This window comes from Myotis nattereri (genome assembly GCF_964212035.1).
Source record: "Myotis nattereri genome assembly, chromosome: 2".
NCBI lineage: Eukaryota > Metazoa > Chordata > Mammalia > Chiroptera > Vespertilionidae > Myotis > Myotis nattereri.
In genome coordinates this window covers 123,427,712-123,568,304 of record NC_138076.1, presented here as the reverse complement: position 1 = coordinate 123,568,304, position 140,593 = coordinate 123,427,712, and the positions used below count along the sequence as shown (strand labels likewise).

Sequence of the window (140,593 nt, the reverse complement as noted above, 5' to 3'; positions counted from 1 at the left end):
AACAGAACAGCTTCTAGAAAAAAAAATTAAAAAGCAGGAAGAGAGCCTAAGAGAACTCTGGGACAATGCTAAACGAAACAACATCCGAATAATAGGGGTGCCAGAAGGAGAGGAAACTGAGCAAGGAATAGAAAACCTGTTTGAAAAAATAGTAACAAAAATTTCCCTGATATAGGGAGGAAAAAACTCGCACAAATCCAAGAAGCTCACAGAGTCCCAAACAAAATGAACCTGAAAAGACCGACACCAAGGCACATAATAATTAAATTGGCAAACACCAACGACAAAGCAAGAATCTTAAAAGCAGCCAGAGAGAGACAGAAAGTTACCTACAAAGGATCCCCCATCAGACTAGCGACCGATTTCTCAACAGAAACACATCAGGCAAGAAGGGAATGGAATGAAATATACAAAGTCATGCAAAGGAAGGGTCTGAATCCAAGAATACTATACCCAGTGAGGCTATCAATCAAAATTGAGGGTCAAATCAGGAGCTTCACAGACAAAAATGGTCTACGGGAGTTTATTACAACCAAACCAGCAATGCAAGAAATGCTAAAGGGTCTGCTGTAAATAGAAAAAACAGGAAACAAAGAAGGAACGCAGCGGTAAAGAACAAAAATGGCGACTAACAAGTTTCTATCAATAATAACTTTAAATGTAAATGGATTAAATTCCCCAGTCAAAAGGCATAGGGTAAATGAGTGGATAAGAAAACATGACCCATATATCTGCTGTCTACAGGAAACCCACCTCAGAAAAAAAGACGCACACAGACTGATGGTGAAGGGATGGAAAAAGGTTTTTCAGGCCAATGGAAGTGAAAAAAAAGCCGGGGTAGCAATACTTATATCTGACAAATTAGATCTCAAAGTGAAGGACATAAAAAGAGATCAAGAAGGCCACTTCATAATACTAAAGGGAGCAGTCCAACAAGAAGAAATAACTCTGGTAAATATATATGCACCCAATATAGGAGCACCCAAATACGTAAGAAATCTTCTGGAGAAGATCAAGGGAGAGATTGACAGCAATACAATCATAGTAGGGGACCTTAACACCCCATTATCGCCACTGGACAAATCCTCTAAACAGAAACTCAGCAAAGAAACATCAATCCTAAATGACTCACTAGATCAGATGGAATTAATTGACATGTTCAGAACATTTCACCCCAAAGCCACAGAATATACATTCTCCTCAGGTGCACATTTGTCATCTTCAAAGATAGACCATATATTGGGTCACAGACAAAGTCTCTTCAAATTCAAGAAAATTGAAATCATATCAAGCATCTTCTCAGACCACAAAGGCATAAAACTGGAAATCAACTACAACAAAAACAATCCAAAAAAATCAAACACATGGAGACTAAATAGCATGCTATTAAACAACGACTGGGTCACCAGTGAGATCAAAGAAGAAATAAAAAACATCATGGCAATGAATGACAATGAAAACACGACAATCCAAAACCTATGGGACACAGCAAAAGCAGTCTTGAGAGGGAAGTTCATAGCTCTACAAGCCTACTGCAAGAAACAAGAAACAATGAGAATAAATGACCTAACTCTACAACTCGAAGAATTAGAAAGAGAGCAACAAAAAAAGCCCACTGTAAGCAGAAGGAAGGAAATAACAAAGATCAGAGCGGAGATAAACGACATAGAGACCAAAAAAAACAATACAAAAGATCAACAAAACCAAGAGCTGGTTCTTTGAAAGGATAAACAAGATTGATACACCTCTAGCCAGGCTCACCAAGAAACAAAGAGAGAGGACCCAAATAAACAAAATCAGAAATGAAAGAGGAGAAATAACAACAGACCCCATAGAAATACAAAGGATTGTTAGAAAATACTATGAACAACTCTACTCCAACACACTAGACAACCTGGAGGAAATGGACATATTCCTAGATAAATACAACCTTCCAAAACTTAACCAGGAAGAATCTAAAAATCTCAATAGGCCAATAACTATGGAGGAAATCAAAGCAGTAATCAAAAAGCTTCAAGCAAACAAAAGCCCGGGGCCAGATGGCTTCACAGGGGAGTTTTACCAAACATTCAAGGAAGACCTAAAACCTATCCTCCTCAGACTATGTCGAAAGATCCAAGAGGAAGGAACACTTCCCAGCTCATTCTATGAAGCCAACATCACCCTAATCCCAAAACCAGATAAAGACAATACAATGAAAGAGAATTATAGGCCAATATCCCTCATGAACATAGATGCCAAAATCCTCAACAAAATCCTAGCAAATCGGATCCAGCAGTACATCAAAAAGATCATACACCATGACCAAGTAGCATTTATCCCAGGGATGCAAGGATGGTACAATATCCGCAAATCAATAAACGTGATACATCACATAAACAAATTGAGAGAAAAAAACCACATAGTCATATCAATTGATGCGGAAAAAGCATTTGACAAAATCCAACACCCTTTCTTGATAAAAACTCTCAGCAAGATAGGAATTGAGGGGTCATACCTCAACATAATAAAAGCCATATATGACAAACCCACAGCCAACATCATAATCAATGGGCAAAAACTAAAACCATTCCCCCTAAAAACAGGAACAAGACAGGGATGCCCCCTCTCACCACTCCTGTTCAACATAGTACTGGAAGTACTAGCCATTGCGATCAGACACGAAGAAGAAATAAAAGGCATCCAGATTGGAAAAGAAGAAGTAAAACTGTCCTTATTTGCAGATGACATGATATTGTACATACAGAACCCTAAAGACTCCATCAAAAAATTATTAGACTTGCCGAAACCGGTTTGGCTCAGTGGATGGAGCGTCGGCCTGCGGACTGAGGGGTCCCAGGTTCGATTCCGGTCAAGGGCATGTACCTGGGTTGCGGGCACTTCCCCAGTGGGAGATGTGCAGGAGGCAGCTGATCGATGTTTCTCTCTCATCGATGTTTCTAACTCTCTATCTCTCTCCCTTCTCTCTGTAAAAAAATCAATAAAATATATTAAAAAAAATTATTAGACTTAATAAATGAATTCGGCAATGTAGCAGGATACAAAATTAATGCTAAGAAATCCATGGCATTTCTTTACACCAATAGTGAACTTACAGAAAGTGAAACTACAGAAGCAATCCCATTTACCATTGCACCAAAAAAATTAAAATACCTAGGAATAAACTTAACTAAGGAGGTAAAAGACTTATATGCTGAAAACTACAGGACACTGAAAAAAGAGATAGAGGAAGACATAAACAGATGGAAGAATATACCGTGTTCATGGATTGGTAGAATCAACATCATCAAAATGTCCATACTACTCAAAGCAATTTATAGATTCAATGCAATCCCCATTAAATTACCAACGGCATATTTCACAAATCTAGAACGAACGTTCCAAAAATTCATCTGGAATAAAAAAAGACCCCGAATAGCTGCAGCAATCCTGAGAAAACACAAAGTAGGTGGGATCTCAATACCAGATATCAAACTGTATTACAAAGCCACTGTTCTTAAAACAGCTTGGTACTGGCACAAGAACAGACATATAGATCAATGGAATAGAATAGAGAGCCCAGAAATCGACCCAAACCACTATGCCCAATTAATATTCGACAAAGGAGGCAAGAGCATTCAATGGAGTCAAGACAGTCTTTTCAATAAATGGTGTTGGGAAAATTGGACAGATACATGCAAAAGGATGAAACTAGATCACCAACTCACACCATACACAAAAATAAACTCAAAATGGATAAAAGACTTAAACGTAAGACGGGAAACCATAAAAATACTAGAGGAATCCACAGGCAGCGAAATCGCAAACATATGTCGAAGAAATTTCTTCTCTGATAATGCTCCTAGGGCAATGGAAACTAAAGAGAAAATAAACAAATGGGACTACATCAAAATAAAAAGCTTTTGCACAGCAAAGGAAACCATCAAAAAAACAAGAAGACCCACTACATGGGAGAACATATTTACCAATGATACCACCGATAAGGGTTTAATTTCCAACATATACAGGGATCTCATGAAACTTAACAAAAGGAAGATAAACAATCCAATAAAAAAATGGGCAACGGACCTAGATAGACACTTTTCGAAAGAGGACATACAGAAGGCAGAAAGACATATGAAAACCTGCTCAAAGTCACTAATTATACGAGAGATGCAAATCAAAACGACAATGCGTTATCATCTCCCACCTGTCAGAATGGCTATCATCAACAAATCAACAAACAACAAGTGTTGGAGAGGATGTGGAGAAAAAGGAACCCTTCTGCACTGCTGGTGGGAATGCAGACTGGTGCAGCTACTGTGGAGAACAGTATGGAGCTACCTCAGAAGACTAAAAATGGAACTCCCATTTGACCCTGTGATCCCACTCCTAGGAATATATCCCAAGAAACCAGAAACGCCAATTAGAAAGGATATATGCATCCCTATGTTCATAGCAGCACAATTCACCATAGCTAAGATTTGGAAACAGCCTAAGTGCCCATCAGCAGATGAGTGGATTAGAAAACTGTGGTACATATACACAATGGAATACTATGCTGCGGTTAAAAAAAAGGAACTCTTGCCTTTTGCAACAGCATGGATGGAACTGGAGAGCATTATGCTAAGTGAAATAAGCCAGTCAGAGAAAGATAAATACCACATGATCTCACTCATTTGTGGACTATAGAGAACAACATAGACTGATGAAAAAGGACAGACCCAAAGACTGAGAAACAGCGATCAGGCTATCAATCCCCAGAAGGAAAGTAGGGGAGGGCGGGGGTAAGGGGAAGAGATCAACAGAAGGACTTGTATACATGTATATAAGCCAAACCAATGGACATGGATAACGGGGGGATGGGAGCATGAGTTTGTGTGTGGGGGGGAGGTTGGGGGTTAAAGGGGGGGATGAGGACACATTTGTAATACCTTAACTAATAATAAAAAAAATTAAAAAAAAAGAAAAGAAAAAGTCTGTCATAGTGGCTTAAATAAAAATGCAAATAATTCAAAAAAAAATTGAAATGTCATTCCTTTGGCTGGCTTACGATCCCAGTTTTCTGGAATGCCTGTGATTTTCTTTTTCTGTTGCTGGGACTGAAGGCCCCTCTATAGGCCAGACCCTGTTAACTCCCAGGGACTAATCAGATTTGTTTAATCCATCGTACCATTCAGGGTGGAATGTGGGTGTAGCTGTATTCCTTGCCTGGGCGCTGGAGGGAGGAGTTATATCTTCAGGAGAAAATGGCTGCCCCAGTTTTGGGCTCAGATGTGACTCAGCACTCAATTTGCTGCCACCTCTCCTGGACCCGCTTCTCTCCCCAGCCTCTCCCCAGATTCCACTGGTCTGCACCTTCTCCTGCTCCTCAGCACGACTGAGTGTCTGTATCCAAAATGTCCTATGAAGAGGGTTCAGTGAAAACAAACAAAGAAATGAAGGGACAGAACGGAACTGATAGCTGTGTCTCTAACTCCTCTCCCAGGAAAGCCACAGAATGTATCAGTTACTCAGCCTGCGCTTCTCTCAGCCAATGGGAAAGCGGGGGAAACTAGCCCAAGGCCAAGAGAATGCTAGCCACCCCCCTGTCTTTGTGTAACCAGACCCTAGCTGCACCCTGCCCTTGCATCACTAGCCCCCGGCCCTCACTCAACCAACCAGAATTGGCCAAATCAGTGGTCAGAGTGTGCCCCCACCCCCGACCCCAAGCCCTATAAATTCTTTGTTCCCTTGGGACTCGGGGCTCTCTCTTGCATCCAGCAATGGAAGCGGGGGGAGGAGGGGGACCAAGTCCCGGGCTTGAATAAAAGACTCTATGCTTTTGCATCGGACTCAGCTCCCTGGTGGTCTGTCTTGGGGGATCTTGAAATCTGGGCATAAAATTTGGGGGCTCGTGCGGGACCCCCAAGACTCACGATTGACCCCAATGCGTAGAGTCTGACTGACCGTGGCAAGTGTCTGTGTTGTCTATTCTATTCTGAGTGTTCTGTCCTGTGTGAGCTCACTTCTGAAATCTGTATTGCCTGTAAAGGCCTAGGTGGATGCACTGGGGGGCCACGGGTGGGAGGAGGCGGGGCACGCTCCGATCCTCCATCTGGAGGGGCCGAGAAACCCCTCAATCTGAGACGAGTGGTGCATGGCCATCGTCTAATCTGTATTTTTGCTTCCGCGGAGTCGGAAGGTTGTTTTGGTTTTGCTTCCCTAGAGTTGGAAGACTGTATTTGTCTGGGTTTTTGTTTTTTTTCCTGTTTTCTGTGGACTTACTGGACGGACGTTATGGGACAGACTCAAACTACTCCTTTAAGCATTATGGTTGTTTTAAAGTCAAGGGCTGGGCCAAATCTGCTTGCCAGCCTCAGGTGTGGTTTTCCAGAACTGCTGGGAACTTGGGACCTTGAAGCTTACTGAATTCAAATGATAAAAAACTTACGTCTTGCATTTTTGAAGTTTATTCTTAAAAATGTTACTGATTGAAAAATGCTGAATATTTGACTTGCCAGCTAAAAGTTTAAGATTTGGATTTAATTGAGAAAAACTGTGTGTTGTGGTAGCTAAATGCCTTTGCTGAATGAATGCTGAAACATTGAGGAAGCCTGAGTGAACAGCTGTTTGTTTGTGTGGGACTAGCCAATTTGCTACCGAGAGGGGGGACTGGATGCAGTCTTAACTCCTCCAGTAGGTTCTCACCAAAACGTTGGTCGAGAATTCTGTTCTGGGATATGGGTGCCAGGAGTGCCCCCACGCCCGTCTGGGGAGTTGGGCATTGTTTTGTTTATCTGCTCAGCTCCAGTCTGGGCTAGTCTACTGAGAGAGAGTGAATACGAATGTTTTGTCTATTTTGGCTGCTCATTACTAGTCTGTGTGAAGTGAAAGTTACTTTGATTTATTTTGCATTTCTGTTAATTCATCTGGCTAAACGTTTGGACTGGATCCGTGATGGGCTGCAAGAATCTCTAGCAGTTCTCAGAGTCTTTTGCTCACCATTACAGAAGGAATCAGCCCACTTAGTTAATATAAATTTCTGTCTATCAGTTGTAAATCGCTGTAATTCCAAGATTGCTTAGTTCTGAGATTGCTTACAAAAGAGTAAAAGAGAAAAAAAAATCTGTGAGGAAAAGCAGCCTGGGCTGAGAGAAGGGTGGCAGTGGGGGAGGGGGGGGGGGTTGGCAGTTATGCTACTGGCTGCAAACCTAACAGGTCTTATCAATGAACTTCAAGGTTACAAAAAATAACTGTAAACACAGTCTTTCTCTGCCCTGGTTTATTCTTTTAACCCCTCCAATGCTGAATCAGACCGATACCTGTTCTTAGTTTTATCACAAAAGGTCTAGATATATCTTAAGAGTAAAAGTACATTTAAAATATGTTCATAAATATTAATCTAAAATTGCTGAATGTTCACTTTTGGTAATCATTAAAGGATTAAAGTTTCTAAGAATAAAAAAAATCAAAAAACTAAACTCTCGCTAGAAAAGTGGAGGAGGAACAAAGCTGGAATCCTCAGCCCCCCTGGTGATTTAGAACTGTTTGCCAGGCAGACTCAGCCCCTGAGAGCCAGATCAAAGAAGGCGGGGGGGGGGGGGGGCGGCTGAATGCCTGAGCTGCCCGCAAGGCCCGGAAGTCCCTGGTGGAGAAGAGGCGTGCGCGCAGTCAAGAAGAGCCTACAGGAGCTGCAGCAGCTGCTGGCGGGCACCGAGGTGCAGGCTAAGCTGGAGAACGCAGAGGTGCTGGAGCTGACGGTGCAGTGCGTGCTGCGGGGCAGGGCTTGCGGGCGCGAGCAGCTGCAGGCAGAAGCCAGCGAGCGCTTCGCTGCTGGCTACATCCAGTGAACTCCTGCTTGAGTCCATACCACTGCAAAAGGGCAGTGGCTTCTGGGATTTGCTGGGGGACGCTCTCTCGCTGGGCCCCTGGGAGACCCTAGGCGAAGCAGCTGGCTCACAGGAGGGGCTGATATCCCCCTCTAGTGCACTCCCTTGAAAGAGGCCTGGTTGCTGCTCTGCCACAAAGGGAACTGGTAAAAAGGCAAAAAGCGGGGGCCCTAAGGGTTCACAAAAAGGCACTCTCCCTGGACCTGGGAGCCATCAGGACTTTGAAATTCTCCAAGAGAGGAGGAGTCTGACTCAGAGACTGGCCAAAACGTCCTTGGGTTAGAAAAACCGGAGGCTGCATATTGAACTTACAGACTGCAGTTTGTCCAAGCCCAGTTATATAGGGGTTAAGCTACCTGTGTACAGCAAAACAACTTTCTCCTGTGCCAGAATACATTTTAAGAAAATTAAATGCATGATAGACCAGTAAGCTGGGACAAGTAAAATAGGGAAACTGAGCAGAAATCCTATCTTCCCTAAACCAATGACACTTGGGAGTAAATGCTTTGCATTTGCCTCCCTAAACAAAGGTTAAATCGTTTATGTCAATCTGATTAGTGTCATTTGTTGTCCACACACAGGGACAAATGAAGTTAGAAAATAAGCCTTATTTTGATTAGTTCCTTTATTCAGGAGGAGCCAACCTGGTCCCTCCCTGCAACATGAATGATAAAATGTATGTTAAGGAATTTTAAAATTGCTCAAACCTTGCTGCCTTGGGTCCAGTTCTGCATGTGTAAGAAGGGACAGAGTAAAGGCCAGAAGAAGCTGGCAAGGCCATCCAAACCACCCAGCCGCTATTGGCCAGAGCCGCCTGAGGCGGACCTCCTCGGACTGGCAACAGCTGACTCTGACTAGGACAGATTGGGCTTTTTCCAACTGGGCCCCCATGAGCCGATGGTCAAAATGAAGATCGGGGGCCAGACTGGGAACTTTATGATTGATACAGCAGCAGAGCACTCAGAAGGTAGCTCCCCTCTCAGGACAGGAAGTCACCATTATTGGAGCTACCGGTATGGTACCACAGCTGCAGACTGTTCTGCCACCCCCGCCGATGTCAGTTAGGCGGCCATCAGGTGGTTCATGAATTCCTATATTTACCAGTTGACCTGGTCCCTCTAATGGACAGAGACCTTTTAGCCAAAACGGAAGCAGAAACCACTTTTGCCCCAGATGGCTCAGCACAGCCTTGCCTAGGTGAAGAGACCTCTCCAATGATCCTGTCCTTAGCAGTGCCGAGAGAGGAAGAATGGAGACTTTATACCCCCCAGCCAAAGGCCCCCACATCTGTTCTTGTCAGGCCCCCATCAGGGGACTTGGGCAGTGTTCCTGTTATCTGCCAAAATTCCCAAGACTGTAAAAGTACTTGTTCACTGAAAAGGTGTAAATGTGGATGTTTATATGTCTACTTAGGTATAAATATTTGTAGATAAATAGAACCCCCGGTTAGTTTCCTGGTGTATTCTGGAGCAGCCTATTCAGTCTTGACAGAGCCAATGGGACCAGTAACATCTAAGAAGACACCAGTTCTAAGAGCCACCGGACAAACTGCCTTTTTCCTTGGACATCAAAGAAGACTGTGGACCTCAGAAAGAACATGGTAACTCATTCGTTTCTGGTCATGCCAGAATGCCTGTACCCCTTACTTGGACGTGATCTCTTACAGAAATTACAAGCTACCCATAATCTTGTTCGAAATGCCCTGCCAGAGCCACCTCGGACTCTGCACATCCTTTCCAGCCTAGGGACTCGGTGTGGGTAAAGAAGTTCACAACCCCAGGACTCACCCCAACTTGAAAAGGACTATACCTGCAGAAAATTGTATAATAGACTCAGATGATGCCTGCATCTTCATACACATGGCTTCAGAAAGACAAGGACGATTTTACCGTATATAGAAAGGTCAAAGAGTGGACTTTAGTCACCTCCCTAAAATGTTTTTATAGCCCTGCCATATCTCATGTTTAGTAGCGGAGGATTTAGCTGCCTGAAGCAGCCATGGTGCCAATATTATGTTTCATTGTATTAATATGTTGTATTAACCCTCAATTCTCTTACAGGTTTAAATGTAGCTGTAACTGGCAAATGTCCAGTCTCCCACACTGAGGAACATTGCTATAGCTATGTGTTAGCTGTCTGGGAAGGGGACTATGTGGGGTGAACTCCAAAAGTAAAGGGTGTCTAGCTGCCAAGAGGGCAGGTGCCCAACTGGGCAAAGGAGAATACCCATCAGGTTTTAGTCTCTATCAAAAGACAGTTGACAGTTGGCAGCCTGTATACTATCTTGTAGGCCTGTGTGACCATGCCCATGTCAGAGGTGGCACAAAACCTCAACTGTAGAAAACTGGGGAAAACCTGTTTGGAATAGAAGGTCTGAGGCATGGTTATGCATTTCTAAAGAACATAGAAAGAAGGTTTAAAGGCTGGTTTGAAAGTATAAAATTTATAAAAGTTGGGTACATGATAAGAAAAAAAAAAAGAAATGTTAAAAGAAGTGAATCAAATGGTACAGGCCAGTAAGTCAGAAAGAGTAAATAACTTACATTCTGCCTCACTAGACAGAGGGTAAATAGTTATGCCAAAGTACTTAGAAAGAACTGATAAAAGCAATCCAGCAGTTACTGTTTTGTTATAACTCTGAAGAGTCCATGAAAAGGACTGACGAGAAAAATCAAAAGATCTTAGAGCATATCAGTATGTTTTTCTCCTTATATAATTCCTCTGAAATTTGGCAATGCTTAATAAGTCATGGCAATACATTTCTTTGCATGAAATCAATAAGACCGATTTTATTAACCGGAAACTTTGACTGGAGTATCATGTTTTAAAGAAACCTGTCTGAGCTCTGAAGACTTGAAGCCAATAAAAGTGCCACAGGAAAAGCCTGGTATCCTGCTTGGGAGCCCTGAAGATGGCTGGCGCTGGAGCGTCAGGCCCATGCCCTACCATCACTGGCGGTTGGTCAGAGTAGAAGGGGAGCAATAAGGATGCCTCTGCATCCCTGCAGAACCCCCACACACTCTGGGCTGCAACGAGTAGGAGGGCTACTGAGATGGGCCTTAAAGCCTAGAGCGTGGGCTCAGGTGGAGTTGCTACAGGTGAGGGATTCACCTAACGCAGCAGATACTGCAGGCAGGCCTGATGGCAGCTGGATGGCTTGGCTTCCTGGCCCTACGGGGCACATTAAGATTCAATCATGAAATTCCAGCAAAGGTAGTCAGTTACCATTCTTGTTGTGTTTATGCAAACATCAGGCCAAATTGAATACAGTAGATAAATTGGTCTTGATTTGGCTTTTTGATAGCCATAGAGGAATTTTAAGAAGAAAAATCCTATTTCAATAGAAGTTGTTAAAGCTTCTTTCCCTTCCACCAAACCATTTGTTATAGTTTGTCTCTGCCAGGTCACAAGCCCAGCTCCTTCTGTGCCCAGGACAGCAGGGAGCCTGAGTGGAAGGTGATCTCTAACCAGACACACCCGCTGCAGATCACCCTCAAGAAGACAGCGGACCTCGGCAGACCCCTTGTAATCCTCCTGATGCTGTTGACTTTCGGCCCTTGCATTATTAACAGACTAGTCCAATTTGTCAAGAAGTATATAAAAGTAATTCAGTTGATAGTTCAGTCCGTCTCATGATTGAGCCGGAAGTTCCAAGACAAGGGGGGAATGAAGGGACAGAACGGAACTGATAGCTGTGTCTCTAACTCCTCTCCCAGGAAAGCCACAGAATGTATCAGTTACTCAGCCTGCCCTTCTCTCAGCCAATGGGAAAGCGGGGGAAACTAGCCCAAGGCCAAGAGTATGTTAGCCACCCCCCTGTCTTTGTGTAACCAGACCCTAGCTGCACCCTGCCCTTGCGTCACTAGCCCCCGGCCCTCACTCAACCAACCAGAATCGGCCAAATCAGTGGTCAGAGTGTGCCCCCACCCCCGACCCCAAGCCCTATAAATTCTTTGTTCCCTTGGGACTCGGGGCTCTCTCTTGCATCCAGCAATGGAAGCGGGGGGAGGGGGGGACCAAGTCCGGGGCTTGAATAAAAGACTCTATGCTTTTGCATCGGACTCAGCTCCCTGGTGGTCTGTCTTGGGGGATCTTGAAATCTGGGCATAACAAACACCGGCCGCAGAAATGGGGAAGACTGAGTCTCTGTAAGCTGCTCTCTTACCGGCACTGCATGGTCTGGTCAGTGCTTCAGGCTGCTCCCTTTAGGCTCAGTCCTCCGTAATTATGGAACCCAGATCTCAAATCCCCCAGCCCCAACAGTCCTGAGGATTTCCTTTCCCCAGTCAGGGGCTGTGCCTATCCCAAGGGATGCGGCTGGGTGCCGCGAGGTCTCCCTCTGACCCCCTGGGCTCAGAGATCTGGCAAACTTTCCTGACCAGATCCCTGGTTTTTACCTTTCCAGGGGAACTCTGCCCTTCCCGGCTGCAAACTGTCTCACCAGCTGAGTATACTTTGCCAATTTGGGGTAGATGTTATTTGTTTCAGCTGCTCATTCTATTTGCTCTGGGACAAGCCTTGGGATGCATCTGCCTATTCTGCCACCATCTTGTCTCCTCTCGTGTAACCTCTTTTTAAAAAATATTTTTTTATTGATTTATGAGAGAGAGGAAGGGAGGGAGAGAAGGAAGGAGGGAGGCAGGGAGGGAGATATGGAGGAAGGAAGGGAGGGAGGGAGAAAGAGAGAGAGAAACATGAATGTGAGAGAGAAACACCAATCAGCTGCCTCCTGCACGCCCACTCCGACTGGGGATCGAGCCCGGAACCTGACCATGTGCCCTGACTGGGAATCAAACCAGTAACCTTAAGTGCCTGGGACAACACTCAAGCCAATGAGCCACATCAGCCAGGGCATGAAACCTCTTTTTTAAAACTTAATGTAGTATGAACATTTCCTTATGTCATTAAAAAGTATTTAAAAATTATTTTAATGAATTGCATCATGTATTTGAACTGAAATGTATCTATATACCATGAAATGTCGAGTATTTTGAAGTTTACTTATTGATAAACTAGAGGCCAGGCACACAAAATTATGCATGGGTACGTTCCCGAGGCCTGGCCTGTAGTCAACACCATCTTCTCAGCTGCCCGCAGCCAGCCCCACCACACACCCCCGGTTCCCAGTTCGCCATCAGGTGATCAGTGCCTGATGGCTAGGGGATGGGACTGAGAGGTAGGCTGTTCCCGCTGGCTCTTTATCCCTGCCCCTGCCACAGGTGGCCATCGGGCGATGGGAGCCGGCTGGCCAGGGAAAGGGACCAAGAGGTGGTCAGTGCGCCTCATAGTGACTGGTCCAGCGGTTATTCTGGTCATTCTGCCCTTAGAGTCAATTTGCATATTACCCTATTATTATATAGGACAATGTCATAATGAACATGTATTTGTATATATATCCTTGTGCATAATTTAGATTAAAAATAAGATTAAAAAATAGTTCATTTACTCATTTTTTCTCTCAACAGATATTTATTGATTAACTGTTTTGTGCCATTTCTCTCAGGAGTCAACATTGTGGGGAGGGGCTTTTCATTTCACCTTAAGTTCTTTAGATATGAGCTGATTGGTCAGTTACAAGTTGGGCATTCTAGGCTTGGTTGCTAAGATACGAATATTTCTCAACAGTTTAACAGTCATTTCAGGAGACATTTCTGTGTTGTCTGACTGCTTTCTCATAGTGCTACTTGCGCATTTGGTGTTGGTGAGAGAATAGAAATAGGCTCAGCCCTGGAGCAGAGGTGAGTTTGAACGTGAGAAATAAAGTTGGACAGTGGCTGTGTCAGAAGAGCAAAGGGATGGATTCAAGGGGTATTTCCTAAGTACAATTTTCTGTTCTTGAAGGGCTGTGGGTGGTTTGAGAGAGAAGGAGTAAGACTCAAGCACTGCCTAGCCACAGAAATTAAGTTTGAATGGAGAGCAGATACTAAGTTCAATGTGGGATGTACTCAGTTTGAAGAACTGTAAGAAATTAGGAATTCTAAAATATAGAGATAAAGGTTTGCAATTCAAACAAGTCTGGATATATATATTCAAAAATTTTAAACATTCATTCTGACTATATTTTTCTAGCAATGGTTAAATTTCATTAATTCTCCATATTTATTCTGAACAAGCTAAGGGTCTCCAACCCCTTAATTGCCCTGTAATTCACCTTGCTCCCCTTTTCTGTTGTGTTGGCTAATGTTTTAGTTCTATCACAACTTAAATTCTCTCAAATTAGGTGATTATTACTATATTTTGACAGTTAATAACTTATTTAAATTTGCCAACTTCCTAGTCAGGGTCCTAATAGAAAACAGATTACATACTCAAATTAGGACAATTCCAGGAGAGTTTAACAAATAAATTAATTAAAGCAGCTTTATCTAATGGGTATGTATGGGTAGAGATGAAGAAACCCACAAGAGGCAGTTTAATGTGCCAGAGCTTGTAACAACCAGACTTTTAGCACTGCTAGGCCTGAAGGGATTTGGGAAAGGAGCAGTCGTCGAAACCTGAAAGAAGAGATGTATGTACGGGGTTATCTTGAGAGAAGCGGTGGCCTCAGAGAATTAACATAGTGCATTTCATCAACATCATGAAATCGTAGTGATATAGTAACTCAGGGAAAGTTCCTCATATGTTTCTCATTCAGATAGTTTCAGCAATTTATATGCATTATGGGGGCATCAGTGTTACTCCATCTGTCGTCCTCACTCTCTGTTTCTTTTTCCCAAGCCAAGGATCATCATGCCAGGAGGAACCATGAGACCATACTCTCTGACATGACCATCCTCCCTTTCTGCAGTGTCCTATTGGGGCTATTCATTGGCAAAACTCAATTGCAAGCAAGAGAATAAGGGAACTTACTTGATGTAGTCCATACTGGGCAGCCTCCACGACACTGAGTGGAGCAGGGTGTAGGGAAGATTTGGAGAGCCAACAGAAGATATTCAGGGTGCCATGTGTTTTTACTAATTCTTTGTCCATAATTTCTCACATCCCACTACTCCTTTCCAGGTTTATTTTATTCCTTGGTGAAGAAAATATATTAGAATTTTTTCAATGAGGGCTTATGAGTAATACATGTCTTAGTATATCTGAAAATGTATTCATTTTGCCTTCACTCTTGAATGTTATAGCTGAGGATAAGTTTCTAGACTGATATTTTCCTTCAAAACTTGGAGGCTATTATTGCATTGTTTCATCTACTATTGCTGACGAGAAATCTGACATTGGTCTGTTATCTCCTCTGGGGTTCTTTTTTTTTCCTCTGAACTTTTTATGATTCTCTCACTTTCCTTGATCTTTTATCTTATTCCAATGTCTCCAGGTATGAATTTATTTTTATCCTGTGAAAGACTTGGTGTGCTTTTTCAATCTGAGGATTCATATCTTTAATTGTGAAAGATTCTCAGCCATTATTGCTATTACCTTCTGGCCATTCACTCTATTTTTTTTGAATTCCCATTAAGCATCTATTGGAGTTTTTCATGCTATCTTTCATCTCTCTCAACATTTTTCTTCATCTCTCTATATCTGTGCTATGTTATGAGTCACTTTAGTCTACTTTCCAATTCACGAATTCACTCCTCTGCTGTGTCTAGTGTACTATGAAATCTTTCTACTGAGGTGTTTAATTCATCTCGATGTTTTTCTTTTCTGTATCTGTCATGTAAAAATGTAACTGCTGACCTGGCTGGGTGGCTCAGTTGGTTGGAGCATTGTCCTGTACACCAAAAGGTGTGGGTTTGATTCCCATTTAGGGCACATAACTAGGTTGGGGATTCACTCCTAGGTTGGGGTTTATGTACAGGAGGCAACTGATTGATGTTTCTCTCTCACATTGATGTTTCTCTCTCTCACTTCTTTTTCTCTAAATCAATAAACATACTCAGAGGAGGATAAAAATTAAAAATATATATTTTTGTTGTTAAATAAACATTGAAAAACATACATGAGCCAATTGTGTAGACCTCAATGATTTATCACAAAGAAGATATCAGTGTTACCACCATCTAGGTCAGGGGTCCTCAAACTACGGCCCGCGGGCCACATGCGGCCCACCGAAAACATTTATCTGACGCTCTATCCACTGAGCCAAACTGCTTAGGGCTGAATTATTCTCTCTTATCATTGATGTTTCTAGCTCTCTCTCCCTCTCCCTTCATCTCTGAACTCAATAAAATATATATTTAAATTTAAAAAAAGATGTGATCCAAAGGGCAGGCCGAGATCCTAAAAGGTGATACCTAATAACACGTATCCAATCTCTTAGGATTCTCATATTGATTTTTATTGTACTAAGTTTTCACATGAAGAATAGAGTCTCCAGGATTTAATGAATTGCCAACGGATATATTGCTAGTGAAGGGCAAACTCATAATCAGCAACCACACTGGTCTCTTCTGGTTTTTCATTATTTTTTGCATGATTTCATCATACTATGTTACCCACTTTTGAAGAAAAACATACCCAATTCCAGCAAGAGAGAAACAGTTCCCCTCTACTAACCCTCTTTATTCCTTAGAGAGATATTTAGAGCTATGGCAGTTTCCTCAGCTAACTCGAAAGGGGAGTTGAGCCAGTATATCTCAAAAGAAGACATCGAGAAATTTATGATGGCACTCAAAGTTGGAGGTCAGGTGAGGACATCTCAGACATCTTCCTGGCACTGGCCCCAGGGTGGAACCACCTCCATAAAGGTAGCTGGTTGGATGCATACCCATTCTGTCAGGAGGGGGGCAAGTATTTCCAGTCAGCAGAGCACTACTCGGCTCAGTCCCTTCACAGCTCCAGGTCAGGTTCCCATGTCCCTAGGTTAACCCATAAACTTCTCCACCTACTTCCCCCCAAACCTGGGTCCAGCTTTAATCTTCTCTCTAGACTCAGTCCTCCTCTTCCTTTCTCTACCATGGATCATTATTCTCTTTCTTTCTTTCTTTTAACCCTCCATCCTTCAACCTTCCTTTCTTCTTGAATCCCTTCTCTCCTCTAGATGTCAGAAGATGATATCATAAAAACCCTCAAATTACTGGAAGTCAAAATTCTAAATACTAAGATGCCTAATATATTCTGCCAGAAAATTACAGGTGTCCTTATCAACTACCTGAGGAGAATGGTGAGGAGCTCATGCCTGTGGGTTGGGGGCTGTGGGGAAAGAAAGGATTCCAGATCTAAAGCCAGGAGTTCCTTTCTGGTGGGTGATGACATTTTGAAGTTAAGTAGTATTTGGGAGATGAGTACCTCAAGTTTCTAAACAGTTTCCTAGAGCGTATGTCTTATACCCTGAACATGTCTCAAGAACTGTGACCTAAAAGTTAAAGTAATGAAGTAAGGAGGTAAGGTGAAAGAAGTGAGATGGAAAGAGGGAAACGGATTTAGGCTTTGGGCCTCAAAATCTAAGCTGTCCTAATCCTCCTCCTGGGATATCTTAGGCAGTCACACCTTTGCTGTTGCAACTCAGCTAATCACCTCAATTTATTTACTAACCTATTTAAATCCACCCACTTGCCTGCTAGCCCAACTTTGGACTGAACATTCATGACCACTACCTATTCATCTATTCAGATACTTTTATACTTAATTTTCCTGGTACTGGGTAAATCTGGTTTCTGATTTTCTTGGTTAACTGTCTACATACAAGGTGTCTTCCAGTTTACCTGCCTTCTTTGGCGCACCTGTTTACTGATCAATACCTGACCCTTCAAGAAATTTTCAAAGTTACCTCCATAATGTACCCAACTCTGTTATGACGGTTCACTTGTTGCTTCAGGGAAGGCTCTGTGCTCTGGAAATGCCAAGCCCCATTCCCACCCCAACACAAGCCCAGAGACTTTGCAGAGTGTTTCATTTCCTGCACTCTTGCACACTCTAGGAAGCTCTTGCCTTCTATCATGGGAAAGGTGTATGTTGAATGGGGTAGTAGGATGAGATAGGATAGTTACTGTCCTCTAGATAGAGGAGAACCACTTACTGAGCAAAGCCAATTCTCAGAAGCTGAGGGACTCATCTTGGAGATTAGTCTTGGAACACTGAGTCTTTCTTTTTCCAGGAGACAAAGGAAGAAATGGAAAAGGCATTCACTGCGGTCCTAATGGCTCTGGGGTCACATTTTCCAGAAGTGATCATTGTCAAGCTATGGGACAGACCAAATACACACTGTCTGCCCCCAAGGAGCCTCATGGTAGCAGTGGGGAAGATCATCCTTTCCAAAGGTATTGCTCCCCCGGATGGAAGAATTTGTCTGAGAAAGGAACAGGGGCAACAGGCCTTGGGGTGCTGTATGGAATTTAGAGTATAGCTTTATTCTCCTTACTCCTTTCAGTGTACTAGTATATCTCTACTTAGTTTAGTCAAGGGTGTGTGTGTACGGATGAGCGGGGCAAACTAGCATCCCTGTGGGACCGATGGGAACTCAGGAGGGAGTTCCTGGAGACTAGGAGTGGCACAGGAGAGCATATTAAAAAGCACAGGAAACTGTGGGGCTGGAGGTAAGGCTTGGAGAACTAGTGGGAAGGCTGAATAGAAAGCCCCCATTTAACACAGGTGAGAAAGGGCAAAAGAGAAGTGAGGAGTGCTTTGCTTAGGGGAAGCTGAAGTTTTGAATTTGATTAGAGGTTTGGAAGGTAATAGTGTAGTAGGATGAGGCAGAGAATCACCACACAATCTCCATCCTGGTGGCTGTTGGTGACAGCATTAGTTCTCTTACCCATTGTATTCCCCTCCCTCAATCAAAAAGTGTTGAGGAAAAAATCAGGTCATCAGGCAAATGCCAGACCCTGCCCTTTCTTTGCCACTTGGACCTTGGGCCAGAGAGATATTGGGGGAAGTCAGCTGGCCTTCTGGGCATTAGGTTCAAAATGACAAGGCTTATGGTTTGGGCTGCATAGCAAACTCAGAGGACACAGCACAGAAGCTGGAAATGTGTCTCTTGATCTAATCAGGGCAAATGTTCTCACTTTACAATACTGAGAAAGCCTCCAGCAGCATAGCTCTTTGCTTCATAAAGGTCCTTGGAAGGGAGTGTGCATGTGTAGGGTGTGGTAATACCTTGCATCTGCATGCTGTGCTAGCATCCATTATGGAGCTTCATTTTCCCAACAGCCCTCTGAGGTGGGCACATTAGGAACTGTAGTCCTATTTAACACCTCAGGACATGGAAACTAGCATAAATTAAGTATCTTACTCTGGGTTACCCAGACACTTTGGAGGCAGAGCTAGGATCTGAACCCAAACATCCTGGTCTCTTATTAGATTCTGTACACTAAGGCGGGAGGCTCCTTTCCTTGGGATAGGGATGTTTTTCTTTTACTCTCCCTCCCAGATACAGTTTCCTATGTTGGTTCTATATGGAGATATATCCAGCCTCTTCTGAAGTTGGCCCAAGAGGAGAATGACATGTTGGCGATATGTCATGGTAAGGGTCAGGAGGGTCTGGGGAAAGGCTTAATTGGAATCCGGGAGGGAGGAAAGAAGGCCAGGAAGAGACTGGGTCTCTCTGAAGTTGGACCCCATAAGTCTATGGAAAGTGCAGATGATTGCTGAGAGCAGGCCAGGTATGAGTAGATGCTGTTCTCCATCTGACCTTTCTTGGCCTGGTTTGGGGCAAGGAGCAAACTTGATAGGGAGGCTGTAGGTGTTGACTGCCTTTCTCTTTCACTTTCCCTGCCTATCCTGGAACTAGGTGAGGTCAGAAAGGAACGATAGTTGGGGAGGTGGTGGGCAGGTGGGTCTTTCCCAGAACAGGACCCCCAAAGCCCTTTTTGGGTTGGAGAGGAGAGGACTGTACATATAGGTGTGCATGCTTTACTTTGTGGGATGGGAAAGGTGATGGGCAGCTCTAACTCCCTTCCCTCCGTACAGTATTCTACGGATTGGTTGTCAGTGCCCAGAAACACCTGGATCCCTGGGATGATAAGGTGATGGACTTTAGTCAAAGGGAAATGTCCATGAAGGCCTACATCACCTTCCGCATCTTCCTCAACCGTTGGTCTTTGAACAGCACGGACAAGGTGGGAGTGGGAGATTACAGGGGATGGGTGGATGGGCTGAAGGAGTAAAGCTTGAGCCAAAGTTAGGCTCAAGTTTGTCCACTTGCTGGTAGAAGGGTCTTCTGGGAGAGCAGGTGTTCCTCCTCAGGATCCTCTTACCATGCTCCAGAAAAACATAGAGTAAAAAAACACGGCACTGTCCATTCACTTATTTGTTAAGTGTGCAATTTACATTTATTGATTAGTCTCATTTGCCAGGCATGATGCTAGGACCTGGTCATACAAAGATGAATAAAGCCCAACCCCTGAGTGTTTGTCTTCCTCATCCTATTGCTGATGCAAGTTTGTATATCTCTGTAGGCACAGGTGACAGAGCAGGTTCTGCAGATAATGGGCCACCTTTTCTTCCTTATGTCACCAACCAAACTCAAGGACCAAGTGAACCGGTTAACACAATGGTTAATGATTTTGATGTCCACGAAAGTGACACCTTTCTACATTTCCCAGGTGATTGGGTTGTGCGTGAGAGGGAAATTTGACTCGTTCATGTATTTCATATTTATTGCGTAGTTAATGTTGGAGTGGGCAAAGCTTGGCCCATAGGTCAAATCCATTCTGAAACTTATTTTTGTAAGGAATGTTTTACTGGAACTCAGCCATGTCCATTTGTTGAATTCACCTCATGCTTTGAAACTCTCTGACTTCCTTGTCTCTGACCTTTAGAGCCAGCTTGAAAGGGCCTATGAGATAAGATCAAGCCTACCTGGAGTACCTCCCTATGTTAAAGTTAACCAGTGTGGGACCTTACTTATGAAGGGTGTCCCAAAATTCACGCAAGAAGTAATTTTGATAGAAAACACAGGTTTATAATTAAAAATTTTAATCTTTTTATTGATTCATAAAGTATACAGTATAAGGTTATGTATAGAATAGCATATTGGGTAAATGGCTTCTCGAAATGTCCAATTCTTGACTACAGTGCCGAATTGATGTCCTTGGACTCTCAGCTACACTCTCACAAAGTGCTTTGATGTTTTGTGTTGAACGACTTGTTGAAGGATGGCCAGAGTGTTTAAGATCACTAATTGATCCAGTCTGTCTAAATTTTTTAATTAATCTCTTCACAGTTGATGAAGTAAAATCACTATTCCGACCATATTTTGCACAAAAATTGCTAACTGTAGCTGCCAAAGCTTCATTATTTTTATAATATTGCTCAACAATGAAAACGTGTTGTTCTTTTGTGGAGTGCTCCATTTTTAATAACCCTGAACTGTCAGCTGTCACGCTATCTTTTTTTTTTCATTGGCAACACTTGACGGCACAAATGGCGTAAAATTCAAATCTTGGGTGAATTTTGGGACACCCTTTATCTGCAAAATCCTTTCACATCAACACCCAGCTTAGTGCTTGATTGAAAAACCAGGAGACAGTGTGTGTACACCAGGGACCTGGGATTTTAAGGGCCATTTCAGAATTATGCCTGTGATAGAAATGTTATACACATATTAGGTATTTTTATGAACAGAGTTTCAAGAACCAGAACACAAATGTTCTGATTGTTGTTTCAGTTTTCCTTCTAATTCAATGGCATTTCTCAAACTGAGTTCCCCCAACTTCTAATGAGTATTTCACAAAAAGAAGGCGTGTTATTTAGTAAACTGGGTGAGAAATGTTGAGTTTAAAATTAAACAAATTTCTTACCTGTAGGACTTCTCTGAGTGTTCAATATGTGGGTTAGTCTGGTCCTCTAAGAAGCACATACCAACTTGGACTAGAGGTGCAAGAGAGTTATTGGAGGGACACCTGTGAGGAAAAAACAGGCAAGGAGCCAGAGGAGGCTGGGAGAGCCATCAGACTGAGGAGAAGTTCTGACCATTGATAAGGAGAAGGAGAAGGGGGAAAGATGGGAGAGAAGGGAAGAAGAAAAAGTTTTACATTAGAGTGTCGTTCTAAGAAAGTTCAATGCTAACAGGGAATCAATGCCAACAGGGAGTCATTGAGCCAATGTTACCCATCAGAAAGTCCTACATCTTGCATATGTAGGCCTGCTTTAGTGGGCCTGCCATACTCAGTCATTGGCTGGAAGAAACCTTTGGGAATCTAGCCTCACTTTTAAACAGTGATGGATTTTAAAATAAAGAAGTTGGAGATGTCGTTCAATTATGCCCTCCAGAATAGGCATCTGAGAGGCACATTTTTCATGGTTGCTCAACATGGTAGTATGCACTTGTAAATTTCCAACAGGAGATTTTTTTTCTTTTTAGTGCAACCCCCATTAGCATCAAGTTTTCAGGGATCACCATTTGTGGTCTACCATTGCACTACCACCTCACATGCACTTTCTTTGGTGTGTGAAGATTTGACCTTCCTCATGTATGTGCTCTGAGCTTTCTCCTTTTGTAGAGCAGCCAGTCTCTCATTTACTAGTACCTACCCTCCTGTCATGTGTCTGCATGTTGCCTCAGGTAAGGTCTGTGAACCTGGAGCAGAGGTTTGCTCTTTGAGGTCAGTTAGCCAGTTAGAGGATGAAATTTGTAACCTACCCGCTAGTCTGCAGATTGTGCAGGTAGAGATTGTACCCTACATTTTACGGACAGTGGAAATGTTTTGGCTATTTCCTCCTTCTCTCTCCTCCTCTATCACTCCAGGGGATAGTGATTAAGAATCGAGATATTTATCAATCTGTAGTACAATTTGTTTGGAAATTAACTAGCACTAGCCAGCTCTACTTAGGGAGGCTGGCCCAATGTGGGGGTCTATCGGCAAACCAAAGGGGAAGAAATGTTAAATATTTAAAATCCAGTGGAGGGATTTCTGCTCTGGCAAAGATCGAGGCCAGAATTACTCTCTTCTCTGAAACAACTAAAACACTACGCAAATATATGAAGTAATGGTTCTCAAACTATTGAACAGCAGGCAACAAAGAATAGTGTCCCTGAGAGACAGTGGAGACATTGCAGAAGCTCTATTGTTGCCCCTATTTACTTCCTTGAGAAAATTTCCAGCCAGTGGCAGAGGAAAAGAAACCCCAGGAAGAGTTGATGGACTTTCTGAGTTGAGAAGATAGGACTGAGGGGCCAGGGAGACCAGCATAGCTAGAGTTTACAGGGTGGAGTACTAAATAGTCCGTGTGTGTGAGGAAATGGTTCCAGGTGAGGAAAACGCCCAAGCCTGAAAGAACAGTAGCCAGAACTCACACAGGGCCAAGAATTACACCTGTTCCCACCAACCAGTCTTAAAACCTTATAATTCATAGGTCGTTAGGTAGATGGGTGGCTTGGGGACCAAAATTAACAGTAGGCTGAATGCTTTTCTGTTCCTGCCTAACTAATTTTAAAAGCAAGACCCAAAGGATCAAATTATTTTCAAGTGACTTTGTGTTCCAGGGAAAACTCAAGAATATTTATAGGAATACTAAAATGTCCAATACCCAATAAGGGAAGTTTACAATGAGTCACATTAATTTTTTAAAAAATAACCAGGCATGCTTAGAAGCAGGACAATATGACCTATAATAAGGAGAAAAATATATAAAAAACTGACCCAGAACTCACACAAATGTTAGAAGTAGCACACAAGGACATTTAAACATGTTTTATAACTGGTTCTATTGGATTAAAAACTAGAAGAAAGTTTAAGTAAATAAGTAAAAACCAGGAAAATATATTTTAAAAGGACCCAAGTTGAACTTCTAGAGTTAAAGACTAGAATATCTGTGATGAAAAACACTGGATACTATTAATGACAGATTAGACATTGCAAAAAACAGTACTTGTTTATTGAAGACTGCAATTGAAATTACACAAAATGAAACAGAAAAAGTGAAAAAAATAAATAAAGAAGAAAGCATCAGCCTGGCCAGAGTGGCTCACTGGTTGAGCGTCGACCTATGAGGCAGGAGGTCATGGTTTGATTCCGGGTCAGGGCATATGAGCAGGTTACAGGCTTGAACCCCAGTGGGGGGCATGCAGGAGCCAGCCAATCAATGATTCTCTCTCATGGTTGATGTTTCTATCTCTCCCTCTCCTTTTCTTTCTAAAATCAATAAAACAATAAATTAGGAAAAAAAGCATCAGTGAGGCATGCAACAACTCTAAGCAGCTTAATTTATGTGCAATATGAGTCCCCTCATAAAGGAAGAGACAGAAAATGTATTTGAAGAAATAGTGGTTGAACAATTCCGAAATCTGAAGAATAGAATAAACCTACAGATCTAACACAGTCAATGAACCCAACACAAGAGATAAAAAAAACTACTCCAAATCATGTTACAATCAAATTTCTCAAAACCAGTGGTAAAGAAAAAAGGATTTTTAAAAATTAACTTTATTGGAGTGACATTAGTTAGCATGAACATGGAGGTTTCAGGTGTGGGCTTCTGTATTATAAGGTCTGTATATTGCTCCATGTGTTCACTACCCAGTTAGATCTTCTCATGTCACCATATATTAGTTCCCTCTGCTCTCCCCACACCTATTGATCCAGTTTGAATTCATTTTTGTACGTGGGACCAAACTGTAACCCACTTTCATTCATTTATATGTGACTTTCCAGTTTTCTCAGCACCATTTATTAAAGAGACTATCTTTATGGTGTGTTTCTGGCTCCTTTGTTGACAATTATCTGTCCATATACATGTGGTTTTATAGCCTGGCTCTCTATTCTGTTCCATTGACCTGTGTGTCTGTTTCTATGTCCGTACCATGCAGTTCTGATGATCATAGCTCTGTAGAATAATTTGAAGTCAGATAGTTTGATACCTCCAACTTCATTCTTTTTTCTCAGTATTGTCTTGGCTATTTGGGGTCTTCTGTGGTTCCATACAAATCTGATGATTTCTGATTCTATTTCTTTAAAAAATGACATTGGAATCTGTATATTGCTTTGGGTAATATGGCCATTTTAACTCTTTTGATTCTTCCAATCAATGAACATGAAATATTTTTCCATTTTGTTGTGTCTTTTTCAATCTTTTTAAATATTTCTTTATAATTTTCAGTAGATAGGTCTTCCACATTCTTTGTGAAGTTTCTTCCTAGGTACTTTATTCTTTTGATTGCAATTGCAAAAGGAATTATTTTTTCATTTCCTTTTCTGAAGTTTTGTTGTTAGTATTCAGAAAGGCAATGGATTTATTTTTTCTTGGTGCATGGGGGGAGGCTCCACCAATTGCGCCACAGCCTCCAGGCAGTTTATTAATGAGATATTGTACATTCTTTTTTAATTTCTTTTTATTTTTTTTAATTTATTGCTTAAAGTATTACAAAGGGTATTACATATGTGTCCATTTTATCCCCCCGCCCTAGACAGTCCCCTAGCCTCCCCTATCCCCCAATGTCTTATGTCCACTGGTTATGCTTATATGCATGCATACAAGTCCTTTAGTTGGTCTCTTACTCCCCTGCCTCCTGCCCCCCAACCCTCCCCGTCCTTCCCACTGTAGTTTGACAATCTGTTTGAGGCAACTCTGCCTCTGTATCTATTATTGTTCAAAAGTTTATAATGGTCTCTATTATCCATGAATGAGTGAGATCATGTGGTATTTTTCCTTCATTGACTGGCTTATTTCACTTAGCATAATGCTCTCCAGTTCCATCCATGACGTTGCAAATGGTAAGAGTTCCTTCCTTTTTAGAGCAGCATAGTATTCCATCGTGTAGATGTACCACAGTTTTCTAAGCCATTCATCTACTGATGGTCACTTAGGCTGTTTCCAGATCTTAGCTATGGTGAATTCTGCTGCTATGAACATAGGGTTGCATATATCCTTTCTGATTGGTGTTTCTGGTTTCTTGGGATATATTCCTAGAAGTGGGATCACAGGGTCAAATGGGAGTTCCATTTTCAGTTTATTGAGGAAACTCCATACTGTCTTCCATAGTGGCTGCACCAGTCTGCATTCCCACCAGCAGTGCACAAGTGTTCCTTTTTCTCCACATCCTCTCCAGCACTTGTCATTTGTTGATTTGTTGATGATAGCCAGTCTGACAGGTGTGAGATGGTACCTCATTGTAGTTTTGATTTGCATCTCTCGGATGATTAGTGACTTTGAGCATGTTTTCATATGTCTCTTGGCTTTCTGAATGTCCTCTTTTGAAAGGTGTCTATTTAGGTCCTTTGCCCCATTTTTTGATTGGATTGTTTATCTTCCTTTTGTTGAGTTGTATGAGTTCCCTATAAATTTTGGAGATTAGGCCCTTATCAGATATGACATTGGCAAATATGTTTTCCCACACAGTGGGTTTTCTTGTTGTTTTTTTGATGGTTTCTTTTGCTGTGCAGAAGCGTTTTATTTTGGTGTAGTCCCATTTGTTCATTTTCTCTTTAGTTTCCATTGCCCTAGGAGCTGTATCGGTGAAGAAATTGCTTTGGCATATGGCTGAGATTTTGTTGCCTTTGGATTTTTCTAGTATTTGTATGGTTTCCCGTGGTATATTTAAGTCCTTTATCCATTTTGAGTTTATTTTTGTGTATGGTGTAAGTTGGTGGTCTAGTTTCATTTTCTTGCATATATCTGTCCAATTTTCCCAACACCATTTATTGAAGAGTCCATCTTGACTCCATTGTATGTTCTTGCCTCCTTTGTCAAATATTAATTGAGCATATTGGTTCAGGCCGATTTCTGGGCTCTCTATTCTATTCCATTGATCTATATGCCTATTCTTGTGCCAGTACCAGGCAGTTTTGAGAACAGTGGCTTTGTAATACAACTTGATATCTGGTATTGAGATCCCACCTACTTTGGTCTTTTTCAGGATTGCTGTAGCTATTCGGGATCTTTTTTTTATTCCAGATGAATTTTTGGAGAGTTCGTTCTAGATCTCTGAAGTATGCCGTTGGTATTTTAATGGGAAGTGCGTTGAATTTATAGATTGCTTTGGGTAGTATGGACATTTTAATGATGTTGATTCTACCAATCCATGAACACGGTATGTTCTTCCATCTGATTATGTCTTCCTCTATATGTTTTTTCAACGTCCTGTAGTTTTCTGAGTAGAGGTCTTTTAACTCTTTAGTTAAGTTTATTCCTAGGTAGCTTAATTTTTTTGGTGCGATGGTAAATGGGATTGTTTTTGTAATCTCTCTTTCTGAAAGTTCACTATTGGTGTATAGAAATGCCTCAGATTTCTTGGGGTTAATTTTGTATCCTGCTACATTGCCAAATTCATGTATTAAGTCTAGTAGCTTTATGATGGAGTCTCTAGGGTTTTGTATGTATAATATCATGTCGTCTGCAAATAAGGACAGTTTCACTTCCTCTTTTCCAATTTGGATGCCTTTTATTTCTTCTTCTTGCCGAATTGCAATGGCTAACACTTCCAGTACTATGTTGAACAGGAGTGGTGAGAGTGGGCATCCCTGTCTTGTTCCTGTTCTTAGGGGAAATGGTGTTAGTTTTTGTCCATTGAGTATGATGTTGGCTGTGGGCCTGTCATATATGGCTTTTATTATGTTGAGGTATGATCCTTCTACTCCCACCATGCTGAGAGCTTTTATCAAAAATGGGTGTTGAATTTTGTCAAATGCTTTTTCTGCATCAATTGATATGACCATGTGGTTTTTTTCTTTCAATTTGTTTATGTGATGTATCACATTTATTGATTTGCGGATATTGTACCATCCTTGCATCCCTGGGATAAATCCTACTTGGTCATGGTGTATGATCTTTCTGATGTACTGCTGGATCCGATTTGCTAAGATTTTGTTGAGGATTTTGGCATCTATGTTCATGAGGGATATTGGCCTGTAATTCTCTTTCATTGTGTTGTGTTTACCTGGTTTTGGTATTAGGGTGATGCTGGCTTCATAGAATGAGCTTGGAAGTGTTCCTTCCTCTTGAATTTTTTGTAGTAGTCTGAGGAGGATAGGTTTTAGTTCTTCCTTGAATGTTTGGTAAAACTCCCCTGTGAAGCCGTCTGGTCCTGGGCTTTTGTTTGCTGGAAGCTTTTTGATGACTGCTTCAATTTCTTCCATAGTTATTGGCCTGTTGAGATTTTTAGATTCTTCCTGATTGAGTTTTGGAATGTTGTATTTTTCTAGGAATTTGTCCATTTCCTCCAGGTTGTCTAGTTTGTTGGAGTAGAGCTGTCCATAGTATTTTTTAACAATCATTTGTATTTCTGTGGGGTTTGTTGTTATTTCGCCTCTATCATTTCTGATTTTGTTTATTTGGGTCCTCTCTCTTTGCTTCTTGGTGAGTCTGGCTAGAGGTTTGTCAATCTTGTTTATCCTTTCAAAGAACCAGCTCTTGGTTTCATTGATTTTCTGTATTGTTTTTTTGGTCTCTATGTCATTTATTTCTGCTTTAATCTTTATTATCTCCTTCCTTCTGCTCACTCTGGGGTTTTCTTGTTGCTCTCTTTCTAATTCTTTGAGATGTAGAGTTAGCTGATTTACTACCATTTTTTCTTGTTTTTTGAGATAGGCCTGTAGAGCTATAAACTTCCCTCTCAGGACTGCTTTCATTGTGTCCCATAGGTTTTGGATTGTTGTGTTTTCATTGTCATTAGTTTCCAGGATGTTTCGAATTTCTTCTTTGATTTCATTGGTAACCCAATCAATATTTAATAGCATGCTATTCAGCTTCCAGGTGTTTGAGTATTTTGGGTTGTTTTTATTGTAGTTTATTTCTAATATTATGCCATCGTGGTCTGCGAAGATGCTTTTTATGATTTCAATCTAATTGAATTTGGGGATACTTTCCTTGTGACCCAATATATGGTCTATTTTTGAATATGTCTTATGAGCATTTGAGTAGAATGTATATTCCCTGGCTTTGGGGTGAATTGTTCTGAGGATGTCTATTAAGTCCATCTGATCTAGTGAGTCATTTAGGATTGCTGTATCTTTGCTGATTGTTTGTCTAGAGGGCTTATCCAGTGTTGTCAGTGGTGTATTAAAGTCCCCTACTATGTTTGTATTGTTGTCGATCTCTCCTTTGATATCTTCCAGGAGTTTTTTTATGAATTTGGGTGCTCCTGCATTGGGTGCATATATGTTTACCAGAGTTATATCTTCTTGTTGTATTGATCCCTTTAGTATTATGAAGTGGCCTTCCTTATCTCTTGTTATGGCCTTCACTTTGAGGTCTATTTTGTCCGATATAAGTATTGCTACCCCAGCTTTCTTTTCCTTTCCATTTGCCTGAAAGATATTTTTCCATCCTTTCACTTTCAGTCTGTGTGAGTCCCTTCTAATGAGGTGGGTTTCCTGTAGACAGCAGATGTATGGGTCATGATTTTTTATCCATTCAGCCACTTGATGTCTTTTGTTTGTAGCATTTAGTCCGTTTACGTTTAAAGTTATTATTGAAAGGTACTTGTTTGTAGCCATTTCTGTTTTTGTGTGGCTGTTTTCTTTCTGAGCTTTTTATTTCTTCTTTTTATACCAGTCCCTTTAGCATTCCTTGCATTGCTGGCTTGGTGGTGATAAACTCCCTTAGCCTTTTTTTGTCTGTGAAGCTTCTTATTTCCCCTTCAAGTTTGAATGATAGCCTTGCTGGATAGAGTATTCTTGGATTGATTCCTTTGCTTTGCATCACTTTGTAAATTTCTGTCCATTCTTTTCTGGCCTGATGTGTTTCTGTTGAGAAATCATTTGACAATCTAATGGGAGATCCCTTGTATGTAACTTTCCGTCTCTCTCTTGCAGCCTGTAAGATTCTCTCTTTGTCCTGAACATTTGCCATGGTAATTATGATGTGTCTTGGTGTGGGTCTTTTCGGGTTCACTTTGTTTGAGACTCTCTGGGCTTGTGTGACTTTTTTCTTCCCCACCTCAGGGAAGTTTTCTGATATTATTTCTTCTAATAGGTTTTCTAATCCTTGTTCATCCTTCTGTTGTTCTGGTACCCCTATTATTTGTATGTTGTTTCATTTCATGTTGTCCCAAAGCTCCCTTAGACTCTCCTCCTGTCTTTTAATTTTTTTCTCCAATTGCAGTACATTTTGGGTGTGTTTTGCTTCCTTGTCTTCTAATTCGCTAATTCGGTCCTCCGCTTCTCCTAGTCTACTGTTGATACTTTCAATGGAGTTTTTCATTGCAGCTATATCACTCTTCATTTCTTCTTGGGTCTTACTTAAGTTGTTGATTTTTTCATCTGTTTCTTCTAGCTTCTTGCAGAGGTTGTCGATTTTTTCCTCCATCCGGTTTATGCACTCTAGGACCCTTATTCTGAATTCTTTTTCTGTGATGTTGCATGCCTCTGTATTACTTAGCTGCTTTTCTGGAGAGTCCTCCTTCTCTTTCCTTTGGGGGTTTCTTTGTCTGCCCATGTTTGATCTCACTGACATATCTAGACGTTGAGTCGTTCAGTGGTTGCTCCCTTGGTGGCAGTGACTCCTTGGTCTGTGGTTGCTCTTCGGGCGGTTGTGGTAACAGCTGCTCTTCAGTTGGCAGCAGCTCCTCTGGTGGGTGCTGTTCACAGCTGTGGTGGCTCTTCTGGTTGGTGGGGCGAGGTTTCACGTACAGCTGCTGTTCCTCAGCAGAGGGTGTGGTGCTCAGGAGGTTGCTGTTGCTTGGATCTGCTGCGTTGATTTAAAGGCACAAAATACAACACAACAAGGCACCATGTACCAGGCACTATACACAAATATATTCACGATATTAATAACCCCAAATAAAGGTGACCACCTGAATTAAGAGAATTAGGGGATAAGGAAGAAGGAAGAGAAAAAGATAAAAGAGAAAAAAGAAAAGAAAAGTAGGGACCAAAAAAAGAAGTGCAAAAATGAAATTGGGAAAAAGGAGGGGGGAAAATAAAAGCGAGAAAAGAAAAGAAAAGAAAAAAAAAGAGCGAAAAGAGAGAATGAAGTGGAAGAGAGGAAGAGACTTTTTTATATGAGGAGAATACTCCTATAGAACAGCCATTAATCCCAACAAATTCCAGCAACAGCTCCCTGGAGATGAATGCAAACTAGAAACAACCAATAATATAACGATGGAAATAGAATGGAGAACACTAATCCCAAAATAAAATAAAGAGAAAATAAAATGGCACTTTAAAAAAAAAGATAAAATGGTAGCAGTAATAATACTGGTTAAAAATAAGAAGGTAGTAATTAAAAGGGTAAAATCAGGTGATGGAAAAAAGAAGAAAAAAAAAGAAAAAAAAGAAGAAAAGAAAAAAAAAGAAAAAAAATTTGGTTTCTTAGTTAAAAGGTGAAAAAAGAAAAAAAAAATTGCAGTAGTGAAGGTCCTTCGGTTCTTCTATTCTTCAGTGTGGCTCGCCTTAGACCTGCCAGGTATTCAGGAGAGTGCTGAGTTTCCCTGCGATACACTGTTCTTCTATGTTGTAAACCACAGTCCTTATTTTAAAGTAAGCCGCATTTGTTTCCCAGACTGCCTTATTTTGTGTTTAGCAAAGAGTCAGTTTCTGGGTCAGCCTCTTGGTGGCAGTGTTCTGGGGTTGGCCTCTGAGGCTATAGGGCCTCTCTGTCCAGTGGAAGTTCACTGCCCAGAGCTGGCTGCGTAATATAGTTAGTTACCAGCGCTGTGTTGTTGCTGGGATTGAAAATCCCTCTATAGGCCAGACCCTGTTAACTCCCAGGGACTGATCAGGTTATTTTAATCCTTGATCTCATACAGGGTGGAATCTGGGTGTGGCTGTGCTCCTTGCCTGGGGGTTGGGGGGAGGAGTCTCACTCTCCGGAGAGAATGGCGGCCCCAGTCCTGGGCTCAGGGGTGTCTCAGCACTCAATTCACTGCCACCTCTCCCGGCCCCCCTTCTCTCCTCAGTCTCTCCCCAGATTCCACTCCTCCGCACACTCTCCCTCTCTTCAGCACAGGTGACTGTCTCGAGATATTGTACATTCTTTTTTAAAAGTGTTTTTAAGTCCTCAGAACCTGTTGTGTATTTTGCACTTATGGCATGTCTCAGCTCACACTGGCTGTTTTCAGTGCTCAGTGGCCACACATGGGTAGTGGCTGCCTGATTGGCTGGTGCACTTGGCCATCCCCATGTCACTGGCTGTGAGGCAATGGATTTTGGCACATTGATTTTTGTATCCTGCAACTTTACAGTATTTGTTTATTGTTTCTAATAGTTTTGTTTTTTTTGGTGGAGTCTTTAGTGTTTTCTATATACACTAGGAAAATGTCAACTGCAAAAACTGATAGTTTTATTTCTTCCTTCCCTATTTGGATGTCTTTTCTTTCTTTCTCTTGCCTTTTTGCTCTGGTTAAGATTTCTAGTACTATGTTGAATCAGAGGTGTGACTGTGGACATCCTTGTTTTGTTCCTGTTCTTAGAGGAAAAGTTTCAGGTTTTCACCATTGCGTACGATATTAGCTGAGGATTTATCATAGATGGCCTTTATTATGTTGAGGTACTTTGCTTCTATTCCTATTTTATTGAGTGTTTTAATCCTACATGGATGTTGTATCTTATCCAGTGCTTTTTCTGCATCTATTGATAAGATCATAGGATTTTTATCTTTTCTTTTGCTGATGTGGTGTATTACATTGATTGATTGGTGTATGTTGAACCATACTTGTGACTCTGGAATGAACCCCACTTGACCGTGATGTATTTTTTTTTTTTTTTGGATATACTGTAGTATTTGATTTGCTAGTATTTTGTTTAGGACTTTTCATCAGAGATATTGAACACAATATCTCTGTGTTCATCAGAGATATTGGTCTGTAATGTTCTTTCTTGGTGTTATTTTTGCCAGGTTTTGGTATCAGAGTTATATTAGCGTCATAGAGTGTGTTAGGAAGTATTGCCTTTTCTTCAATGTTTTGGAAGAATTTGAGAAAGATATGTTTTGAAAAAGAGAAAATCTTAAATACACAAAAGGATGTTTCATATGGAGCAATAATGAAAACAATAATAGATTTCTCAATGGCAACAATGGAACTGAGAAGATCTATAATAAAAGAGTAATATGCTAATTAGACTGGACATCCTTCAGGATATCATTCTGGACATCCTTCCGGACAAAGCCAGGGCCAGAAGGAAGCCAGCTAGCATCCGGGGTGCCTACAGGCGGCCAGAGGGAAGCCAGCCCGGCCTGTAGAAAAACACTGTCAACGATAAAAAAGAATGAAATCTTAACATCTGCAACAACATGGATGTGCCTAGAGCAGTGATGGCAAGCCTATGACACGCGTGTTAGAGGTGGCACGCCAACTCATTTTTTCAGTTGATTTTTCTTTGCTAAATGGCATTTAAATATATAAAATAAATATCAAAAATATAAATCTTTGTTTTACTATGGTTGCAAAAATCAAAAAATTTCTATATGTGACACGGCACTAGAGTTAAGTTAGGGTTTTTCAAAATGCTGACAGGCCAAGCTCAAAAGGTTCGCCATCACTGGTCTAGAGGGTGTTGTGCTGAGTGAAATAAGTCAGTCACAGAAAGACAAATGCCATATGATTTCACTTATTTGTGGAATCTAAGAAACAAAATAAACAATCAGAATTGTAACAGACTCATAGATACAGAGAACATTTTGATGATTGCTAGATAGGAGGCAGGTGAATGATGGGTGAAAAAGATGAAGGCATTAAGAAGTACAAATTGGCAGTTACAGAATAGACATGGGATGTAAAGTACAGTATAGGGAATATAGTCAGTAATACTGTGACAACTCTGTAGGGTGTCAGATGGCTATTATCGAGGTGACCACTTTGTAAGTTATTAAATGTCTGGTGACTGGGTTGTGAATTGTAAATGAAAAATAAAACATGATTTTATTTATTTATTTTAAAAAGATTTAAAATAATAAATAGGAAGGGAGAGGGAAAAAGAGAAACATCAATGGGAGCAAAGCATTGATCCTTCGATGGGCTGCTTCCTGCAAGCCCCCATCAGGGAACAAGACCAAAACCTGGGTATGTGCCTGACCAGGAATCAAACCTGCAACCTTTCAGTGCCTGGGACAATGCCACATTGGCCAGGGTGAAAAATAAAACATGATTTTTAAAACCAGGATTAATAAATTGGACTTCATCAAAGTGAATACTTTATTTTTAAATTTTATTTTAATTTTTTTCCATTTTTATTGAATGTATGGGATGACATTGGGTAACAAAATTATACAGGTTTCAGGTGCACAATTCTACAACACATCACCTGTACACTGTATTGTGTGTTCACCATCCCAAGTCAAGTCTCCATCCATCACCATTTATCATCTCTATACCCTCCTCAACCTCCCTGTCCCCCATCCCTCAGCAATCCCCACACTGCTGTCCCTGTCCATGAGTTTTTTTTCTCGTTTTAAAATATTTTGCTCAATTCCTCCACCCCCTTCACTCTCTCCACCCTCCAAAAGTGAGTAAATTCTGTTCTTTGAAAGTTGTTAAGAGAATGAAAAGACAAGTCTCAGACTGGAATAAAACATTTGCAAATCATATATATATGTATCCAGAAAATATAAAGAACTCTCAAAATGCAATTTAAAAAATTAAAAAACTGCCTAGGCCAGTGTGGCTCAATTGGTTGGAGCGCTGTCCTGTACACCAAAAGGTTGTGGGTTTGATTTCCATTCAGGGTACATATCCAGGTTTTGGTTTGATCCTAGGTTCGGTCAGAGCACATGTGGAAGACACCTGATTGATATTTCTCTCTCACATTGATGTCTCTCTCTCTCTCTCTCTCTCTCTCTCTCTCTCTCTCTCTCTCTCTCTCCTCTCTCCCTTTGCCCCTCCCACCCGCCATCCTCTCTAAAATAAATTTAAAAGTATTTTAAAAATTGGCACTAAAATTGAATGGATATGGGGATAGCAAATTAGCACAGGAAAAGTTGCTAAACATCATTTAGGAAATTAAAAATTACAATGAGATGCCACTATACATCTGATAGAATGTAAATTGGCACAACCATTTAGGAAAACAGTTTGGCAGTTTTTTAAAAAGTAAGTGAGAGATTTATGACGACAGAGAGCAGATCAGTGGTTGTCTGGGGAAAGAAACCGTTCTTTCCCCAGAACGGGAGGGCAGAGCAAGAGGGGTTAGAAAGTGACAAGAGGAAACTTTTGGGGATGATGAATATGCTTATTATCTTAATTGTGGAGATGGTTTCAAGGGTGTTAACATTTATTAAATAGTATATTTTCAATATGTGCAGTGTATTATATATCAACTATAGGCCGAGTGCAGGAGATTCATGCCCTCGGTGGCGGAGAGGTGTGGTCCCTCAGCCTGGTGTTCACCCTATTGCAGTCCAGGAGCCCTTGGGGGATGTCCCGTGCCATGGAGGCAAGAGAGGCTCCTGCAAATACAGCTGCAACTGCATGAGCCCTGCCTCTGGCTGAGCAGCACTTCCCCTGTGGAAGCGCACTGACTTCCAGGGAGCAGCTCCTGCATTGAGCGGCTGCCCCTGGTGGTCAGTGCACATCATAGTGACCAGATGTTCTTCCATTCAATCAATTTGCATATTCCCCTTTTATTATATAGGATTAGACATCAATAAAGCCTTTTTTTAAAAAAATAAAATGGCCCTAGCCGGTTTGGCTCAGTGGATAGAGCATCGGCCTGCGGACTGAAGGGTCCCGGGTTCGATTCCGGTCAAGGGCATGTACCTTGGTTGTGGGCATGGCCCCAGTAGGGGGTGGGTAGGAGGCAGCTGATAGATGTTTCTTTCTCATCGATGTTTCTGGCTCTCTATCCCTCTCCCTTCCTCTCTGTAAGAAATCAATAAAATATTAAAAAAATAAAAATAAAATGGACTGCTTACACATGTGAAAAGTAAGGCTATTTGTAGCCTCTCATACAAGTGAGAAGAATAACCCATAAAACAATACAGTTCAGTAGGTAAAGGGTAGATATTTAGGCTTTAAAACGTGGTTTTCTGAATTTTGAAAGTCGGAAAATAGAACCAGTTCATTCTTTGACCATGATTTCTTTATCCTATTTCTTTGAAATCAGCCAACACCTGCCATGTTGAGTTGCTCTAAAAGTTACCGTGAAATAATGAGGTTATTTGAAAGTAAGTGTAGCTTCTTGGGTGAGGTGAAAGAACAGGTCATGGCTGTATTTGTCTGTGGAAAAACTAGCCCCTGGGCCTCCTTGCAAAGGTCCAAGCGGGCATGTGAACTGTGACATTGGGCGACCTCTAAGAGGAGATCTGAGGACAGAGGCTCTCCGTTGAGGCCGTGGCAAGGGCTGGCTGAGTGGCTGACTCTGGCCTTACACACACAGTGTATCTACCAACTCGTGGAGGCTCTGGCGCTCAGCGGCTGTGGAGGTGTAAACTTGGAATCCCAGCTGGAAAACATTACAGGCATGCTGTTCCAGCAGGTGAGTGCTGGAGGCTGCAGGTATCCTGGGCTTGGTCTTCCCCTCTTGTTTGGAGGTGATGGTTCCCCCAGGGCAGGTCACTACCTCCACACGGCCCTGGGCTTTTTTCACGGTGACTGTAACTGCACACACCTCAGGCTTCCCTCCCGGGATTCTAGTCACAGAGTGGATATTCTCTATGAGGTAAATTGGATACAGTTCTGTATGTTTCTTGGGGTGGAGGCCATTGTTGCTCCCTCTAAACTGGTTAAGGGCAGAGAGTCCAAACCGACCCATTATGCCTGAGGGAAATGGCAGGCCTTCTGTGTTGTAGCCTAGAGGAGGAAGAGGACAATTGAACATTTTGCTAAAAGGTGTTACCGTCCATATATTTGCTGGCCACTGTCTTCTTTTCTTTGGGGCTGTGTAGGTGTATTCCTGGGTCCTCTTTTCACGTTCTTATGGGCAAGTGCCGCACTTTTTCTGGCTGCATACCTCAGTTTCTCCATCCATGCCCAGAGCCCCAGATTTTTCAGTGCTCCCAGGTCTGATGCCCTTGGTCTCCCCACAGCTCTGTGAGCGAGTGAACCCAGCAGACCCTCACTCTGTGGAGAACCGCAGCCTCGCCCTGAGGGCTATCTTCACCCTGGGTAAGTCCACACATTTTCCTAACCCCAGGTATGGGCCCGGGGACCTTGTACTCCATGGGAGGGTAGGTTCCCAAGACAGCCTTCTTTCCTTCAGACAAGATGCAAAGTAATCCATGTAAAGTTTTCCTGAAATTCAATGAATCTCCAAGGGCACAGACATTCTCCCTTCCCTATCCCTTTTGTTACCACTCCCTTCCCCTATGGTTGGCTTCCCGTTCTCCTTTGGTGATCCTGAGCTCAGAAAGGTGATACTGTGTAGAGAGCACTGATGGTCGCGAAAGAGGTTCTGACCTAATTGGTGTGCACATGGCGGGGCAGGGGAGGGACAGGCCTAGGTTAGGAAAAGCATCTGTCCCCAAGCCTGGCACATGGTAAATGCTGGACAAACACTGGCTCTCTTTCTTCCTGCTTCTTTTCTCCAGCCTAATAGACCCTAATTTATCCAGCCCATGGCATCAGTGGTTTGCTGTGAGCATGATTTACTTCTACACACCACCTCCCACTTAAACATACCCCTGACTCCCTTTATTCATGCCCTCTAATAGCCAAGTTATACCAGGATCAGATGGTATCCCTATTACTAACCACCGTGGAATGCAATGATCCAGACAAGATGGAATCAGCCCTTCAAGTGTTCACAGATGTGTTTCAGGAATGTGAGTAGGAAACAAGCCTGGTCCTAGGGATCTTCTTGCGCAGGAAATCTTCTTGCTCTGGCAGTCAGTCCTATTTAGTAGTTAAAAGCACAGCTTTAAACTCAACATAAACTCAATGGGTTCAAATCCTGATTTTGACTCTTAATAGCTGTGCAAACTGGGGCAGATTACTTTTAGTCTGAACCTCTATTTCCTCATTTGAAAAATGGAGTTGCCTTGGCTGGGTGGCTTAGTTTGGTGGAGTGTCATTCTATACACCACAAGATTGTGGGTTCAATTCCTGGTCAGGGCACATACCTATGTTGCTGTGTCGCTTGTGTGTTTCCAGATCAGGGGTATGGGAGGTGATTGATCAATGTTTCTCTCTCAAATTGATCTCTCTCTCTCTCCCATCTTTCAATAAAATAAAAAACAACATATCCTTTGGGTGAGGATTATAAAAAATAAAAATGTAAGTAACATCAATTCCTACCTTTAGCCATTTTTAGTGAGAATTAAAGGAAAAAACATATCTTGGATTGTAGGTTTTAACTTCAGTCAAGTGTCCATCAAAACATTGCTGTGTGACTAACAGTACGAAGCACAGAAAGTACACACTTAAATAAGATATGGTCCTTGTTCTGAGGAGCTCAGTCAAGGAGGGAAGATGAGACTGTTCACACAGCAAAATGATACAGGATAATAGGTGATAAGTTACTTAAATGTGAGCATGGCGATGTGCAAAAGGAATGCAGAGAAGGTGTCAGTCAGGAGATAGGATAGACTCTGTGAAGATGTGCTGAGAGCAGAAAGGAGACTGAGTCAGCAAAAGGAATTCACACAGAAGAGCAGTGCTGGCAGTTCTAAAGGTTGAGATAGGCAAAGGGTGAGCAGAACAGCTCCGTCAATGAGGTAGACTTGTGTGGTCAGCTGTGGGAGCCTGGCAAGCGCTGAGACGCAAGTGCTAGCTTGCTGAAATACTGTTTTAGGTCACTTTCTAGTCTGGTTTGAAGCAGAGGGGTGGTGGAGATAGCCTCTCGGGTTTGATCTGGCCTTGAAGAGCAGGACTGTATCTAAAATTTCTCCTACCTGTCTGTCTTCTCATGCCTCCCAAAGCAACAAAGGGGGAGGTAGGAGACTGACCCCTCTGCATGTCTGTCTTTCCTCTAGTGCCTCAGACCAAGAAGCTGCAGCGCATGGTACTGAATTCTACCATTCTGGTGATTCAGGAGGACCTCAAACCAGTGAGCAGAATGGCAGAATGTTGGGGCTGGGAGGGCAATTGCTGTTTTGAGAACTTGAGGTGTGGTAAGATGGAGAGGGGAAGGTTTGGGTGAATGAAGAGAGAGGTAAGGCCCCCTTGCCAATCTAGTTCTGGCCTCAGACTTCTGCCCATGGGTTACATTTGGGCTTGTCAAAACCTGAGAAAGGTTTGAGAAGTGGAAAGGTGGTTTCTTCCTATTTTCTGAGCCTTTTCTGTGGGCAATACTGTGGTGAGCCCAGTAGGGACATGGAGCTCTGAAAGATACTAATTTTGCTCCCAGAAAATTCACAGTTTGCTTATGGAGAGAAGTCCTGAAACATCACATCTTGCATATGCTATGAGAAGATATATACATATATTTTCAATATATGCTTCTCTTTTCTTTATATATATATAAATTCTTTCTTTAAAAATTTTTTGAATTACAGTTGGTATACAATATTATATTAGTTTCACGTGTACATCCTAGGGATTAGACATTTATTTATATAACTTAGGAAGTGATCACCCCAATAAATCTAGTGTACACCCAGCATAGTTATTACAAAATTATTGACTATGTTCCCTATGCTGTACTTTCCATCCCATGACTATTGTATAATTGCCAGTTTGTACTTCTTAATTCCTTCACCTTTTCATCTATCCACCCACTCCCCTCCCATTTGCCAACTATCAAAATGTTTTCTGTGTCTATGAGTTTGGCTCAGTTCTTCTTGTTCATTTATTTTGTTTTTTAGATTCCACAACTAAGTGAAATCATATTGCATTTGTCTTTCTCTGTTTGACTTATTTCACTCAGTTCAACACCCTTTAGCTCTATCCATGCTGCCAATGGCCAGATTTCATTCTTTTTCAGGGTTGAGTCATATTCCATTGTATATATGTACCACTTCTTCTTTACCCATTCCTCTATTGATGGACACTTAGGTTGCTTCCAGATCTTGTCTAAGAATAGACAAATATGGTAATTAACCATACCTTCGCTATGCCTCCCATTGGCTAATCAGCGAGATATGCAAATTAACCCAACCAAGATGGCGGCCGGCAGGCATGCAGCTGAAGCGAGCAGGCTTTCTTGCTCCAGTGATGGAGGAAACAAAGGTTCTCCACCTGCCGCGGCCTGGCTCTGTGCTCCAAAAGGAACAATGTTTCAATTATAGAATCTAAACAAACCCCAGATACCTGCTTTCAGCAGGTTGTGGCCTCAGAACTGGAGTGAGTAGGAGCCAGCTCTCAGCTCCTATGATGGCAAAAAAGTTTCAATTATAGAAGGTAAATAAATCCCAGAATAAAAAAAATAAAGAAAAAAAGGAGAGGCTGGGAGCTTCAGTCACTGGCCAGCCTGAAAACAGCCATCAGCCCCTCATTCAGACTGGCCAGGCACCCCAGTAGGGATCCCTGAAGGGGGCGTGACCAGCTGCATACAGCTATCAGCCCCTCACCCAGGCTGGCCAGGCACCCAAGCGGGACCCCCACCCTGATCCGGGACACCCTTCAGGGCAAACCAGCCAGCCCCCACCTGTGCACCAGGCCTCTATCCTGTATAATATAAGGGTAATAGGCAAACTGACCCTAACAGCAGAAAGACTGGGAATGACTGGTCACTATGACACACACTGACCACCAGGGGACAGATGCTCAATGCAGATGCCCTTTGGTGGTCAGTGCGCTCCCACATGGGGGAGCTCTGCTCAGCCACAAACCAGGCTGATGGCTACCAGTACAGCAGTGGTGGTGGGAGCCTCTCCTGCCTCCTCAGCAGCACTAAGGATGTCTGACTGCAGCTTAGGTCTGCTCCATGCTGGCAAGTGGGCATCCACAAAGGGCTGCCGGGCTGCCAGAGGGATGTCTTATTGCCAGCTTAGGCCCGATCCCCTGGGGATCAGGCCTAAGCCAGCAGGTGGTCATCCCCCGAGGGGCCCCAGACTGTGAGAGGGCACAGGCCAGGCTGAGGGACCCTTCCCCCCCTCAAGTGCCCAAATTTTTGTGCACCAGGCCTCTTGTTATAAATAATGCTGCAAGAAACTTATGGATGTATATGACATTTCAATTTAGCGTTTTGGGTATCTACAGATAAATATCCAAAAGTGAAATTGCTGGGTCCTCCTTTGGCTCTCTGTATAGTCTTTGTTCTAAAGTCTATTTAGTCTGATATAAGTATTGGTACTCCAGCTATTTTAGTTTTGTTACCATTTTCAAGAAATACCTTTTTCCACCCCTTTATTTTCAGTCTGTGTATGTGTCTTTTGACCTGAAGTGGCTCTCTTGCAAATAGCATATGTAAGCGTCTTGTTTTCTTATCTATTCAACCATCCTATGTCTTTTGATTGGAGCACTTAATTCATTTGCATTTAAAGTAATTGTTGATAGAAATGTACTTATTTCCATTTAATGATTCATATTTTTGATATTCCTTTCTTCTTCTCCTTAAAGAAGTCCCTTTAACATTTCTTGTAATATTGGTTTGGTGTTGATGAACTCCTTTAGCTTTTTCTTGTCTTGGAAGCCTTATCTCTCCTTGGATTCTAAAGGACAGCCTTGCTGGTTACAGTGATTTTGGTTGTAGGTCTTTGCTTTTCATCACTTTGAATATATCTTGCCAGTCCCTTCTGGCCAGCAAAGTTCCCATTGAGAAATCAGCTGACAGTCTTATGGGAGCTCCCTTGTAGGTAACAGTTTTTCTCTTGCTGCTTTTAAGATTCTCTATCTTTAACCTTCTGCATTTAATTATGATGTGTTTTAGTGTGGGCCTCTTTGGGTTCATTGTGTTGGGACTCTTTGCACTTCCCTTGATGTTGTACCAGATGCCCCTAAACTATCCTCATTTTTTTTCTGTTCTAATTAGGTGTTTTCTGCTACCTTATCTTTCAAATTGATGACTCAATATTTTGTGAGAAACCATATTTTTGAAAAAGCTCTTCAAACAGGGCTGGAGACAGCAGAGACTGCTTCAGTTCTGGATCAAAGAGGATAGGGGAACAGGAGAGGAGGGGAGTAGTGGTTTGGGGTACCAAATGCACGACAATGGCATCATCCCTAAAAACACATCCTCAGAAGGTTAAAGGAAAGCTTGGAATCTTGAGGGTTAGGCCCTCAGGACTTGTGGGATTTGTTCCTGGCTTTCCCTAGGAAGGCCAGAACATGGGACTGCCCTGGACTCGGATTCTCCCCCAATCCACACTCCTGCTAATTTTCATATCTCTGGGGAAATAAGGTGAGGGCAAGGTAAGTACTTAGAGTTCTCCAGGGAGGTGGTGGGAGCTGAAGCGGTTAGAACTTCCGGGCAAAGTACAGAAATGGTCATGGTTAATGGCTTGTGGTCTGTCATTATTGCGAGCCCACTGTAGAGTCTCACTGGGTTTAGTGTCAGGTGATCTGATCCCCTCACCTGCCTTGGTCCTCTGTGTCCTCACCTGGATTATGAAGGGTCACACTGGCAGTCCCTGACATTCCTTTCTGTCTTGTCATGTGATTGTCTGTGACTCCACAGGTGCCGAAGGTTCTCCTGCACTTCATTGAGATGCTGGGCCAGCATAACTACTTGGCCTTGCCCCAGGGGAACACTCTAATCAGCTATGTCATCAACCTTGTGGAGTCTGAGTCATCAGTGAGCAAGGGGCTGGGCAGGGAGGGGACCGAGGATGGGAGCACACCTCAGGGGATGGAACAAGAGGAAGGCAGGGTTGGGAGCAGGAGGGAAACAAGAGGGTATGCCTGGCACATGTGAAGGGTCTTTGGCCTGTAAAACCCTAAGCAGTGAGCCAGGGAAGGCCCTGAACCCAGAGACTTAGCTAGCATTGGTTTTAGATTTAAATCTTTCCCTTTCTCATTCTAGAATGAAGAGGACATCCGAATAATGTGTTCCAGAATCCTACAGATGGTATAAACAGCTAGGGCCAAACAGACCTCTCCGTTTCCTCTTCCCTTGGCACCCCAGATCACTACCCTCACCCCGGCCCCACCCCCGACTGCATCCCACCTTCCCCTTCCATCAAATGCCTTGTGGTGTCTCTGTCACCTCAACCCACCTGCATTTCATTCCATACAAGTGCCTGGGGTTCCACTGAGAAGTGCTCAGTGCAGCAAAAGAGGGTCACGGGGTGTGGATCTGGAAGCCAGAGTCTGAGTCCTGATCAGCCAGTTTTCTAGCTGTAAAATCTTGAATAACTTGTTCTCCCAGCTGCAGTGTCTTCTTTTATAAAAAAGGGGGTGATTATATTTCCTGACTGTTCTCAGCAACCTCCAGGGATTCTGGGAGACTCATATAAACTGATTTGCATCAGCGCTGAGGAAAGGGCTGTGTTGTGGGAGGAAAAGGACTTAAGATTTACTCTCCCTCCCAGTGAGCTCTGCCTCCTGACCTTCAGCATGTCTCTGACTCTGGAAGGTTCCTCAATGAAGGTGATTACAAGTCACACATTCCAAATTTCAAGAAGTCCTCATCTATCAAGTCAACTTATGCCTGCTATAATTTTAATCAGGACCTTGGTTATACTTTTCCAACCTGAAGTGAGGGGTTGGGGGTGGGGGTGGTGGGGAGAGAGTGAAAGAAGAGGAAGAGGAGGGAGAGAATGAATATGAATGGGTTAAGGGGGCTCTGTATACAGGCCTCAAATACTCGGTCTGGAAAGGGAGACAAGGTCTTGGGGTTGGAGACTGATGACGGGCTGACTTGGGGCTTGGCATTGAAATTCTTCCACATCTCCTGCCAGGTATCTTTGCCCAAACTGGTCACATTGGTGTGTGAGCCCAACAACACCTTGGCCTTCGTGCCTCTGTGTAAGGCAGCCATACAAATGGCTCTGAAGGCCCGTTCCCTGGGCCAGGTTCCTTACCTCAGCAGCTTTCACCAGGATCGTAAGTACAAGGGTGTGGCAGCCTGTGGAGAGGTGCTCACTGTGATATTTAAGTCTGTTTGTGGGCATGGAGTGTTGGAGTTGGGTGCTGGCTGAGACACTGCAGGGGTGATGGGTGTGGGGAAGAGGATGTAGAGGATGCTGGATGAGGGGATTAGGTCCCATGCTTGGGCCATGATGGGAAGAGTAAGGCAACTACTTAAGGCCATTTGGCCTCATGAATGAAAGGGGGATGCCTCTCATAGTCACAGTTCCTTCTATCCTTCACTCCTCATTATAGAACACTTGATTCAAGATGTACAAACATTGTTAATTACAAAGTAATGAATACACACACTCCTGACCCTTAGTTCTTCCTTTGCCCTAACTCTGAGCTCACCCTATCCCTGACCTCTAACCCCAGTGGGACTTAGGGTTAGAGTTAGGATGTCTGTTCAGCATATCATTGATGTGTGTGTGTTTTCTAAGGCTGAAGTTGTAATGGTTTGTGTTTTAGTCTGAATCAAAATGTCACAGCTCCCGTGGCATTGACACTGATGTTCCCTCTCCTCTTTGCTCTTTCTCCTCCTCTGAAGTACTGATGGGGAGCTGCCAGTGGAGGCTGGGGGTTGAGCATCCTGAAGTGTGCACTGACTCTGCCCTCTTCTTTTATCCTCTCTCTAACTTAGCTACCGAGTACGTTTCCCCTCAGAGACTCCTGACCCATCTTGTGGTAAGTGATGCCAGAATGAGTGCCACAGTCATATATTCTTCCATCCACTCATCAACCCACCCATCCATCCACTTATTTCACAAAGAGCTGGTTACTACTTTGTCTCAGGCATTATGCTGGGTATGGAATAATGAGATAGGGGCTAAAGAGCATGGAGGAGGGACCTGGGAGTATAGTGGTGAGGCCTCGAGATGAGGATGTGGGCAATGGGAAAGGCCTGCCTTTCTCCTATTTGGCCTTATTGTGAGCTGCTCTCTGTTGACGTGGACAAGCCCACATACCTTTCTGGATCTCTGTGTTGAGTTTCTCTGTTAGCCCAGACATTATGTGCTAGACATTATGCACACTTGAAATGACAAAGGTAGACCTACCCTTGAGGTGTTCACAGACTTAGTGGGGAAGACAAGCGTGGGAATAGCTAGTCTAGGGCAGGGGTGGGCAAACTTTTTGACTCCAGGGCCACAATGGGTTCTTAAACTGGACCGGAGGGCTGGAACAAAAGCATGGATAGAGTGTTTGTGTGAAGTAATATAAATTCAAAGTAAACATCATTACATAAAAGGGTACGGTCCTTTTTTTTTTTAGTTTTATTCATTTCAAACGGGCCAGATCCAGCCCGCGGGCCGTAGTTTGCCCACGGCTGGTCTAGTTTGACAAATGTACTAATAGATAAATACATAAGGTGCAACGGGACTTAGAAGAGCACCAGGCTGACATGGTCTCCAGGAGGCAGGAAGGCATCACAGAAGAGGTGATGTTTCCAGAGCATCTGGGTGGATGTAGGAGTTCAACAGGTGGCAAAGAATGGGCAGGGCCTAAGCTCCAGCTCTACCATTCTATGGATTTGCTTTCATTTTCTTTGTTCTCTTCTCTTATTTTTTATTTATTTATTTATTTATTTATTTTATTTTATTTTATTTTATTTTTTTAATTTATTGCTTAAAGTATTACAAAGGGTATTACATATGTGTCCATTTTATCCCCCCGCCCTAGACAGTCCCCTAGCCTCCCCTATCCCCCAATGTCTTGTGTCCACTGGTTATGCTTATATGCATGCATACAAGTCCTTTAGTTGATCTCTTACCCCCCTACCTCCTGCCCCCCAACCCTCCCCGTCCTTCCCAATGCAGTTTGACAATCTGTTTGAGGCAGCTCTGCCTCTGTATCTATTATTGTTCAAAAGTTTATAATGGTCTCTATTATCCATGAATGAGTGAGATCATGTGGTATTTTTCCTTTATTGACTGGCTTATTTCACTTAGCATAATGCTCTCCAGTTCCATCCATGACATTGCAAATGGTAATAGTTCCTTCCTTTTTAGAGCAGCATAGTATTCCATCGTGTAGATGTACCACAGTTTTCTAATCCATTCATTGACTGATGGGCACTTAGGCTGTTTCCAGATTGTTCTCTTCTTTTAAATATTTTCTCTGCCTTCTGCTTGCTTCTCAGATGTGTTCCCGGAAGCCCTACAGGGAAAAGGAGTTTGGTACAAGCTCTCTGAGGCTACTATCTGCCCTGCATCCTATCACTTCTCTGCATCCTGTTATAAACCACAGTGTTGGCCAGCTGTGGAGGAAGGTGATCCCACAGATGTTGGAGATACTAGATGGTAAGGGCTTGGTTAGCAGGGGGAGGAATGAAGCTGGGACAGTGGCCAGACTCCAAAAGAGATGGCGTCCCGAGGTGCAGGATGGACCTTCCTTGGGGTGAGGAGAACTGGAACCAGTCTCTCTGTCCCTTTGAGGTGCTATTGGATGGGTCTGCTTTTGGGGGCAATGTTGTAAACTGAGCAGAAACACAGTCCAAAGTTCTGTGGCTCCAGGGTTCCCAGAATGACTCCTGCACTTTCTTATGGGCAGAAGATCAACGAAGAGTGTGGGCTTTGGAAACAGACAGACCAGTTTTGTATCCTTGCTCTGACACTGGTCAGCTGTGTGTTTTTGACCTTTGGAAAGTCATTCATCTTCTGGAGCCTCTGTAAAGTGGGAGAGCAGTTTCCTTGTAGGCTGAGAGCCGCATAGTACTTAAATGTTTTCTTCTCCCTGGCTGGGACCTTCCGGTTGAGTCGGTACCCTTGCTCTCTCCTTTCCTAGATCATACTGAGAAGAGCCTGAATCCGGAGGAGTGGGAGGACAGGCTGTTCTGGGTAAGTACTCCCCAAGACCTCCCTCCCTCCACACTTGCCTTCTTTCCCATCTTCAGGAACCTGAGGGAGGATAGCCCCAAGCCCCCCAGAGACTGAGGCCATGATGAAGGGCCTAACTGCTCAAGCAAACCTCTTTCTGTGGTCCCCTTGCCTCCTGGCCTCTGCCTCAGAGTATCTGACTATGCGCTAAGTCTTGAGCCCCCTTCCATACCCTTATGACCCTATATCAAGAGGGAGTAAGGGAAAGGGCCCTAGCTGTATGTCCTTGGGCAAGGTATTTAACCTTTGCATGTCTCAGGGTCTTCATAGGTTAAATGGAAGTTCTTCCTGCCTTCTAGAATTAAAAAGGATGATATCAGAGAGGACCTTGGAAATTGGAAAGGGCTTCACACATGTAATTGGCATTACCATCATTGTCACTGTAATATCATTCTTCAGTCCTAACTCCCACCATGTGTTTCCCCTTTTTTCCTTATTTACAGGCCATAACCCTTGTCTCTTGCTTCTTCTTCTTCTTTTTTTTTTTTTAAAAAATATATTTTATTGATTTTTTACAGAGAGGAAGGGATAGAGATAGAGAGTTAGAAACATCGATGAGAGAGAAACATTTATCAGCTGCCTCCTGCACACCCGCACTGGGGATGTGCCTGCAACCAACGTACATGCCCTTGACCGGAATCGAACCTGGGACCCTTCAGACCGCAGGCTGACGCTCCATTCACTGAGCCAACGGGCTACGGCTCTTGCTCCTTCCTGACCCCACTTTTCTGGGGCAGAACAGCCTACCACTGACCTTTGTGGTCCTCTTCTCCCTTCTTCTTCCTCAGTTTTTGAGTCACTCTTTAGTGGCTATTGATGATGACCGCTGGCAGGAGCAACTCATCAGAGCCATCTTGGAGAGGATGTGTTATGTCGGCGATGATGGTGATGAGAAGGTTTGTCTGGGTGTGTGGTGGTTGCAATGCCGGGGCGGAGGGGTGCGTTGAAGGTGGAGGATGGTGCTGAAGAAACCTGGTGCTCACACAGGTGGCTGAGGAAATGTGAATGAGTACAGGCCTTGGGGAAAGAACAAACCAGTGTTCCTGCATCCTGGGAATCAAGGGGTGGAGAGGATCACAAACTGGTCGTCACACTGGCATGACAAAAATATCAAAGTGTCTTACTTTTGCTTAGCCTTTTAGGCTTTATCAAGAAGTTTGCCATCGATTGTCTTCATTGAAATCTCCTAATATTCTTAATAGAATGGAGCTTGTACTTGGTGCAGTGGAAAGATTGTTGATTTTAGAGTCCTATTTAAGCAGTCAATTCAAGTAATATTTGAGGGCATCCCATACACTGTGCTTCATGTTGGGGATACAGAGTTGAGGAAGAAATATGGGCTCCTTTGCTCACAGAGTGCAAGGTTGGTGGTGGTGATGGCCTGGGGTCCTGCCCTGGCTTTTCCATGTGCTCCCAATTCAGTCTTGATAAAGTGTCAACAATAAAGATTTTTAACATATTAGCCTAAATAACCTATAGCTGTGGTCATCCCTACCTTGAAGTTGAAGAAACACAATCCAGGAGGATTTAAAATCTTAAGAAAATTATTGGTAAAACTGGCACGTGAATCCAAGTTTTTTTCTTTTTTCCTTCCTTCCTTCCTTCCTTCCTTCCTTCCTTCCTTCCTTCCTCCCTCACCTGAGGATATTTTCCCATTGATTTTTTAGGGAGAGTGGAAGAGAGACAGAAAGATAGAAATATCTAGGTGAGAGAAACACATCAATTGGTTGCCTCCTGCATATGCCCTGAGTAGGGACCAGGCCATGGAGGAGCCTGCAACCGAGATATGTACCCTTAACTGGAATCGAACCCAGATCCTTTCGGTCCGCAGGCCAACACTCTATCCACTGAGCCAAACTGGCTAGGGCCTGAATCCAGGTTTCTTGATTTCGGTTCCTGTTTTCCTGTCACCGAGAAATACTTTATTTGAGCTCTGGAGGTTTCCAGGAAAGAGGCCTTATTTCCAAGACGGTTTTCTTTCTCATTATTAACAGTACTTATGAAGCACCTAATGTATGCACATCTTTGTGGTTGTTAGATTAGGGGTACAAAATGAAGCAAGCAAGAATTCTGATCTTTTTAATTTAGTTATTTAAAAGGTGCACTAGCCCTAGCCGGTTTGGCTCAGTGAATAGAGTGTGGGCCTGTAGACCGAAGGGTTCTGGGTTCAATTCCAGTAGAGGCCACATACCTTGGTGGCAGACTCCACCCTTTCTTGGGCCCTGGTCAGGGCGTGTGCAGGAGACAACAATTGAGGTGTCTCTCTCACATCGATATTTCTCTCTTTCTCTCCTTCTCTCTTCCACTCTCTCTAAAAAAAATCAATGGAAAAATATCCTTGGGTGAGGATTAAAAAAGAAGTGCACTAAATGCCTAGAGCAGAGCAGACACTGGGCTGGGCCCAAGGTATTCATGTGAAACCAGCCTCTGCCTTCAGGAAAGCATCATCTGCTTGAGTGAATAGACAAGAGAGTGGGCAATTATTCTAAGCCTTGTAGGTTTCAGGGTGGAAATATGCACTGTGTGCTTGGAAGCAGGGAGGAGGCCTGAGGGGCCTGGGCAGAGCAGCTTTGTCAGAAGCGATGCACTGTTTAGGTTTGCTCAAGACTGTTTTGATGTTAGTGCTGAAAGTTCAGTGTCCGGGGAAGCCCTCAGTGCTGGGCAAAATGGGAAGATGAGTCTCTTGCAAAGGAGGGGATAAGTCTGGGAAGATGAGTAGTCTTTGCCAGTGAAGCAGAAATGTAGGTGCCATAGGCCAGGTTTAATTGATGCAGAGCCTAAGGTGAGGATTCTTATCAAGTGACTTGGCGAGGAAATGCTCTCAGGAGACCTTGTGATAGAGTGAAGGACACAGGATAGGGGAGAGGAGAAGCCAAGCCAGGATGTGGCCTGATCCCATGGGGGCCCTGGATGGAAACTGCCCAGTCTATCCTGCCTGGAGACAAGTGAGGAGGCTTTTGTACCCTCTGCCCCCCAGGTTGTTTGTCATTGGCTCCAGGTTTCCAAGGTTGGTCCTGTGCAGGGAGGGGAGAGAGAACAATGCAGCGCCTGAGCATCTGGGGTAAGGAGGCCCCAGTCACCTCAGGACAGTTCTCCCCCAAGGCTGCAGGGAGTAGCTGTTCAGAAAAGTTCCTGCAGCCAGTTGAAGGGAAGGAACCCTGAGGTCTGGGCAAGGCACCATGAGCATCTGCTAGAGGGGAAAGGATACCCATAAGAGGGGGAGCTAAAGCATTCATTGAACAGCAGGAATGTCCTGTTTGCCTACTGCCTCAGGCACTGATAGCAATGGGACAGAGTAATGAACTGGGTAGACACTGCTCTTGAGCTGCAGTCTCACCTGAGATGTGGGGTTGGTGCAAGTTGGGAAGTAACGGAATAAATCCACAGACAAGATGAGTGATCATGATGAAGCCCTTAAAGAAGGAAACAGGGTGCTGAGCTGGAGAGGGACTTCGGAGGTCAGAGCAGGCTCCCTGAGGTGATATCTGAAAGATGAGAATGAGACATTTTTAAAAATATGTATTTTATTGATTTTTTACAGAGAGGAAGGGAGAGGGATAGAGCGTTAGAAACATCGATGAGAGAGAAACATCAATCAGGTGCCTCCTGCACACTCCCTGCTGGGGATGTGCCTGCAACCAAGGTACATGCCCTTGACCGGAATAGAACCTGGGACCCTTGAGTCCGCAGGCCGACGCTCTATCCTCTGAGCCAAACCGGTTTGGGGAAGAGAATGAGACATTTTGAAGAGCCTGGGGAAGAGGGTTCTACACAGAGAAAATGGGGAGTGCAGAGACCCTGAAGAAGGGAGTGGTGAGTCCACACAGTCTGGTATTACAAGGTAGACAGGACAGTGCGCAGTAAGCAAGGATAAAGGCCACTGAAATTCAGAGGAGGGAGAAATAATTACATAAAAGTACTTCTTCAATTATACAATTTTGGTTTTAAAATTATGCAAGTTTAAGGAACTTTTTTTATTTCCTAGGTGTAAGTGGGAGGTATGGGGGTCAGAGAAAGTTCCTAAAGGATGATCTCTAAGAGGCTGAGACATTGGAAAGGCAGCTTTCTCTTCCCTGTAACTTGAACCCCTGCTCTATAGGATCACTGCCTTATCCAGATGCCTCTAGAGAGCAAGGGCCAGGGTGGAGGATGGGGCTGTGGGCAAAGGTGGTGGCTAGTATAGGAAATGCTGCCCTACCCTCATTTCAAGCTCTGCGTGACCCTGCTCTCCTTCCTTTCCTAGGCTTTTCTCTATAAATTCTTTGGCTTCGCCCTCTGGACCTCAAGAAGTGAGAAACTGGTGAAGATGATGCTCTCCGCCATCCTTCAAACTTCCCATGAAAACGTGCAGGAGAGGGAGGTGAGGCAGAGTGCATTGGCAAAGCATTTCCAGGTTGAGTCAGGATGGCAAGGTGGCTAAAAGCTTGGGCCTGGCAAACCAGAGCACCTGGGTGAGAGTTCCAGCTCTGCCACCTACTAGCTATGTGCCCTTGAGCAAGTTACCGAACCTCTCTGTGCCTCAGTTTCCTCCTCTTTAAGACAAGGCTATGGTACCTTCCTGATAGGATATTTCTTTAAAAGATTTATTGAATTTCAAATAATTTTATATTTAGAGGAAAGTTGCAAAAAATTCCAAAGAATTCTTATTTATTCTTCTCCCAGATTCCCAAAATATAAATGCTTTTCCATGTTTGCTTTATCATTCTCTTTCTCATAAATTACATTATTTATTTACTAGCATTATTACTATATTTTTTGAATCTGAAATGAAAGCTGCAGTCATGAAGCTCATTTACCCTTAAATACTTTGCTGTCTACTAGCTAAAAATAAAGATATTCTCTTACATAAGCACAGTACAATGATCAAAATCAGGAAATTAACATTGCTACACCACTGATATCTAAATTATAGACCCAGTTTGAAAACCATCAATTGTCCCAACAATGTGTTTTAAAGCAAAAGAAAAATATTATATTTTTATTTTTTTTATTCCAGGGTCTAATTCAGAATCAAGCCGTGCATTCAGTTGTCATTTGTCTTTATTCTTCTTTAATCTGGAACAAGTTCCTAATCTTTATCTTTCATGGTCTGGACATTTTAAAAATGCACAGACCACTTATTTTGTACAATGTCTCTCGGTTTTGGTTTCTGTCATATTTCATCGTGATTAGATTCAGAGTGTGCATTGTTGGTGGAATACCACAGAAGTGATGTGTGTTATAGGATGGTTTTTGAGGATTAAAATGTAAAACCACTAAGAGCAATGCTGGTACATAAGCACTCTCTACTTGCTGATTACTGGTAGTGCTGGTGTTCATGCCCTAGGACCTCCCTCTCCAGGGCCCTTCTCCTGCCAGATTCTCAGAGCATCCATCAGCTCCACGATCAGCAACAGGTATTTACTAAGCCTGAGTTGCAAACAGTATCAATGAGGAGAAAGACATATATAGGAATGAAACGGGTAACTATACTCAATGGCCTACTAAAGGCTACATGAGCAGTCACTGTGGCATTGAGGCTGGCTGGGACTTGGGTTGGTTGGGGCGAGTTTAGGAGAAGGAGGGAGGCAGGTATTCCCGGTTGACATAACATTCTGAGTCAAGATTCAGGATCAAGACTTTGGGGAGCACATCTAGAGAACAGTCAATGGTCTAGTGGGACTGGAGTGCAGAGTTCTTTGACAAGGAAGTAAAAGTGACCTCTTGCTAGCACTTGGGAACAGATTGAATACAGGAGATAAAGATAAGAGGGGAAAGGGCCTCTGGGATGATTCTTGGGTTTCTGGTCCAAGTGGGAGGAGAATGGTATCCTTCCCTAAGGCCAGAAACCCAGGACAAAGGGGGAGGCAGTAGATGTACTTAGTGTTTGACTGGGAGGGGTTGGAGTGTCAGGTGGACATGTACAGAAGCATGTAGACCAGGATCTCAAACCTGGGCTTCGTGTCTAGATTTGGGAAACATATTTTCCCTGACTGTTAAATGGGGACGACAATATTTACCACAATGTATTAGTGAGGATTAATCAAGTAACATGTATAAGGCTGGTAAACATTAAGCACTGATGTTCTGATGATGTCAGTTATGATGATGATGTCATATGATGATGATGACCAGAAGGAGTGGTAGCCATGGCTAAGGGAGGACATAAGAAGAGGGACAGAATAGAACCCCCTTCTGATGCTCCACTAGTCCCTCTTTTCTAAAGAGGTAAAATTTTCCCTTTATCTACCTGATATCCAATGGTCTACAAGTCCCACTAAAATTTCCTCCCTCTCCAGGATCTGTGTCCTGGAGGCTGTCACTGTCCCGAGGGTCCCTCCATCTGTCTGCTCTTGCTGCAAAGTCGAATGGTGGCCCTTCCAGCACAAATGAGCCCATTTGCTAACAGCTGGCACCTGAATGTCTGCTTGAGCATTTTCTTAGCTCTGTGCCCAGTCATCCTTGTTCAATAAGCTCTAGGGAGGGACTCAGCTGACACTGAAGTCAAAAGGGCCTGCTATGAAGGTGAGGGGTTAAGTTAAACACTTTTCCTGGCAGGAACCACAGAATCCCCAAGTCTTCATGATTTGACTCTCTCTAGGTTGTGATTCCCCAACCCACTGGGACTGACAACATGTCCACTGAGTTGTTTTGCCATGATCTCCCTCTTCCTGTTCTCCTAAACTAGAAATATTAGCATTATCTGTAACTTTTCCCTGTCTTCCATCTCCTCTCTGACTAGCTATCCAATCCTGTCAGCAAGGTGCCTGGGATTTGTTCTTCCTTCTGTTCCCTCCTCAGAGAAACCATTCTCTGAATTCCTAGTGCCTATAAAAGTATTCTCAAATGTACAGGGTTAGGTTTGACAAGAGCAAGATTTTGTAAATCTGTGACTATGATTTTTCTTAATAATTTACTTCTTCAGTAACTTCTTGCAAAGATATTTGGTTCTCCACCTGGATTTTCAATAGTTCAAACGTGGAGAACCAAATCTTTCCATTTCTTTCCTCTCCTCCCCCTTCCCCTTCCTCTATGTATTTCTTGCTTGTAGGGGAACATAGCATGTGTCTGGCTCACCCCGAACTGTGGCATGGGGTTGAGGCTCTCTTTGTTACAGGGCATTGCTGTGGCGTTCAGCATCGTGTCCAAGAAACATCTGAAGACAGTCCTGGAGCAACTGAAAGTGTATAGTGCTGTCCTCACTGACAAGGAGTCATCGTCCATCCTCACACTGGCAAAGGTGATGTCATTCCCAGGGTGCTCTACCAGCCTCCCATACAAAGCCTTCCAAGGCATCCCCATCACCCCAGCCTCCCATTTCTCTGAGGCCTTGTGACTCATCTATAAATGCTTCTCTTTCCCTGGAAACAACTGTGGGAAAGTTTCATCCTTGATCCTTTTCTCTTGCTCTGCATTTCAGGCCCTGGTATCACCAGCTACATGCCCACCCTGTCCCCCAAGCTGCTCGCCATCCCACAGTCCCATCTTCTTTCCCAAATCGTCTGAGCAACCTTTTCCTCTCTGAACCTCTGTTTCCCCCTCCCTGCTACAGGAACATCAGCGAAAGGAGTGGGTGCTTGTCTGTAACACCATCTACTTAAGCTACAGCAAGATTATTTTAGAGAGCAAGGGAGATATTTTCATGCATTTCGATGCCGTGCTGGCTTTGATCCTGCAACACTACCACAACTGCATTTTGGAAAAGGTATTTCCTGCTTACTCTACTTCTCCAGCTTTCCATTTCTGCCATGTCCTCTCTTACCGCCCAAGAAAAGATGCTTGGCCTTAAATGGGAGTCAGGGGCTAGTACAGTGACTTCTCCCACATTTTAATCCTTTCACTTAATCCTGCTACTTGGAGACTCTAATTGGCCCAAGGAGGAGACCACAGTAACTTTAGGTCTGTTTCACAGTGTGTCCTTCCTGCTGACAGAGCTTCGTAACCCGCCATTGAGCTCTTCACTGCCCTCTCTGATGAAGGGATGAGTAAAACCTAAATTCCCTAGTGTTTGTAGGAAGAAGCATTCAGGAGAGGCAGCGGAGCGGCCATACTGCTCTCTTGCCTTTGCTATGTGTCCAAAGCATGGGTCCCGGGTTGGAGAAGAATCCCTTTCCATTCCCAAGTCAGATATCTTTTGGTAAAACTTGTTCAAGGGAAAGACAATACCTTGAGAGACCAGGAAGCTTGATGTGTCCTAGTTACAGAGTAACATGAGGGTGGCTTCAGAAGGGGGTTGGTGAGAGGACTGGCTCTCTCCACCACAGGGATGCACTGGTCTACCCTCAGAGGGAAGGTGCAGAGCATCAGCCTAAGGAAGGCTAAAGAAGGCTTAGGTCCTCACCCCCCAGACTGTGTAGGTAGTGTGCCCTGGCACAGATCCATTGCCACCTTGGAGAACCCTGAGCATACTGGTTCATTCAGGATAAGGCCCTGAAGCTGGATTACCTGAATGCCCTCATCATACTGACAAAAGCCCTGGGCAGGCAGCAGCACGTGGCCTTTCAATTCAAGTTCCCCCACAAGCTGGCAATTGTTTCCATCATGCTGGTAAGTATCTTGCAGGAGGATGGAGGCCGGAATGCAGAGAGGAGGGAGGATGGGTCCACAGGGAAACCATTGGTGGCACTCCTAGGCTGGAGCTGAAGGTAAAAGCCCAGATTTTCTAGTTTCCTTTTCCCGCCTTAGTGTTCCCTTTGCCATCCTCAAGGCTGGGGTGAGTACTGTAGGGAAGGTGTGGTGGGGAGTAGGAGAGAGGTGCTGTCCTCAGAGCCTTTGCAAGTCACTAAACATTCTAAATTCCACCTTGTTATGAACACAGCCTGGAGTGGGAGGAGGCAGAGGCAAACAGGAAAAATATGTTCACCATCCTTTTGGTGTATGTGTGTGTGTGTGTGTGTGTGTGTGTGTGTGTGTGTGTTAGGACCTAATCAAGGAGGAGCCATTGAACTCCATTTCCAGCTCTATTAGACAGAAGGCAATGAACATCATCAATAACTTCAGGTAACAACACACCATCCACTCTGTCTTCCTTGACCCAGTTCTATTGCAGCTCTTTATTCCCTAGTTGATCCCCCCTCTTAGTTTCTGCTTCTGCTTCTAGCATAAGGGAATAGTAGAAATTTACTGGCCAATATCTGCCACTTCTTTTGGCCAAGAGTTTTTGAATTGGATTTTCAAAGGACCTAGTAGAGATGGCCTTCTTTCTCTGTAGGCACTTGCTGTTAATTCTGCCTTAGGCATCCTTTTGCTTTCAGCCCTGTCCCTGATAGGCACCTCCATCTCCATCAGTGATATCCCGTTCTCTCAAAAGCTCTGGGGAACTAACAAGTAATAATATATCATCCCAAATTAGCAGTACCCTTTCCTGTAATAGTCATGCCTCCTCTCTTTCCCATAGTTCTTTTCTTTCCATCTTCCTGGTTCTTTTCACCCTTTCTTACTGTTACTCCCTTTCTTCTTTTAATACCCTTTCTTCTGATATCTTCGTCTTTCTTGCTCCCACTTATTCCTCTGTCACCATATTCTCTGTCTATACCCTTTTCAGTTGTTATTCCTGAGCACACTGGTTACACTTCTTCTCCCTGGATCGTAGGATGCTCAGGCCCCTCTTAGAGATAGAAGAAAGAGTAGAGCTCCTGGGAACATGCTTCAAGAGTGTGTTCTGCCTGCCATCCATAGAAGTGTTACGAAAGGAGGCATCTAGTCCCAAGAAGGGCCAGGCCAATGTGGTAAGTAACTCTTTGATGTTTGTCTCTCTGGTCTCATTTTTTATTTTTTTAAGAGGTTAGGAACTATAGGTTTGGCAGTTTTATGTAATAGTCTTCTGCCTTCTTTAATAAAAACACAAAATCATTGGAAGGAAGCCCTCCTGTGAAGAAGAGGTTGTAGGTCATGTAGTCTGAACACTACTCCTGAGATCTAACTTCCTCCTTCTACCCGCTGATTACCACTGCCACCACTTTAACACTCTGTCCCAAAGGCAGACACTTGATCCTTCCCTTTATAACTGCTGTGTGATTGAAACGAGACTAGAAGGTTCAAATATGATTTTACTAACGGTTGACAGGTAAGTAAAGCCAGGGAATCCCAGGAGCAAGCAATCAGAGTCTATTTCTTTTTCTTTTTTTTTTTTTTCAGAGTCTATTTCTTATAGTGCCTGCAGTGTTTCCTTAAGGAAGGAAAGAGAGATTCAGTTTTTAATTTATATTCATATATTTAATTCCTAGGAATTCTTTCATGTGTTCTGATTACACCTTTATCTTGCCTGGTCGTTCTTGTTTTATTGATGCCATAGTCTCTTGAAATGTTTTTGAAGCTATTAAAAAGAATTTAAAAATACAGGTTTCTATTATTTACCAAATTAGCTTGATTTTCTTTACGGTCAGTTGGTTTGTTCATCTTGGGCCTCCTTTTCATCCGATTTCTGGTAATCCTTATTTTTTAGTTCACAGTTATGTCATGAAGGAAAGACTGGTACATATAGAAAAGGCGGAGGTGGGTTTTCTCTGGCCTCCCTCAGTGTGAATCTGCTTTGGATGAGGAAGTTATTTTGACAGGATTTCCCTGTGTTTGGAGCAAGCTGGGAGTTCCAGCTGCCCAGTACAAATAGCTTTACACCTAGGTAGGTTTCTTCCGAGTATTTTATTCCAGGGAGAGCTGCCTTTCTTTTTCTCCCCCCTGATTTTCAGTTTTTGTGGCTGGGATCTATCACAATGTTGCTCTGGTTCTCCCAGCAGGCCCTACGTTTAGAAGCCCTCCTTGGGAGATCACCTACTCTCCTTATAAGGCTTTGGGCAAGGCCACTTTGTTCATTCAAGGATAAGAGGGAGAAACCCACTGTCCTAGATTTTGTGAATCAGTTACTCTGCAGACAGCCAGGCCAGTCCTCCTCCCACCTGGAGCCAGTCAGCCTGTCAGTCCTGGCTGCTTACTGAAGCTGTATCCCTGGGACCAGAGTCCCAGCTGAGCTCAAGTTAGGGAGTGGAGATGGAGGAGGGGGGTAGCTACGTTGCAAGGGAACTCCCAGTCCACCAGGACAAACTACACACCAGGCAGACATTTGTGCTCTGGTGAAACAACAGAAGGATTAATTCAAGTGAATGATGGGCCAGTAGTGCTTGAATGTAGGGAAGTTTTTGGAGTAGGCTTTCTCAAGGAAGGCTGGGACAGCCAAAATGCTGAGCAGTTTAGAAGGAGGGTGGGGTGATAGGTTGGTAATTTTTTGAGTTTCTTTTCCCCCTCAGGATCTGTTTGAGGGAACCATGCAGTCCCTCCTAAGACTAATGGAGACACTTATTGTTGAGATGCCCACCCGGATCCAGAACTGCTTGCAGGTTCGTGGGAACAAACCTCTGAACGTTGGTTTATTCATTTCCTAGAACTGCCATAAATAAATACCACAAGAAGTGATGTCAAACAACAGAAATACATTCTCTCAAGTTGTAAAGGACAGAAGTCCCAAATCAAAGTATTGGCTGGTTTGGTTCCTACTGGAGGCTCTGAAGGAGAATCTGTTCAGTGCATCTCTCCTAGCTTCTGGGAACTCCTGGCAACCCATGGTATCTCTTGGCTTATAGACATATCATTCCAATCTGAGCCTCCATTTATTTTCACAGGGCATTCGTGTGTGTGTGTGTGTGTGTGTGTGTGTGTGTGTGTGTGTGTTTGTGTGAGTTTGTGTGTGTGTTTCTCTTCTTTTTTTAAAAAAATATGTTTTTATTGATTTCAGAGATGGAGAGAGAGAGAGAAACATCAATGATGAGAGAGAATCAGTGATCGCATGCCTCTTGCAAACCCCCACTGGGGATTGAGCTCACAACCCGGACATGTGTCCTTGACTGGAATCCAACCCAGGACCCTTCGGTCTGCAGGCCACCCTCTATCCACTGAGCCAAACCAGCTAGGGCTTTTAATAAGGACAGCAGTTATTGGGTTAGGACCCACAAATCCAGTATGAACTCACCTTAATTTGAATCACCTGCAAAGACCCTATTTTCAAACAAGGTCACATTCTGAGTTTCTGACTGGACATGAATTTTGGGGGGACACTATCGACCTGGTGCAGTTGGGAACAGACCAGGAGAACTGTCTAGGAACTGCTTATTTTCACAGTCAGAAAAACTAAGAAGTAGAACTGCTGATGAAGATTGGGTGCAAAGCTTTTAGGGAAATGATAATAAGGGCTAAGATCAAATAACTAATATTGGTCTTGCCTTTAGAGGAGAAAGCTTCCTCCTTCTTCCCCTTCAGCCATAGCTGTGGCCAGCTTCTCTCTCAGCTGCCCACTGCTCCCACATAGCAGTTAACAGTTCAAAACACAGGCTGGGGACTGCCATACACTATGGTTCCAGATGGTGGCTCTGCTGTTTGCTGTATGGTCTTGGGAAGTTGTTTAACTTCTGTTTGCCTCAGTTTTCTCTTGGAAACTGGAATGACATAGAGCACCTAGTTAATACAGTCATTTGGTAATCGAGTGAGGTGTTTACAAAGTGCTTGGCTCAAAGACGTGAGGTGCAGGTACAACTGATTTGCCCATTTTAAAATTGTCGTTTTATTGACTTGATGTACTCTATGCTAATGTCATTGGGATACTTGGCTTTCTCCTGAAATTGCTATTCCCCAGTTACCACAGGGAGTTCAAGACTTCTTTGCAGTTCCTGTTGTTATTAAAATATAGGTCACTGAGGACTATATTCAGAGTATTGCATTCAAAAGTTACATGAAATATTTTTTTTCTGTATGATTATATTGTCAATTGATATAATTTAGACTTGCTCGTCTTAAATTTTATGGTTTTTCTTTTACTTAATTGAAGAGCTTGATTATATAAAGATTTACATAATTAAAAACTTACTAGTAAAACCATGTAAAGTTTTACTCAGAGGATTTTTGCTCCCAAGCTGATCCTCTTAACCTTATTCGCACTCACCCTCTGTAGATAACCGTTTTCATTAACTTCTGGTTTGTCCTGCCTGTTTTTCTTATTGTGAAAATAAGCAAATCTCTGTTTATGGTGTATTCTTATTTCCCTTTCTGTTTTACACAGTCGTTAGCACATTCTATTCAGTGCTCTTGTCCTTGCTTTTTTCATTTATCCTCATCAGTTCACAGATATGTTCCTTTTTTTATGGTTTTATATATTGTGTGCATGTAATATAGTTTATTCAATCAGTCCTCTATGGATGGATGTTGGACTGCTTGTAATTATTTTGCTACTGGTTTTCTTCTTAACTTTTAAATTTGAAAGGATTGTAGATTCACTGGCAGTTGCACAAATAGTACATAAAGCATCTATTAAAACCAGGGAATTTCCTTGCCAGTATGGCTCAGTGGTTGAGCATTGGCCCATGCACCAAGAGGTCACTGGTTCAATTCTTGGCCAGTGCACATGCCTGGATTGCAGGCTTGATCCCCATTGAGGGGGTTTGAGGGTGTGTGCAGGAGGCAGACAATGTTTCTCTCTGATCAATGTTTTTATCTCTCCCCCTCTCCTTTCCACTCTCTCTAAAATCAATACAAACATATTTAAAAAACACACAAAAAACAGCAAATTGATGTTGACACGCCGTTGTAAGACATAGACTTTATTCAATTTTAAAGAATTTATTAAAATTGATTTCAGAGGGGAAGGGAAAATGATAGAGAGAGAGAGAAACATCAATGATGGGAGAGGATCATTGATTGGCTGCCTCCTGCACACCCCCTAAATGGGATCGAGCCTGCAACCCGGCCATGTGTCCTTGACCAGAATCAAATCCAGGACCCACCGCAGACCGATGCTCTATCCACTGAGCCAAACTGACTAGGGCAGGACGTGTTTCTTCTGGTCAGTGTAGCATCAGTGTTCTTTTGAGTTGGTTGTGGATTTTTCACCTGCTACTCTTCTTCTTTTTCAATTATATATCATGGTCTGTGTGGTTGCATCATTGTCAGATTGATGACTGTAGATTGACAAGTAGCAGTGGTATTTAGTACCCATAATTAACCAAAGGTGAGACACTTTTCCATTGTGTTTCATGTGAAACCATTTATAGTGATATTTTTCAAATAGATTTACACACACTTTACTCTGGAATCTGTGAATACAGTGACTGTTATTTTTTTTTTATCACCAAGTTCTTTTTCTACTGAAGAATGGGAGGCGGAGGGTAGGAGAACTCAGAGGTATGTTGAATCACTGAAGTGAATAGAGTGGATATATTTTGAGAGCCACTGTTGAACCTGAAGGAAGGGGGTTGGAATTGAGGAGATTTCTATCACCTAGACGAAGGGAAAATATGGGGCTGGAGGATTTAATACCGCGTATACTTGATAGGAGAGAGGAGAGAATGAAACCTCTGGTGCTAGACCCACATATAATCTGCCTCTTGGCAAAAGAGGTCCTACTGTCAGAACTCTTGTCCTAAAACTTTGTAAAAGCCAGGTTCAAGAATATCTTTCTGTTCTCTGGGACACAGATGAATGGGCATCTCCTTTCATTATCTCCTTCCTCCAGCTTATGGATCCTTGGCTCAATTCCCAGAAGGATAACAAGCGGGAACGGGCCATGTGGTGTGCTGCACATATTCTGGAGTTTACAGCAAAAATGGAGGACTTCAATGTGAGTGGGAGGCGGCCGTGGAGTCTGAATTCTCATACCCTGTCTGGTTGCCCTTATCCCTACCTTCATCATATATATTACCTAGCCTCAGTCACTCATTCTCCGTCGCTATTGCTATTTTCTCTTGTGGATCCCATCCTGTTCTCTCCTTTATCCCTTCTGTCATCTTCTACTTGGTGTTTTTCTCCATCCATCAGTTTTATTTCATCCCACTTGGTTCAGTCTGATGTTATTTGTCTGAACAAGCAATGACTAAACACTCGCCTTGTGCCAGGCGCTGTGGTAGGTGCTATAGCGAATACACAGATGACCAATATAGTTTCTGACTTCATGAACCTTACAGTCCACTGGGGAGAGAGGCATGCATAGAACAATCTTAAAGAGAAGGTGATAATGAATAAACTGAATATAGTGGGACTAAAAGATCAAAACAAACAATTACAAGTTGAGGGGGCAGGGAAAGCGTCATAGAGAAGAAGGCATTAAACCTGACTTGACATATGAGTGGAGTGTCAAGGGGCAAAGAAGGGGGATAGAGTAAGGTAATTATAAAACGATGACCTCTGATGTCCTTTATGGCCACAACTCATCTATCCAATTCCATTCCCATTAACCTCACATAGTCTCACCTTTCATGTCTCTGGCTTATGCATTTCCTCCTCTGAGTTCTTCCTGTGATAGCTCAGCCTAAGGGAATGGCTGGGATAACTTGTGACTTCCAGCTTCCTTCCCCAGATGGCAATTGAATTCACCCGGCTGGGGCGCCTGGTAAAGCTGCTGGCCATGCGCTGCCAGGACCCAGTGGACAGCATCTGCTTCCTGTCTTCCAAGGCTGCGTATAACCTCTACTGTATCCTCTTGAAGAAAAAGCGTATGAGGAGCCTGTTCTTACCCCTCCCCCTCCAACCACACACTTAGGCCTGGCCATCCCCACACACTCATCCCAAGACAGTGAGGGCCAAGAAGCTGCTTGAGTACCTCATTTCCATTGAGGAACCTACCCCCAAACATCTACAGATAATCTCTTGGGAAAAAATACCTACATAGGAAATACTTCTTTGGAATTAGTTTCTCCTTTTTTGGCTCAGCCCCATCCTTTTACCCAATTCTATCTCTGCTCTGAGGCAGGCAAGATAGTTTGTTTGTCTTTTACCTCAGCTCCCACCATTTCTTATCTTAATGCCCATTCCTCTACTCCCAGCCCCAAAGGACATACATAGCCCCAAGCTGACTGAGTTCAGTAGGAGCTTTGGGCTAGAAGGTGGGAAAGGGGGAGTTTAACATGCCTTCTGAGTGTCTGAGAGGTGGGGTCGGGTGTCTCTGTTTCAGAGATGAAGAAGAAAATACAAGGCTTGTGGATAGAAGAGGACATGAATGAAGTCTATAGTGCCAACTTGTTCTATAACAACACCTTTAAAATTGCCGAGGTGAGGGAGCAGGACCAGAGACAAAGTGAGGGAAGCCTGGGCGTCTCATTTACCCACTGTAATAGACTCCTGGGGTGGGACTCCTATCCTGTCTCTCTTCCCATTCTGTTACTGGATGTGAACTTTTCCTTTGGGGGAAATTTTCCTATCACATGCTACTATTTGTCCCCCCTTGAGCATCAATGGTCCTGATCCTTGTCTTCCCCTGTCCCCCCAGAAGCATTTGCTTCATGCTAATGCTGCTTTGTGAGCAATGTGTAGACTCAGAGATGTCACTGAGGATCTTAGCCCCAGCCCTCCTCTCCTGGGGTTCTGCTCTGCACCCCCTGACCTCTGAGCCCCACATTGCACTTGAGTCCAGTGTTTCCTCCCTTCCATCCCCAGGACTCTGTCCCCAGGAAAGGGTCTTCTAGGAGTTAGGCAGACAGCACAAGCCTAGGACAGAAGCACAGAAGCTCCCAAGAGAAGCCCTCCCTCACCAGGAGGAATGGCACAGGCTGTCTCGGGCAGGGGGAGCCCTGCATCCAGACTCATCGCACCATGTGATCCCACCCTGTTGCAGGCCTTTGCAGAGTACTTCACCCAGAGGCAGCTCACCAACCTGGTGCTGACAGCCATGGAGGAGCTGACGGGCAGCAGGGCTAACGTGTCTCTGGCTGCAGCCCAGTTGATGAGCGCTGTCATGAAAAAGCGGGGCTCAGATTTGATAAAGGTAGTATGGTGCTGGGTGGGAGCTCTGGCCTGAATGTCAGGAGCACTGGCTCATGTCCTGGCTCTGTTACCAAGCAGCCAAAGGGCTGTAGCCAAGTCCCTCTCCTCTACTGGCTTTAATTCATTCACTTCTAAAATGTAGGCTTGCACTACATTTCCTCTGTGGTCCCACTGAGCTCCGACATTTGTAATCCTGAGCTTGTAACTGCAGTGCCTCCTATCTGGGCGGCTGATTCCTCAGTAATGACAGCCATGTGCAGGGGTGTAGGCATTGTTGGGGGATTCTCCCCAACCCCCTGGGGTGTCAGGAGCTGAGACCTCAGTGAAGGAGTAAGGCTGTGGATTGGAAACAAGGAAGTTCACAGAATGACTGACCTATGTATAAATGTTCTTTTAAGCTAGCATAAATATGGGAAGGCCCAGCATTTAGAAATCTATTTCTCACTTCACTAAGAAAAAAAAACTTCAAAATCGGGTCATATAGGGCAAGTCTCTGAGTGGCCACCATCCTCTTTATACGTGTCACAGGGGCTGTCCATCCCCTCTCTCTCTGCATCCCCAGACATCCTTTGCCTCCACTCATTTATGTGACTGGCGTGGCCTAGGTACCAGAAATGGGCGGGCACCATGACAGTCCTTGAGATATTACAATGAAATGGACTTCCCAGAGGTCCATAGTTTAGAGCTCTGAGCACCAGATGAGAACCCTGTGGTCTTTCCACATCCAGTGCCACTGTCCCTGCAGTTTCAGGACTGGAAGTTGACCTTAGCTGGGAGGGAAAGGCCTGAGTGCCTCCAGGGCTTTGGCTTTCTTTCTGGAGGGTCTTCTGTCTCCTGAGCAACCTCAGACCACCTCTCTGGACATTGGGGCTCTGGACAGGCATTTGCTCTAGTGGGCCTTGGCCCGAGCTCCCTTTTTGGGCCCTGCTGCTCTGGCCTTTGGCACCCCGCAACTCTTCCTTGAGAAGAGAGTCAGGGACAGGATTGCAACTATGCCTCTTGAGTTTGAGGACTCAGTAGAGAGGGAGGAGGAAGGAAGGAAGTAAAGAAGGACTGACGGGGTGTTCTGGCTCTCCGCTGCAGGTGGAGGAAATTGTGGCGGGCATCCTGGAAAGGCTCAAATTGCAGCTGGAGCCCAACACAAAGGAGGAGACCCTTCGGGCCCTGTGCTTGCTGGCAGGCAACAGCACCCACAGCGTTGTGCCCCTGCTGCTCAACAGGCCCCTCCCTTGGGATAGGTACCTCTCCCACACCCAGGAGCACACTCCATCCCAGTAAACCCTCCCCTGCTCCAACCAAGCCCATGTTAAAAATCACTGCAAAAGGATGCTTTCTTCTTGATGCCAATCAAACTTCATATTCTTTGGCCAAGTCCTCTTGGGCCTCACTCCCTCTAGAACCTGAGAACTGGCCTTTCATAGGCTCAAGACCAGATTGGTACTAGAATATGATTACCAGGGCCCATGACATAGCTGTCCCTGGCTCCTGCAGAACCATTCTGGCCGTGTGGAAGGTGTTCGGCACCGAGCGAGAGACCACAATCAACGTCCTGCAGCTGCTGATAGGCATCCTGGAAAACCACTCCACAGAGGGCACGACGGAGCAAGCCCTGCAGCCCGTGGAGGTCAGCATGGGGAGGGCGGGCGGGGGGCGGAGGACTTATGTCTGGGACTTGCGTGCAGAGGCGAAGATTAAAGGGCACCTGTCAGGTGTGAGCAGTTGTTAGGGAGCAGTGAAGAGGAGACTGTTAACACTGGACTCATGAATACTGCACATACGTTTAGCACTTTAACTTTGTACATCCAAGAACTGCATGATGTAGAAAGTGCAGGAATCAATCCCATTTCATAGACAAGGAAACTGATGTTCAGTGTTAATCAGCTTTTTTATCTCCTGAGTTTGTGTCTGGCGCCCATATTTCTGGGGCCTGGCCAGGGGCATGCGGTGCTGGGGCAGAGGATGAAGTTTGGTTGTCTGAAATTGGGTAGCCCAATATATTTTCTGCTGAAAAATTAGAGTTGGTTCCCTTTTTGTTTTTAATGTTTGGCAATAAAGAGAGATCAGATTACATGTGTGTGGCCCCTCATTTCCCCAGGATTGAGCTGTGGGCATTCAGTCTTTGAGTGCTTCTTAGAAACCTCAGTCAGAGTGCACTGTGACCTATGGGCAGTGACAGGGAGGGGCAGTGTGTGGGATTGTGGGACCATTTCTTTCTTTACCAGACCTAGTCAATTCTGCTTCCTCCTTTCCACGTGTCCTCCCCAGACGGCGTGTGCCTTGTGTGAGATGCTATCCGGGACTCTGTGCCGGGAGGCCATCCTGGAACTCTACCCCCGGCTATTGCTGGCTGTGCTATGTCATCTCTTCTGGGTGATTGAGCAAAATGTCCTCCAGAATGTGGTGGTCTACAGGAAGGATGGGGGCTTAGGCAAGGCCTTTGACTCCAGTAGGTAAGCCTAACCCTGGTGTGATGGAGAAATGAGACTAGTCAACTCCAGAGGGCCCTGGACAACTGGATGCCAATCCCCTAGGGAAGCTGAAGAAGAGACTGACAGCAGCACAGAGCTAGAATGTCGGTGTGGGTGCCCCAACATCACGTGCTGGAATGTTCCCACGTGTTTTCAAGTTTCTCGTTACCCTTTTCCTTGCATGCACTCCTCTGCTTCACCCAGCGGTTCAGGTCTCTGTTCATGACTCGGCCCATGAGAGATTCAATACTCTCCGTGCAGCTGTGCCCATTCGAATCTGGATCACCTCTGGCTTAGCTTTGTCACTAACTGCGCCATCTCATGCAATTCACTACTGCAGTTTAGGGTGTTGAACTCCTAAGTAAGCGGTTGTCAGACCTTTTTAAAAAACCTCAGGGTATTCTATTCAAGTGAAATCTTACAGTAAAAAAATAAAGAAGACCAGTAACCAGAGACATTCTGGTTAGATGGGTGTGGAGGTGAAGAGGTATCCTAACCCTGCTAAACCGTGGAGAGCTGAATTTGAAAGCTGTGGCACTAGCACGTCTCTATAGGCTCTTTTACAAGACAAGGTTGAAGGGGTGAGCAGACACAATTGGAGATGGGTTTCAGAGAGCCATGGGTTTTCATCAGCTGGAAAGCAGGATCCAGCTATGCACCAGATCCAGATTAGAGAACTGTCTCCTGGCTTGCCAGGACAAGGATGCAAACTAGGGCATAACACCTTGTTCATTCCTCTGTTCCTTTCTTTTCACAAACCTTGTGACGACGGGCCTTCAGTTGTGCCCTGGAGGTGGTGAAGCTTGTGTTGTTCGCAGCCGCATATGATGGAGTGGTGGTTTATGCAGATGAGCATAAGTGCTGGGATCATCTGTCCTCCTCTAAATTTTACTACAGAGGCATCATGGACCTGACAAGGTGGGACCATTTCCCCAGCATGTCCAATACCACTCTAGCCCCCAATCCCAATTTTCCAGGATCCAGCACTCAAATACAGCAGACTATAACCCTCCCTTGCTCATCTCCCAGACCTCAGCCTTCACATTATCCTGTTCTGTGCATACTGTTCCCTTGTCACCTCCCCTCCACCACTGCCCACTCCCCACCCAGCTACTCTTGGCTTCTTCTGCCCCACCGCAGTGGCATTGTGAAGAACTGTGAAGCAGTCATGCTGCACCGACTTCTGAACCTTGTCAAGACCTTCCTTGACAGCGGAGATAATCATCGGAAGATCTTGTCCAGGACCGTCTACGCACAGGTGAAAGCCTGGAGGAGGACCACAGCCCTAGCCATTCATTTCCTGTAGCTGAGGAACATTTAACAGAAATGTTAAATAACTTGCCCCAGAAAGTGGAAAGAATAGAGAGTGGGGTTTGCTTCCCTGCCACTTCAGAGCCTAAAGAGGCAGGGGAAGCCTGGGGAGAAGATCAGCAGCATTAGTTTTCCCAGAATGATTTTAGGATCCCAGGATCTGGCCCAAAATGCTAAGGTTATCAGCGCTATCCACCATTGCCGTAGACCAGTGATGGCGAACCTTTTGAGATCAGAGTGTCAGCATTTTGAAAAACACTAACTTAACTCTGGTGCCAGGTCACATAAAGAATTTTTTTCATATTTGCAACCGTAGTAAAACAAATATTTATATTTCTGATATTTATTTTATATACTTAAATGCCATTTAACAAAGAAAAAATCAACCAAAAAAATGAGTTTGCGTGTCACCTGTAACAGGCGTGTCATAGGTTCGCCATCACTGCCTTAGACTCTAGCCCATGCGCACAGATCTACTATTGCTCTCTACTGGTAACAGTTATTACCTGAGTATGGGGCCTGAGGGGAGCTAGGGAAGCACCAGGTACCCATCCATGGTTATAGTAACCTTGTTTCCACAGCTCCTCTGGCATCGATCAGTGGCTCAGACTCTGGGACAAGACTTTGTGGGCAATCTAATCAAGTGGACCAAGGAGCCCAACCTCATCATGAAAGAAATTGGACTCTGTGGAATCAGTAACCTGGCACTGCATGAAAGTCAAGTAAAAGTGGGGGGCCCAATGGGAATCAAATGTTAGTCTCTGAACCACTTAATTTGTTTCCCTTGGGGTCTCTTAATTACTCAGAGCTTAGTAAATTTCCCAACCCCTCATCCTAGGGCAGTACAACATCCAGTTTATAGACTTACATAGCCTGGCCATCTGGCCTCCCAAACACCCTGAGCACCAGCCTTCCACTTCCTCTGCACATCCAGCCCCTAGATTCCCTACGTCTGTTTCTTTTAGGCACCACTTGTTTTCTCAAAACCCTATCCCTAAAGTGTTGCATGATGCCCAGGTGGAAAGTGATCTCTGCCTTCTTTCAAACAGTCAGAATCTGTGAAGAGCCTGTTTCCATCTTTGGGAGACTTCCTGAAGAGTGAGGCACGAGTGACAGTTCAGGCAGTAAAGGCCCTACGGAACATCGTCGTAAATGGGCATGGAGAAGAGGTCAAGGCGATGTTCTGCAGCATCTCCAAGCATCTGCGTCCACTCATCAATGATGTATGGGCCCAAGTCCCTAGGATTAGTTGGAAACAGTATGGGCTGGGGCTGAAGGTGAACCCTGGAAGCTGAATTTAGGGTCCTGGGGCAGAGCTATGGGACTTGGTGGAAGGCTAAAATCACTGAGGGGCAGAAGAAAGGAGACTTGGCTACTTGAAGCTGTGCATTAGACAGGTGCAAAATTCATTCCCTATACATACAGATGTAGCACTCATCCACTTACTCTCTTACCACAAATTTCCTGAAGGAGCCACTGAAGGGGAAAATGTGACATACTGATGTAAAATTGGTTCTGACTCCAACGATCTTCTCCTGCAAACTTAAAGAGTGGGGGAAGAACTCATAACTTCTACCCTCCTTCCAAACAGCACAGGGACCCTAGAATGCTGGGAGCCTTGTTACAATACCCGAAGGCTCAGAAATCTGAACTACCCAGTCCAGTAACAGCCCACTCCATGTCTCAGCCTCTTTACAGATCACAGCCATTTTGAGCTGAAGGGACTTTACATCAGAGATGTATGCTTACTTAGAGTATTCCTGTTCTGGCACCTATCAATTTTTAGTATTTGAACCTTGGATTTGAATTATTTTTGTATCAGCCTCATAATCTCGAAGAGCCTGGACACTCACTCCATGATTCATCTATTTTTCAGTTACTTTTAAAACCCAACATGTATATTTGACTTGACAAAGCCTAAAGATAATCTTTACCCTTCATCCAAACAATATAAGAATCTTAGAAGCTTGATTACACTGCCCCCGTTTTATTAATTAATATTGTCTAGTAGTTTAGTTTCACATTCTTTTAAAATCCCCAAATGTGGTCTTTAACATAATCACCACCATTGCTGTTATGTTATACAGTCAATACTCATTTAGATTTTCCCATATGTTGCTTACACATTTCTTCATTTCCCTTTCCTTCTTATAGCTCTCTCTTCCCTTCTAGATTCATTTTCTTCTTTTTTCTTTGTGGTTTTTTCAGTGAGGGTCTGTTAATAGCAAATGTTTTCAGTCTTGGTCAGAAAAAGGCTTTATTTTGTCTCACATTTGTCTTTAGTTTTTAACAGTTTAGGATGTGTTGGCATGAATTTCTTTAGGTTTAGCCTGAATTTTTGGAAATCTCTATGTTTGTGTCTTTTACCATACTTTAAAAGATTGTAGCCATTATTTCTCCAAAACATTTTCAGCACATTCGTGTTCCTCTCCTTTTAGAAATCTGATGACAGAAATGTTGGACCTTTTGCTCTTGTCCCATCGGTCCCTAGATTCAGTTCATTTTCAATAATTTTTCTCCTTGTTGTCCAGATTGGAAAATTTTTATTGATCTGTCTTCAAGTTCACTGTGTCTTTCCTCTGACATCTCTGTTTTGCTAATTTGCATTTATCAGTTTAAATATTTCCCGTTTTTATCTTGTCTCCTTCTTTGCTGAGGCTTTTATTTCTGAATTGATTACAAGGTTATTCAGTGTTGTTTTTGGAGTATTTGGTATCATAACTCCTTGGAAGTTTATATCAGATAATTCCAACATTTGTTTCATCTTAACTGGTATCTGTTTCATCTTAACTGTTTCATCTCAATTGGCTTTTCCCATGTGAGTCAAGATTTTCCAGGCTCTTCATATACAGAGTGATTTTTTTTTAATCCTCACCTGAGGATAATTTTTTTATTGATTTTTTTATAAAAGAGAGTGGAAGGGGGAGAGAGGAGAAAGAGAGAGAGAGAGAGAGAGAGAGAGAGAGAGAGAGAGAGAGAGAGAGAGAGAGAGAGAAACATGGATATGAGAAAGACACGTAGATTGGTTGCCTCCTGCTCCTGCAGAGGACCGAACCTGTAATGGAGGTACATGCCCTTGACCAGGAATTGATCCTGTGACCCTTTGGTCCACAGGCTGATGCTCTAATCATTGAGAAAAACTGGCCAGAGTGATTTCTGATAGTATCTTTATAAATACTAAGTTATGTGACTCTGAGTCTCAATGAAATCCTATGGAGGATGTTTATAGTTTTACTTTAGAAGGCAACTGGCCTATTTAACTTCAGGCTGCAAGTTCTGACTAGCCTTCTGTGTGCACAGTGTGATTTCCATGTCAGTCTGAATTGCCAGCCATTGCCCCCTCGAATGTTCACTTTCCCTAGGTCCTCCCTCTCTGTGACCTCCCTGATTTTATAGTTCCCTGGGGCTCCCTTTTTCTCCTAGTTTGGCCATAAAGCTGAGGCTTTAGTTAGCCTGCAATGCTAGGGACTTCTGTGACTGTGCCTACATTTGGGCCAAGTGGCATGAAGGCAGAGAGAGGAAATAAAGAAATGGGGGTTTGGCCATCCTCTTGGGGCCTCAGCTCCTTCAAAGGGAAAGTAAGGTTTCCCTCCCTCAGAGTTTTGGCTCCTATAGGTTCCCACTGGTTTGTGTGGGGGCTGTGGCATGAGAGAACAGTAGGAGAAAAAGAACTGAGGGATTTCCCGTCTCTTTGAGCAGTGTGAGTTCCCTTTCTGACTCTTTGAGATTAACTAGATGACTTCTCTTGGAGCATTCTGTCAGCCTATGGTGTTTCCTTCCCAGTTTCTGGTTGCCTTCTGGGCAGGTTGGGGAGACCAATAGATAGGAAAAGCCAGGCCCCTAGGTCATAGAAACCAGTGATATCCCTCTACCCCATGGGCGCTGGAGTGTCAGCAGCCTCTTTATCTCTGGCCCTGGAAATTTCTCTTTCTTGAAATTGTAGTTATTTAAATATTTCTTAGTATATTTTCATTTGCATTTTAAGATGTCTATAATGGGATGGTTGTCAGGTTATCTTACATATTGCTGGAATGGGAAGTCAAGATTTATGGCCTAACTGAGAAACAGTAAATGGCCATTATAATGGCAACCTAGAAAGTGAAAGGAACACTAACCCAGGCAAGGGCTGTGAAATTTGGGTTCTAGGTGCTCCTTTAACATTCACCTAGTCATCATACACATTTACTTGGTTAAAACTCTGTAGTTTACGCTCCCAGTCAAGATGGCAGCAGCAGTAAACACTGTACTCCCCTTCTCCCATGACCACATTACAACTAAACTTCAGAGCAACCAACATTGATACCTGCCTGAACTCTAGCTGAACAAAAGCCCTATAGCTAAGGATACACAGAAGAAGCCACATCAAGGCTAGTAGGAGGGGCAGAGGCCTGGAATGAGCTGGTCCCACACCTACATGTACTGGTTAAAGATTGGGAGAGATATCTCAGCTGTGAAGTCTCCCAGTGTGGAGTAGGAGTCCCAGCCCCACACCAGGCCCTCCAGCCCAGGGTTCCAGTGCTGGCAAGAGAAGTCCCTAACTTCTGACTAGGGAAACTAGTAGACATGGTGGCTTAGTGAGGCATGGGGTTAGGGGGTTGGTGGGTGGAGTGGGCGAGGCTCCTGGAATCCCAAGCATTGCTCTTAAAGGGCCTTTGCATGGAATTACTCGCTGATGGATTCACTTGCTCTGATCTCCAGCCCTGGGGCAGTACCTCAAAAGATGCCAGAGGTAGAACTGACTTATCTGGCTTCAGGGGAAAGGCTTGAAGGGCAGCTGTCTCCCAGAGGAAGTTCTGGCAGAGCTACTGTTCCTTTGCTAAGCCCTCTGCATGCATGTGTAGTCAAGCATCAGATCTCAGTCTCCATCAAAATGGCTAACACTGTTCCATACAAAGAGCTTGTCTTGGCATATGCCAACATTCCTAGAAATATCTCAAAGGTTCACAAACCCCAAAAAAGCAGCATCTGGCCCTAGCATGCCTTGTTCCGCTTCCCAAGCAGCTCCAAGCCTGGCACTAGCAGCATATGGCCTCAGTTTGCATCTTAGCCTCTCCCAGGCACCTCCAAGCCCACCACAAGCAGCACATATCTGCAGATCACTTTGTAGCTAATACCAGGTGGACCCAGGCAGGTCACAGGCAACAGATAACCTTCACCTGTACCTCTCAATAGGCCCCAGAAACAACACACCCAGTGGTCAGCTTCAGACTACACCAGAACAGCAAACAACTCCATCCACAAATGACACACTCAAAGGGCAGACTCACATGGTACCAGAGTCCTGCTAAAGCAAATTCTGCTCTGTAGGTTTACCCCTGCACAATAGTTCCTCCACTGGAATCATCACCAGTCCTCACACCCAATCAGCCTGGAGGTCACTCCCTGACATTGATGTGCCATAGCAATCAAGGCTCAACTACAATAGAAAGGCACACATACACACACAAGGGACATACCTGGAGCACCTAGCTCAGGTGAACAGGGAGACCGTGTCACTGGGCCCCATTGGACACCTACTACATAAGACGACTCTACCAGAGTGAGAGATGTAGCAGCCCTCCCTAATACATAGAAATAAACACAAGGAGACAGCCAAAATAAGGAGACAAAGAATCATGTTCCAATGAAAGAACAGAACAAAATTCCAGAAAAGTTACTAAATAAAATGGAGACAAGCAGTCTACCAGATGCAGAATTCGAAACACAGGTTATTAAGATGCTAAATGGTCTCAGAATTTTAATGCAGAGGAAATGTAAAATCAAAGAGCCTGAGCCGCATGCCTCAGTGGTTGAGCATTGACCTAGGAACTAGGAGGTCACAGTTCAATTACTGGTCAGGGCACATGACCCAGTTGTGGGCTCCATCCTCATTGGAGGACATTCAGGAGGCAGCCAATCAATGATTGTCTCTCATCTTTGATGTTTCTATCTTTCTCTCCCTCTTTCTTCCTCTTTGAAATCAATAAAAATATATTTTCAAAAACCATGAAGATAGAAAATATAAAAAAAGAACTATTTGGAAATGAACATACAATAACAAACAAAGAAATACATTAGAGCCCTAACTGGTGTTCGTCAGTTGATTGGATGGTGTCCTGTGCACCTATAGGTTGTAGATTCAATTCCCAGTCGGGGCACATGCCCGGTTTGCAGGATTGATACCCGGTAGAGGGCATGCAGGAGGCAGCCAATCAATGCCTCGCTCTCACATGAATGCTTCTCTCTCCCTCTCCCTTCCTCTCTGTCTAAAAATAAATTTAAAAATCTTTGAAAAATAAAGAAATACATTAGAAGTAGTTAGCAGTAGATTGAATGAAGTAGTGGATCAAATCAGTGATTTCGCAGATAAGGGAGCAGACCACACGCCATCAACACAGCAAAAAGAAAAAAGAATCCCCAAAAAAGTTGAGGATAGTTTAAGGGGCCTCTGTGATATCAAGTGTACCAACCTTTGTATCATTCAGGTACTAGAAGAAAGAGAGCAAAGAATTGAAAATCTATTTGAAAAAACCAGAAAACTTCCCTGACCTAGGAAGGAAACAGACATACAAGTCCAGAAAATGCAGAGAGGTCCAAATAAGATGAACCCAAAGAAGCCCACACTAAAACACATAATTAAAATGAAAAAGATTAAATATAGAGAATCTTTTTTTTTAAAGTATTGATTTGAGAGAGAGAGAGAGAAGGGAGAGAGGGAAAAACCGTTTTGTTGTTCCCCTTCTTCATGGATTCATTGGTTGGTTCTTGTAGGTGCCCTGACTAGAGATCAATCCACAACCTTGGCATAGCCGTCAACACTCTACCCAACTGGCTACCCAGTCAGGGCCAAAGAGAGAATCTCCATACTGTTTTCCACTTCCATGCACCAATCTACATTCCCACCAACAGTGGATGAAAATTCCTTTTTCTCCATGCCAATAATTGTTTGTTATTTATTGATGATGGTCATTCTGACTGTGTGAGGTGATATTTCAATGTGGTTTTAATTTGCATTTCCCTGATGATTAGGATGAGCATTTTTTCATGTCTATTTTCCATCTGAATGGCCTCTTTGGAGAAGTGTTTAAAGCAATTTCCCCCCTGTAGTTGAGTTGTATTAATTCTTTATAAATTTTGTATATTAACCCTTTATCAGAATATGTTAACCCATTGGCAAACATGTTCTCCTCTTCAGTAGGTTGTCTTTTTTTTATTGCTTAAAGTACTACAAAGGGTATTACATATGTGTCCTTTTTTTCCCCCCACCCTTGACAATCCACTGGCCTCCCCTACCCCCCAGCGTCTTATGTCCATTGGTTATGCTTACATGCATGCATATAAGTCCTTCGGTTGATCTCTTACCCCCAACCCTCCCCGGCCTTCCTGCTACAGTTTGACAATCTGTTTGAGGCAGCTCTGCCTCTGTATCTATTATTGTTCAAAAGTTTGTAATGGTCTCTATTATCCATGAATGAGTGAGATCATGTGGTATTTTTCCTTCATTGACTGGCTTATTTCACTTAGCATAATGCTCTCCAGTTCCATCCATGCCATTGGAAATGGTAAGAGTTCCTTCTTTTTTACAGCAGCATAGTATTCCATCATGTAGATGTACCACAGCTTTCTAATCCATTCATCTACTGATGGACACTTAGGCTGTTTCCAGATCTTAGCTATGGTGAATTGTGCTGCTATGAACATATGGGATATATGAACATATATCCTTTCTGATTGGTGTTTCTGGTTTCTTGGGATATATTCCTAGAAGTGGGAATCACAGGGTCAAATGGGAGTTCCATTTGTAGTTTTTTGAGGAAACTCCATACTGTCTTCCATAGTGGCTGCACCAGTCTGCATTCCCACCAGCAGAGCACGAGTGTTCCTTTTTTTCCACATCCTCTCCAGCGCTTGTCGTTTGTTGATTTGTTGATGATAGCCATTCTGACAGGTGTAAGATGGTACCTCATTGTTGTTTTGATTTGCATCTCTCGGATGATTAGTGACTTTGAGCATGTTTTCATATGTCTCTTGGCTTTCTGAATGTCCTCTTTTGATAGGTGTCTGAATGTCCTCTTTTGATAGGTGTCTGTTTAGGTCCTTTGCCCATTTTTTGATTGGATTGTTTATCTTCCTTTTGTTAAGTTGTATGAGTTCCGTATAAATTTTGGAGATTAGGCCCTTATCAGATATGACATTGGCAAATATGTTTTCCCACGCAGTGGGTTTTCTTGTTGTTTCTTTGATGGTTTCTTTTGCTGTGCAGAAGCTTTTTATTTTGATGTAGTCCCACTTTAGTTTCAAGTGCCCTAGGAGCTGTATCAGTGAAGAAATTGCTTCGGCATATGTCTGAAATTTTGTTGCCTTTGGATTCTTCTAGAATTTTTATGGTTTCCCGTCGTACATTTAAGTCCTTTATCCATTTTGAATTTATTTTTGTGTATGGTGTTAGTTGGTGGTCTAGTTTCATTTTCTTGCATATATCTGTCCAATTTTCCCAACACTATTTATTGAAGGGACTATCTTGGCTCCATTGTATGTTCTTGCCTCCTTTGTCAAATATTAATTGAGCATATTGGTTCGGGCCGGTTTCTGGGCTCTCTATTCTATTCCATTGATCTATATGTCTGTTCTTGTGCCAGTAACAGGCAGTTTTTAGAACAGTGGCTTTGTAATACAGCTTGATATCTGGTGCTGAGATCCCACCTACTTTGTTAGTAGGTTGTCTTTTAAAAAATATTTCCTTATTGATTTAAGAGTGGAAGCGAGAGGGAGAGAGAAATAAAACATCAATGATGAGAGAGTCATTGTTAAGCTGCCTCCTGCATGTCTACATGCCTGCAACCCACACATGTGCCCTGAATGGGAATCGAACTGTGACTTCCTGCTTCATAGGTCGATGCTCAACCACCGAGCCATGCTGGCTGGACTGACTGTTTACTTTGTTGATGGTTTTCTTTGCTGTACACAAACTTTTTAGATTGATGTAGTCCCATTTGTTTATTTTTTCTTGATTCCTTTGCCCAAAGAGATATATCAGAAAGGAAAATATTGCTAAGAGAAATGCCAGAGATTTTACTATGTTGTCTTCTAGAAGTTTATGGGTTTAATTCTTTAGTCCACTTACAGTTTATTCTTTTTTTTTAATATTTTTTAATTGATTAAGATATTACATATGTATACCCTCTACCCCCCCTCTCCCCGCTCACCCCCTCACCCCCCCGTTGTCCGTGTCCATTGGTTAGGCCTATATGCTTGCATATAAGTCCTTTGGTTGATCTTTCCCCCTTGTCCCCACCCTCCCCTACCTTCCCTCCAAGGCCCGACAGTTCAATCAATGCCTCTCGGTCTCTGGATCAGTCCTTGTTCATCAGTTTATGTTGTTCATTATATTCCACAAATAAGTGAGATCTTGTGGTATTTATCCGCTCTCCAGTTCCATCCATGCTGTGGCAAATGGTAAGAGTTCCTTTTTCTTCTTCCTCTTCTTAAAGAATACCTTTCAGCATTTCATATAATGCTGGTTTGGTGGTGATGAACTCCTTTAGCTTATTCTTATCCGTGAAGCTCTTTATCTGACCTTCCATTCTGAATGATAGCTTTGCTGGATAAAGTAATCTTGGTTGCAGGTTCTTGCTATTCATCTCTTTGAATATTTCTTGCCACTCTCTTCTGGCCTGCATGGTTTCTGTTGAGAAATCAGCTGACAGTCGGATGGGTACTCCCTTGTAGGTAACTGACTGTCTTTCTCTTGCTGCTTTTAAGATTCTCTCTTTATCTTTTGCTCTTGGCATTTTAATTATGATGTGTCTTGGTGTGGTCCTCTTTGGATTCCTTTTGTTTGGGGTTCTCTGCACTTCCTGGACTTGTAAGTCCATTTCTTTCACCAGGTGGGGGAAGTTTTCTGTCATTATTTCTTCAAAAAGGTTTTCAATATCTTGCCCTCTCTCTCCTTCTGGTACCCCTATAATTCTGATGTTGGTACGCTTGAAGTTGTCCCAGAGGTTCCTTACACTATCTTCATATTTTTTTAATCTCTTTTCTTTTTTCTTTTTCGGTTGGGTATTTTTTGTTTCTTTGCATTTCAAATCTTTGACTTGATTCTTGGGATCCTCTTGTCTGCTGTTGGAGCTCTGTAAAGTATTCTTTATTTCAGTCAGTGTATGCATAATTTCTAATTGGTCCTTTTTCATGACCTCCATGGTCTCACCATACTCCTTGAGGGATTCATTAAATTTATCGGCGGTTTCCATAAAATTCTTGACAAACCTTATAAACGTGGCCTTGAACTCTATATCCAGTCGTCTGGCCTCCTCCGTTTCTGCCAATTGTGACCTGTTTCTTTGTCTCCGCATTTTGGCTGCTTCCCTGTGTTGATAGAGTGGCCTGCGCGCCAGGTGTCCTGTAGGGCTCAGTGGCTCAGCCTTCCCAGTTACCTGGGGTGGACACTCTTGGTGCACTCTTGGTGCCTCGCTTGTTGTAGGATCACTGGGAGGAATTGACCTCCAGGCCAATTGGCTGTGGGAAGCAGCTGTGTCTGAAGTGGGAGAATGGTCCCCCTCTGACCACTGGGTACAGTGGCTCCTGGATCTAAGGAGGTGCTAATTCAGCCCCTGCCTGAGGCCACACAGCCGGAGCCACGAAGAGGCTCAGCTGTGAAGCAATGCAAGCCGCTGCGGGGCCTTGGGCCTTTTCTTGGAAGTTCCGGGTCTGGCTGGCCCGGCTGCAGTTAGGTAATTATCAGGTTGCAAAGTTCTGGGGCATTCACATGCAAAAGCCTCTGCCGCAGCCCGGGTGGGGCGGTGTCTCAGGGAGTCAAAGGGCCAGAGAAAGAAGCAATGGCTGATTCTCCGCGCCCGGAGTCGCGCGTCTCAGTGTCCCGGCAATGGCTGCAAGCACCTCCGAGGGAAATCTGCCCCCAAGTTCGCCCACTGCCGCCTGAGAGAGCAGCCTCTCCCCGTATGAGACCTGGGTCCCCAGAGACTTCCCGGAACCGGAGATCAGAGCAGTCGGGAGCTTGTGATTCAAAAAGACAGCCGCGTCCTCAGGTGCCAGCCCCTTTCCACGCGCGCGAGCCGCCGTGTACCTCTGCACTCAGCCTCCGCAGCTCCTCTGGCTCTCAGCGTGCTTTTCTTTTCTTCTAGTTGTAGAAATTACACTCAGCCAGCCTTCCTGTTGTTTTGGACGATGTTTGCTCCGTCCTTTGGGCTAATTTTCAATTGTTGTGGGAGGCGACTATTTCCCGGTGTTTATCTATGCCGCCATCTTAGTTTTACAGTTTATTCTTGTGTATGGTGTAAGAAGGTGGTCTAGTTTCATTTTTTTTTTTGCATGTGTCTGTCCAGTTTTTTCAACACCATTTAGTGAATGGACTGTCTTTACCACATTGTATGTTCTTGCCTCCTTTGACCATATAGTCGAGGGTTTATTTCTGGACTCTCCATTTTGTTCTGTTGATTTGTATGGTTTTTTTTTGTTTTTTTTTTTGTTTTTTTTTTTTGCCAGTACCATGTTGTTTTGATTTCTATGGCCTTGCAGTATAGTTTGATATCAGGTAGCATGATACCTCCAATTTTGTATTTCTTTCTCAAGATTGTTATTGGCTATTTGGGGTCTTTTGTGGTTCTAGATAAATTTGTGGATTATTTGTTCTAGTTATGGGAAATAAACCATTTATATTTTGATTGGAATTGTATTAAATGTATAGATTGTTTTAGGTAGTATGGACATTTTAACTATGTTAATTTTTCCTATCCAGTATAATCTTCCATTTATTTGTATCTTCTTCAGTGTATTTCTTTAATGTCTTCCATAGTTTTCTGAGTATGGTTCTTCTATCTCCTTGGTTAAATTTATTCCTAGGTATTTTATTTTTGATGCAGTTGTAAATGAGATTGTTCTCTTTGGTTTACGTTCTGATAGTTTATTATTGGTGTATACAAATGCAAGTGAAAAGAAAGAAAAACAGGAAAAAATGCAATAGAATTCTGAATATTTATTTTGTATCCTGATACCTTACTGAATTAATTTATAAATTTTAGTAGTTTTTTTTTTGTTGGAATCTTTAGGGTACTCAACATAGAGTATCATGTCATCTGCAAATAATGATAATTTTATTTCTTTCCAGTTTGGATGCCTTTTATTTCTTCTTCTTGTCTGATTGCAGTACTATGTTGCCTAAGAGTGGTAGAAGTGGACATCTCTGTCTTGTTTCTGATCTTTTAGTTTTTCCCTGTTGAGTTTGATGTTAGTTGCATGTTTTTGATATATGGCCTTTATTATGTTACAGTGTGTTCTCTCTCCTTCTACTTTGCTGAGAGTTTTTTTTTTAAATAATAATTTTGATGTGTCTTGGCGTGGTTCTCTTTGGGATTATCTTGTAGAGGACTCTCTGTACTTCCTGGACTTGTGTGTCTTTTTCCTTCACAAATTAGGAAAGTTTTCCATCATTATTTCTTCAAATAGGTTTTTAATCCCTTGCTTTCTTTCTGCTTCTTGTGGTGCTCCCGATAATGCAGACATTGGTATACTTGATGTTGTCCCAGAGGACCCTTATAGCATTATCATTTTTTTAAAATTCTCTTTTAGCCCTGGCTCATTCACTGAGCATCGGCCCATGAACAGAAGGGTTACAGGGTCAATTCTGGTCAAAGGTTCAATCCCAGGCCTTGGTTGGGGAGTGTGTGGGATGAAACCAATCCATGTGTCTCTCTCACATCAATGTATCTCTCCCTCTGTCTCTAACACTCCCTTCCAACTCCCTCTAAAAATTACTGGATAAAATATCCAGTAATATGGATATTTTATAATATGGATATTTTATAATATTATAATATTTTATAATATTTTATAATAATGAAGATTAACAACAAGAATTCTCTCTCTCTCTCTCTCTCTCTCTCTCTCTCTCTCTCTCTCTTTTTCACTGCTCTGATTTGCTATTCTATGCTACCTTATCTTCCAAATTGCAAATTCAATCCTTTGCTTCATTTAGTCTATAGTTGGTTCCTTCTAGTGCATTCTGTATTTTTCACTGGTTCTTATTTATAGTTTCTGTGTCCTATTACTGTCTTTTCTTGTTTTCACTGAGTTCATCCGTTCTTCCCTGCATTTATTGAGCATCCTTTTAACCATTGTTTTGAACTCTGTATTTAGTAGATTGCTTGCCTTCATTGTTTTTAGTTCCTTTCCTGGGGATTTGTCTCTTATTATATTTGGGGCGTGTTTCCTTGTATTCTCACGTTGGGTACCTCTCTGTATTTGCTTTATTGTATTGGGTAGATCTGCTGTGTCTCCCCATCTTGGTATTTATTTCATAGGTGTCCTGCGGGGCTTGGTAGTGCTGTCTCCCTGATCACTAGAGCAAGGTGTTCCGGGAGTGTGTTATGTGAGCCCTCCTGTTGCAGTTGAGTCTTTTAAAAAAAGATTTTTAAATTTCTTTTTGGAGAGAGAAGAAGGGAGAAAGAGAGAGAGAAACATCAGTATGAGAGCAACATTGATCAGCTACCTCCTGCCTGCTCCCTAAAGTGGTTGAGCCCACAATCTGGGCATGTGGCCTGACCAAGAATTGAACTGGCAATCTTTCAGTGCACAGGAAGACAACCAACCTACTGAAGCACACTAGCCAGGGCTGTAGTTGACCCTTATTGCTGTTGGTGCATCCATGGGTGGGGTTAACCTTCTGGCTGTCTGACTCTGATGATTGGCCCTGACCTCACTGTATGAGCTGCTGGGCAGGGACTAACCCCATGAAGTAGAATTCACCCCAGCAGGGTCTGGTATCTGCCAAAATCTTCCTTTCGATGTGCCACTTGTGGGGCTAATTGGGTTGTGCTTTAATGTGGTCTGAAGCCTGCCACCAGGTTCTGAGGCCTCTTGGGAGGGACTCTGGTGCTGGTGAATATCAGATGCTGCCTGTGACTGGCACTGGGCTACCTGGTAGGATCTACAAAAGATCCACATTTCCTGCCTCTGCAGGAAAAGGGTGCATATGGGAGGAACCAAAGTGCATGCCATGTCTGGCCTCCATCAGCACTAAACCCATGGGCGGGGTCAGCAAAAGTCCCTAGGCACTCCAAGATATGCCTTTTCCTGCTGGCTTCCTGTTAGGCCCAATCACTAAAATGGCGTCTGGCAATATGCAAATTGAAGTAGGCTCTCGGGTTGGGGCCAGTGGTATTCACCAGGTTGATACATATACAAACTTGAAGCCAGTACTGCTTCTGAGGCCACTCAGCAAGTGTGTCATGGTACAACAAAGCCGGCTGCCAGCTGCCACCTGCATTGGGCCTACAGACATTTGTGGTGAGGTGGGTTCTGAGGGAGTCATCAGGGTGAGGCCAGCAGAGTTTACAGGGCTAAAACAGATCAATATTTGGTCATGTGGATAGAGAGCTTTCCACAGCAATGGTGGATCCAGTCAGCATGTGTGGGGGAAAATGACCCTCACCCTAAAGCCACCGAACTTAGTCTCCGACATCCCGTTTGTCTGCCTACACATCCTAAAGATCCCTCCAAGAAAGTCTGCACTGCCAACTCAGGTTGGCTGGTGGGAGCTTGGCAGGGCAGGGATACAGGTATTTGGGAGGGAGTACTAATGCATTCCACCACATTGATGCCCTGTGGAGGGGAATGCTCAACCCATGAAATATGGCATCTGTGGACTGTGGTTGGAGAGGATTTCAACACAAGGACCTTGCTGGCTGTCCCTTTAGCTCTCCCTGAAGCCACACATCCCAGTCTCTCCCTATATAAATCCAGTCTGCTCTGAGCTACCTTCCCTCCGCTGGAGCCCATGGTGAGTGGCTGGAAACGACATTTTCTGCACTGACTTTTTAAGAGGGTTCTTGGGTTTCTGGCAGACTCCCTTCTCTCCCTAGTAGATGGAATCTCTGATGACTTTCACAGCCAGGAATTAGGTGGGTTTCTCTTCCTTTTGTGGTGCTCCAGGCTGGGGAGCCTGTGTTGCGTTGAGCCTGTTGATCCTGACAGTGGACTTTGTAGGTGAAATATCTCTCCAGATTCTCTACTGCTGCAGGTGTGGGGCCACCTCTTTTTGAGCCTCAGTCCATCCTACCAGTCTCCAAGTGGCTGATTCTGTAAATCCTTGGTCATAAGACTTCTGTTCAGCTGGACTTCAATTGGTTACTTAGGTTGATTGTTCTGAAATTTAGTTGTACTTCTGGTTTGATCCTGGGAGGAGGTGAGTGTAACTTCCACCTACTCCACCACTGTATTGGATGCTGTTGGGGTTTTTTTTTAATTTAAATACTAACATTGAATCACCTCTCTGTTTAGCCATTATGTGCTTTGTGCAAAAAATAATTCAACTTGTTAAAATATCTGTTTTCCATATCCTACAAATTGAGGAACTGTCTTGTCCCATCATGTCTGCTATTTAGTAAGTGCCTAGCTCCTTATAGGTGCTTAAAAATATTTGTACAGTTAATATATACTATACTCTTGAAAGTGTATAAAGTTTAGCTGTTTGTGATCCTTGCTAATTAACACAAGCTAATATAGATTTAAACAATTACAGCATAACCGGGACAATTAAATTTTTTTTAAATTTGGCATTTTTGAGCTAAATCCCCAAAAGAGAATAAAGTGATAGGTTGTAGATATGATCCAGGGCAGAACTGAAATTATAATCTTAGTTTCCCTAGCACAGTGCCATAACTCTAGGAGGCTTATTATCTCTAGGGGGCTAAAGAGATTTACTCAGCTCCACAATTTATGTTGCCTTTTTATTATGTAAAAAGCAGTGTCCTTTGGACATGAAAAATGAAATGTGGGTGTATGAAAGTCAAGCCAGGCAGGGTCAGAGGGAAACCATAGCCTCCTCATCCTCATTTTGCTCTTCATGGCAGGAGAGGGACCAGGTGAGGATCACAGCCATCTCTGCCCTTGGGCACATGATACATCGAGTCAACAAATTCAGGCCTGGATATGCCATCAAGAAACATCTGTACAGTTTTTTAGTCCCGCTGCTGCTTAGCTTAGAGGACGACAACACAGAGGTGGTCAAGGTTTGGGTGACCTCTGTCCTGCCAACCTCAGCCTGATACAACCCCTTCCTGCTAGAGCACAGCCCCTTCCCTTTAGTCCTCTTTCATGAGCCTTGTCTGGGATCTGCATTCACTCTACACCAGTGGTTCTCAACCTTCTGGCCATTTAAATACAGTTCCTCATGTTGTGACCCAACCATAAAATTATTTTCCTTGCTACTTCATAACTATAACTTCATAACTACTGTTATGAATCCTAATGTAAATATCTGATATGCAGGATGGTCTTAGGCGACCCCTGTGAAATGGTTGTTCAACAGCCAAAGGGATCGCGACCCACAGGTTGAGAACCACTGCTCTACACCTCTTTGGTATCATCTTCTGGGCTGAATCTGAGCACTTTTACCCTCTATTGGGTGCCATCAGTCTTAGACTAATATGGTACTCCTCCCTGAGTTATGTACATATTTTCACATGATCAAGGCCCCTGATCCCAGGTACTAATCCTAACCAAACCCCTTGTGGACTAGTTTCATGGTCTGGCCTGGCTCTCCAGAATTATAGAAGGTAGACTATGGATTTCCTTGTCTCCATCCCATAGGCCTGTGGAGCAGCCCTGACTGAGTGGACTAATGTGATCGGCTGGTCATCCTTCACACAGATGTTTCAGCATACCACCCTCAGTGATCACATGCAGGTGTTGGAAGAAACATGCCATCACTTGGTGAGTGAGAGTTTCTGAGGAAGCCGGTTGCATGCTATGGACTCACTGGCAGGCTTGCTGGGCAAAGAGGAGAGGGCTGACAGAAGATATAATCTTTATTTTCCTTGATTCTCATTCTTTCTCATCAGCAAACTCTGAGAACCCACATTTGGGATGCCAGTCCCTGGATCTCCATATTTGATCCTCTTAGCATCCCAAACTCTGCCTCAGAGGCTAGGGACACCATGCAATGTTAATAGATGCCAATGGGATAGAAGCCTTCTGGTTAGAGGAAGAGATACAGACAGGAGTCCTCAGGGCTTGATATCAACAACCATGGTGGTAACGGTCTGTAGCTTCAGTGACTTCAGTGAAGTCAAGAACAGGCCATAGAGCAGGAATCCTTGTTGAAAAGTAAACATTTAAGGGCTACGCAAGTAGGTTAGGAACTAAATGATTAATTCTAATATTATGAATTTGAATGTTTTACATAGATAGAGCACTTTACCCTGTACACTTTAACATCCATTATCCCATTGGAGCCACTGGTAGGTTCGGCAGGTTTTATTTCAACACTTCAGATGAAAAAGCTGAGGCCAGTGTCAGGACCAGTATTCAAACATGCGTCTCCTGGCTCTACATCAGTTGTTTTCTCCCTTATCATGTTGGTTCCTAGGGGCAAAATTCTCTTAATGAACTTCCTGCTGAGTCTGCACTGTTGCTGGGGTGGGGGTGTCTGAGTGTCTAGGTTCACATCGTTTAAGCGGACTGAAGACAGAAAATGCTGCTGCTTGTGGACAAGGTGAGAGGGCCAAGGCTGCAAGACGGTCTTCAGTAGAGTTCCCAGCAGCCCCCCTCTCCTTGTCAGCATTACGCCTCTTTGACTTCACAGGTGAATACATGCAAAAGACAATTAGTGGGGGAGTTACTGTTTCAGAGCTTCAGCTTCCTGAAGAGCTCCGAGTCCTTCCTACGGACAGCTGCACTCCATTTCATAGGTAAGGGGTCCCTCCTGTCAATTCCTCCCTTCTCTCCAGCAGGAAAGCCCTCCTTGACCTTTCACTAAAGGGCTAAGCCAGAACCATGGCATGAAGAAGTTGGTTACTTTCCTAGCTCTGACCTGATTTGAGATATGCTGTCAGAATCCAAAATTTGTGTTAGAAAAGCCTGGGGAGGAGGAGTAAGCTATCCGCCTTTGTCCTGGCTCTGTGTGCATCTACCCACTTTGTCAGCATGCTGCTTTGTGAGGAAGAGAAATGTATGCATTTGGAAGGAAAAAGCTGTTGCTTCAACTGGAACCCCATGGATTTCCCAAAATATTTTTTGTTTTAAACTATAATAACAGTATGTGTTTATGTTAGAAAGCATAAAATATTCAGACTGTCTGAAAGAAGACAATGAGTAATACCAGAACTTACATCATTTGGATTTAACCACTACTAACACCATAGAATTATTTTTCTTAAAAATATGCTACACACACACACACACACACACACACGCACACACACATATAGCACTTTAAAAAATATATGTTTTTAACTGATTTTAGAGAGAGTAGAAGGGAGAGTGAGAATCATTGATTGGCTGCCTCCTGCATTCCCCCTACTGGGGATTGAGCCCACAAGCCAGGTAGGTGCCTTGACTGGGAATTGAACCATAATCTCTCGGGTCCTGGATCGATGCTCAATCACTGACCCACTGGAGCAGAGCTATAGAACTTCCATTTATTTGATTATTTTAACATTTTTATTGATTTTTTACAGAGAGGAAGGGAGAGGGATAGAGATTTAGAAACAAAACATCCATGAGAGAGAAACATTGATCAGCTGTCTCCTGCACACCCCCTACTGGGGATGTGCCCACAATCAAGGTTCATGCCCTTGACCAGAATGGAACCGAGTACTTTACGTCAGCAGACCAATGCTCTATCCACTGAGCCAAACCAGTTAGGGAAACTTTTAAAAAATAAACTTTGGTACACAGCTCTATCACAAATACAGGCATTACTTACTCATCAACATTATATTTAATGACTACATAATGTTAATTTTATTGTATAGATGGATTTATGAAACCAGTTCTTATTTTTGAATATTGAGACTGTGTTATCTTTTGTTTTTATAGACAGGGACATAGTGGTTAAATCTCTGTATGTCATCATGATTATTTTGTTAAGATACATTGCTTAAAAGTAGAGTTTCTGGACCCAAAGGGTATGCAGAATTTTAAGGATTTGGAACTGGCCTCTAAAAAGTTAGATTCATTTTCTTTAGTCACCAGTATGTATATGAGTATCCATTTTGCCAAACATTTGGCAACCCTAGGTAATATGTTTTTAAAATCATTACCAATTTGATAGGTGAAAATAAAGAAGCTTGTTGTTTTGGTTAATTTTTTTTTAATCAGCAGCTAGGTTATGTATTTTGTCCTGTTTATTGCCCATCCATATTTTACTTTTGCAAATTATTGACTTGCGCCCCTTGTCCATCTTTCTGTTGGAGTAGGAGCCCCATGAAGTTTAACATCCTTGGCGCAGGCTCCACTTATCAGCTGGGTCACAGCTGCTCTGAGGGCTGTTCTTTCACTAGGTCACTGACATGTAGCCAGCAAGGCATCTCTTACATACATTCCTTGCTAAAATCATTTTATAAATTTCCTTGTTCACTACCGAGCCTGGGGAAAAGGATGGCCCAAAGGCTCAGGAATTCTGGATGGACTTTACATCTGTTCTGTCTTTAGCATTAATAGCTGAGAAGATAAACCTGCATTCCATACATGAGGATGATGTGCAGCTGTTACAAAATGGTGAGTCTGGGCCTCGCACCTGGGTTCTGGGTTACATAAGGGGATGGGGCAAGATAGAAATTAGGAAGGGGCAATTCCTGATGTACATGTGACATTATTTTAAAAGTTTACTCTTACCAGTATAAATGTTATATCTAAAAGTTTAAGTGAAGAGAAGTAAGAGAAAGATAAGATTATTTGTCATCATACCAGTTAGATAAAAGCTCTGCTAACAACACGTTCTTGTCACTGCTCCTCTGTCCTGTGCTCTGGGCTGACCCTGCAGAGGTGTGTAAGGCAGACATGGTTCCTTTTCCCCCGAGGAACATGCAGTTTTGTGTTCTTTTTTACTGCCTTAAAATATTTTAAAATTAATTTATACTTATAGAGCCCTTGATATATTAATATTTAAGTTATTTCAATTTTTTTGCTATTCAAACAATGCTACCATGAACATTCTTATATATGCCTCCTTATATGCAAGTGTAATTCTTACTCCAGACTAGATACTAAAAACTTGACTTTTATCATGCATGTTGAACTTAACCAAGTTTAAAGTACAACATTTTAATCTTTCCTACTATGTTGACATGAATTTCAATCACCGCCTTTCCCAATTACAGACTTTTATTAACCAATATTTTAGTTCCTTTTGTAAAATCATAATTTAAATGCTATGATTATTATTGTTATTTTATACAAACCATAGATTTACAAAGTGTTATATGGTCACCATTTTTTTTTTTTTTTTTTTTGTATCTCTGACCATCCCTCAGGGGTCATTTTTCTCCATCCTTCTGGAAGTAACCTTTTAGAAGTTTCTTTAGTGCTGGTATCTTTTTCAAAAATCCTCACAGGAGGACATGTTTATTTCCTTCAGAGGGAGAGAAGGAGAGGGAGGGAGGGAGGGAGGGAGAGAGAGAGAAACATTCATCGGTTGCCTCCTGTACGTGCCCCGATAGGGGATGGAACCTGCAACCTATTGGTGTAGGGAATGACACTCCAACCAACTGAGCCACCTGGCCAGGGCTAGTGCTGGTATCTTTTTTTTTTTTTACACACTTTTTATTAATTTTTTTATTGATTAAGTTACTGCATATTAGTGCTGGTATCTTGATAATATACTGTCTTAGATTTTGTTTTGTTTGTTAGAATTTCTTCTTACCCTCATCCTTGCAAGATAGCTTTACTAGTTTTAAAATTCTACACCAACAATTAATTTCTCTCAGCATTTTGAAGACTTTCTGCTAGTATTTCCTGGCTTTCATTGTTGCTAACTAGAAGCCTGCTATTCTAGTGTTTTTGTTTTTTTTTTTCCTTTGTAGATAATCTGTCCTTTTCCTGTGGCTGTTTTAAGATATTTTAAAGTGTTACTTAAAAGTATAGAGAATCTATCTAATAAAGAGGAAATATGCTAATTGTCCTTCATGCCAATTGCAAAGATGGCAGTGTCCACAGCCAATAAGGAGGGAATATGCTAATTATTGCCCTGCCCTCAAAGATGGCCGCACCCACAGCCATAAGATGGCGGTGCTCAGTCCCCTCAGCCACGCCAGAGCGGCAGGCGCGCATGAAGGGAAGGCTGAGCCTGCCCTCAGTGGGCACGGCTGCTCCACTTGCCTGCTTCTGGAGACCTCCAGTCCCCTCAGCCCCCCAGTCACCCAGGTCCAGCCCGAGACTCAAATATCCAGGGCTAGCCGAGGCTTATGCTGCTGACAGGGGCAGCAGCAGAGGTGTGATAGGGCGTTGCCTTCCCCTGATCACTGGGTCACCTCCCACACCTGAGGGCTCCTGGACTGTGAGAGGAGCCCCATCCAGTGCATGAATTTTCTTTCACTGGGCCTCTAGTAATATAGTAACAGGTACCCATACCCCAATTTCAAGAAGTAGCAATTCATGGTCACCTTTTCTTTTTTAAAAGATATGTGGTTTGTTGTTGTTGTTTATTTCAGAAAGCGGAAGGGAGAGGGAGAGGGAGAGGGAGATAGAAACATCAATGATGAGAATTATCAATCGGCTGCCTCCTGCACGCCCCCTACTGGGGATTGAGCTCACAACCAGTCATGTGGCCTGACCAGGAATCGAACAGTAACCCCCTGGTTCATGAGTCTATGCTGAACTACTGAACCATGTTGGCCAGGTCTCCATTATTTTTAATCTTACCAAAGTCCTAAAAAAGAGGTAGGAATGGAAGTTGGTAGTGTGGAGAAAGAGGAGCTGCTATTCCCAATGTCCATCAGAAGAGAAAGTTTTACCTCACCTTTCAAAACACTTTGTTCCCTTCAGTCCCTGAAGAGCCACACCTATGTTTTATATAGGATGTACTTCTGCTGACTCCCTGCCATTGTTCTCTAGTAATTACATTTATTAATTATTGAAAACCTACTGTATACTATGTCCTGTTCTAAGCATGAGATACTGCAGTGAACAAAACTGATAACCTATCCTTCATGCAGTTTACATTCTAGTCGGGAAGGGAGGAATACCCCCTCAACAAATACGTAGATGTTAGATAAGCACTGTGGAGGTCACTATCTCCATAAGGCAAGGGGTAAGAAGGGCCGGAGTGGGGTCCGGGGTACCCCTCCGCTATGGGACATTTAAGAAGACAGCCGGAGGAAATGAGGGAGTGAACCCTATGACTCTTTGAGGGATAAGCACTTGGCATGTTCAAGGAAGAACAAGAAGAGCAATGTGATGGCATGGAGTGAGCAAAAGGACGGGCAGGAGGTGATGAGATCAGAGAACAGCAGTGGGGCCACGTTGATGCGGCCTTTAGCCACGGTAAAGATTTAGGGTTTTACTTGAGTGTAGGGTGCAGCATGGAACACAGTTCTTAACTCTGCTAATGGACACTGGGAAGAGTTTAGGTTGCTTGTGATCAATGGTGGGTGGTATAATTCATTCCAGGACCAAATGGAAAGGATTTTTAAATTACGTATTTTTCACTATTTTTCGTACCACGTTTCCTTCCTTGATGTAGAGACAAGATGAAGAGAATGTTTGCTTTTCTAGCTCCTGTTCCTATGTTTCAGCCCTTTTGTAGTTGAGACTGTTATGTGTTTGTCTGAAAGTCCTGGCATGAATGCCACAGGCTTGCTGTTCTGGTGTTGCAGATGCCTATCCTCAGGGGCTTTGCCCTCTAGTTTGAGCCCAGTTAGAGTTTCCTGGTGCCTGCTGTGAGGTAATATTTGAGGGATGCTGTTTGTGAGGTAATGGTGGAATCCTGTCTCAGAGGAAATGCCTAGCAAACAACTGGAGATAGACAAGTCCTTGTTGTCTTCACAGCTCTTTGTCCAGAGAGTAAAATGGTAAATGACTTCTAAGGGTACTTTCTTCCACAAAGTTTGCATTACTCAGACCACTGTCACATACTAGATCTCTTGATAATGAGCCATGTGAACTTGGGGTGCCTCAGTTTCTCCATTGGCATCATGAGGATAATAATGCTGATCTTGAACATTGTTTTGAAGATTGAACACAAAACATGGGAAGCACTGAGCTTTGCTGGGCACATAGATGTCCCACAAAACATCTGTGTTGAACTGACTCAGGCTTCTGGACCAGGGGAGGGGTGGTAGTGGGAGGGCAGGTAGGGAGTATCTTTGTAGCTAAGGGAGTATATTTGTTTCTTCCCAGAGAGAAGCCATTCTACTGCTAGCACATTAACCATCAGCTGGTAGCATCTGCCCTCTGAGGGCTTGACCCTGGCTTCAGTTTTGACTCTGACATTTTATATGCTGGCTGCCTTCTTTCAGGTTTTACAGTTGAGGTCTCTACTGTGTAGTAGATACCTATTCCAGCTACAATAGTACAATTTCAGGAAAAGTATATCCAGAATGGAAATCTTGGACTCCTAAGTCTATCAGAGAATTCACCTTGCCTTCCCCTTCCCACCCAGCCTCCTAGAAAGATGCCCAAATACCTAGATAGGAGGAATTTTTTCCCAAGGAAAATACTTCTAATTACACTTCCACCCATGTCTAGTGCTGAGCAAACCTGCGGTTGAGAAGTGGTTCTTTAAAGGATTGTATATTTCTCTATATAGTGCAAGCCCAACTCTCTTTTTTTCTATTCTAAATGAGATCAACGTGAAGCTGTAGACTTTGATGGCCTGGTTGGCTTTTAGATTTGTTGAGCCCACATTCTTCCTGTCCCTTTTCTCCTTTGCAATACTAGTAAGTAATTTCCTGTCTCCATCCCTCTGTTCCCACTCAACTCTGAGCTATGCACCCCTATTCCTTAACTGGACCACTTTGTCAGCTCCTGACATGCGGTTCCTCTCTCTACACTACTCTCCATGCAGCAGCCAGGATCTCCTTGAAACATGTACACTGGTTCATGGCACGCCTTTGCTTAAACCCCTTCAGTGGCTCTCCGCTGCTCTTTGGGTCAAAGTTTGGTCCCTTACCCTGGGTCACAGGATCTGAAAAATCTGGCTTCTGACTTGTCTCCACCCTTAGCCTACATCATGTCCCCCTCACTAGAAGGGGCAGCCACTCTGGCTATTTTCTGCAGGATGACGCAATCCCTGCCTCCACTGAGACACTTTCTGCCCTTGATCTTCATGGGGCTGCCATGGAGGCTGGCTCCCATTCTTTGCATCCCAGCTCAAATGTCACCTTCTCAGAGAGGCATTCCCTGACTGTCCTATCTAAAGGGGTCCTTCCCAATTAGCTGTTCTCATCGTCCTGTTACATTTCCTTGTTTGCACTTAATTTATGTTTTCTTTTTTCCTCCACTAGAATATTAAGTTCTATTTAAACAAATATCTATTTTTATTGACTTCAAAGAGGAAGGGGAAGGGAGAGGGAGAGAAAGATAGAAACATCAATGATGAGAATCATTGATTGGCTGCCTCCTGCACACCCCACACTGGGGATTGAGTCTGAAACCCGGGCAGGGTGCCCTGACCAGGAATTTAACCATGACCTCCAGATTCATAAATTGATGCTTAACTACCGAGCTGCACCGGCTGGGCTAGAATGTTCTTTACTGTGGGGAATCTGTCTTTCTTAGTCACTACTATATCTCTAGGAAGTTGCATATGCCACTTTCCCTTACACCCACTTGGTCAGAACTTAGTTATATGACCACACCTAGTTGCAAAGGAGGATGGGACACATTCTTTTTCTTATAGCACAGTGCATGATGATAGTACTGTAAACCTCAAGTAAGAGCTGTTGATCATTGTTTATAACAGTGAAAAAGTGAAAGCAGCCTTATTGTTCACTAATATGGTGTTCATCAAAGAAATTATGATAGAATCATGTGATTGGATATTAAGTTATACGGGGAAATATTTTATGGGGAGAAAAATGTTAATCCTATTTTTGTAAAACAAAGTTTCTATGTTAGATATTTAAGAAATACTGCAAGGACAGGTATGAAAATATCGTATTTTTTTTGGCGGGGTTGAGTGCTTTTTCTTCCTTTCCTTTTTAAAAAACAATTTGTATTTAAACATTTTCTGTAATCAAACAATATCCCTTTTACAATGACACAAACTTATTCTAAATGAAGTTATAATGTGACAAGTGGGGTGGAAAACAATGGAGTTTGGGTAAACAGTTTTTGGAGATTGAGAATCTGAGTTGACTTCCTTTCTGGTTTCAGCTCTTGAAAGTATGAGGAATGATCCTGTGGAATCTATCCAGATTCTGGTGACTACTCTTCTTCAAAATATTGAGGAATATGTTAATCCCAAGGACAGCTCCACTTCCATTATAAGTACTCGCTTCTTCGGATTATGTGCCAGGAAAGCCCAAAAAAGAAAGAGGCACCTATTTAAGACTGTCAGACGGGAAGGAGATAATGATACTGATCGGCCCAGGAATTGGCTCCTAGGCCCTCTAAATTTACTGTGCAGCTGGTGCAAGGGAGGGTAAAAAATAATCCCCTTCTAGTAGGCAACTTAGAAAAGTCAACACAGTCACAAGCACCAGAGTCTGAAAGTCCCCCTGAGGAAACTGAATTGAATCCGAAACAAGTTGCTCCTGAGCCACTGTGAACATTTAGAGCCGGTGGCTGAAGCCTTTTCCAGTTGTTTATTCAGAGTCAGTGCTGGACTCTGCCGTGGTCTCTCCCACCTTTTCTCCAACTGGATGGGCGACTTTGGTTTAACCCCAAATAGGTAGTTTTGATCTTAGAAGAGATAGTATAGTCCTTGTTCTTTATCTCCCCTAGGGTACTGTGAGCTATCAGTATATACATTTGTAAATAAACGTTATTTTTTCATCCTAAACAAAATGGCTTCCATCCTAGTTTGGTTAGGGGGTAAACCTGAGTGGCAGCAACAGCTCTGGAAGCAGTTCCTTCTACCTTCAGGTAAAGTTTCAAATGGCAAAAGGGAGGAGCAGGTTGGTAGAATCACAGGGCACCTAGTTCTCAATCTTTCCCTCACCTCTGTACAGGTTGCATGAAATTCACATGCTTGACACATTTCCACGGGTGTATTCAGATTTCAGGTTAAAGCATAAAAGGCGGGCTGTGGTTTACATACAGTGGAGCAGCAATGACTCTAACTCTCTCGCTCAAAAAGCACATCCAATAGCCATGAAAGCACATATTGTTTAGATAATTTTCAGTCCATTCTAATTTATTTATTTTTATTTTTAAAAAAATATATTTTATTGATTTTTTACAGAGAAGAAGGGAGAGGGATAGAGAGCCAGGAACATCGATTAGAGAGATCGATCAGCTGCCTCCTGCATGCCCCCCAGTGGGGATGTGCCCGCAACCCAGGTACATGCCCTTGACCGGAATCGAACCTGGGACCCCTGAGTCCACAGGCCGACGCTCTATCCACTGAGCCAAACTGGTTCGGCTCTTATTTATTTTTTTGAAATTATTCTAGAACTTAGATTTGAATCCTTGCTCCCTTTACCACAGACCAATTGTTACTGACTAGTTTGCTACACTCTTTCAGTACTCCTTGTGCCTGATTTTTCATCTACAAAATGGTATTATAATACCTCCTGGGTGTTGTCCTCCAGTATCCATCCTTCCCTTCTTCCCTGTTTTGTTATAAACTGTTATAAACTGTGCAGAACAAAGAATATGTATCCCATCCTCCCTTGCAGCTAGGTGTGGTCATATAACTAAGTTCTGACAAAGTGGGTGTAAGGGAAGTGGAATATGCAACTTCCAAGAAGTGTTCTTAAAGGCAGGGGCACATCCATTGTTGTACCACCAGTCTTCCTGGTGACTAGAATGTAAACATAGTTGGAACTAGGCATCTGCCTTGGACCATCAGGAGGAAGTGATATATTGGAAGTGATAGCAGAGCCAAAAGATAGACAGAACCTAGATCAGTTATGAGAAGAGATCTGTTTTCCAGTTTTGATAGCTTACCCTGAAGACTGTTTTTCTGGGGGATGTGGTAGAGATAAAATTTTATCTATTTTAACCAATCTTGAGTTTTCTGTCGCCATCAAATCCAATCCTGATGGATTTACTTAATCTTTCAACATTGCTATAAGGATTAAAAGAGATCATTAATATAAAGAGCTTAGCAGTTTGTCTGGCATGAAGGGAGAAGGCAATACTTTTTTTTCCAAAGTCATGAAACAGTTAGGCTATTGGAACTTAGTTCTGAGAACTTTGAAAGGGGTGAAAAAACCAGAGAACTAGTTCCCACTTTGGTCAAATTGACTAATGTTACTTCTTTGAAGTTAGCAGTGATCAGAATGATTTTGATTGTTTCTAAATTTTATGAACTTTTAGATAAATCTTTTTGAAACTTGGTTTCCTCATATAAAAATGAGAATATTTAAACTTTCTTCATGGGCTTTACAGAATTAAACAAAATAGTGTGATAGACTAGATATATCTAAGTGCTAAATAAATGGCTATAGCTATTACCCAGGTGTGATGGTTAATTTTATTTGTCAACTTGGCTGGGCCATGGTGCCAAGTTATTTGATCAAACATTATTCTAAATGTTTCTCTGAGGGTGTTGTTGGATCAGATTAACATTTAAATCAGTCAACTTTCAGTAGAGCAGATTATGTGTACTAATAAAGCCTAGGAGGCTTTGTGCGCAATATTGTTGCCACACGATGGCTGCCATACAATGGCTGACACACATGGCTTTATGTATAGCAAAGCTGGGGTCTGGCAGCTGCTCTGCACAATGAACCCTGGGGGTCCCATGGCTCCGCGCAGCATAGAAGAGGCCCATCCCAACGTCTCTCCTGCCATGCATGGAGGAGGTGGGTCACGGCAGGGGAGGGCTGTTGTGGGTGATAGGGCTGGCAGGGGAGGGAGGTTGGGCCAATCGGGCTGGCAGGGGAGGGCACTTGGGGGTGATCGGGCAGCAGGGGAAGGCAGTTAGAGCCCATGGGGCCGGCAGGGGAGGGCAGTTGGGGGCTCTCAGGCTGGCAGGCAGACGTGGTTAGGTACAATCAGGCAGGCAGGTAGGCGAGTGGTTAGGAGCCAGCAGTCCCAGATTGTGAGAGGGATATCTGACTGCTGGACATCCCCAGGAGCAGGAAGCGCACGGGCACCGGAAACAATCAGTGCTTCCAGGGGGGTTTGAGGGGCTGGGGCCTAAGGGAGAAATGATTTTAGAGGAAGCACAGAAGCTTGTGAGTGCAGGAGGCTTGGCTCCCAGGTCCAAAATCAGGAAAACAGCTCAGAAAGGAACCCTGAAGAAAGCCCCGGAAGTACCCAAAGGAAAGAAAGGTCTGGGCATCTCCACGGAAAAGCGAAAGGGCACGGGACACAGCAAGACCGGGCGGCTCTGGAAGCGAAAAGGAGCTTCAGGAAAGCGGCGAGCACAGGGGAGGGCGGGAGACTGCTGTGAGGCGGGCCCGGCGTGGGGGTGGTGTACTGGGCTGCATATCTGGTGCTTTGGCCAGACAGGTCATGCTGTGCTGTCTGTTCCTGGAACACATAGATAGGAAGGTACTGACATCAGGTCAGGCCTTGAGATATGGTCTCAGGGTCCCTCCTCAATATGCTGTGCTCTCTGTTCCAGGAAAACATAGATAGGAAGGTGATAATGCTATACGGTGTTGGGAACAAATTGCGTAAACAAGGCTTTGTAACTTTGTGGTTTTTGCAAATAAAAAGGCTGTAACTCTTGCAGTCATTACTGCATTTCAGCCTCTGCTTCGGCAGAGTGCTGGGACTGTGGTCAGCTGGCCAGCTTAATAAAGGCTCTTAAATTTAAATTCTGAGTCGGTGGTCTATCTCGCTGAGCCAACCCATAACATTTGGAGGCCCCAGTGAGATACCCGGCAGGGAGGAGAGGGACCCCCTATTCAAGGCAGGAGGCTCTCCCCCACTTGTCGCAGGGCACTCAGCGAGATACCCCACACCTGTGAAGAACGACTACCAAGGAGAACTCCATTCCACCCAAAACTTTCAATTTGGAAACTGAGCCACCTGGACTCTCGAGAGAGGTAAGGACCGGTCGTTAAACAGGAATTGGGACGTTCCACGGAAGGACATATATGGAGGGCTGGACGCAGCCGTACTCCTGGTCCTGACCTGCGGCCACGACGGTGGCCGGGGTCCTCGTTTGTGCGGCTGTAGGCTGCAATGGGTTTGTCTGTCTGGTATTTATTTGTCTTGGTGTTTATTGACAAAAAGTTGTCTGCTTCTGTGTACACCCTGCTGCAATGTTTTTTGAAAAATTTTCAGGACTTCAAGGAGCGAGCTGCAGGTTCCGGGCAACCTTAGGTTGCATTTGGCTGGTTTGTTTTGTCTCTGTTCTTTGTTGTCTTTGTCTTTGTCAAAAGGGATAGGGTCAGTCATCTTCGTCGACCCCCTATCAGTCAGGCCCACTCCGAGTGAGTGGAAGGGGAGCTTGATCACCTCCCGGGAAGCCATAGAGCTCCCTTAGGCAATTAGTCAGGAATTCGTTGGATTATTTAAACTCTGAGTAAACATTTGGTAGAAGTCAAAAACTTGGACTGTCTGGTATATGAATGTAAGTGTGAGAGTCTGTGTGAAGCGAAAGCTACTTTGATTTATTCTGCTTTCTGTGAACGGGAGTGGCCCACTTTCCAGGAGGGGTGGCCGGATGCAGGGTCTTTTGATCTGACCACTGCCTACCGGGTCCATTATGTCATATACGGACGCCCAGGGCATCCTAATCAAATTCCTTATATTCAGGTTTGGGTTGACATATTGTCCAAGAAACCCCGGTGGATGAGGGCTTGCCTCCCGAGCGGAAAATTGGGACAGAGACAGACAGTCCTCTTGGCTTCGGCCCAGAAGGACAAGACTCCCCCTGTTCTCCAGGGTCCAAGTGAGGAGGCACTCCCCAGGGTCAGGCCTCCCCCATTTGCTCCCCCACCCCCCAGCCCTACGGTGGCTAAAGACCCTGGCCCGGAACCTTTGCCTCCTCCACAGCCGGTTTCCTTTCCTCCAAAAACACCAGTCCAGGACCCAGTTTCGTTCTCCCCTCCTCACATTAGGCAAGGGACAGCATATGGAGAGAGAGAGGGAGAGGGGTAGAACCGGCAGGACCCAGCGGCATCCGCCAGTCCTGCAGTTCCTATGCTGCCACTACGGCAGGCAGGCCCGTTAGATTTGGGTCCAGACGGGCAACCTTTCATGGTCTATGTCCCCTTTTCTACCAGTGACCTGTACTATTGGAAGAACCAGAATCCTTCTTTCTCCCAGAACCCACAGGGGTTAATCTCTCTTTTAGAGTCTGTGTTTTTTTTACCCATCAACCTACCTGGGATAATTGCCAATAGTTGATGCAAACTCTTTTCACTTCAGAGGAGAGAGAGAGACAAGGCGGAAGGGAGGAGATTTGTACTGGGTCCGGATGGGCAGCCTAGCTCTGACCAAGATAGATTAGAGGCTGTGTTTCCCTCCAGGCAACCTAACTGGAATCCCAATAGTGAGAGGGGAAAGGAGGCTCTCGATCGGTATCGCCAGACTCTATTGGGGGGTATCCGAGCTGCTGCTCGGAGACTCACAAACCTCTCTAAGGTGACAGAGACAGTCCAGGGGCCTAATGAGAGCCCGGCAGCTTTCCTTGAGAGGCTGTTCGAGGCCTATCGGATGTATACCCCCATTGACCCTAATGCCCCGGAAAATTGGAGGGCTGTCATTGTAGCATTTGTTTCCCAGTCGGCCCCAGATATTCGGAAAAAATTGCAGAAGTTAGAAGGCTTTGAGGGGAAATCAATCTCTGAATTGGTTGAGGTGGCCCAGAAGGTTGCTAACAATCGGGAGGACCCGACTGCAGGTTTAAACGCCCGGATGGCAAAGATCCTCCTGGCCATAAATGAGGAAAAAGGGGCCTGAGAGATAAGGAGGACAAAGGAAAGCCTCGCGGGAGAAAACGAGTCCAACCCCGGCTTGGGAAAAAATCAGTGTGCATTTTGCAAAAAGGAAGGACATTGGAAAAGGGAGTGCCCTAAACGTGCGGGGAAACCGACTCCCGTGTTGGTGGAGGAGGTGGATTAGGGTTGTCAGGGCTCAGCTGGCCCCTGAGAGCCCAGGATAACTCTGACAGTGGGGGGCCAGGAGGTGGACTTCCTCGTGGACACGGGAGCCACTTTCTCTGTCCTGAAATAGGCAGTGGGTCCAGTCTCTACGACCAAAATCCCCATCAAAGGGGCAACTGGAAAAGTAAAATCTTACCCATAAACTGAAGGTCGGATCAGTAACCTAGGAAACGGTTCAGTGACTCACACATTCCTAGTAATGCCAGAGTGCCCTTACCCTCTGCTAGGCTGGGACTTGCTGAGGAAATTACGGGCCACAATCTCCTTTGGGGGGCCAGGACCTGAGGTCAAATTACAAAACCCAGGGACTGCAGGAATATATCTCCTCACACTACCCTTACAGGAGGAATATTTACTACATGAGGAGGAACCGGGGGAAGTCTCCGCAGATGCCTATCTTCAACAACTAAGACAGGCTATCCCAGGAGTTTGGGCAGAGGACAATCTGCCAGGGTTAGCTAAACACCGGCCCCCAATTGTAGTCCAGCTGACCAGCAGTGCCACCCCAGTCAGAGTCCAGCAATATTCAATGAGCCAGAAAGCGAGAATGGGAATCGCCAAGCACAATACGAGACTGAAAGAGGCTGGAATCTTGATTCCTTGCCAATCTGCTTGGAACACTCCCCTGTTGCCAGTACAGAAACCAAGGACTGAGGATTTCAGGCCAGTACAGGACTTAAGGGAAGTAAACAAGAGGGTTGAGATTATCCATCCCACGGTTCCGAACCCTTACATTCTTCTCAGCCTCCTCAAGCCAGAACACCGGTTCTATACTATTTTAGATCTAAAGGAGTATAGTCAAAGAGGTCAAAAGTAGTAGAGGAGGAGAAGGATTTGAGTCTCTGGGGCTTAGAGTAAAGAAGGAAAAATCTAGGAGGGAGAGAGCAGCTGAGGAAATAGTTAATGCAGAAAAGAGGGGGGCGAGTAAGCAGGGAAGCAGACCAGAAGTTTTGTTGATTTTTACTTATCTGCTGGACTCAAGGCCGCAAGCTGCTAAGCACAGTAAGTTTTTCTCTGCCCTGTTTTGTTCTCTTTAACCCTTACAAGACTAAATTAGACTGATACAGTATACTTGAAATTGCATAAGGAAGGAAGCACCTGCTCTTAGTAATCTAAGAAATACTGGCTGTTTACTTTATAGTAATCATTAAAGGATTGAGGTTTCTAGGAATAAGGAATTACTGAGTAGAAGATCTGAGGCATGGTTATGCATTTTTAAAGGACATGGAAAGAAGGTTTAAAGGCTAATTTAAAAGTATGAAATTTATAAAGGTTATGTATGTGATAAGAAGGAGAAGAGAAATGTTGAAAGGAAATTAATCAAATAGTACAGGCCAGTAAGCCAGAGAGAGGAAATAATTTACATTCTGCCTCCCTAAACAGAGGGTAAATAGTTATGCCAAAGTACTTAGGGGGGACTGATAAAAGAAATCTAAGTTATTGTTTTAATTCTGGAGAGTCCATAAAAAGGACTGGCAAGGAAAATCAGAAGATCTTAAGGCAGGTCAGTGGTTTTTTCTCCTTATGTAAGTCCTCTGAAATTTGGCAATGCTTAATAAATCATGGCAATACATTTCTTTGCATAAATTCAATAAGACCGGTTTCCAATAGTGGTTTTATTGAATGAAAACTTTGACTGGAGTATCATGTTTTAGAGAGCCTTGTTTGAGCTCTGAAGACTTGAAGCCAATAAGAATGCCACGGAGAAAGCCTGGTATCTTGCTTGGTAGCCCTGAAAATAGCTGGCGCTGGAGCGTCAGGCCCATGCCCTACCATCACTGGAGGTTGGTCAGAGTAGAAGGGGAACACGGAACCGCCATGCACTCTGGGCCACGATGAGTAGGAGGGCTGCTGAGATCGGCCTTAAAACAAGGTCAATGGGCAGCAGATACTGCAGGCAGGCAGCTGGATGGCTTGGCTTCCTGGTCCTATGGGGCACATTGATTCAATCATGAAATTCCAGCAAAGGTAGTCAGTTACCATTCTTGTTGTGTTTATGCAAACAATCAGGCCAAATTGAATACAGTAAATAAATTGGTATTTTAATGAACGGAGGGGTAATTTTAAGGAGAAAAATCCTATTTTAATAGAGGTTAAAACTGAAATGTTTTCTTTCCCTCCCACCAGACCATTTGTTACAGTTTGTCTCTGCCAGGTCACAAGCCCACCTCCTACTATGCCCAGGCCTCATCATCCCTCTGACAGATAGCAAGGATCTCTTGGCTCTGAAAGAAACTTCTGACCTTCCTCTGCTCGAAGTAGTTATAGAAGAGAATTCAATGCCCATTTTCCCTGAAAGAATTCATAGCCAGGATCCTTGAGGTAATAGTAGGCAGTTAGACAGACATGAGCAGAGCAAGGAAGATGGGCCAACTAGCATTGACTCCCCAGAAGCAAGAGGGAACTTGGCTGCAGACGAAGCAGCCCAGGAGGCTGCCCTAAAACCAGTGGGGCCTGTACAGGTTCTAGTGACTCTTCCAGACCCTGAACTACTCATCTCACCAGTTTACTCAAGTTCTTTCAGGTTTTACAGTCTACCCAGAAAGCAGACCAGAAGCACATCAGAGATGATCTGCCTGTAGCCGGTTCATCCCTTCCAACCTGGTGACTCTGTTTGGGTAAAGAAATTTGCCACCCAAGGACTGACTCCTACCTGGAAAGGACCACCCCCACGGCAGTCAAGATCAACGGGATCCCGACATGGCTTCATCACACCTGGCTTAAGACAGCCCAGGCAAAATAGAGATGTCCAGGACTCATTGGACCCTCATTACAGGCCCTTATAAACAGGCCCACTGACTTTATTCGGCAAAGACTTACAGTCCTCAGGGGTCAATATAACTCCCTCCCTAACAATGACCCAAAAGAGTCAATGATTTGACTCATGTACATAAAACCAGGGGGGAATGTACTGGGCTGCATATCTGGTGCTTTGGCCAGACAGGTCATGCTGTGCTGTCTGTTCCTGGAACACATAGATAGGAAGGTACTGACATCAGGTCAGGCCTTGAGATATGGTCTCATGGTCCCTCCTCAATATGCTGTGCTCTCTGTTCCAGGAAAACATAGATAGGAAGGTGATAATGCTATACGGTGTTGGGAACAAACTGCGTAAACAAGGCTTTGTAACTTTGTGGTTTTTGCAAATAAAAAGGCTGTAACTCTTGCAGTCATTACTGCAGTTCAGCCTCTGCTTCGGCAGAGTGCTGGGACTGTGGTCAGCTGGCCAGCTTAATAAAGGCTCTTAAATTTAAATTCTGAGTCGGTGGTCTATCTCGCTGTGCCAACCCATAACAGGTGGGGGGTGGGTCTGAGGAAGTGGAGGCCCAGGGCCAGGACCAGGATGGCTCCTCAGGAAGAAACGTGCCCCCCCACATTGGCCAGAGGCGGCAGAGACCTGGAGTGACCCGCAAGTCTGGGAAGAAAAGTGAAGGAGGACAGCGGGGCACCTGGCAGCAGCAGTGCATGCGGTTTGTGGGAAGGAGACAGAGCCACGCCAGGGTCCTGTCTCCTGGGGGCGCTTCAGCGCCGCGAGCTTAGACTGGGACAACACAAGCAAGCACCCCAGGCTTTAAGGCCTCACTGGGTGCTTGAGCAATTCTTTTTTTTTTTATTTTTTTTATTTTTATTTTTTTATTGCTTAAAGTATTACAAAGGGTATTACATATGTGTCCATTTTATCCCCCCGCCCTAAACAGTCCCCCAACCTCCCCTATCCCCCAGTGTCTTATGTCCATTGGTTATGCTTATATGCATGCATACAAGTCCTTTAGTTGATCTCTTACCCCCCTACCTCCTGCCCCCCAACCCTCCCCAGCCTTCCCGCTGCAGTTTGACAATCTGTTTGAGGCAGCTCTGCCTCTGTATCTATTATTGTTCAAAAGTTTATAATGGTCTCTATTATCCATGAATGAGTGAGATCATGTGGTATGTTTCCTTCATTGACTGGCTTATTTCACTTAGCATAATGCTCTCCAGTTCCATCCATGACGTTGCAAATGGTAAGAGTTCCTTCCTTTTTAGAGCAGCATAGTATTCCATCGTGTAGATGTACCACAGTTTTCTAATCCATTCATCTACTGATGGACACTTAGGCTGTTTCCAGATCTTAGCTATGGTGAATTGTGCTGCTATGAACATAGGGGTGCATATATCTTTTCTGATTGGTGTTTCTGGTTTCTTGGGATATATTCCAAGAAGTGGGATCACAGGGTCAAATGGGAGTTCCATTTTCAGTTTATTGAGGAAACTCCATACTGTCTTCCATAGTGGCTGCACCAGTCTGCATTCCCACCAGCAGTGCACAAGTGTTCCTTTTTCTCCACATCCTCTCCAGCACTTGTCATTTGTTGATTTGTTGATGATAGCCAGTCTGACAGGTGTGAGATGGTACCTCATTGTTGTTTTGATTTGCATCTCTCAGATGATTAGTGACTTTGAGCATGTTTTCATATGTCTCTTGGCTTTCTGAATGTCCTCTTTTGAAAGGTGTCTATTTAGGTCCTTTGCCCATTTTTTGATTGGATTGTTTATCTTCCTTTTGTTAAGTTGTATGAGTTCCCTATAGATTTTGGAGATTAGGCCCTTATCAGATATGACATTGGCAAATATGTTTTCCCACACAGTGGGTTTTCTCGTTGTTTTGATGATGGTTTCTTTTGCTGTGCAGAAGCGTTTTATTTTGATGTAGTCCCATTTGTTCATTTTCTCTTTAGTTTCAAGTGCCCTAGGAGCTGTATCAGTGAAGAAATTGCTTCGGCATATGTCTGAGATTTTGTTGCCTTTGGATTCTTCTAGAATTTTTATGGTTTCCTGTCGTACATTTAAGTCCTTTATCCATCTTGAGTTTATTTTTGTGTATGGTGTAAGTTGGTGGTCTAGTTTCATTTTCTTGCATATATCTGTCCAATTTTCCCAACACCATTTATTGAAGAGACTATCTTGGCTCCATTGTATGTTCTTGCCTCCTTTGTCAAATATTAATTGAGCATATTGGTTCGGGCCGATTTCTGGGCTCTCTATTCTATTCCATTGATCTATATGCCTATTCTTGTGCCAGTACCAGGCAGTTTTGAGAACAGTGGCTTTGTAATACAACTTGATATCTGGTATTGAGATCCCACCTACTTTGTTCTTTTTCAGGATTGCTGCAGCTATTCGGGGTCTTTTTTTATTCCAGATGAATTTTTGGAGAGTTCGTTCTAGATCTCTGAAGTATGCCGTTGGTATTTTAATGGGAAGTGCATTGAATTTATAGATTGCTTTGGGTAGTATGGACATTTTAATGATGTTGATTCTACCAATCCATGAACACGGTATGTTCTTCCATCTGTTTATGTCTTCCTCTATATCTTTTTTCAATGTCCTGTAGTTTTCTGAGTAGAGGTCTTTTACCTCTTTAGTTAAGATTATTCCTAGGTAGCTTAGTTTTTTTGGTGCGATGGTAAACGGGATTGTTTTTATAATCTCTCTTTCTGAAAGTTCACTATTGGTGTATAGAAATGCCTCAGATTTCTTCGGGTCAATTTTGTATCCTGCTACATTGCCAAATTCATGTATTAAGTCTAGTAGTTTTTTGACGGAGTCTCTAGGGTTTTGTATGTATAATATCATGTCGTCTGCAAATAAGGACAGTTTTACTTCCTCTTTTCCAATTTGGATGCCTTTTATTTCTTCTTCTTGCCGAATTGCAATGGCTAACACTTCCAGTACTATGTTGAACAGGAGTGGTGAGAGGGGGCATCCCTGTCTTGTTCCTGTTCTTAGGGGAAATGGTGTTAGTTTTTGTCCATTGAGTATGATGTTGGCTTGGGCTTGTCATATATGGCTTTTATTATGTTGAGGTATGATCCTTCAATTCCCACCTTGCTGAGAGTTTTTATCAAAAATGGGTGTTGAATTTTGTCAAATGCTTTTTCTGCATCAATTGATATGACCATGTGGTTTTTTTCTTTCAATTTGTTTATGTGATGTATCACGTTTATTGATTTGCGGATATTGTACCATCCTTGCATCCCTGGGATAAATCCTACTTGGTCATGGTGTATGATCTTTCTGATGTACTGCTGGATCCGATTTGCTAAGATTTTGTTGAGGATTTTGGCATCTATGTTCATGAGGGATATTGGCCTGTAATTCTCCTTCATTGTGTTGTCTTTACCTGGTTTTGGTATTAGGGTGATGCTGGCTTCATAGAATGAGCTTGGAAGTGTTCCTTCCTCTTGAATTTTTTGTAGTAGTCTGAGGAGAATAGGTTTTAGTTCTTCCTTGAATGTTTGGTAAAACTCCCCTGTGAAGCCGTCTGGTCCTGGGCTTTTGTTTGCTGGAAGCTTTTTGATGACTGCTTCAATTTCTTCCATAGTTATTGGCCTGTTGAGATTTTTAGATTCTTCCTGATTGAGTTTTGGAATGTTGTATTTTTCTAGGAATTTGTCCATTTCCTCCAGGTTGTCTAGTTTGCTGGAGTAGAGCTGTCCATAGTATTTTTTAACAATCATTTGTATTTCTGTGGGGTCTGTTGTTATTTCGCCTCTATCGTTTCTGATTTTGTTTATTTGGGTCCTCTCTCTCTGCTTCTTGGTGAGTCTGGCTAGAGGTTTGTCAATCTTGTTTATCCTTTCGAAGAACCAGCTCTTGGTTTCATTGATTTTCTGTATTATTTTTTTGGTCTCTATTTCATTTATTTCTGCTCTAATCTTTATTATCTCCTTCCTTCTGCTCACTCTGGGGTTTTCTTGTTGCTCTCTTTCTAATTCTTTGAGTTGTAGAGTTAGCTGATTTACTACTTTTTCTTGTTTTTTGAGATAGGCCTGTAGAGCTATAAACTTCCCTCTCAGGACTGCTTTCATTGTGTCCCATAGGTTTTGGATTGTTGTGTTTTCATTGTCATTAGTTTCCAGGATGTTTTGAATTTCTTCTTTGATTTCATTGGTAACCCAATCAATATTTAATAGCATGCTATTCAGCTTCCAGGTGTTTGAGTATTTTGGGTTGTTTTTATTGTAGTTTATTTCTAATATTATGCCATCGTGGTCTGCGAAGACGCTTTTTATGATTTCAATCTTCTTGAATTTGGGGATACTTTGCTTGTGACCCAATATATGGTCTATTTTTGAATATGTGTCATGAGCACTTGAGTAGAATGTATATTCCATGGCACTGGGGTGAAGTGTTCTGAAAATGTCTATTAAGTCCATCTGATCTAGTGAGTCATTTAGTATTGCTGTATCTTTGCTGATTGTTTGTCTAGAGGACTTATCCAGTGATGACAGTGGTGTATTAAAGTCCCCTACTATGATTGTATTGTTGTCGATCTCTCCTTTGATATCTTCCAGAAGATTTTTTATGTATTTGGGTGCTCCTGCATTGGGTGCATATATGTTTATCAGGGTTATATCTTCTTGTTGTATTGATCCTTTTAGTATTATGAAGTGACCTTCCGTATCTCTTGTTATGGCCTTCACTTTGAGGTCTATTTTGTCGGATATAAGTATTGCTACCCCAGCCTTCTTTTCTTTTCCATTAGCCTGAAAGATATTTTTCCATCCCTTCACTTTCAGTCTGTGTGAGTCCTTTCTAATGAGGTGGGTCTCTTGTAGACAGCAAATGTAGGGGTCATGATTTTTTATCCATTCAGCCACTCGATATCTTTTGGTTGGAGCATTTAGCCCATTTACATTTAAAGTTATTATTGAAAGGTACTTGTTTGTAGCCATTTCTTTTCTGTGTGTGGCTGTTTTCTTTCTGGGATTTTTATTTCTTCTTTTTACACCAGTCCCTTTAGCATTTCTTGCATTGCTGGCTTGGTGGTGATAAACTCCCTTAGCCTTTTTTTGTCTGTGAAGCTTCTTATTTCCCCTTCAATTTTGAATGATAGCCTTGCTGGATAGAGTATTCTTGGATTCAGTCCTTTGCTTTGCATCACTTTGTAAATTTCCGTCCATTCTTTTCTGGCCTGATGTGTTTCTGTTGAGAAATCATTTGATAATCTAATGGGAGATCCCTTGTATGTAACTTTCCATCTCTCTCTTGCAGCCTGTAAGATTCTCTCTTTGTCCTGAATATTTGCCATGGTAATTATGATGTGTCTTGGTGTGGGTCTTTTCGGGTTCACCTTGCTTGGGACTCTCTGGGCTTGTGTGACTTTTTTCTTCCCCACCTCAGGGAAGTTTTCTGATATTATTTCTTCCAGTAGGTTTTCTAATCCTTGTTCCTCTTTCTGTTGTTCTGGCACCCCTATTATTCGTATGTTGTTTCGTTTCATGTTGTCCCAAAGCTCCCTTAGGCTCTCCTCCTGTGTTTTAATTTTTTTCTCCAACTGAAGTACAGTTTGGGTGTGTTTTGCTTCCCTGTCTTCTAATTCACTAATTCGGTCCTCCGCTTCTCCTAGTCTACTATTGATACTTTCAATGGTGTTCTTTATTGCAGCTATATCGCACTTCATTTCTTCTTGGGTCTTACTTAAGTTGTCGATTTTTTCATCTGTTTCTTCTTGCTTCTTGGATAAGTTGTTAATTTTTTCCTCCATCCGGTGTATGCACTCTAGGACCCTTATTCTGAATTCTTTTTCTGTCATGTTGTATGCCTCTGTATCACTTAGCTGCTTTTCTGCTGAGTCCTCCTTTTCTTTCCTTTGGGGATTTCTTTGTCTACCCATGTTTGATCTCACTGACGTATATAGATATTGAGTCGTTCAGTGGCTGCTCCCTAGGTGGCAGTGGCTCCTCGGGCTGTGGTTGCTCCTTAGGCGGTTGTGGTAGCAGCTGCTCCTCTATTGTTAGCGGGTCTTCTGATGGGTGCTGTTCACAGCTGTTGTGGCTCTTCTGGCTGGTGGAGGGAGGCTTCACCTACAGCAGCTGTTCCTCAGACAGAGCGTGTGGAGATCAGGAGCCCGCTGTTGCTTGGATCTGCTGTGTTGATTTAAAGGCACAAAATACAACACAACAAGGCACAACGTACCAGGCACTGAACACAAATGAATTACGGTATTAATAACCCCAAATAAAGATGGCCACCCGAGCTAAGAGAGTTGGGGGGTAAGGAAGAAAGAAGAGAAAAAGATAGAGAGAAAAACAGAAAAAAGAGAAAAAAAAGAAGAAAAAGAAAAAAAGAAAAGAAAAATAGAATGAAGTAGAAGAGGGGAGGAGACTATTCATATGAGGAGAAAACTCCGATAGAACCGCCACTAATCCCAACAAATTCCAGCAATGGATCCCTGGAGTGAATACAAACTACAAACAGCCAATAATATCAAGTGAGGCAAGGGAAAACAGAAGCACAAAAATAACTGGCCGGGGGGGGGGGGGGATGGGATACAGAAAAAGAAAAAGAAAAAGCAGAACAACCTCATATACAATCCTTAAAGAAAAGAAAAGAAAAAAAAAAACCCAATATACTCAACAATCGAGCAAGCAACAACAGAACAATAGAGAAAAGGAGAGAATAAAAAATTTGGATAGTGAAGAAAGATAAGGGAGAGGTGGCTAAGGATTTAGAGCAGGTGAATGGAAAAGGGATATATAAGTAGGGTGAAATTTAGACAGGGCGTACGAAGAATAGGGAAAATCTAAAGCAGGAATAGGGTAAGAGAAACAGGACAGCAAAAGGGGAAAAGTGGGGAAGAGAGTTTTAGCATGGCAGCACAATTGAGGTAGAGGAAAATGATGCTAAAGGAATGATGAAAATAGAATGGAGAACCTTAGTCCCAAAATAAAATAAAGAGAAAATAAAATGACACTTTAAAAAAAAATGGTAAAATGACAGCAGTAATAATACTGGTTAAAAATAAAAATGTAGTAATTAAAAGGGTAAAATCAGGTGATGAAAAAAGAAAATAAATGGTTTCTTAGTTAAAAGGTGAAACAATAATTAAAAAAAAATAATTAAAAAAAAATGGGCTGTAATGAAGGTGCTTCAGATCTTCTGCTCCTCTTTTTGGCACACCAAGTATTCAGGAGAATGTTGAATTTCCCTCTGATACACTGTTCCTCCGTGTTGTAAGCCACAGTCCTGATTTTAAGGCAGGCTACATCGGTTTCCCAGACAGCCCTTATCTGTATTTACAGAAGAGTCAGTTCGTGGCTCTGCCTCTGGGTGGCAGTGCGTCGGGATTGACCTCTGAGGGTATAGGACCTCTCTGACCAGGTGTTCTCTATTGTACAGGAAGCTGGTTTGGAATGTCCTCCGCCCAGAGCTGGTTTTCCAGTAGTCACTCCCCACTCTGTTTCCTAGGCTCCCCCAAAACAGCCTTCCCTTACAAGCTCTGTGACTGACCCCAACTGGGTAGTCCCTTGCACTGGGTTCAACAATCAAACGCACAGATTTAAGAGCCTGGGAAGTTGTGCGAACTCGCAACGCTTCACCTTCCAAATCTGCGCGAAGTCTCTGCGCGCGCTCTGGCTCCTGGCACCAAGTAGCCGGCAAACTGGCGTAATCTGAGGCTGCCCGTTTGTGTCCCGTCCAACTGTGGGCTTATTTATAGCGTTCCCTTCTGCCAGCAGCCCTGGGGGTGCCCTTCCACACTCGTGGGTCACGCTGGCTCCAACGGCCGCGGTCTTTGTGGGGCGCAGAGCCCCCACCCCCCTGCGCGCATTCCACTCTCCAACCTAAACTGCAAACCGCACCTTTGGGGAAAGTCTAACCTTTCTGTGGGGAGAAGCAGAGTTCCTCCGAGTTCACGTAGTCGCGCTGCTTGAGAGCCCTTGTTGCTGGGTTAGTAGCTGGTCTCTGGATGCCGGTGACAGTCACCCAAGATGGCACGATCTCCGCGGCTGTGCCGGCGCACCCGGAGAGGTTTCAGCTTCAGCCTCTAACCGTTCCCTTTATCTAGGATTTCTCTGTCTTTCCTGGCTGCAGACTGTCTCAGCTGAATCTCCTCTGCTTATTCGGGCTGTATGCTACCCGTTTCAGCTGCCTGCCCTTATCTGCTCCAGGACAAGGCACCGACACATCTGTCTAAACCTCCGCCATTTTCCGAAGCCCTTGAGCAATTCTTTTAAAAATATATTTTTAACACATTTCAATTTCAAGAAGTAAAAACAAAACCAAGAAAGAAAAACTACGCTTTTGGAGCCTGAACATCCACAGGGACCTCAGCGCGATCCCGAGCTGACACCCGCCCCAGCGCAGGATCCGGCCTGCCATCTGCCACCAGGGGAGTGGGCCTAAGCAGGCAGGTGGTTATCTCTCCAGGGGTCCCAGACTGTGAGAGGGCACAGGTTGGGCTGAGGGACACCCCCCCTTCCCCGCCAGTGCACAAATTATTGTGCACGGGGCTTCTAGTTGTGGATAATGTGTCTAAAGACACGGAGATTAAAAAATCTGCTCAAGTCTCTGCTTTCACATTTTTGAGTACATTCCCAGAAGTGGGATTGCTGGATCATATGGTAATTCTATTCTCAATTTTTTGAGGAACTGCCATGCTGTTTTCCATAGTGGCTGCACCATTTGACATTCCCACCAGCAGACACAAGAGCTCCAATTTCTCCACATCCTTGCTAACCCTTGTTTTTCTTCCTCTCTCTCCTTCCTTCCCTCCCTCCCTTGTTCCCTCCCTTCCTTCTTCCCTCCCTCCTTCCCTCCCTTCCTTCCTTCCCTCTTATTCTCCTCCCTTACTGGTTTCTTTCTTCCTTCCTTCCTCTCTCTCTCTCTCTCTCTCTCTCTCTCTCTCTCTTTCTTTCTTTCTTTCTTTCTTTCCTTCCTTCTTTCTTTCTTTCTCCCTCCCTCCCTCCCTCCTTCCCTCCCTCTCTCCCTTCCTTCCTTCCTTCCTTCCGCCATCCTAATGAGCATGAGGTGGTATCTTATTATGGTTTTGATTTCCATCCCCCTGATGATTAGTGATGTTGAGCACCTTTTTATGTGCTTGCTGGCCATTTGTATATCTTCTCTGTAGAATTATCTTTTCAACTACTTTGCCCATTTTCTAATTGGGTTATCTGATTTTGTTGTTGTTGTTGAGTTGTACAAGTTCTTTATATATTCTAGGTAGTAGCCTTTTATTGGATATATGATTTGCAAATATTTTCTTCTATTCCATATGCTGTCTTTTCACTCTGTTGATTGTGTCTGTTGATGTGCAGAAGTTTTAATTTTGTTTTAGTTCAAGTTACCGATTTTTATTTTTTTAGCCTTTGTGTGTGTTATATCCAAGAATTATTGCCATCCAATATTTTGAAGTTTCCCCCCATTTTCTTCTAAGACTTTTATAGTTTATAGTTATGTTTAAATCCATTTAAGTTTTATAAATGGTGTAAGTTCCAACTTTATTCTTTTCCATGGGGATATAACCTCCCCCCCCCTCTTTTTTAAGCTATTCTCTCTTTAGAAATCACTTACCATAGGTTTAGTTTTATCACTTACCATAGATTTAATTCTTTTATTCAGGGGTGACCAAATCCATACATCTAGACTGCCTCTTTCCTGAATTCTAGTCCCCCATTTTTAAACACCATGGAATACCAATTGGAGTCAGTGAAAGTGGGGCAGCCTGGAAATTCAGTTTGATTAATTATTGACTATTACATGAGGAAAGAGAATATGTCCCATGCCCACTACAGTGTGGCGTAATGAGCAGAAGTAGTGTAATTAGATGTACACTGGACAGTTATCAAAGAAACTGAGGTCCAGAGAGACAAGTATTATTAGGGTACACGTTGTACTGTTCCAGGGAGAGGCACATGGGGTTTGGGGGATGGGAACAACTGGTCTCTAGAAAGGTGTTTTCTCTTACAGGACAGGCAGATTTCATGGGACTTTCTCGGGCCTAGGTAATATGTCTCACTCAAATCCATGTTTTCCTGGTTTTGAGTCTATGATCAATAAGCAATTCCAACTCACATCCGCTTCCCAAGTAGAAAATTAGCTTATGCTCACTGGAAAGGGCTCCTTTATAAATACACATCCATTAGCAAATATAAATTGAGTGATTATGTATCTGTCGTGAACCTGATACTTTCTGAGTTGCTAAGATAATTCAGTTTCTGGACTGATGCTCAGTTAATGACGTTTCCTATAGCTGGTCATGTGGTTTAGATACCATGACCTTTCCTCCCTAGACATAACATCTAGGCCTCAGTTTTATTTCAATTCCAGGGCCAGAAAAGCAGCAAAACAAGGGGGGCAAGCCAGGACCAGCTAACGAATGACCCCCTTCCCTGGCATTGACCAATCAGTGGAGACCATGACCCTGAAAGGATATGCCTGGAAAAGCAGATGAATATTCTATTGAGACCCTTCTCTAAGAACTCCCCTAAACTCCCAGCCTTTAAAACCCTCAAGACAAGGACCCAGCTCGCAGGGAGTGTGCCTGTGCCTTTCCCTTTGCCCTCCTCATTCCCCACAGGTGTGCAACTCCTAAACTCTAAGGGCCTCCAGGAGACTTGCAACCAGGGGAGCAATGGGCAGCGACATCTCATCCCGGGCTAACCCCTCAATCTGTCTCCAAGGCCCCTTTACTCTGAGCCAAAGTAGCCCTGCCTCAGCTAATTTCTTTCCTATAACATTTCCAGAGGCCAAAGCAGACCGCCTAGGTCTCTCCTGTTGCTTCTTCTATCCTAAGCCCTTCCTCTTTTACTATCCCCACTGTTAATAAATATCCTCTTGAAATACCTGGATTTGTGCTGTGAAATCTTTCCTGCAGTAAGTCAAGAACAAACATACAACTGGCCTGCCTGAGGCAGACTGCTGTGGGCCCTGTCTCTGTCCACTAACTAACTCCAATTGATATTAGTGATAGTTAACCTTTTCTAGCTTTTATAATGCAGCATGCAAGGTGCTAAGCCCTTTATGTTACCAAGAGAATTTCAATGATCCCACAAAAATCCCATGGGATAGGTCCTTCCCTCCCGCCCCCAAGCTCTAAGAGAAAACTTATTTCGAAAGTCGCAGAGGTAGAAGAAATGAGCAATAGAAAAATGGGCTCCAGAAACAAGTTGGGGAGGCAATAGAAAAGGACACTTTGAACTTAGGAGAAAGAGAGAGGCAAGGAGGACCAGCCTGGGGGGAAGAAGAGAGAGGAGGGGAAGGGGAGGGGAAAGGCACAGGTGTGCTTCCAGGAGGGAGATCTCTAGGACAGGTCCTATCATTATCTCCGTTTCATAACTAAGAAAATGGAGGCTCAGAGGGTTTAAACAACATCCGAGGCCACCCAACCAGTTACTCGTAGAGGAGGGATCTGAATCCAGGCAGTGTGACGCTTACTAGCACCAACACTTAAAATTAGCAAGAAGTAATGAGAACAGGAAAAGAAACAATGCTGGCCAACGAAGAATTTAAAAGACACACAGTATTTAACTCTGTGATTACTAGGAAAAAGGCAAAGAGGAATACATAACAGGTTTAAATAGCTCTCACTGTTGAGTGATAGAAAATATATTTGTAAATTATGTGGACCAAGGGTCCTCAAACTACGGTCCGCGGGCCACATGCAAATACAAATATTGTATTTATTCCCATTTTGGTTTTTTACTTCAAAATAAGATATGTGCAGTGTGCATAGGAATTTGTTCATAATTTTTTTTTTAACTATAGTCCAACCCTCCAACGGTCTGAGGGACAGTGAACTGGACCCCTGTTTAAAAAGTTTGAGGACCCCTGATGTGGACAAAAAGGGGCCACATCTAAACCTGACAAGCTCAGGGGAGGCCTTACAAACTCAGAGACCTGAAGTAACCACATAGGATGGTCTGAAATTAAAACTCTAAGCAAAAGCAGTTCTTGACAGGTAGTCATGTCTTAGGCTAGAATCTTCCCTGACAAAAGAATCTTTCCCTTAATTGAACCTGTCTATTGCCTATTTTTTTTCCTGAGCCCATTTCTTCTATAGCCACACTGCCTGGGCTAACAGGACTTCTTTAAGGAGAAGAGAAAAGATCAAAAATATGAATAAGAAAATATAGGGAAGCCCTGGCTGGTATGACTCAGTTGGTTAGAGCAATGTCCCATATACACCAAAAGGTCATGGATTTGATTCCCAGTCATGGCACATGCTAGTACCTAGGTTATGAGTTCAATTCCAGGCCTGTTCAGGAGGCAACCAATTGATGTTTCTCTCTCTCCTTCTCGTTCTAAAAAAAAAAAAAAAAAAAAAAAAAAAAAAAAAAAAAAAGGAAAACACTCCACAAACAAAACAACAAAAACATGTCCTCAGGTGAGGATAAAATAAAAATTTAAAAAAAAAGAAAATACAGGAAAGACAAAGCTGATTAAGGCAAACAATAAAAGCAGTGGATCAACCAACTATACAGCTAGTACAAAGGTTAAAAGGTACGTAGGAAGATCATGTATAATTACAACAATATATTAAGAGACACATAAGAACTAAAAGTAATGATAAAAACATAAATGTAGAGGGGATGAGTAAAAATTGTAGTGATTCTAGAATGTGTTTGAACTTACGTGACTATCAACTTAAAATAGACTGCTATAAACATAGCTTGGGACAACTAAAATAATCCAACCCTGGAAAACCAAGATGGCGGCATAGGTAAACACCGGAAATTGCTGCCTCCCACAACAAATTCAAAAATACAACTAAAAGACAAAACAGACATCATCCAGAACCACAGGAAGGCTGGCTGAGTGGAAATTCTACAACTAGAAGGAAAGACAAAAGCACACTGAGACTCAGAGGAGGTGCGGAAGTGCAGAGGTACGGAGGCGCATGGGGCAAGGGCTGGCAACTGAGGATGCGGCTTTCTTTTTGAATTCGGAGGGAGTCACAAGCCTCCAACTGCTCTGAACTCCAGTTGCGGGTAAGACTCTGGGGACACAGACTCATTCGGGGAGAAACTGGACTGTCTGGCAGTGGGCAGAACTCTGAACTCGAGGGCGGCTTTCTCTCAGAGGTACTTGCAGAGATTACCAGGACACTGAGACGTGGGGCCTCTTAGGGCAGGGCTGAGGATCAGCCATAGCTGCTTGCTCCACCCTGTTGATTCCCTGAGACCCCGCCCCACCCAAGCTGTGACAGAGGCTTTTGCATATGAATGCCCTGGCCCTTTGCAATCTGAAAATTACCTAAAAGACTGCAGCTGGGCCAGACAGACCCAGAACTTCCAAGAGAAGGCCCAAGCCTTCACAGCAGCTTGCATTACTTCATAGCTGGGCCTCATTTGGGCACCTCCAAACCCCAAACAAAGGAGGGGAATCTTCAGATCTCTTTGTAGCTCCTGCTGGATACCCTCAGGAAGAGGCTAAATTAGCACCTCCTTAGATCCAAGAGCCAGTGTACCCAGTGGTCAGAGTGGGACAATCCAAGTACATCTCCTCATATCCATAAAGGACACATTCAGTGGGCAGACTTAGTGAGCACCAAAGCTCCACTGAAGCAAGTTTTGCCTCATAAGGGTGTCTTCAGCACAGAAGTTCTCCCACCGTAGACACAGCTGAATCTCACAGCCAATTGGCCTGGAGGTCAATTCCTCCCAGTGATACCTACAACAATCAAGGCTTAACTACAAGACCATGCACAAAGCCCACAAAGGGGTGCACCAAGAGTGTCCACCTCAGGTAATTGGGGAGGCTGAGCCACTGGGTCCTATAGGACACCTAGCACACAAAGCCACCCTACCAACACAGGGAAGCATAAAAAATGCGGAGACAAAGAAACAGGTCACAACTGATGTAAATGGAGGAAAGAAAACGACTGGATATAGAGTTCAAAACCACACTTTGAAGGTTTTCAAGAACTTTCTAGAAACCGCCGATAAATTTAGTAAGACCCTCAAAAAGACTGGTGAGACTGCTGATAAATATAGTGAGACCCTCAAGAAATCTAGTGAGACCCTTGAGGTTATGAAAAAGGACCAACTAGAAATTAAGCATACACTGATATTATGCAGAGTTCCAACAGCAGACTAGAGGATCGCAAGAATCAAGTCAAAGATTTAAAACACGAAGAAGCACAAAACACTCAACCGGAAAAGCAAAATGAAAAAAGAATCCAAAAACAAGAAGATAGTGTAAGGAGCCGCTGGGACAGCTCAAGCGTACCAACATCCAAATTATAGGGGTGCCAGAAGAAGAGAGAGAGCAAGACATTGAAAACCTATTTGAATAAATAATGACAGAAAACTTCCCCTTCCTGGTGAAAGAAATAGACTTCCAAGTCCAGGAAGCGCAGAGAACCCCAAACAAAAGGAATCCAAAGAGGACCACACTAAGACACATCATAATTAAAATGCCAAGGGCAAAAGACAAACAGAGAATCCTAAAAGTAGCAAGAGAAAGACAGTCAGTTACCTACAAGGGAATACCCATACGACTGTCAGCTTATTTCTTAACAGAAACTTTGCAGGCCAGAAGGGAATGGCAAGAAATATTCAAAGTGATGAATGCCAAGAACCTACAACCAAGATTACTTTATCCAGCAAAGCTATCATTCAGAATTGAAGGTCAGATAAAGAGCTTCACAGATAAGAAAAAGCTAAAGGAGTTCATCACCACCAAACCAGGATTATATGAAATGCTGAAAGGTATCCTTTAAGAAGAGGAAGAAGAAAAACAGGTAAAGATACAAATTATGAACAACAAATATGCATCTATCAACAAGTGAATCTAAAAATCAAGTGAATAAATAATCTGATGAACAGAATAAACTGGTGAATATAATGGAATCAGGGGCATAGAAAGGGAGTGGACTGACTATTCTTGGGTGGGAAAGGGGTGTAGGGGATGCGGGAAGAGACTGGACAAAAATCGTACACCTATGGATGAGGACAGTGGTGGGTGAGGGTGGAGTGGGGGTGGGAACCGGGTGGAGGGGAGCTATGGGGAAAAAAAGGAGGAACAACTGTAATATTCTGAACAATAAAGATTTAATTAAAAAAATAAATAAAATAAAATAATCCAACCCCAAAAAACAACAACAACAACAAAAAAACATAGCTTGGTATAGCACAGTTGTTAGCAAGCTCATTAGTCAACAGAGCCAAATATCAACAGTACAATGATTGAAATTTCTTTGGAGAGCCACATTTTTTAAACTTAAACTATATAGGTAGGTACATTGTTATTAACTTAATTAGGGTACTCCTAAACTGGCCTTTGCTAAAAACGTCCTCAATCTGATTGAAGTACATTCGCTGAGGTCGACCCCTTCCAACTCTCCCATCCACACTCCTCTTGTATACTTGTTTCGCCTATCTTTTGTCACCTGCGCGCGATTTGCGGCCAGGACTAGCACTAACCACTGCACAGGACTAGCACTAACCACTGCACAATGAGACTGCTGACTGACTGGCTCACTCAACTCCTGCATGAATTGCGCGCCTCCCCAGCGCTGCGTATCCGCGGCCCGCCTGTGCCTAGTCTCCCTTCCCCTGACAGACTGACACCCCTCACTTCTAATGCCACTTCTTCAAAATAGACTTGCCCAGGCTGAAAACCCACTTCTGCCCATAGGCCTCAGTTTCTATCGCACTGTACATGTGCGCCCTCACGTGGTATTTTGTGGAAGAGCCACACTCAAGGGGCCAAAGAGCTGCATGGGGCTCGCGATCCGCGGTTTGAAGACCACTGGTATAGCACATACTAACCACAAACCAAAAATTGACAAGAGATATAAAAAATAATAAAGAAATCTAAGTATAATACTATTGAAAGTCAATAACATGCAAGAGAGAAAGCAAGGGAATAAAAACAAACTGGGAAGAACAACAAAAATAATTAGAAACCAATGAATAAAACGGCAATAACTATGTACCTACCAATAAATACTCTAAATCTAAATGGACTAAATGCTCCAATCAAAGAGATAGGGTGGCGGGATGGATAAAAAAGACCCATAGTATATGGTCTATAGGAGACCCACTTTAGATTGAAAGATACACACAGACTAAAGGTAAAGGGGTGGGGGGAAAAGGTATTTCATAAAAGTGGAAAAGAAATGAAATAAAAATATGGTAGCAATATTTATGTCAGACAAAATAGACTTTAAACCAAGGGTTGTAACAAGTGACTAAGGCACTTCATAATGATAAAGGGATTACTCCAACAAGAAGACAAAATTCTTGTAACTGTCTATACCCAATGTGGGAGTACCTGAATACATAAAGCAAATATTGACAGACATTAAGAAAGATATCGACAGTAATACAGTAATAGGAGGGGACTTTAACACCCCATTGACATCAATGGATAGATCAATCAGTCAGAAAATCAAAAAGGAAACAGTGGCTTTATTTTTTTTTTTCAACATAGACATTCATTCATGTTGCCTATAACATCTTTGTCAAGATTTTGTACCAGAATTATGACAGACTTATTAAATGAGTTTGAAGCCTTTCCCTATTTGGCTCAGTGGATAGAGCGTCAGTCCATGGACTGAAGGGTCCCGGGTTTGATTCTGGTCAAGGACACATACCTTGATTGCAGCCTCCTCCCCGGCCTGGGCCCTGGTCAGGGCTCATATGGGAGGCGAACAATTGATGTGTTTCTCTCACATCGTTGTTCCTCTCTGTCTTTCCCTCTCTCTTCCACTATTCCTAAAAATCAATGGCAAAATATCCTCGGGTGAGGATTAACAACAAACAAAAAGCCCTAGCTGGTTTGGCTCAGTGGATAGAGTGTTGGCCTGTGGACTGAAGGGTCCCAGGTTTGATTTTTGTCAAGGGGCACATGCCCCGGTTGCAGGCTCAATCCTCAGTAGAGGGCATGCAGGAGGCAGCCAATCAATGATTCTCTCTCATCATTGATGTTTCTATCTCCCTCTCCCTTCCTCTCTGAAATCAATAAAAATATTAAAACAAACAAACAACAATGTAAAAAACAACACAAGTTTGGAAGTGTTTCCTTTCTCTATTTCCTAAAATAGCCTGTGTTAATTAAGTACTATTTTTTCGTTAAGTGTTCTATAGATATCACCAATAAAACTATCTGGGCCTGTAGGTTTCTTTGTGAAAAAGGTTTTGACAACAAATGCAATTTCTTTAATAGATATAGACTTACTAAGATATTCTATTTCATTTTGTTAGTCTTGTAAGTTATGTTTTTCAATTAATTTTGCACATTTCATCTAGATTGTCAGAAATGAAGGATATACTAACTGAAACAAAGAATAATTTATAGGGAATCAACAGCACAGTAGATGAAGCCTAGATTCAAATCAGTGATTTGGAATATAATGAAGCAAAAAAAAAAAAAATACCCAATAAGAACAGCAAAAAGAAAAAAAGAATCCAAAAATATAAAGATAATGTAAAGAGCCTCTGTGACAAACTTCAAACATACCAACATTTGCATCATGGAGGTGCTGGGAGAAAAAAGAGAGAAAGCAAAATATTGAAAAACTATTTGAAAAAAACAATGACAGAAAACTTCCCTAACCTGGAAAAGGAAATAACATACAAGTCTAGGAAGCACAGAGAGTCCCAAAAAAGATGAACCCAAAGAGGCCCACACCAAGACACATCATAATTAAAGTGCAAAAGGTTAAAGACAAAGAGAAAACCCTAAAAGTATCAAGAGAAACGCAATTAGTTACCCACAAGGGAGCTCCCATAATACCGTCAGTGGATTTCCCAACAGAAACTTTGCAGGCCAGAAAGGAGCGGCAAGAAATAGTCAAAATGATGAAAAGCAAGGACCTACAGCCAAGATTACTCTACCCAACAAAGCTATCATTTAGAACCTATGGACAGATAAAGAGCTTCCCAGACAAGAAAAAGCTAAAGGAATTCATCACCACCAAACCAGTATTAAATGAAATATTGAAGGGTATTCTTTAAGAAGAAGAAAAAAATATGAATAAAATGGCAATAAATACATATTTTAAAACAAATGAATCTAAAAATCAACATAAACAAACAAGCAGTACAGAAACAGACTCACTGAAACAGAACATTTTGATGGTTGCCCGATGGGAAGGGGGTTAGTGGGATGAGTGAAAAAGGTGAAGGGATTTAGAAGTACAAATTGGTAGTTACAGAATAGTCATGGGTATGTAAAGTACAGTATAGGGAATATAGTCAATATTATTCTGATAAACTATGTATGGTGTCAAATGGGTGTGAGATTTACCAGGATGATCACTTAGTAAGTTATATAATGTCTAATCACTGGGGTATACTCCTGAATATAACATAATATTGTATATTAACTGTAATTGAAAAAAAAGATTTTTAAAAAAACAAGCCAGCAGGGTCGGGCCTGGTTAGTACTTGGATGGGAGACTGCCTGGGAATACCGGGTGCTGTAGGCTTAAAAAAAAAAAAAAAGAAAAGAACAGAAAAGAAAAAAGCCACCTGGCTCAAGAACTTAACTACACTTTACCATCTACTTTTCAACAAAATTAACAAAGGTATAGAGGTTTAGAGAAATTCCAGTTGCCTCAGGTCCAGGTCAATGACAACAGAGACCAAACTGAGCCTTATATTCAGATCCCTTGACATAGCACATAGGCCTCTATTATCTAGCCTATCTCTCCAATACCGTTTCTAGCTGTACTTTACCCTCAAACTCTACAGTCCAGTGACACAAAACCATATGCAGTCTCATAACCTCTCAAATCAGTACGATCTTCCTCTGCCTGGAAGGAAGAAAGGAAAAAACATTTTTCTTAGAAAAGGAAAATGTATGTTTTCCGCTCTGCCTGGGAAAGCACTAGACCAGATGATTAGAGGCAGCCAACTTGAATGAACTTAGCCCACCCTAATTTGGATTTTCTACATATTGGAATCCCCCAACTTTCAAATGACTCATACATACCACAAACAGCTGCCCAGACCCTATCCCATGCCCACTACCACTGCAACAGAAATCATTTTGGAAAATCAAAAACAAACTAGGAACTTCCAGAGTACCTGTGGATTCAGAAGCTATGAAAAGAAGAGTAGATGAGGTGAGCTGACCCTGTAGGACTTATTCTGAATTAGAGTTGGTCTACTTAGAATAGCATTCCTGCTCCAAAATATGTACTCTACTGTTCCCCCTTTGACTTAGCTAAAATCCTATGTCTAAAGAATTGGGAATTTTGGTGAGAAAGTGAGATGAGCAGAGCATGTCCACCTGGTTGGGAGAGAGGGTATGGTAGCAGATGGGTGAAGGTAGAATCAGCACAAATGGGGTGCATGTGAACAGGGGCCTTAGTAAGTAAAAATGAGACATAAAGGAGAGAAAAGAGAGTGTATCAAGAGCAAACTTCAGCTGTTTCAGAATTTAGTCTAAGTCAGTGGTTCTCTACCCAAACAGATTCAATTCCAGGAATGGTATTGCCAAGAATTACATTTTCTAAAATGGTGACAAACACTTGGGAAAGTTCAAAACAATCTTCCCCCAGTTGCAGACCTGGAATTCACTATAGTTTAAAGTTGTGCCAATACTTTGTGTTTATATGCAAAACAGTTGGATTCTAGGTTTATGTAATCTAAACAGGTAATTCACCCACATAACCATCAACAACATTCCAAAGTCGAAAAAGACAAATGATAATGCTTCTTTGAGTGAAATTATTCTGGGAACTGCATGACATCAGCATATCTCAGCTGCTCATGATATGCTGGTCACATTCCTCAATCACAACCCAAAAAGTTCTTGCAGAGATATAATGATCTCGATGATCTAAAAGATCTTATTCCAAGAAATAGGAAAGAAAAAACTTTTCCTTCTTCTACTTCATCTTCCCTCCTACTTCAGATAGTCCCCAACAACCAAGACCCCCATCTAGTGAGCTTATACCATATATGGTTTTTTTGGGTTATTTCGGAACCCTACTCAACATTATCACACTATTAGAGGCCCGGTGCATGAATTCGTGCACCAGGAAACAGTGGCTTTAAATGACACATTAGACCAGCTGGAGTTGGTTGATATTTTTACAACATTTTACCCCAAGCAGCAGAATATACATTCTGTTCAAGTGCACATTTTCCAAAATAGATCACATGTTAGGCAACAAAACAAGTCTCAATCAATTTGAGAAGATTGAAATCATATCAACCATCTTCTCCAATTACAATAGTATGAAACTGAAATCAATTACAAGAAGAAAACTGAAAAACACAAACATGTAGAGGCTAAATAACGTGATACTAAACAATGAATGGGTTAAGAATGACATCAAAGAAGAAATCAAAAGAGACCTTGAGACAAGTGGAAATGAAAACAAAACAACCTAAATTCTATTGGACATAGCCAACTCAGTTCTAACAGGGAAACTTACAGCAATACAAGCCTACCTCAAGAAACAAGAAAAATCTCAATAAAACAATCTAACATGACACCTAAAGGAACCAGAAAAACAAGAAACAAAGCCCAAAGTAAGTAGAAGAATGGAAATAATAAAGATCAGAGTGGAAATAAAGTCTAAAAAAAAAAAAACCAATATAAAATATCAATAATGCCAAGAGTTGGTTCTTTGAAAACATAAATAAAATTGGTAAACCTTTGCCAGACTCATCAAGAAAAATAGAGGGCCCAAATAAGTAAAATCAGAAATGAACGCGAAGTGACAATCAACACCACAGAAAAACAAAGCACTATAAGGAAATACTATGAACAATTTTATGTTAACAAATTGGACAACCTGGAAGAGATTATAAATTCCTAGACATATACAATCTTCCAAGGCTGAATCAGGAAGAAACAGAAAATCTTAAAAGACTGATAACTACAAAATCAAATCAGTAACCAAAAAGTTCCAACAAACAAAAGCCCTGGACCAGATGGCTTCACAGGCAAATTTTACCAAATATTCAAAGACGAATTAATACCTAGCCTTCATAATTTATTCCAAAAAACTTGAAGAGCAGGGAAGGCATCTAAACTCATTTTATGAGGACACCATTACTCTCATACCAAAACCAGACAAAAGATCTAAAAAAAAAAGAAAGAAAGAAAGAAAAAAAGAAAGAAAGAAAGAAAGAAAGAAAGAAAGAAAGAAAGAAAGAAAGAAAGAAAAAAATTATAGGCCAATATCTCTGATGAACATCTGATGAACATAGATACAAAAATTCTCGCCAAAACCGGTTTGGCTCAGTGGATAGAGCGTCGGCCTGTGGACTGAAAGGTCCCAGGTTCGATTCCGGTCAAGGGCATGTACCTGGGTTGCGGGCACATCTCCAGTGGGGGATGTGCAGGAGGCAGCTGATCCATGTTTCTCTCTCATCGATGTTTCTGACTCTCTATCTCTCTCACTTCCTCTCTGTAAAAAATCAATAAAATATATTTAAAAAAAAAAATTCTCAACAAAATATTAGCAAACAGAATTCAGCAATACATTAAAAAGATCATACAACATGATCAAGTGGGATTTAATCCATCAGGCTGTTTTAATATCTGCAAATCAATTAATATGATATACCACAAAAACAAAAATGAAATATTAAAATCACATGATCATATCAAATAGATGCAAAAAAAATCATTTGAGAAAACCCAACATCCATTTGTGATTAAAAAAAAATCTCAGCAAAATGGGTATATTGGGAACATATGTCAATGTAATAAAGGCCAGATATGACAAACCCAGAGCTAACATCATACTCAATGGTGAAGAGATAAAAGCTTTTTATTTTCTTTGTAAAATTTTTAAATATCTGATAAAATTAAAAAATATATTTTTATTGATTTCAGAGTGGAAGGGAGAGGGAAAGAGAGATAGAAACATCAATGATGAGAATCATTGATCAGCTGCCTCCTGCACACCCCACACTGGGGATCATGGCCGCAATTCATGCATGTGCCTTGGCCAGAATTGAACCCAGGACCCTTCAGTCCTCAGGCCGACACTCTATCCACTGAGCCAAACTGACTAGGGCTAAAAGCTTTTTCTTTAAGATCATGAACAACAGAAGGATGTCCACTTTCACCACTTTCATGCAACACAATCTTGGAAGTCCTAGCCACAGCAATCACACAAGAAAATGAAATAGAAGGCGTCTAAATTGGAAAGGAAGAAGTAAAACTGTCATTATTTGCAAGTGGCTGAATACTATATATAGAAAACTCTAAGGAATATACTAAAAAACTATTAGAACTAATAAATGAATTCAGTGAAGTTGTAAGATGCAAAACAAAAAAAGAAATGCAGGAATGTGTTGCATTTTTATACAGCAAGTAGAGGCCCAGTGCATGAAATTCATGCATGGGTAGGGCCCCTAGGCCTGGCCAGTGATCAGGGCCCATCAGGTTCCTCGTCTCCCTGCCTTCCTGCCTCCTCTTTCCCTCACTGCCTGCTTGCTGTCACTGTTTGGGTCCCTATCTCCTGCTTTCTCTTGCTCCCTCAGTGCCCTGACACTGGTTGCCTGCCATGTTCTGTGCCACCCCCTGGTGGTCAGTGCATGTCATAGTGAGTGAGTGAACTCCTGGTTGAATTCCTGAAGGGACACTTTGCATACTAGTCTTTCATAAATAGATAGATAACAAACTATCAGAAAGAGAAATTAAGAAGAGAATCCCACTTACAATTGTATAAAAAATAAAAATAAAATACCTAGGAATAAATTTTACCAAGGATGTAAAAGACCTGCACTCAGAAAACTATGTACGACATTGAAGAAATGCGCTGAAGAAGATACAAAGAAATGGAAGGGTATAGCACGCTCATAAATAGGAAGAATTACCATCATTAAAATGCCCATACTACCCAAAGCATTTTACAGATTCAATGCAATCCCTATCAAATTACCAATGTCATTCTTTTATTATTATTATTATTATTATTATTATTATTATTATTAGTTAAACCAATGTCATTCTTCACAAAATTAGAGCAAGTATGCCTAAAATTTAAATGGAATCACAAAAGATCCTGAGGAGCCAAAACAATCCTGAAAGAAAAACAAAGATGAGGTATTAAGTTACCTGATATCAAACTATACTACAAAGCTACAGTAATCAAAACAGCATGCTATGGCATAAAAGGACACATAGATCAATGCAACATAATAGAGAGCCCAGAAATAAACCCACACCTCAGTTAATCTAACACAGTGGACTCAAGAATATTCAATGCGGTGAAGACAGCCTCTTCGATAAACGGTGTTGGGAAAACTGGACAGATGCATGCAAAAGAATGAAGCTGGATTGCTTTCTTATAACATATCCAACAATAAACTAAAGTGGATTAAAGACTTAAATGTAAGACCTGAAACCATAAACCATCTAGAAGAAAACATAGGCAGTAAACACTTTGACATTGCTCTTAATGATTTTGTGTGTGTGTGTGGCAGGGGGGCGGGGAGGGGGGTGGTTATCTCGTCCGGGAAGGGAAACAAGAAAAAAAAGGAAATGGGACTGTCAAACAAAAAGTTTTTGGACAGCAAAGGAAACAACCAACAAAAAGAAAAGGCCACCCACTGAACAGGAGAACATATTTGCCAATGATACATCAACACCAAAAAACCCCAAACAACCCAATTTAAAAATGTGCAATGGACCTCATTAGACACTTATCTAAGGAGGGCATACATATGGCTATTAGACATATGAAAAGATGCTCAATAAACATCATGAATCGTCTGGGAAAGCAAAGTAAATTAAATTAAAACCACAATGAGATATCTCCTCACCCCTGTCAGAATGGCTATCATCATTAAATCAACAAACAAATGTTGGCAATGATGTAGAAAAGGGAATCCTTGTGCTTTATTGGTAAGATTGTAAATTGGTGCAGCCACTGTAGAAAACAGTACTGAGGGTCCTCAAAAAAATTTAAAATAGAACTACTTTATGACCAAAAAATCCACTTCTGGATATTTATCTAAAGGAATCCAAGACACTAATTTGAAAAGATATATGCAGCCCTATGTTCATTGCACCATTATTACAAGAAACAAGATATGGAAGCAGCCTAAGTGTCCATCCATAGATTGATAAAGAATGAATAAGGAAGATGTGGTACATATATAATGGAATATGACTCAATCATAAAAAGGAATGAAATCTTGCCACTTGCAACAACACGGATAGGCCGAGAGGGTATTATTCTAAGTGAAATAAGACAAACAACACAGGATTTCATTCATATGGGGAATTTACAAAACGAACAAACAAGCAAAACCAAAACAAAATCACATAGAGAACAAATCGTTGGTTGCCAGATGGAAGGGGGTTCAGGAAAAAGGTGAAGAAATTAAGTACAAATTGCCAGTTATAGCCCTATGTGGTCTGGCTCAGTGGATACAGCATCCCCCTTTGGACTCAGCGTTCCAGGTTCGATTCCCAGTCAGGGCACATGCTTGGGTTGCAGGTGATCCCCAGTGCAGGAGACAGCCAATCAATGATGCTCATCATTGATGTTTTTGTCTCTCTCTCCCTCCCCTTCCTCTCTGAAATCTATAAAAATATATATTTAAAAAATTGCCAGTTATAAAAACAGTCAAGAAGAAGTAAAGTAGAGCATACAGGAAAGTCAATAAGATTTTAATAGGTAAGTATGGTGTCAGAAGGGTACTAGATTTAATTGTGTGATCACTAGGTAAGTCACATAAATGTCCAATCAGTATTGTTGTACTCCTGAAACTAATATCATATTGCATGACAATTGAAATTGGAAAAAAATGACGTCCAGGTTACTGTACAACCCAGTTGAGGCGAGTACTGTCCATTCAGAGGTAAAAATAACACGTTCACATATTAAGGCCTGGCAAGAGCGAGGATCAGAATACTGGTTTCTCAATTTTCTGCTAGCCTTTTTGCCTGCAGTGTTTGGTAAATATGAGCCCATTTCTTCCAGCCAATCATCTGTGGAGATTAGAACATCTGCGCCAATAGGCGGAGGATCAAACATCCTGCACAGGGCAGGACTGCAAGGGAGGTCGCAGGTTAGCATGAACCCCAAAGGCTGTGTGTGGTCAGAAAGGCTGGCCCAGGGTCCACCACCTGCAGCCTTCCTACCTCCAGGAAACAGGCATTGCAGGGGCCAGCCGCGCAAGCGCAGTGGTGCAAAAAGAGACCACGCCCAAGTCCCCAAGGGAGCACGCGCAGTGGCGCGGGGCGTGGCAACGCTGCACGCTCCTCTTAAGCTCCACGACCTCATCTCTCATACCTCAGCCGCCTGGCCTGAAGCGAAGCTGTCTTGCCCGAGAAGAGAGTGGTCATGGTGTCGCGTGGTAACAAAGCTTAGGACGAGGAGAACCTACATGAGAAAGGACGTCCTCCGGTGTAAGTGCTAACCAGTGGCTGTTTGCGGAGGGGCGGGGGGCGTCGGGAGCGGGGAAAACCTTTCCGGCACGGAGGGGCGGAGCTAACGTGTGATTGATAGGCGAGAAACCCGTGCAAGGGCGAATGGGAGGTGAGTGAGGGCGGGATCTGCAGTTGAACTGGAGTGGTGCTTTGGAGTAATAATAACTAACACGCACCAGGGACTTCAGTAACCCATCTGTGCTAACCGCTTTTTATAAGTTACTTATTTAGTGGTCACTGCAACCTTATGGATATGCAGTTTTATCTGTCTCTCCTTTACACGCGGGGAAACTGAGGGTTAGGGCTATTAACTTAGGCAAGAATACAGCTGGGGTCCCAAATTTAGAAGCCTGACCTCAGAGCCCATACTGTTAATGGCTCTGCCCTTCAGAAAAGCAAGGTGGAGTGGGGTCCAGTCAAGAGGGTTCGGTTGAATGGAATTGACCAGATTGTTGGAGGATGTGCAATGAAAAGTGGATAAAACACCAAGTAGCAGGTTTTTTCTACAGGATGTGAGAGCTCTGAGGCTGGAGGTGGGAGGCCGGGCCATGTCCCCTGCTGTGGGAGCATTGCAGCCCCGCTGGTGCTGTGCCTGGATTAACTGTAGGTGCAGAAAACGTGTTCTTTTGGGGCTGTGTTGTCTCCCAGGTGTGTGAAGTTAAAGCATTTTAGGGGCTTAAAATGGGGATTGTGCTTTTAAATTGTTTCTGTCTTCTCTGGCTGCCATAACAAAATGCCATACATTGGGTGGCTGAAACAACAGAGTATTTGTTTGTTTGTTTTTGTTCTGTTTAATTCTCACCCGAGGATATTTTCCCCATTGATTTCTAGAGAGAGTGGAAAGGAAGTAGGAGAGGGGGAGAGAGAGAAACAGCATGGGAGAGAAACAGATTGGTTGCTCCCGCCCCTACCAGGGCTGGGGAACTTGCCACTGAGGTACCCTTGACCAGGACCCTTGGGGCTGCAAGCTGATGCTCTAACCACTTAGCAGACTGGCCAGGGCCACAGTTCTTTGTTTTGTTTTGTTTTTTTCCCCTCACAGTTCTAGAAGCTGGGAAGCCGAAGATTAAGGTCCAGCCTATTCTGTTCCCTGTCCAGGACCCTTTTCCTGTCTTGCAGAAGGTCGGTTCCTTTCTTACTAGTACTTGTCCTCACATGGCTGGTAAGGAGAGAGCTCTCTCTTACTCCAAGAAGGCCACCAATTTTAATAAGGATTAGGGCCCACTGTTATACCTTAATTTAATCTTAATCACCCTTTTCATTTTATGTTAATTGCCTCCTAAAAGCCCTCCTCCAAATAAAATAGAGTCTCATGTTGGGGGTTAGGGCTTTAACACATGAGTTTGAGGGAGGGTGGGACACAGTTCAGTCTGTAGCGATAGTTTATCCCCAAGTAAAGAACAAGTGATAATTGAAGACTGAAGAAAATGAACACTTTCAAAACTTACACTTCCACATAACCTCTTATTACCTCATTTAATGAGCATGAGGTTTGTGCCTTAGCACTGGTGGGGAATTGTAGGGAGAACTTGTGTGGAAGGTCATGGTTGTCCTTCAGGCAGCCAATCTGAAGAGGTCAGAAAAAGCTACACCAAGCATTCTTAAAGCACACATAGTGTATCTACTATTTGTGGATTTATCTAAAACCTTCTTTAACTTCTGACTTAGCTTGTGCTGTTTCTGGAATAATGAGATCCATAATTACCATCCACGGGGAGTGAAATAATAATTACTTTTTTTTTTCTTTTAATCCTCACCCGAGGATATTTTTCCATTGATTTTTAGAGAAAGTGGAAGAGAGAGGGAAAGATAGGGAAATATCGATGTCAGAGAAACATATCAATGGGTTGCCTCCTGCACATGCCCCAACCAGGGCCTGGGCCGGGGAAGAGCCTGCAACTGAGGTATGTGCCCTTGACTGGAATCAAACCTGGGACCCTTTGGTCCACATGCCGGCGCTCTATCCACTGAGCCAAACCAGCTAGGTCAGTCATTACTTTTTTTCTGTATTGTTTCCTGTTGTTATTCCTAAAGTTTGGTAAACAAGTCTATTTTCACCTTACCCTGGTGAGAGAAGAATGAGGAAATACAAAGCTTAGGAGCTTGAAGGTCTGGCAGATGTGCGTTCAAATCTTGGATTCAGGCAATTGCTATGTGACTATCGACATGTCACTTAACTTTTTGTTTTGAAAACAAATTTTTTATTGATTTCAGAGAGGAAGGGAAAGGGAGAGAAAATCACTGATCGCTGCCTTCTGCACACCTCCTACTGTGGATGGAACCTGCAACCCAGACATGTGCCCTGACCGTGATTTGAATCGTGACTCCTAGTGTCATAGATCAATACCCAACCACTGAGCCACACCAAGTGGGCAAGTGACTTAATCTTCCTGTCAGTTTCTTCATCTGTAAAATAGAGCTAGTAATAATACTGACCACATGGTTGTTGTGAGGTTATATGAAGACAGTTTGAAACGACTAAAGAACTGGCCTTGCACTAGATATTTAAGTTATGGGACATCCTCCACTGACACCTCTGAAGAGGTTTTTATAACAGAAACCTCCACCTACAGCCCCCATGTCAAGCTTGCTGTATATTCATCAAATTTTTATTGAATCCCTGCTACTTGTCACAGCACCTGGCATGGTGAGTGCTAGGGGCAGGCAAGAACAAGACAGACAGAGTTCTTTCTTTTATGCATCTTATACTGTAGTGGGGAGGACTAAATGAATTGAGTTGAGTGCTAAGAACTATGAAGAAATTAAATGCAGGGTAATGACATCAAAGAGTGACTTTCCATAGAGCGGCCTGCGTGTGTGCATGCACACGTATTTGGAGGGAGGGTGTTTGAGCACTGTATGGGGGCCAACTAAAGGGAGGGACTTCCTGAGGAGCTGAGCTGTCGTTGAGGACTCCTCATCCCCTGGGGAGGGACAGAAAGTGCAGAGCTGATAAGATCAGGCTGGATGCCTTAGATATCTGTAGGCTGACCATTGATCTGTTTTAAAAGGGCAGGAGCCAGACAGAAGGCTCTGATTCTTTTTTTTCTTTTTTTTTTAAATTAAATCTTTATTGTTCAGATTATTACATTTGTTCCTCTTTTTTCCCCCCCATAACTCCCCTCCTCCCAGTTCCCACCCCACCCTCCGCCCTCACTCCCCACCCACTGTCCTCATCCATAGGTTCACGATTTTTGTCCAGTCTCTTCCCGCATCTCCCACACCCCTTTCCCCCCCAAGAATAGTCAGTCCATTCCCTTTCTATGTCCCTGATTCTATTATAATCACCAGTTCAATCTGTTCATCAAATTATTTATTCACTTGATTCTTAGATTCACTTGTTGATAGATGCATATTTGTTGTTCATAATTTGTATCTTTACCTTTTTCTTCCTCTTCCTCTTCTTAAAGGATACCTTTCAGCATTTCATATAATCCTGGTTTGGTGGTGATGAACTCCTTTAGCTTTTCCTTATCTGTGAAGCTCTTTATCTGACCTTCAATTCTGAATGATAGCTTTGCTGGATAAAGTAATCTTGGTTGTAGGTTCTTGGCATTCATCACTTTGAATATTTCTTGCCACTCCCTTCTGGCCTGCAAAGTTTCTGTTGAGAAATCAGCTGACAGTCGTATGGGTATTCCCTTGTAGGTAACTGAGTTTCTTTCTCTTGCTGTTTTTAAGATTCTCTCTTTATCTTTTGCTCTTGGCATTTTAATTATGATGTGTCTTGGTGTGGTCCTCTTTGGATTCCTTTTGTTTGGGGTTCTCCATGCTTCTTGGACATGTAAGTCCATTTCTTTCACCAGGTGGAGGAAGTTTTCTGTCATTATTTCTTCAAATAGGTTTTCAATATCTTGCTCTCTCTCATCTTCTGGCACCCCTATAATTCTGATGTTGGTACGCTTGAAGCTGTCCCAGAGGCTCCTTACACTATCCTCGCATTTTTGGATTCTTTTTCATTCCGCCCCTCCGGTTGGGTGTTTTTTGCTTCCTCGCATTTCAAATCATTGACTGGATTCTTGCGCTCCTCTTGTCTGCTGTCGGGAGTCTGTATAATATTTGTTATTTCAGTCCGTGTATGCTTAATTTCTAGTTGGTTCCCCAATATAACATCGAGGGTCTCATTAGTTTTCTTGTAGATCTCATTAAGTTTATCGGCGGCTTCTAAACAGTTCTTGAGGGGCCTTAAAAGTGTGGTTCTGAACTCTATATCTTCCATTGACAATTTTGTCCTGTTTCTTTGTCTCCGCATTTTGTTATGCTTCCTTGGTGCACCCCCTAGTGGTCTTTGTGCGCAGTCTTATAGTTAAACCTTGATTGTTGTAGCTAATACCAGGGGGGGTTTGACCTCCAGGCCAAGTGGCTATGAGAATCAGCTGTGTCTGCAGTGAGAGAACTTCTGTCCTCTAGGGAGGTGCTAATCTAGCCTTTGCCTGAGGCTATCCGGCAAATGCCTCTGTGCAGGGCTTGGGCGGGGAGGGTCGCACAGGATCAATAGGGTGGGCCAGAGAGAGCAGTTATGGCGGCTCTCAGTCCTGTCCCCAGGGGCTCTGCGTCTCTGAGTCCCAGCACCCGCTGCAAACCTCGGAGAGAAAGCTGCACTCGCTCTGACCGAAGCCAGACAGTCCCGCTTCTCCCGTTTGAGTCAGGGTCCCTAAAGACTCGCCTGTATCTGGAGCTCAGAGTCTGCGACTCCCTCCCGATTGAAAACGCCAACCGCGCCCTCCGCCGCCAGCCGGCTCCTCGCACTCCGCACCTCAGAATTTGACTTCAGCACTGCGCCTCCTCTGAGTGTCCGTATGCGTTTCTCTTTCCTCCTAGTTGTAGGACTTCCACTCAGCCAGGGTTCCAGTGGTTCTGGGTGATGTCCATTCCGTTTTTTAGTTTCACTTTTGAAGTAGTTGTTCAAGGCAGCAAACTCCGGTGTTAACCTATGCCGCCATCTTGGTTCCCTCTGATTCTTGAGGCCAAAACATTTTTTGGAGGCAGCTCTGGTTTGTACAGAAATGGAAGGTAGAATGAACTAAGCAGCAAACTAATGGTGTCTGTAAAATAAAGTTATGTACATTAACCTGTGCCATGTCAGAAAAACTGTAATTGTACTTGTAATTCTCTGCCTGTGTGTCATGATTCTATTTCCAGGTCTCCCATCAGGATAAAGCAGCATTCGTCATGCAATTACCGCCCTGTGCAGAAGTGAGGGAAGACTGCTGCAGAAGTGAATACAGGCAACATCTTTGATCCCAGGGCACAGGTCTTTGAGAGGAAATCTCCAAGCCTCTCGAAGAGGCATTAGAAGGCTATCCAGGCAGCAAAAGTACCTCAGGTGAAATGCAGGGAGTTTCTGTATAAGGGCTTTCGTATTCTGCATTCTTCTAGAGCCCTTTGTGATAAATGTCGCTGGGTGGATTGCATGATTTGGTGTGGCTTCATGGGGATATGCACATGATGGAGAACATGATCTCTGCTTGCCAAATAATGTAGAGCCTAAGGAGAAAATCCGTAATCAGTATTGAGACTGCTCTTAAGAACTATTCTAGATTTCAAGCCCGTTCTTCCTGGTTCATCAGCGAACTACCAGATATTTTTCTCCCCTTAGGATCACGGCTGATAAAAACCAGGAGATCGGTGGCATCCATTTCCCTTTTCCCTTCACACCCTATTCCATCCAGATAGACTTCATGACAGTGCTGTACCAGGTGTTGGAGGATGGCAAGATTGGGATATTTGAGAGTCCAGCTGGCACTGTAAGTATGAACAGTTGCCCCAAGAGGGCTCTTGGGAGACCCTGATTACGACTAGTCAGAGGTTTATTTGCCTCTGCAGAGATTTTCATGGTTTGGAGTTGGGCAAAGTAGTTTTCTCAGTTTACCTTTCTGAGTAATGCTCACTTCCCTCTATTAAATTGTTAAACACAACCCCGGGTTCTAAGGGAAGTTAGGCTACAGGCTAAGGAGAATTTGAATGGCAGTGGTTCTCCTTCAGGGAGCAACATAGAAATTTATTGCCCTGCCAGGTTGGGCTCAGTTGGTTGAGCATTGTCCCATGTACCAGGAAGTTACTGGTTTGATTCCCGGTCAGGGCACATGCCTCGTTTGTGGGTTGAACCCCAGTAGGGGCATGCAGAAAATAGCTGATCAATGTTTCTTTCTCATTAATGTTTCTCTCTCTCCCTCTCCATTCCTCTCTCTGAAATAAATGAAAACATTTTTTTAAAAAAAGTCAAATTTATCAAATTTGGCGTGATGGGCTGGTGCTTTTAATTCTTTTGTCTGTTTCTTAAGAAATGTACTTTTCTCATAGCACATTTTGAAATTATAACCTATGTGCTCTTGTTTCCTGATTTGTGGATTTTAGTGATTGGTACCTTCCTCTTGTGATGGATAAGATATAGCTTTCTTACCATCCCTTTTCCCTGTCACTCCTGATGTCATTAGCTGTTTTTAGTCTCTGCTAAGTCATTATACTATGATTGTTTTTTCATGGAATAATGTTATTTTTCTAGAGATAGTAATTGCCTTTTAAAAGCTTGTTTAGTTTTTAATATGCTTATGCTAATTCCACACACATCATCCAGTAGTCTGTCAATATGATGCAGATGTTCACCTTGTCCAAAACTACAGTTGGCCCTTGTCTGTGGGTCCTGCACCCATGGGTTCAATCAACTCCAGATCAAAAATATTGGGGGGAAAAAGCTACCTTGTTGCTGACATGTACTATGTATTTAGACCTATGACAGTTGCTGAACATGTAGAGACTTTTTTCTTATTATTATTCCCTAAACAATATAGTATAGCAATTATTTATATAACATTCACATTATATTATCATAAGTAATCTACACATGATTTAAAGTATATGGGAGGATGTGCATAGGTTATGTGCAAATACTAAGTCATCTATCTACACTAATAAAGGGAAAGATGCTAATTGACCGTACCTTTGCTACACCCACCAGCCAAACAGAGTTACTATGCAAATTAACCCAACAAAGATGGCAGTTAAATTTGCATACCCAGGTGTGGCGGGCAGCATCAGACGCTGCCAGTCGGTCTTGGCTCCAGAACGGGACCCAGGGAGACAGGCCGGGCAGCGAAAGACACCGCCTGTGGGGTCCATGCCCCAGAACGGGGACCCGGGAAGGCAGGGCGGTCAGCGCCAGAAGCCACCCGCGGGGTTCGGGGCCCAGATTGAGGACGGGGGAGATGGACGGGCAGCTCCAGATGCCGCCCGTGGAGTCTGGGCCCCTGATTGAGGATGCGGGAAAGGCAGGGCGGGCAGTGCCAGACACAACCCCTGTGGTCCGGGCCCCAGATCAGGACCTGGGGAGGTGGGTGGGAAGCTCCAGAAGCCACCCACGTGGTGCGGGTTCCAGACCGGGGAAAGGGTAGCTTGGGTGGGCAGCACCCGACACCACCCGGGAGTCAGGCCGGGTAGCGCCAGACACCACCTGCGGGGTCCGGGTCCCAGATCGGGGATGGGCGAGATGCTGCCCACAGGGTCCAGTAGAGCGAGTAAACTGGTGTCTTGGGTGGCGTGGTTCCCTCTGTCATCCAGCTTCCTCATCACAGCTGTGGAAACTGACAGCAGGGAGGAGGAAGTCCCACCCCCACAGAATTAGCCAGAATCAGCCGTTGGTCACACAGCTGTCAGCGGCCTGACAGCCAAGACTCTCATTCCCCTGTGTCTCAGACCATGACAGTAGAGAGGTGGGACTATGTCCAAAGAAGAACTGTTGATACAAGGTAGTTCTGCAGCCGAACGATGCCTGCGTTATCGATAGAAAATGTCTGAAGAGCAACCTGCGTCTGATCTTGAAAGAAGGCTGCGCCTGCTACAGAATATATCTGAAGACCAGCTACTGGAAAAACATCACTGTGAAGCTGAAAAACACCGATGTCATCGACAGAAAATGTCTAAAGACCACGTGCCTTTCAGGTTGAAAGAAGGCGGTGGTGATGACAGTCTAGAGAACAGTCATCAACAAGTACTACCAATACTGGTAGGAACTGCCTTCTCAGCAAAAATGTTGTACATGGGGATGCAATTCTCGAACACAGGTGTGGTGGAATGACTGTTCAATGTGAATTTTGCCGATCCCTAAATTTCTCTGTTGAAAAACCATCTGATGGGAAATTTACTTGATGTTGTAGCAAAGGGAAAGTCTGTCCAAATGATACACATTTTCCAGATTACCTGCCATATTTAAAAAGATTAATGACAAATGAGGATTCTGACCGTAAAAATTTCATGAAAAATATTCGATCCATAAATAGTTCTTTTGCATTTGCTTCCATGGGTGCAAATATTGCATCGCTATCAGAGTATGGGCCGTACTATTTTAGAATACCTGGAAAAGTTTATCACCATACTGGAACTTTACATCCTTTGGATGGTGTTTCTCGGAAGTTTGCTCAACTCTATATTTTGGATACAGCCGAAGCTACAAGTAAAAGATTAGCAATGCCAGGAAATCAGGGCTGCTTAGAAATTCTCATGATCAACATCAACAACCTCATGCATGAAATAAATGAATTAACAAAATCGTACAAGATGCTACATGAGGTAGAATAGGAAGCCCAGTCTGAAGTAGCAGCAAAAGGTATTGCTCCCACAGCAGTAACAATGGCAATTAAATACGATCATAACTGTGACCCAGGTAGATATAATTCTCCCCGTGTAACCGAGGTTGCTGTCATATTCAGAAACAAAGATGGAGAACCTCCTTTTGAAAGGGACTTGCTCATTCATTGTAAACCAGATCCCAATAATCCAAGTGCCACTAAAATGAAACAAATCAGTATCCTGTTTCCTACATTAGATGCAATGACATATTCTATTCTTTTTCCTCATGGTGAAAAAGGCTGGGGAACAGATATTGCATTAAGACTTAGAGACAACAGTGTAATCGACAATAATACTAGGCGAAATGTAAGGACCTGGGTCAAACAAATGCAGTATTATGATTTCATCTCTCTGTGAGGGACACGTTCAATTCTATTTTAAATGCAGGAAAATTAACAGTTTATTGTGGATTCGTATTCAAAAATGGAGGCCAATCGGATAAATTTCATCAAAGCAAACCAATCTAAGTTGAGAGTTGAAAAATATAGTGGTTTGATGGATTATTCAAATCTAGATCTGAAAGTGACAATGTGCCGATTGGTAAAATGATAATACTTCCATCATCTCTTCAGTGTAGTCCCAGAAATATGCAGCAGCGATATCAGGATGCTATGGCAATTGTAACGAAGTATGGCAGGCCCAATTTATTTATAACCATGACATGCAACCCCAAATGGGCAGATATCACAAACAATTTACAACGCTGGCAAAAAGTTGAAAACGGACCTGACCTGGTAGCCAGAGTTTTTAATATTAAGCGGAGCGCTCTTTTAAATGATATATGTAAATTCCATTTATTTGGCAAAGTAATAGCTAAGATTCATGTCATTGAATTTCAGAAATGTGGACTGCCTCACGCTCACATATTATTGATATTAGATAGTGAGTCCAAATTACATTCAGAAGATGACATTGACCGTATAGTTAAGGCAGAAATTCCAGATGAGGACCAGTGTCCTCGACTTTTTCAAATTGTAAAATCAAATATGGTACATGGACCATGTGGAATACAAAATCCAAATAGTTCATGTATGGAAAATGGAAAATGTTCAAAGGGATATCCAAAAGAATTTCAAAATGCGACCATTGGAAATATTCATGGATATCCCAAATACAAACAAAGATCTGGTAGTACCATTTCTATTGGAAATAAAATTGTCGATAATACTTGGATTGTCCCTTATAACCTGTATTTGTGTCTCTAATATAACTGTCATATAAATGTTGAAGTGTGTGCATCAATGAGAAGTCTCAAATATCTATTTAAATACATCTATAAAGGGCATGCTTGTGCAAATATTCAAATTTCTGAAAAAAAAAATATTATCAATCATGACGAAGTACAGGATTTCATTGATTCCAGGTATGTGAGCACTCCTGAGGCTGTTTGTAGACTTTTTGGAATGCAAATGCATGTCCAATCTCATGCAGTCACAAGATTAGCTATTCATTTGCCAAATGATCAGCATTTGTATTTTCATGCCGATGATTTTGCTGAAGTTTTGGATAGGGCTAAAAGGCATAAGTCGACTTTGATGGCTTGGTTCTTATTGAATAGAGAAGACTCTGAAGCACATAATTATTATTTTGGGAGGTTCCACAGCATTATGTGTTTAATAATTCTTTGTGGACAAAACACCGAAAGGGTGGGAATAAAGTATCAGGTAGACTGTTCTCTGTGAGCTTTAGAGAACCAGAACGATATTACCTTAGACTTTTGCTTCTGCATGTAAAAGTTGCGATAAGTTTTGAGGATCTGCGAACTGTAGGAGGTTTAACTTATGATACATTTCATGAAGCTGCTAAACACCAAGGATTATTACTTGACAACAGTATCTGGAAAGATACGACTGACGATGCAATCTTCCTTAATATGCCTAAACAACTACGGCAACTTTTTGCATGCATATGTGTGTTTGGATGTCCTTCAGCTCAGACAAATTATAAGTTGAGACTAAATCTCATTTTATTGAAGATTTCTGTTGGAAATTACACTGAAGAGAAGGTGCCTGTGTGAACTGTGAAATTCATGCCCTTAACGAAATTCAGGAGGTATTCACATTGCATGGAATGAAATGTTCACATTTCAAACTTCAGGACTGTCCTTTATTAATGAATGCAAATACATGTGATGAATTGTATGAGCAACAACAGGCAGAGGTTTTGATAAATTTTCTGAATGATGAACAGTTGGCAGCCTTTCAGACTATAACTTCAGCCATCAAAGAGCAAACTGTACACCCCAAGTGCTTTTTCTTGGATGGTCCAGGTGGTAGTAGAAAAACATATCTGTAAAAGGTTTTAACACATTATATTAGAGGTTGTGGTGGTACTGTTTTGCCCACAGCATCTACAGGAATTGCTGCAAATTTACTTCTTGGTGGAAGAACCTTTCATTCCACATATAAATTACCCATTCCATTAAATGAAACTTCAATTTCTAGACTTGATATAAAGAATGAAGCTGCTAAAACCATTAAAAAGGCCCAACTTCTTCTTATTGATGAATGCACGATGGCATCTAGTCATGCTATAATCGCCATAGACAGATTACTAAGAGAAATTATGAATTTGAATGTTGCATTTCGTTGGGAAATTCTCCTTCTCAAAGGGGATTTTCAACAATGCCTCAGTACTGTACCACATGCTATGCGATCGGCCATAGTACACTCAAGTTCAAAGTACTGTGATGATTAGGGATGTTTTAGAAAGTTGTCTCTTAAAACAAATATGAGATCAGAGGATTCTGCTTATAGTGAATGGTTAGTCAAAGTTGGAGAAGGAAAACTTGATAGCAGTTTTCATTTAGGAATGGATATTATTGAAATCCCCCATGAAATGATTTGTAACGGATCTATTATTGAAGCCACCTTTGGAAATAGTATATCTATAGATAATATTAAAAATATATCTAAACATGCAATTTTTTGTTCAAAAAATGAGCATGTTCAAAAATTAAATGAAGAAATTTTGGATATACTTGATGGAGAATTTCACACATATTTGAGTGATGATTCCGTTGACTCAACAGATGATACTGAAAAGGAAAACATTCGCATTGAATTTCTTAATAGTATTACTCCTTCAGGAATGCCGTGTCTTAAATTAAAATATAAAGTGCGTGCAATCATCATGCTATTGAGAAATCGTAATAGTAAATGGGGTCTTTGTAATGGTACCAGATTTATTATCAAAAGATTACGACCTAACATTATTGAAGCTGAAGTATTAACAGGATCTGCAGAGGGAGAGGTTGTTCTGATTCCAAGAATTGATTTGTCCCCATCTGACACTGGCCTACCATTTAAATTAATTCAACGACAGTTTCCCATGATGCCAGCATTTGCAATGACTATCAATAAATCACAAGGACAAACTCTAGACCAGGGGTGGGCAGACTTTTTGACTCAGGGCCACAATGGGTTCTTAAACTGGACCGGAGTGCCAGAACAAAACCATGGATGGAGTGTTCGTGTGAACTAATATAAATTCAAAGTAAATATTATAACATAAAAGGGTACGGTCTTTTTTTTTTTTTTTTTCAGTTTTATTCATTTCAAACGGGCCGGATCCGGCCCGCAGGCCGTAGTTTGCCCACCGCTACTCTAGACAAAGTATGAATATTCCTACCTGAACCCATTTTCGCACATGGGCAGTTATATGTTGCATACTCTGAAGTTCGAAGAGCGTGGGATGTTAAAGTTTTAAATACTTTATCCCAGGGGAAATTAGTCAAGCACTCTGAAAGTGTTTTCACTCTTAACGTGGTATACAGGGAGATATTAGAATAAGTTTAATCACTTTATCAGTCACTATTTGCATCAATATTGTTTTTATATCGTGACTTTGTTGTTATTATTTATTAATAAAGTTATGTATTATTTTCATATAGAATGTACTCATTTCCTTTTATTTCTCACACTTTTACTATAGAGAAAGGGCAAATAACAATATTAAAATATTTCCTCTAATTAATTCCTTCTCAATGTGCACGAATTTCAATCACTGGGTCACTATTCTAATCTAATAAAGGAGAAACATGCAAATTGACTGAACCTCTGCTATGCCGCAAGCCATGCCCATCAGCCAATCAGAGCGATTACATGCAAATTAACCCAACCAAGATGGCGGCTGGCAGCCATGGAGCTGGAGCAAGCAGGAGACTTGGTTGCCCCGGCAATGGAGGAAGCCAGCTTCCCGCCTGCCCTGGTCGGTTGTGGCCTCTGCTCACGGCAACAAAGTTTCAATTATAGAAGATAAATAAATCCCAGATACCTGCTTCCAGTTACTGGGAGCTCTACTGGGAGCTTGGGTGGCTGGGGGCCGTGGCCAACCTGCAAACAGCCATAATCCCCTCAACCAGACTGGCCATGCATCCCAGCAGGACCCCCCACCACCCTGAAGGGAGTGTGGCCAGCCTGAAATGGCCCTCAGCCCCTCACCCAGGCTGGCCAGGCACCCCAGCAGGGAGCCCCACCCTGAAGGGGCTTTGGCCAGCCTGCAAACAGCCATCAGCCCCTCACCCTGGCTGGCCAGGCACCCCAGCAGGACCCCCACCCTGATCTGGGACACCCTTCAGGGCAAACCAGCCGTCCCTCACCCATGCACCAGGCCTCTATCCTATATAATAAAAGGGTAACATGCAAATCGATCCTAACAGCAGAATGACTGGGAATGACTGGCCACTGTGACACACACTGACTACCAGGGGGCAGACGCTCAATGCAGGAGCTGTCCCCTGGTTTTCTTTGTGCTCCGACAGGGGGAGCTCTGCTCAGCCACAAGTCCGGCTGATGGCTGCCCATACAGTGTTGGTGGTGGGAGCCTCTCTTGCCTCCTCACCAGCGCTAAGGATATCTGACTGCAGCTTAGGTCTCCTCCCCGCTGGCAAGTGGATATCCCCCGAGGGCTCCTGGGCTGCCAGAGTGATGTCTGACTGCCAGCTTAGGCCCAACCCCCCGGGGATCGGGCCTAAGCCAGCAGGTGGTCATCCCCCAAGGGGTCCCAGACTGCGAGAGGGCACAGGCCAGGCTGAGGGACCACGCCCCCCCCGAGTGCACAAATTTTTGTGCACTGGGCCTCTAGTCTTACCTAATAATAGACAAACATGTAAATTGACCATACCTTCACTATGCTAACCAGCCAATCAGGAGAGTGCAAATTAAGTAAAGAAAGATGGTGGTTAATTTGCATACGTATGCTCCAAGCGGTGGAGCGAAGCCTGATGGCCCAGGGCTGGCGGATCAGCGAGGCCTCACAGCCCCAGGGGCTGGCGGAGCAGCAAGGCCTCTCGGCCCCAGGGGCCGGCGAAGCAGCGAGGCCTGATGTTTCCAGGGCCGGCAGAGCAGAGAGGCCTTATGTGTCCAGGGCCGGTGGGGCAGCGAGGCCTCACGGCTCCGGGGCCAGCAGAGCAGAGAGGCCTGACTTCTCCGGGGCCGGAGGATCCGCGAGGCCTCATGGCTACGGAGCCAGCGAAGCAGCGAGGCCTGACGTTTCCGGGGCCGGCTCCGGCTGGAGCCCGGCCAGAGCGAAGGCCTGGATCCTGGGTGTTGGAGGCAAACCGGTGCCAGCAGCCAGCGGAAAGGAAGGCCTATTGCACGAATCTCTTCGTGCAACAGGCCTCTAGTCCTATCTAATAATAGACAAACGTGGTAATTAACCGTACCTCCGACCTGCTTCCCATTGGCTAATCAGGGCGATATGCAAATTAACTGCCAAGCAAGATTGAGGTTAACTGCCAACAAAGATGGCGGTTAATTTGCATACATAGGCGCAATCATGGGAGGCGAAAGGGATCGGAAACCTTGGCGGCAGGCAAGAGCTGGGGGCTGGGCAAAGGCGGCCCTGCCGGCAGGCTTTTCCCACCCCCAGCAGGTGATCGCCATTGGAAAGCCTGGCGGCAGGTGAGGCAACAACCCCAGGCTGGGAGTGCGGGCTGCCTATGGCCTGTGATCGCAGTGTGGATGAGAGGGAGAGAGAGCCCGGCTGGCCTGCTTCCCCGTGATCGCCATGGCTATCAGAGGGAGTGAGAGCCGGGACGCAGGCCAGC

General features: G+C 43.2%; 1 protein-coding gene and 1 long non-coding RNA gene across 3 annotated transcripts; both read left to right on the top strand.

The window, feature by feature from the left end:
- Positions 1-19,753: 19,753 nt before the first annotated feature.
- On the top strand, positions 19,754-96,588 carry LOC308513847 (maestro heat-like repeat-containing protein family member 1; the record flags this gene model as incomplete). The annotated part of the gene is made up of 37 exons (XM_081083948.1): positions 19,754-19,843; positions 20,183-20,329; positions 35,975-36,073; positions 36,624-36,702; positions 37,248-37,358; positions 38,508-38,581; positions 42,092-42,208; positions 42,437-42,481; positions 43,314-43,458; positions 44,126-44,169; positions 45,623-45,782; positions 46,267-46,319; positions 47,147-47,254; positions 50,602-50,718; positions 53,455-53,577; positions 53,890-54,042; positions 54,759-54,884; positions 55,258-55,337; positions 55,930-56,065; positions 57,581-57,670; positions 60,832-60,936; positions 61,672-61,807; positions 62,266-62,363; positions 62,926-63,075; positions 64,158-64,312; positions 64,566-64,698; positions 65,340-65,524; positions 66,323-66,460; positions 66,683-66,800; positions 67,435-67,575; positions 67,903-68,076; positions 82,699-82,857; positions 83,438-83,560; positions 84,432-84,537; positions 86,282-86,347; positions 91,943-92,056; positions 96,473-96,588. 37 exons carry the CDS (start codon positions 19,754-19,756, stop codon positions 96,586-96,588), a joined length of 4,314 nt encoding a protein of 1,437 aa, XP_080940074.1.
- Positions 96,589-125,713: 29,125 nt separating this feature from the next.
- Positions 125,714-132,152, top strand: LOC308512904. Of its 2 annotated transcripts, XR_013995497.1 has the most exons (5): positions 125,822-125,898; positions 126,962-127,041; positions 128,134-128,291; positions 131,062-131,245; positions 131,519-132,152. It is a non-coding gene; the product is annotated as an uncharacterized lncRNA (long non-coding RNA). The 2 variants fall into 2 exon arrangements; XR_013995496.1 differs by lacking the exon at positions 128,134-128,291 and having other exon boundaries at positions 125,714-125,898.
- Positions 132,153-140,593: the final 8,441 nt, after the last annotated feature.